Source organism: Xenopus laevis, chromosome 1L (genome assembly GCF_017654675.1).
Source record: "Xenopus laevis strain J_2021 chromosome 1L, Xenopus_laevis_v10.1, whole genome shotgun sequence".
NCBI lineage: Eukaryota > Metazoa > Chordata > Amphibia > Anura > Pipidae > Xenopus > Xenopus laevis.
This window is the reverse complement of record NC_054371.1, coordinates 33,885,098-34,006,180: the sequence shown is the minus strand read 5'-3', so window position 1 is coordinate 34,006,180 and position 121,083 is coordinate 33,885,098. Positions and strand designations below refer to the sequence as shown.

General features: G+C 39.0%; 1 protein-coding gene across 1 annotated transcript; it reads right to left on the bottom strand.

The window, feature by feature from the left end:
• Window positions 1–31,211: 31,211 nt before the first annotated feature.
• On the bottom strand, window positions 31,212–99,327 carry rbpj.L (recombination signal binding protein for immunoglobulin kappa J region L homeolog). The gene is made up of 11 exons (XM_018229005.2): window positions 99,220–99,327; window positions 55,186–55,224; window positions 50,735–50,830; window positions 42,406–42,571; window positions 40,891–41,065; window positions 39,130–39,267; window positions 37,829–37,941; window positions 36,949–37,089; window positions 36,098–36,253; window positions 35,044–35,147; window positions 31,212–32,260 (listed from the first exon to the last, which is right to left on the bottom strand). Exons 1-11 carry the CDS (start codon window positions 99,237–99,239, stop codon window positions 31,945–31,947), a joined length of 1,464 nt encoding a protein of 487 aa, XP_018084494.1. The 5' UTR covers window positions 99,240–99,327; the 3' UTR covers window positions 31,212–31,944.
• Between the last annotated feature and the right edge of the window lie 21,756 nt (window positions 99,328–121,083).

Below are 121,083 nucleotides of genomic sequence, written 5' to 3'. Positions count from 1 at the left end.
CCCCTCCCTCCCAGCAGCCTAACAACAGAACAATGGGAAGGTAACCAGATAACAGCTCCCTAACACAAGATAACAGCTGCCTGGTAGATCTAAGAACAACAACTCATTAGTAAAATCCAGGTCCCACTGAGACACATTCAGTTACATTGAGTAGGAGAAACAACAGCCTGCCAGAAAGCAGTTCCATCCTAAAGTGCTGGCTCTTTCTGAAAGCACATGACCAGGCAAAATGACCTGAGATAGCTGCCTATATACCAATATTACAACTAAAAAAATACACTTGCTGGTTCAGGAATAACATTTTAAAATTATTTGCAGTGTAAACAGTGTAATTTAGAAATAAACATCATTATAAAAATCATGACAGAATATCTGCCCCGCCCCCAGCTAGTCCGGCTAAAAAGCTGCCGATGAGGCCGGGAGTCAGAAGCCAGTGCTGAGCAGCTTTAGCATACCTCCCAACTGTCCCTTTTTTCAGAGGGACAGTCCCTATTTTGACAGCTCAACCCGCAGTACCTCATTTGTACTGGAAAGTCCCTCTTTTTTCTGCACTGAACAGCCAGAAAAATAAACAAAGTTTTTCACTTAATTGGCTTTTAGCAGAGAGCCCAGAACAGCTAACAGGTGCAAATAAGATACTTTGTAATAATTTTGAGACAAAAAAACTGTTTAGATAAGGAGAAATCTTTTCAAACTTTCATAACCTACAAAATTTTGTAAAATTAACATGGTAATTAGGGGGGGTGGCCAGAGAAAGGGCGTGGTCAAAACAAATTCGCTGCGCTACGTGCGAAAAAAAATTTTGACCCTCTTTTTACTTCCAAAATGTTGGGAGGTATGGCTTTAGAGTTGGAGAAAAAAAGTGAACAATATGTGTGACACTCTTTATTTATTGATCTGCTGGAAACAACAAACAGGATATGAAATCTGCCAAAATATCTCTGCTCATAAGAGCACAAGAGCACAACTTGAGGTTGTGTATTTCCTTTTAATTGACACACTGGTTGTTTGTATCCTGGTGATGTGAAAATGATTTATTAGGAGCAGATGTTTTATCGCTATAGTTTGGCTAATGGCTCTGGTGCATTCAGGTGTCTTTTTGTTGTCCAGTCTGTGGGGTTCAGTGATTGTGAAACATAATAATGTTTGGGGTCAGGCACCGAATCCAGGATTCGGCCGAATCCTTCCAACTGGCCGAACCGAATCCTAATTTGCATATGCAAATTAGGGATGGGGAGGGAAATCTTGTGACTTTTAGTCACAAAACAAGGAAGTAAAAAATGTTTCCCCTCAGCACCCCTAATTTGCATATGCAAATTAGGATTCGGTTCACTATTCGGCCGAATCTTTTGGAAAGGATTCGGGGGTTCGGCCAAATCCAAAATAGTGGATTCGGTGCATCCCTAACGTATAGTACAGGTAGGGGATCCGTTATCCAGAAAGCTCTGAATTACAGGAAGGTCGTCTCCCATAGACTCCATTTTTTCAAAATAATTCAAATTTTTAAGAAACCATTTTTCTCTGTAATAATAAAACAGTAGCTTGTACTTGATCCAAACTAAGATATAATTAATCCTTATTGGAAGCAAAACAATCCTATGAGGTTTAGTTAATGTTTAAATAATTTTTTAGTAGACTTCTGGTATGAAGATTCAAATTACAGAAAGATCCCTTATCGGGAAAACCCCAGGTCCCGAGCATTCTGGATAACAGGTTATGCATATAGGGTAAATTTAACATCGCACTGTGTTAAAGGGGACCCGTCACCCCAAAAAATTATTCAAAATCCTATTTTATGACATTAGTCAAGCAATATGAACTTTAATTACACTATATAAATGATTTGAATCTTGTTTCCTTCAGTCTGGGAACTCATAATTATAGCAAGCAGGCCGGAGCCATTTTGTGGACATTGTTATTAAAGGGATACTGTCATGGGAAAAAAAATTTTTTTCAAAATAATCAGTTAATAGTGCTGCTCCAGCAGAATTCTGCACTGCAATCCATTTCTCAAAAGAGCAAACAGATTTTTTTATATTCAATTTTGAAATCTGACATGGGGCTAGACATTTTGTCAATTTCCCAGCTGCCCCATGTCATGTGACTTGTGCCTGCACTTCAGGAGAGAAATGCTTTCTGGCAGGCTGCTTTTTTTCCTTCTCAATGTAACTGAATGTGTCTCAGTGAGACATGGGATTTTACTATTGAGTGTTGTTCTTAGATCTACCAGGCAGCTGTTATCTTGTGTTAGGGAGCTGCTATCTGGTTACCTTCCCATTGTTCTTTTATTTGGCTGCTGGGGGGGGGAGGGAGGGGGTGATAATCACTCCAACTTGCAGTACAGCAGTAAAGAGTGATTGAAGTTTATCAGAGCACAAGTCACATGACTGGGGCAGCTGGGAAATTGACAATATGTCTAGCCCCATGTCAGATTTCAAAATTGAATATAAAAAAATCTGTTTGCTCTTTTGAGAAGTGGATTTCAGTGCAGAATTCTGATGGAGCAGCACTATTAACTGATTTATTTTGAAAAAATTTTTTTTCCCATGACAGTATCCCTTTAAGACAAGCCTTGTATCATTTCAGAATTTTGTTTGTGCACCAGAATGGGGGACCTGATGTCCATCCCCATGCCCTGGCTACACAATTAAATGGTAAAAGAGAACGGGGGAATATGTGGAGAGCAGTGACATCTAGGAAGTGCTGAATGGAAAGTGAAAGTAATTGTCTGCCCCGCCTCTAAGGCATAGAGGAGGGGCAGACAATATTTGATTGACAGCTGAGATGTTTAAATGAGCTTACAACAGCTATGAATGCTTTAATAAAAAATAGAATTTGGATTTCATGTTTAATTTAAAAAGGACTTTTATACAGCGTTTAATGTCTAGGTAACAGGTCCACTTTAATTTCATTCTATACTTATTAGGGCCCCAGGCCTCAAGCACAGTTTGGGGTTCCAATGAGAGAAAATACTGTAAATATTATAAACGCCAGACAATGTGGAATAATGATTAGCTATTTTCAGTCTATACATCAGAGTTGTCCAACAAGTCGTCCTCTTTATATTGTACTGCAACTTCCAGACTCCAGAGGACACCAGGAATAGTATTGCAAGTCTAATACTGTAATACTTGTAGTATTGCAAGAACTGCTGGAGGGTTGCTGGTTGGAAATAGACCCGGATATACTCCGGCTTTGGCCTGCTAACAAACATGTTAAAGGGGTAGTTCACCTTTGAATTAACTATTAGTATGTTATAGGATGACCAATTCTAAGCAACTTTTCAATTGGTCTTCATTGTTTATTTTTTATAATTTTTAAATTATTTGCCCTTTTCTTCTGAATCTTTCCAGCTTTCAAATGGGGGTCACTGACCCCATCTAAAAGAAAAATACCCTGTAAGGGCAGAGACACGCTCAGATTCAGGGAGATTAGTCGCCGAGTGACAAATCTCCTCTTCTTCGGGGCACATTCTAGCCGGTGGAAGTCAGTTCAAGGAGATTAGTTGCAATCGGTGCGCTTCGTTTTCCGAAGTTGTCTCACGAGGAAACTTCGGGCGACTTCTGAAAATGAAGCGATCCGAGTTCCATCCCGCTGGCAATTTAGATTCTAGTTGGCGGGAGGCAGTGATTAGTTCCCCCAAAGAAGAGGCGATTTATTGTCCGGCAACTAAATCACCCGGAATCTGAGCGTGTGCCTCTGCCCTTAGGCTACAAATGTATTGTTAGTGCTACTTTTTATTCCTCAACCTTTTGTTCAGGCCCCTCCTATTCATATTCCAGCCTCTTATTCATATCAATGCATGGTTGCTAGGGTCATTCAGAGCCTAGCAACCAGACTGCTGAAATTGCAAACTGTAGAGCTGCTGAAGAAAGCTAAACAACAACAAATGAAAACCAAATGTAAATTGTCTTAGTATATCACTTACTACATCCTACTAAACGTTAACTCAAAGGTGAACAACCCCTTTAAGATATACAGTATATATAAGCTCCAATGAAATTCTCAGTGAAATGTTTAAACCGTCTGTGATTTGCTACCGAATTCTCTTGTCACAGTAAAGGAACATTGTGTTTGTCTCTGTGCCCGGATGTGTTTACCCTTCCTGCGCTTGGTCATGTTGTTAATGCATTGGCTCTGTGTGCCGACCATAACCTTTGTGGTTTCTCCAGCTGTCAGTATACGAATAAAAACAAACGTCACATTTGTGTAAATCCGGACACATTATACCGGCTGCTTTGGTACCTGGACTTCTGAACTGGGGAGTTAGTGAGACAGAGAAGTGTTTTACTGGGACAGGCTGTAAGACTAAACTATAGGCCAGAAAATAAGGCCAAGTAGTCTAATGGGTTTTACTGATAATTGTTCTGTTTAGGTCTAGTCATAACCAGGGTAAACAAATAAAAGTTCATAAACAAAGTAAAAAAAAACTCGCATAATAGATCATTCTAGGGTTCCACCTGTCAGGTTTTGACCCGGACAGCTAATTTTTTAAGGATTTCCTATGATTGACGTGGCGACCAGCCAATTGCGGATCACCGCGTCATAGCCCCGCCCCTGACATCACTGCCCCTCCTCCGCCGCATCACGGCCCTGCCCCCTGCTGGATTGCACCGGGTGAAAAGGTGGCAACCCTAGATCATTCTGACGACTAAAGATAAAACAATAAAATATATGACAGGGAAGGCTGGTACAGGTATGGGACCTGTTATGCAGAATACTCAGGGCCTGGGGCTTTTCACATAAGGTATCTTAGGATTTCCCTACCTTTAGTCTGCTAACAGCCATATAAACATTAAGGTGCAAATTCCCTAACCGGCAGAAATGTGCCAGCGACGGCTTTGCAGCCATCACAACACTTCGCCAGGTGTAAATTCGCTAGGATAACGCTAATTCACTAAAGTGCAAAGTTACGTCCAGGGCTCCAAACGCTTCACTAGCGTTACTTTGGCAATCAGAGCGAAGATGCGCTATTGTTTCCTAATTTGCATACGGCGGGAAATCATAAAGTACAATGGACGTATATGTTGCAGCAAATACATTACACTACACAAGCCCAGGGAACATTAATAAAATAAAGTTGTTATATTGCCCTACACATGAGCCCAGTGTATAGTTTATGTTCCGTATGTTAGGAAATGTTGGGGGGAACCTTGTTACGACATTTCGGGTTAAGAAAAAAACATGAATTTTTCGAGAATTATTATACCCCGACCCTGGAAATAACTTAAATCTGAAAATACACCATGTAAACCCTGTCGCGGTCATGTAGAAGTCAATGGCAGAGGTCCCTTGAACCATCTGAAGATGTTAATAGCCTTCATAATGATCGAGTTCGATGTTTCGATGAAAATGTGATCGATTCGAGCGATTCTAGTTCTTTTTCACCAAAAACTCGATTAATTCAAGTTTTTGGGGTGTTAACCCTGAACTCACTAAATTGGGTATTTTCCATTCGAGTTTTTTCTTAAATTAGAAAACATTTGAGTTTTGCGTTCATTCGATGTCTAAAATAGCTCTAAAATTCAACCTTTGATAAATAACCCCCTAAATTGTTTTGCCACCAATAGGTATTTGTGCAGGTTAGTTTGGATCAAGTACATGGTACTGTTTCAATATTACAAAGAGAAAGGAAATCATTTTTTTAAACTAGAATTATTTGCTGAAAAATGGAGTCTATGGGAGAAGGCATTCCTGTAATTCAGAGCTTTCTGGATAGTGGATTCCAGGATAAGGGTTTCCGTAGTTGCATTGGTCAACTGGGATGTGGTGTTTGTGAGAATAAGGGAAAAGCAGGAGTTGTAAATGGCTATTTATACAGCACAAAGCTGATGAGTTATAATTTAAGGGGATGTTACCCCTGGGGTGGAAGTGGGGAAGATAAGAAAGACGCAAGGCCTCGGACCTTTTGAGGAGGTAAGCAAAAATCCTCCTTTTACACACTGCGCAAATACAGTTACTCTGTTAGCCTTTACTTTCTCTGCCCCCTTAAAGGACATGTAAAGGCAAAAAAATAAAATCCCATTTTTACTTTCTTTAATGAAAAAGAAACCTATCTCCAATATACTTTAATTAAAAAATGTGTACTGTTTTAATAAGAATGGATCCGCACACACCAGTTTTTCTGCAGTGGGGAAACCCCCTTTCTTTTATTTATATTCACCACCAATATCAACGTTTCGGGGGGTACAACCTCCCTTCGTCAGGTTGTACCCCCCGAAACGTTGATATTGGTGGTGAATATAAATAAAAGAAAGGGGGTTTCCCCACTGCAGAAAAACTGGTGTGTGCGGATCCATAATTGTGGAATTGCTGTTGCTGAGGGGCCTTGTCGGGTCAACGGATAACCAGCACCACTAGAGCAGCGAAAGTGAGTAAAATTCCGGGTGTGCGGTGTAATCACTACAATACTGTTTTAATAAGAAACCTGTGAAATTCTCCCTTCATTTACTGCTGTGGATAGGAATTGTCAGACAGTCCCTAACTGCTGAGCAGGGAAACAATCATACTTATGAACAGCGGGGGGAGCCCCCTCCTTACTTCCCAGCCATGCAGAACTCAAGCAGCTTTGTTTGTTTCCCTGTAGAGCAGTCAGTGATTTTATTTTGGCTTTACATCCCCAGCTGCAGGGTCAAAGATCATGGAGCCTGATTTAAACAGATAAACTGGGATTCTATTTGGAGGATTATTTTGCTGCAGCCACTGGTTCTGCAGAGTTGGAGAAAGTTTATATTAAACAATAGAAAAACTATAAAATCCACATCAGATTACATGACAACACAGGACTCAGTCTGCATATTCTGATTATTAATCAGTCTTGCTGTATCGGTTTCTGGCAGATCTTATTTGACTTGTGGTGTTTTGATAATTTATGATGATCCCTAAGCAGCCCAGACCACACTGAGCATGTGCATGGTCTTGGTCTTGCAAAGATGTTTAACAAAGTTACAAGATGGTGACTCCCTGTGGCCAATTTTGAAAGCATAAATCATTAGGTTGATTAGGCTTGTGGTGCAGTAAGTTCATGTTTATATTTAGTATACAAAATACAGCATTTCTAGCCTTATTCTATTTTAGACATTACTTCCAATTTAAGGCTCACAGACCATCAAACCCCTTCCCTCACCTTGTTCCATTGTAAAGTGAGGATTCTGGGACCTGAAGTCCCTCTGTTTTCCATAGTGGGCAGAGGAAAGATTCTCTGGGTAGTGCAAGGACTTCAAGTCCCAGAATTCAGCACTTTACAAAGGAACAAGGTGATGGGTTCCATTAGATTAGAAAAAAGTCAGTATTTAGTGGGCTGGTGGAGGCTGTTTGGGCCTCTGGGAACCTGAAATGCCAGGGACTATTTTGATTCTCAGTCCGGACCTGTCTACTACCCTCACCTACATATATCCATGTGCAGGACATACATCATTGTAGTGATATGCGGCCGGCCCAAAGCCTGCGGGTTGGAGGGTTATTGACTTCTGCACACAATGGCCGAGTCACTGGCCGGTTTGGCTTGAGTTTTCCTTTTCTCTCCCAGGCCACGATCTTACTGTACCGGCTTCTGTCTCCAGTCAGCACTTTTTATAGATTCGCACCAGCTTGCCCTGCCCCTTCTGTCAGAGCAGGGAGGCTGCAGGTCAGGTTAGGGTGTGGTTGGGTGGTGGAGAGGAAGGTTAGTGGCCATACACTATAAGATTTGGCGAGGTCGAAAATGAGCAAATCTTTGTTCTGCCACTCTCCTCTTGGGTGGGCGATATTGTGGTAATGCAATCTCATTACAATGAAGGAGATGAGGACAACATCAATGAGCCGATGATCTGACAGGAAAATCAAGCCTGCCCAATTGAGATAGATCTGGCTGATTTTTGGCCAGATATCAATCAGGAAGGCCTGATAAACTGGCAGATAAGCTGCAGAATCCGTCTAAAGGACCCAAATCTGTAGCTCAAATCTGCCTGTGTATGGGGGCCCGTTAGTGTCAGCTCCAGGTTGACTTTTTGGCAGCCAGCACATCACTACAACATTACCCACAACTCTCTATGCTGAAGCCCCGCCTTCTGTTGTGAAGCAAAGCTAAAGCAAAAAGTACAATAAAAACATTCAGCACAACATTCAGGCACCTTGCAAAGGGCTATGTCAGTATTTATAGAGACACCAACATATTCCGCCGTGTTGTACAATGGGTGTATTAAGCATACAAGCATGTACAAAATAACCAATACAAGAGCCAAAGATGACCCTGCCCAAAAGAGCTTACAATCTAAAAGATAAAACTATAACCTGTTATCAGAGTCCCAAATTATGTGCAATGAATTGTTCAATTATCTCATGTGAGGACTGGGGGTGTTTAGGGGCATGGAGAGCACACAATGAGTCTGTGTAGCAGGAGAAGTGCTAGCTCTTTGTCCCTATATTGTTTGGCTTTTCCATCAGTATGATTCATTCCCAGAAATGCAGAAAGAGTAGAGAATATTTGGTCCCTTGTCCTTGCTCTGCACTTGAAAGCGAATCAATATTTGTGAGTTTTTTTCAGCTTGTTCCAACATCCATGTGATTCTGTGCACCTGCCTGACCTTCAGCCTTTATCTCGCACGCTTCACACTCAAAGCTTTAGATGCTGCGCGCCTTAATAAATACTTTATTCTAAAAAAAAATACCCTGGGAAGATTATTTATCTGGTGTTTTTGGATTAGACAGGAGAACGACACTGCCAACATGATTAATGGGCCTCACACAGGAGTGACTTCTTACATACACATAGCGCCATCTAGTGGCTCCTCTTCAAGCACAGAAATTCTGCTCTACATCTTATTTATAAGTTACTGTGCTTGGTGCAACCTTTAATGAATCCTTCCCGTGATGATGTATTTATTTGCCTCAGGTGCCAGTGCCCTCAGGTCATAAGGCAACTGTCCCGTTTGAGCGGGAACAGTCACGATTTTGACAGCTCAACCCGCAGTCCCGGGTTTGTTACTGAAATGTCCTGACTTTTTCTTTGATCTCCTGCACTGAACAGCTAGAAAAATGATACAATGTTTCTAACTTAATTGACTTTTGGCAGAGAGCCCAGAATAGAAACTTTAAGATAAATTTAAGATAAGCAAAGAAGCAATTGTAACAATTTAAGATAAGCAGGTCTCTTGGGGAAACTGGGATTTGCAGCTTAAAGAAAAACTATACCCCCAAACAATGTAGGTCTCTATAAAAGATATTGCATAAAACAGCTCATGTGTAAAATCCTGCTTCATGTAAATGAACCATTTTCATAATAATATACTTTTCTAGTAGTATGTGCCATTGGGTAATCATAAATAGAAAATTGCCATTTTAAAAAATCCCCTGGGATCGTAGGATTCACTGTACTCACAAACATACCAACAAACCAGACATGTTAGGTCATATGAGCCAATTAATAGACAGAGTTATGTATTTTGCCTCTGGATTTCTTCCTGTTACAGTTAGAGTTGAAGTATTTCTGGTCAGGTGATCTCTGAGGCAGCACACAGACCATCACCAATGGTGGCTCAAGGCAAGAGATGTAAAAGGGCAATATTTACTTAAATATATATTCCAGTTTGGTAAGATTCTTTAATATGCCACTTAATATGATATAAACTATCTGTTGCTTAAGTATTAATTTTGGGGGTATAGTTTTCCTTTAAAGGGCAATTCACCCTCATTAGCAAAACTGTAATAAAACATTAAAACCACAGAAACGTGTTTCATAACCAGCCAAATTTAGTAAAATGGACATGGTAATTAGGGGCCTTCTGCCTCGTATTTTTATATGGTCATGGAACTCCTTGTTAACTTATAATATCCTTATATTTTACAAGAGTGGGTACTTTATTCACTATATAATGTATAGTTTATTGTGAGTAGTTCCCTAAGCTCAGTAAGTGACAGCAGCACAGAGCATGAGCAGCGAATCAGCAGAAAAGAAGATGGGGAGCTACTGGGGCATCTTTGGAGACACAGATCTTTACTGCTAAAGGGCTGTGGTTGCCTTTGGCTGGTACAGAAGCACAAAACATAATGTACAAGATTTCTACCCTATTTCTTATTTTAAGGGACCAGGAAGACCCAACTAAACTGCATAGGGCCCTTTTTATGGATCCTGGCCCATAGGTTACACCTGACCAGAAATACTACAGCTCTAACTGTAACAGGAAGACGTGTGGAAGCAAAAGACACAACTCTGTCTGTTAATTGGCTCATGTGACCTAACATGTATGGTTTGTTTGTGTGCACCGTGAATCGTATGATCCCAGGGGATGGCCCTTATTTTTTAAAATGTAAATTTTCTATTTATAATTACCCACTGGCACGTACTACAATGAAGCAGGTGACTATGAAGATTTTCATTCATCCAGGTCATGGTATATCTAGTATAGGTAAATATAAAAACAACTGGACTTGCTGAGTAATCAATGAAGATGTTTCACTACTCATCCGAGCAGCTTCTTCAGTTCAATTGACTGGTGTGGGAAGTTCTCAGCATATAAACTCTTCCACTAATCCAATCACAATGGCACATTGTAACTCTTCAAAGAGATGACATCTGAAGAAATTCACAGAGGTGTTGATCCTGTGTAGTTACTGTGATAGGATTATCCAATGTGTCTTGCAACTCCTAGAAACAGGTGTTACTTGTGAGAGTTGCATGAATGGATGTCTAGGTGGTTCCTCTAAGCAGGGTCTAGGTGGTTCCTCTAAACTGGGTCTAGGTGGCCCTCTAAGCAGGGTCTAGGTTTCTTGCACAGGAATTCCACCAACCCAGTGCTTAGCAGCTTCCACCAGTCCAACATGGCTTATATGCCTGGGAGTGGAGAGTTTTGTCAAAGAGTCTGAGGAGATGGCCTGAGACACTGATTATATTGTCTCCCACAGACTCCATTTTATCCAAATAATCCAAATTTTTAAAAATGATTTCCTTTTTCTCTGTAATAATACAACAGTAGCTTGTACTTGATCTAAACTAAGATATAATTAATTCTGATTAGAAGCAAAATCAGCCTATTGGGTTTATTTAATGTTTACATGATTTTCTAGTAGACTTAAGGTATAAAGATTCAAATTACGAAAAGATCCATTATCCGAAAACCCCAGCCGCCAAGCATTTTGGATAACAGATCCCATACCTGTATCTTTAAGCTGTGGGCAGTAATGTGCATAAAGACCATCATGGCCCTTCTCTTCAAAGTAATGTCTTCTTGACACGTTACGAGTTGATTTTCATAGAAACGTCTTAGTATCACTTTAAACTTGCTATATGTATTGTATGCTCCGCAGGACACGGACCTCAACACTTAGGGACAGAGATTTGTGTATAATATAGACTAACGCAAGCTAAACCCAATTGTGATATCAGCTTTTGTGATCCAGAGCCCATGATTTTTGAGATCTAACTCAAGAAGTCTCATTCCTCCATCTCTCTTTTTTTTCTGGTCCCCTTAAAACCATAAAATGGGGGTTCTACTGTAAATTGGAAAGTGGAAATCTTATCTTTTTTCCCCTTGATATCTATCTCCTGACTCCTAAAATGGCTTGATAGTGATGAATTTATCTTTTACTTAAATCCAGTCAGAATCAAGGAAACTTCCATTGGTGTATTAAATTAGTGACTTTATATTTGGGCACATGCCCTTCGGGATAAATAACATAAATCAAGAGCTTGAGTCATAAATGAGAATTCTACATCTCTCTACTGAGGGTCTGGGCTCTTCTGTTGCAGTCTGTTACAATTCTACTCGATTTTATGGATGTCTTTCCATAACTTAAGTTTTCAGATCTTCAGAAGGGTTCAATAGGATTTAGACCTGGCCCATTGTTGCCTATTTCAGATTAGTCCAGTCTTTAACCATTCCTGTGATTCCTTGGTCATCTGATTTCTCAGTTTCATGTTTACACTCAAGGCACCCCATGCCAGGAGCAGGAAAGCACCACAAAAACATCAGTGAATGTCCTCCATGTTTGAGTTTAAGGTTATTGTTCTTTTCTTTGACGGCTTAATTGTATTCTCTCCCATGAACAGACATGATGTGCTTGGACAAAAAGGGACTTCTTTGACATGTCTTTTCCGGGATTAATAAATTCTTCTTTTTATTAAAAATACATAAAGGCATGTCAGCATTGGCCTAGTGCATATAGCAACTACTCTGAGGAAGTGCCATGGGGCATGAAATGCGTCAGTAGTTTCTATATGCACTGGGCTAATGCTGACGTGTCAAAGAAGTCAGTTTTTGGAAATGCTTTGACAAAAAGCTCTATGTTTGTCTGTTCATAGTTCAATCTCCCAGAAGGCCTTTTGTTTGTTCTTATGAGTCTTTGTCAGCAATGGGGTCTTCCCAAGTCTCCTACTATACAATGTGTCTAGAAGAGACCACACTCGCACACCCTGGCTTAGCAGCCATATCCACAAATAAAATCGTAAGGGCAAGTGCTGGTTGTTTTCTTACATCTCCTACCATACAATCCCATTTCACTGAGCTGTCAATGGTGCAAGACTGTTTTAGCATGTGCCTAAAGGTCAGCTTGAATCTATCTAGCCGTTTATTGAAAATCTTTTACGTTCCAAGCCATCCTCCCCTACTGATCATTTTTCACTTGTGTCCATCTCTGAAGATGGGCAGTTTTTGGCCTCCCCTCCTCTGACAATTCTTCAATTTTCTATCGTCTCCATATTCAGTGTGGTGCACATGGACACGTTACTTCTTAAAGTGCAAGCATCACAGGCAAGTTTATTAGAGCTTAGTGTGGGGGGGTGTCTCAGGGTTCTGTACTTGGTCCTCTGTTGTTCTCCTTGTACACTCTCTCTTTAGGAGTCCTTAGATCTTCATTTGACCTTAAATATCACCTGTATTCTAATGAAATCCACTTATATTTAGACACCCCTTCACTAACGTTCAGACCAAGATTACAAACTGCCTACTTGCTATCTCCTCATGGATGAACCAACGCCATCTCAAGCTCAACCTGGCTAAAACGGAGCTCATGGTTTTCCCACCTAAATTTAGCCCATCTCTTCTTTTCACCATTACTATTGATGGCATAACCATTAACTCTGTTAATTCAGCACACTGCCTTCTCTAATCATATTAAGATTACTGGCAAAACCTGCCACTTATTCCTTTGCAGTATAGCCAAGATACAACACTCTCTTCCACACATAACAGCCAAAACACTAATCCATGCCCTCATCCTATCCCAATTACAATCTCCTACTAACCAGTCTTCATGACTTCCATCTCTCCACTCCCTCTTAAACTCTGCTGCTGGGATCCTCCTGCTCTCTCCTAAGAGGGAACCTGTCTCATACCTCCCAACATTTTGGAAGTAAAAAGAGAGACATTTTTTTTTTCGCACGTAGCGCAGCAATTTTTTGACCACACCCCTTTCTGTGGCCACACCCCATAATTACCATGTTTGTTTTACAAAATTTGGCAGGTTATGAAAGTTTGAAAATATTTCTCTTTATCTAAACTGTGTTTTTGTGTCTCAAAATTGTTACAAAGTATCTTATTTGCACCTGTTAGCTGTTCTGGGCTCTCTGCTAAAAGCCAATTAAGTGAGAAACTTGGTTTCTTTTTCTGGCTGTTCAGTGCATAGAAAAGAGGGACTTTCCAGTACAAATGAGGGACTGCGGGTTGAGCTGTCAAAAGAGGGACTGTCCCTCCAAAAAAGGGACAGTTGGGAGGTATGCTGTCTAACTCCAATTAAAATCCCTAGCATGGTGTAATGGAGTCTGAGTCAGGATTCCAAAATGGTGACCAAGATGGCGTCCAAGATGGTGGCTCCTTGGTTCCTCGCGGACGCAGCCGGATGACGCCCACCTCTTCCCGCACTCTGATTGGTCGCCAGCGACGGAATGGGCGTCGGCGTCAATAATCGGCGCCGGCGTCGGTCGCACACGTCGCGCGTCGGTCGCTGACGTCAGCGCGTCCGCGCACACGTTATGACGCTGATGCGTCCGAAATTGGCGCCAAACCTGGGCCTATAAGAAGGAACTCTGGGAAGTCATCAGTGCCCAATTATAGGTTTTAGCTTGCTATTCCTGGGTGTGTTTCTTGTGATATTCTTGTCTATTTTGTGTACCGACCTCTTGCCTGATTCATCGACTTCGAACCTCTTCTGCCTGGACTGATATTATTGCCTGTTTGACCATTCTCTCGTCTCATCCCTATTTGTACCGCGAACTTGGACTTTTGCTACCTCCTCCCTTGGTCCTCACTACCTCTGAGGCCTTTGGCCTTACATTATAATTGGGCCATGGACACTTCGGAGGAGAATCCAGCGCCGCCTGATGTCGGTGGAGCGCTTCGTGGTCTGGCTTCCCGGATGCAGTCCTATGAGGTACAGCAGTCTCATTTTGGTCAGGCTCTAGAAACAATACTTGCCAAGTTGTCGGCTCTAACCCCCGCTGATCCTGTTCCGGCACCTGTACCTGTGACCCCACTTCACGTCTCCGAGCCCCGCATTCCGGCTCCTCCACTCTACAGTGGTGACCCTGCAGCTTGCCGAGGGTTTATCAACCAGTGCGAGGTCCACTTTGCACTCTCACCCAGTCAATTCGTTTCTGAACGTGCCAAGGTGCGCTTCATTTTCTCCCGTCTGCAAGGAAAGGCATTGGAGTGGGCTTCACCTCTATGGGAGAAGGAGGATCCCATTATCGATAATGCCAGAGCTTTCGTTCGTGAACTACGAGTGGTCTTTGATGCTCCGGGTCGTGCCACTGCTTCCTCCGCACGCCTGTTCCATCTCCAACAGGGAACTCGCTCGGTCTCGGAGTACGCCATTGAATTCCGCACCCTGGTTGCAGAGACGTCGTGGAATAATGACGGGTATCACGCTGCCTTTTACAACGGTCTGGCGATACGCATAAAGACTGATCTGGTGTCCAGGGAAATTCCATCCCGTTGGGAAGATCTAGTCGCCCTGGCCATAAAGGTAGATACTCGGCAGAGGGAGTTTCAAGCTGAACTCGACAGAGAGCGCTCCCCAACCAAGAGATTCCACAGGTTCCAACCTACTCTGGCTCCTCGTTTCCAAAGACCCTTCCTTCCCAATCCGGCTTCCACCTTGTCTTCTCCAAATCCTGCGGCTCCTGCTTCTTCTTCCCTGCCTTCGGAAGAACCGATGCAGATTGGACGGGCTCGTCTGACCGAACAGGAAAAGCTTCGGAGAAGGGCTGCTGGACTTTGCCTCTATTGTGGTGGAAAATCCCACTTCGCCTACGAGTGCCCAGTGAAGCCGGGAAACGCCAACACCTAGGTAAGACTGGGGAGACTTACCTGGGTGGAATTGGTCCTTCTCCCCATTCTTCTGCTCAACGCTTCCTCCTTCCTGTGCAGATTCGTTTTGGAACCCAGACGATTTCTTCTGAAGCTTTCCTTGATTCCGGTGCAGCTGGGAATTTCATGGATAAAGTCTTCGCTGAAAACCACTCCATTCCCCTGCGATCTCTGGCTGTTCCTCTTCGTGCTCTGGCGATCGATGATCGTCCATTATCCTCTGCTACAATTTTCCACTCCACCGATGAACTTTCCGTTATTGTGGGATCCATGCACCTTGAAAGACTGTCCTTTCTTTTGATCGATTGTCCTTCTACTCCCATTGTACTTGGTTTGCCCTGGTTGAATATTCATAACCCAGTAATTGACTGGGCTTCGTCTCAGATCTCCCGATGGAGTTCCTTCTGCCAACAACATTGTTTACCCACCAAATCCATCATTAAAGTTTCATCTGTGTCTTCTAATTCTTCTTTGCCCTTGGTTTATCAAGCCTTCTCTGATGTCTTCAATAAAAAGTCTGCCGAAGTCCTGCCTCCCCATCGTCCCTATGATTGCCCCATCGAACTTCTTCCTGGAACCATGCCCCCCAGGGGTCGCACCTATCCGCTTTCTCCTTCTGAAACCTGTGCCATGAAGGAATACATTCAAGAGAATCTACAAAGGGGCTTTATTCGTCCTTCCTCTTCCCCGGCTGGAGCCGGCTTCTTCTTTGTAGAGAAAAAAGATGGAGGTTTGCGGCCCTGCATTGATTATAGAGGGTTAAATAAAATCACAATTAAAAACCGTTATCCCCTTCCTCTCATCTCCGAACTGTTCGACCAACTCAAAGGGGCTTGTCTTTTTACCAAGTTGGATCTTCGTGGGGCTTATAATTTAATCCGGGTCAGAGAGGGAGATGAATGGAAGACCGCATTCAACACCCGTGACGGGCATTATGAATATCTTGTAATGCCATTTGGTCTCTGTAACGCCCCCGCGGTCTTCCAAGAATTTGTAAATGACATTTTCAGGGATTTACTGGGCCAATATGTAGTGGTGTACTTGGACGATATCCTTATTTTTTCCAGGAACCTTGCTGAGCATCGTCTTCAAGTCCAAGAGGTCCTTTCCCGTCTACGGAGAAATAACCTATTTGCCAAGTTGGAGAAGTGTTCCTTTGAAGTATCGTCCATCTCTTTCCTTGGTTACATAATTTCTCAACAGGGTTTCAGAATGGATCCTGCCAAGATCTCTGCTATCCAGGACTGGCCTCTCCCCACCAGTACCAAAGCTATCCAAAGATTTATTGGCTTTGCTAATTATTACAGACAATTTATCAAGGGGTTTTCTTCCAAAATTGCTCCCATTCTCTCGCTTATCCGAAAAGGGGGTAAGCCTCAGCATTGGCCACCCTCAGCTTTGGAAGCATTCAAGGATCTTAAAACTTCTTTTTCTTCTGCCCCCATTCTCAGACACCCTGAACCATTCCAGCCATTCTTCATTGAAGTTGATGCCTCAGATGTCGGTGCAGGAGCAATTTTGTCCCAAAGAGCGTCCACTGATGGAAAACTACATCCTTGCGCTTTCTTCTCTAAGAAATTTTCCTCTTCTGAACAAAATTATGATGTTGGAAATCGTGAATTGCTGGCCGTAAAACTTGCCTTAGAAGAATGGAGACATTTGTTGGAAGGCTCTTCTGTCCCTGTGACCATCTATACTGACCATAAAAATCTTGAATATATCCAGTCACTCAAACGCCTCAACCCTCGTCAGGCCAGGTGGGCACTATTCTTCTCTCGTTTTAATTTCATTCTAACTTTTCGGCCTGGTGCTAGAAACAAGAAGGCAGACGCTCTTTCCAGAAGTTTTTTTCCTGAAGATCTCTCTTCCGTTGAACCAGAATCCATTGTACCTCCCACAAAGATCATCGCTGCTCTATTTCCATCCTTGGCCTCCCAGTTATTGTCAGTTCAATCTTCTGCTCCTGTAGGAACCCCTCCTGGTGTTGCCTTCGTCCCTCCTGAACTCCGTCATTCCCTTCTGGTTCAGTCCCACAGCTCCAAGCAGGCCGGGCATCCTGGGATTAGAAAAACCACTGAACTTCTGTCTCGCCTTGTATTGTGGCCTTCCCTAAGAAAGGATGTCAAAGACTTTGTTTCTTCTTGCTCTGTATGTGCCATATCCAAGTCTGGACGTTCCCCTCCCAAGGGGTTACTCTTACCACTACCCATTCCTTCTCGTCCATGGACTCACCTATCTATGGACTTCATCGTGGATCTCCCTAACTCCTCTGGTTACACTGTTATTTGGGTAGTAATTGACAGATTCAGTAAAGTCGCACATTTCACTCCTCTTCGAAAACTCCCCTCGGCTCCTGAACTTTCTTCATTATTTATTAAACACATTTTCCGCCTCCATGGTTTCCCTGCCGAAATTGTCTCTGACCGTGGTTCGCAATTTGTTTCCAAGTTTTGGAGGTCCCTGTGTAAAGCCCTGGGTGTTTCTCTTCAATTTTCTTCTTCATACCACCCACAATCTAATGGAGCAGCAGAGAGGGTTAACCAGGCCCTTGAACAGTTTCTTCGATGCCATGTATCTTTGTGCCAAGACGACTGGGCGGATCTGCTTCCATGGGCTGAATTCGCACATAACAATGCCTTACACGTGTCTTCTGAAAAATCCCCTTTCTTCTGTATGTATGGTCTTAACCCTTTGGCTTTTCCTCAGGACTTATTACTCACCAATGTCCCTGCCGCCAATGACCAAGCTGCCCACATGTCGGCCATCTGGCACGCCACGGTTGTCAATCTGGAGAAAAGTTCCTTGGTCCAGAAAAGATTCGCGGATCAAAGAAGAATTCCTTCCCCTCTGTATGCACCTGGTGACAAGGTTTGGCTATCCACCCGGAACATTCGTCTCAAAATCCCCTCTCCGAAACTTGGTCCCAAGTTTATTGGTCCTTTCTCCATCTCTGAGATCATCAATCCGGTGGCTGTCCGTTTACAACTTCCCTCAGAAATGCGGATTCCAAACGCCTTCCATGTCTCCTTGCTCAAACCTGCAGGTACTTCTTCTTCTTCTTCTTCCTCCTCCTCAGCTCCTGTCTTGGTGGACGGTCATCAAGAATTTGAGGTAAAAAGAATCCTGGACTCCCGAATTTCGAGGGGCACCCTACAATACCTCATTGAATGGAAGGGGTTCGGCCCTGAGGAGTGCTCTTGGGTAAGAAGTGCAGATGTCCATGCTCCTCTCCTGGTCCAAAAATTTCATCGGCAGTTTCCTTCTAACCCAGGTGGTCCTGAGGCCCCCCTAGGGAGGGGGGTACTGTAATGGAGTCTGAGTCAGGATTCCAAAATGGTGACCAAGATGGCGTCCAAGATGGTGGCTCCCTGGTTCCTCGCGGACGCAGCCGGATGACGCCCACCTCTTCCCGCACTCTGATTGGTCGCCAGCGACGGAATGGGCGTCGGCGTCAATAATCGGCGCCGGCCGCTGACGTCAGCGCGTCCGCGCACACGTTATGACGCCGATGCGTCCAAAATTGGCGCCAAACCTGGGCCTATAAGAAGGAACTCTGGGAAGTCATCAGTGCCCAATTATAGGTTTTAGCTTGCTATTCCTGGGTGTGTTTCTTGTGATATTCTTGTCTATTTTGTGTACCGACCTCTTGCCTGATTCATCGACTTCGAACCTCTTCTGCCTGGACTGATATTATTGCCTGTTTGACCATTCTCTCGTCTCATCCCTATTTGTACCGCGAACTTGGACTTTTGCTACCTCCTCCCTTGGTCCTCACTACCTCTGAGGCCTTTGGCCTTACACATGGCTACCTATTAAGGAAAGGGTAGCATATAAACTCCTTCTGCTAACATTCCAAGCCCTTCACTCCTCTGCTCCTCACTACATTTCTTCACTTGTCTCTCTGTATGTTCCTGGTCATCTTCTCCACTCCTCTCAGAGCCACCATCTTTTCACACCATCCACTGCCATCTCTTGTCTTAAACCTTTCTATGTTGCTGCTCCTCACCTTTGGAATTCCATCCCTGAATTCCTCCTCTTCAAGAAAAAAACTTTTGGAGCACTAGAAGTCTAAGCCTGGTACCTATGCCTTTACCTTGTGCAATTTTTTCCCTCCAATTTGTGCCTTAAGGTGGCCATACACAGGGAGATCTGCTCTTTGGTGATGTTGCCAAACAAGCGTATCTCTCCCCGATATGCCCACATTGAAGTGGGCAATATTGGGCTGATCCAATCGTGGGACCTAGGGCCCAGCGATCGGATCAGAATGGGGGCCAAACGGGCGGTCGGATCGCAGGACCGCATCAACGAAAAGATTCGGCCGCAATCCGACGGAATTTTTTACCCTGCCCTATCGGCATCTGCCAGATATCGTCCGGGAAAGTCCGTCGGAGGACCCACACATGTGCTGATAAGCTGCCGACTTGGTCTGTCAGCAGATTTATAGGCCCGTGTATGAGGGCCTTTAGTTATCCACCCACTTACACTGTAAGCTCTATAGGGCAGGGACCGCCTTCCTGCTTATTTCTTACCACATAGCACTTAAGCTCTATGTCCTTATACTGTATATAAGCTGTGCACATTTATTGTATTTATGTGACTTGCCCTCCCTGTGTGTACTCTTTATATATTGTACTTTTATATATATATATATATATATATATATATATATATATATATATATATATATATATATATATATATATATATATATAGACAAATACAAGAGTCCTCTGCACTCAACCCATTATCAATATATTTAAGACAGCGACATTTTGTGCATACTGCTACTGAAAAGTGCCTTACCCTTTAAACAAAACAGGGATTGTTTGTCCATATATTGCAATATATTTAAGCTGGCCAACTACGTCAAAGTCATCCCACATCTGGCCAGTCCTATGCTCAATTTTCATCTGATTAAGAATTCTATTACTTCATTATACATTTTACAAAGGGACTAAGTTTTACCTGCAACTTACATGCAGTGACTCCTCTGTGCTGCCCATACTTCTCCACCCTCCTCACTTGATTCTGTTTCCTTAGCCCTCAGCCCCTCCCCTCTCAGCTCTTGTCACTCCGTCCTCCCTCTTCTGGTGCTACCTTTTCTCCACAGATTGAACCATGCTTCGCCTCTCTTCTTTCTGACAGGCGCCATATTTAAAAAGTATAACTTCAGAGCTGCAGCCCCTCCCGCAACTATGCATCACGAAGGAAGCAGGGCACGTCACAAAGGGAGAAGATGCGCACCTCCGCTCCCTGTAAAGGTGCGCACTCGTATCACAGAGTGAGCGCGCACCTCGTCCAACTGTCATTTCGAGCGCTCCTCTTCCAAACTCTCGCGTGCTCCTATTAAAAATAATGCGCGCACATTTCCCCCACATCTCCTGCGCACTATGCGGGGAAAAAAAAGGGGAAGGGCTGAGGAGGGCGAGTACTGAGTGACGAGAGCTGAGAGGGGAGGGGCTAAGGAAGCAGAATTGAGCCACAAGGGGGGGAGAAGTATGGGCAGCACGGAAGAGTCACTGCATGCTTCAATCAGTGAGTAAGCAGCAACTTTTTTAGCTGACTCAAGTATAAGCCGAGGTAGACTTTTTCAGCACATTTTCGGTGCTGAAAAACTCGGCTTATACATGAGTATATACGGTATTGTACTTTTATATATTGAACTTTTATGCATTGTACTTTTATACATTGTACTTGTATGCATTGTACTTTTACATATTGAACTTTTATGCGTTATACTTTAATATACTGTACTTTTATATATTGTACTTTTATATATTGTACTTTTATGCGTTGTACTTTTATATACTGTATTTTTATATACTGTACTTTTATATACTGTATTTTTATATATTGCACTTTCATGCATTGTACTTTTATATATTGTACTTGTATGTATTGTACTTTTATATATTGTACTTTTATGCATTGTACTTTTATGCATTGTACTTTTATGCATTGTACTTTTATGCATTGTACTTTTATGCATTGTACAGCGCTGTGGCTACTTACCAAGTGATACATACATATTAAAGTAGATTTAGAACTTCTAAAAGGTGTTCTACTGTAAATAAAAACATATGTGAATGCAATAACATTATTTTGGCAGAACTGGTGCATTTAGAAGAAAATCTAATATTTCTGCCCATGATGGCGTGTAGTATATGGGCAATGTGTGCAAAGTACAGTAGCATATAACAGAAAAGCAGCAGTTGACATTTACTAGTCTAGTATTGTTAGAATGAATGGAATGCATCCTTTACTATAGCTCATTGCACTAACAATGTATTAGGGTCCTTTTTAGGGGGTGACTTGTATACTGGTAAGTAGCAGCTACTGTGTTCTCTCCGGTATTGCTCACTGGAGAATACATTCCTTGCTCACCTGGTAAGTAATAAGACACTTAAAATGGTTTGCATTTCAATTTTTATTTATTGAAACTGCCCGTACTGCGTGAAAAGTTTTTTTTTTCTTCTATTGATGAAACAGCAACTGAGCAGGTTTAAAAAAAATGGTAAAAAGTGGCTGAATTTTCTATTTTATTGCTAAGAAACCAGGTGGCACATTAGTACACAACACCCCTTTTATGGTCTGAAAAAAACAAGCTGGTTTCATTACAAAAAAAAAAGAAGAACAAATATGTGCTACGATTGCAGGAATCCCTAAAACATTCAAAGGCATTTAAAAGAAACCGCAATAAAACACACAAAATCAGGAGAACAAGTAAGACAAGAATTCAGTTTCTCACAGGGTCACCCATTAACGGCAGGTGTCAAATACAAAAGCGGGGGGATCTTACCAACTCCCCAGGGGGGGGGGCCTTCGTTGGCACCTATGAAGTTAATGTGATTAAGGAAGCTGCCGTTCAATCCCACAATCAAGTGTTTACGACAAAAGGAAATAAATCTGGCACAAAAAGGCATTTTACATTTGTTCAATACTCACAATAAACACAGCTGCAGTCAAATGCAGAATTATTTGGTATGCACAGTTGGTTATATATAATGAACAGAGTTTCCGGTGTAGGTTATTAGGATTACAAACACATTTACACACATCATCACTTTACCGGGGGGGGGGGATATACCACAGATACAAGATTTCCATTTTATTCTTTTAAAGGTACAGGTATGGGATCAGTTATCCGGAAACCCGTTATCCAGAAAGCTCAGAATTACTGAAAGGCCGTCTTCCATAGACTCCATTATAATATAATAATCCACATTTTTAAAAATGTATTTCCTTTTTCTCTGTAATAATAAAACAATACATTGTACTTGATCCAAACTGAGATATAATTAATCCTTATTGGAAGCAAAACCAGCCTATTGGGCTTATTTAATGTTTACTTGATTTTTTAGTAGACGGGGAGGCACATTTATCATAGGTCGAATTTTGAACTCATGAAAATTTTTAAAAACTTCAATAAGCTCGAAAATTTGAAATTTATTAAAAAAAAATATAAAAAATCTAATTTCCGAAACTCGGGTGAATAGCATCAACCCGAAAACTCGAATCGAATTCGATTCATGTTTTAAAAACTTGATTTGAGTTTTTTCTCCGAAGGCTGTCAGGAAGACTGTAAACAACTCAAAATTGATCCCACAATGTCTCACATTGAATAAAACACCAATTCGGCAGGTTTTAGGCGCCGAACAGGCAAATTCGAGTTCTTAAAGGACCAGTAACAAAAAATGTAAACTTTTTTTTTTTTTTTTAAATTTGTTTGTACTTAACGGAAAAAAAGCCACCAAGACACTTTTAACTTTAAATTCGCAAAGTCTTTATTAAGAAATAAGTTACTGATTCTCTGCTTGCGCTCCTCTTCAGAAACGGTGACAGGGCGACGATCCATCGTGCGGCGTTCGATTTCTTCTCTCCTATAGAAGGCAGGGAGGAGAAATTGAGCGCCGCACGATGGATCGTCGCCCTGACGCCGTTTCTGCAAGCAGAGAATCAGTAAGTTATTTCTTAATGAAGACTTTGCGAATTTAAAGGGGACCCATTACCCTAAAAAAATATTCATAATCCTATTTTATCACATCAGTCAAGCAAAATGAACTTTAATTACACTAAGGGGCAAATTTACTTATGGTCGAATATCGAGGGTTAATTAACCGTCGATATTCGACTGCTGAATTGAAATTCTTCCGACTTCGAATATCGAAGTCAAAGGATTTGCTGCAAGTCGTTCCATCGAACGATTAATCAGAGGAGGCATAGAGGAGGGGCAGACAATATTTGAATGACAGCCGAGATGTTTAAATGAGCTTACAACAGCTATGAATGCTTTAATAAAAAATAGAAATTGGATTTCATGTTTAATTTGAAAAGGACTTTTATTATACAGATTTGTGTGTCTGGATGACAGGTCCACTTTAAAGTTAAAAGTTTATTTGTGTTTTTTTTTTCGTTATGTAGAAACTCATTTTTTTTAAAAAATGTTTTATGTTACTGGTCTTTTAAAGGGCCAGTGTACAATAAATCTCGAAAATCTTATTTGAATTTAAAAAAAAAAAAAAAAAAGTCGAATTTGACAGTTTTGGACATAAAAAAAACACGAAAATTCGAATTTCAATTCGACCCTTGCAAAATCTGCCCCATAAAATATGAAGATCCAAATAATGGAAAGATTCATTATCCGGAAAACCCCAGGTCCCAAGCATTCTGGATAACAGGTCCTATACCTGTATGAAGTCATGGCTTACCGTGTTCACAAACGTGCCATACTACAGATACAAGAAGTAGAAGTTGCCATATTACTTGTTGGTATAAATGTAAAGATGGCTACAAGGCAACAGCAGGGGGCATTTATGGAGCATATAATGGACAGAAGAAATCCACACAGTAAACAGAATCCTCACAAAAGAAAACCATTGAAACTGGGTATATTTTCCCTTCATAAAGCAGGTGTCGAACTCAACTAGTCATTTGCCTTAAAAGAGAAAGAAATAAATAACTGGATTCCTAGACAATTCCAGCAGCAGTGCAAACGCAGTGTACAAAATACGGGAAACAGAAACAAAAAAACGTGCCCCCCATTTTGTTATATGACCGCTGAAACGGGTATGGAAACGTCGGGTGACAAGTTGAGAGAAATGGCTGCACATTATTACAGTACAGTAGAAGACTTATGTAATTCTAATACACAGTGGGAAAACAGATCAGGGATATTTCCGTACAGACATCTGAAGGGAAGACTAGAGATCGTTGAAGAAAACCTAAATGGATGAAACCACGAGGCGGTTTTGTAGTGTTTGAACCATAGGAAACATTAGAGGGCAAGCTCTTCTGGCACAGGAACTGGACGTGCACTTACATAATCAACACTGGAGGCGGACCTGTAAGCTCTCTGGGTTTAAAGGGAAATATTTTGGAATCATTGTATCAAATAGAAATGAAAGTGTCGCGCATTTGGTGATTTATAAGAACACCAACGGCGAGGGAGCTGCTATAGGGCCTGTCTGTATTTGAACGGCCCATGTCTATTGGATGGCCAAGGAACACAAGGAGGCACATTTATCAAGGGTCGAAATTTCGAATTTATGTGATTTTTTTTTTTTTAAACACCCATAAAAATCGACCAATCGAAATTTATTGATAAAATCTAATTTTCTTAGATGGGACTAATTGAATCGACCCGAAAACTAGAATCAAATTAGATTTGAATTAGGAATACTCAAATTGAATTAAAAAAAACAACCTCAATTCGAGTTTTTAAGTCTCCAAAAAAAAACTTGAATATCAGGAAAGCTGCAAATATCACCATAATGATCCCTGGTCCTCTCCCATTGACTTATATAGTAATTTAGCAGGTTTAAGGTGGCGAATAGTTGCATTTGAGTTCTCAAAGGGCCATAGTATGATAAATCTTGAAAATTTGAATTAAAACTCGAATTGAGTTTGGATAATTCACAATTCGAAATTGAGAGTTTTGACTAAAAAAGAATAAAAAAACTCAAATTTTTACTTCGACCCTTAATAAATCTGCCCCTTAGGTACTTCCTATTAATGGAAAAATCACATGGGAGAAGAGGCACTTCTTCGGGGCTACACTGCTGCCTCGGTAGAGTGGCTGTTAACACAATTGCAGATATATTTACAGATATGATGATTCTATCAGTTCCAAGAATATCTAGGAGAGCATGTTCACATTCACTATCTGCTGGCCTTCAGGATGGACCTCCCTAGCCATCTCCCTACATAGACTCCCTCCTCCAGTTTGAGGAAAACTGCATCGATAATCCTTGATATGCATCTGGCTACCAAGTGGAGGCTCCAGTCTGAGATGAAGCAGCCTGAGATGTCATTAGTCATGCTCTTGATGGAACATCTCACAGGACATCCTCCATTGGGACATTATCCTTGAAGCTAAATATCTCAAACATTGGCCCGGAGCCTGAACCGTAGGTTCGTTAAGCGTACTCATAAATCACCACACCACCAACTGCTTCTAGACCCCAATAATAAACATTGATATTTCCCTTTTAACCAAGAACAAGGTAGTTCTTCCAGCTCCAGCAACCTAACACCACTTTATAGGTAACTACTGTTAAATGCTTAAATGATACTTTGGTAACTGCAAATTTCATTGCCACGATTTAGAGACACAAAAAAAACCCCCAAAATGTGGGATTGAAACAGTGACACGGCACAGGTCAAGAGGGGACGTCACGAAACACAACAACACGAGCACATCGGAAAGACGGCCGAGACGAGGAAACAGATTGAGTGTTAATTCCAGTAAACAATGTACAAGGAAAACCAAGATATAAGGCCACAATGAATTCTGTTCTTGGTCAGTGACGGAGATGAGGCAAGGCAATTTTGTTTCTAAAAGCAAAAAAACAGCTTCCGTTTCTATACAAATGGCATATAAAAATACAAGATGTTACAAAGGCAAACAAGAAAATAAAGCAATAATTTCGGGAGGGCGGGGGAAAAAAAAGCCACTCAAAGCGTTCAGGGTACTTTTCTGATCATCACTGAGTACATGGATATTTAGGGGGTTATTTATCAAAATAAAGTCCAAATTTATCTCCATATTTTCTGAAAAATACTCGACTAGATCCACACAGGTTTTTTGGGCTTATTTATTAATAAACTTTCCCGAAAATTTTGTTTGCAGGAAAAAATCCAAAAAAATCATATTTTCACAATTTTTTGGGATTTTTCACGATTTCTTCAGATCTTTCACCCGAAAACTCTGAAAATTTCATGCTATTGCCAGAAACCCAGAGCACATCAAAAAATCATTGGAACTTCTCCCATTGACTTATATGCCACCTCGACAGGTCTGAGATGCCGGATTTTCAAATTCGGACTTTTCCCATCCTCAAGGTTTAATAAATTCCGAAAAATTCTAGATTTTTATAAAAGTCTGATTTTATAAAATAATTTTTTGTGATTTTTACATTCGGAGTTTAGTAAATAACCCCCATAGTGTTTGGCTGGGGCTGAGCAAAAAAAAAAAAAAAAAGCCAATGAATCAGCGAGGAAACAAATACAAATAATTCGTTCATTTGCAATTTAAAATAAAAAACAAAGGGACTTTTGAGACGCATAAAAAAAGAACACAAAATGCTCTTTGAGCACTAAAAACATTTTGCTGGTTAATGTTACAAAAGAAGTAAACCTGGAAGGCACATGATGCTAAAATTTCAGATCTACATAAACTGAATTACAATGTTTTTTTTTGTTTTGATTTTTTTTTTTTAACAAAGAATTTCTTACAAGAGAGTAACGGGTGACATTGAAGATATACAACTACTTACAGATGGATCAAGGACACACACTTTTGGCATTTCTATATGTGAATACATAGCAACGTGCCTCCTGCGAGACAAATGCAGGGGATGAAAATCAGGCTCAGTTTTCTAGATAAACGAATTCTCATTTATAACGAATCTACGTAATCCACACACTGCCCCTGATGCTACTGGCGCTAGGGAAATGGAGGAACTTACAGGTGAATGGACAGTGATCTAAGACCTACTTTCATTTTACAATGATCTGTGGTGTTGCTGCATTAAAAGGAGGATACATTTGCTACCATAGAATATGTGCTCTTCTGAGCACTTTTGCAATTTACACAATTTTTTTTTCCAGATATTACTAGCAATTTTCACATTTCCAAAACTACAAAAGTGCAACCGGAGTCTGTTTGGCCCAGACGAAGGCTGGGCAGAAAAGCAAGAGCGTATTTTTTTTAAAGGAGGATGAAAGGTTAAAACGAAGTAAGTTTTATCAGAAAGGTCTATATAAATACACCAGTAAATCCTCAAAGTAATGTTGCTCTGAGTCCTCTGTCAAAAGTAACACAGCATTTCTTTCCATCCATTTTGCACACATGGGCTTCTGTATCAGACTTCCTGTTTTCAGCAGAAACCTCCAGGGCTACGACTTGAGCATGCTCAGTTTGCTTCTCTCCATTCTCTGCTGTAATCTGAGCCCAGAGCTATGAGTAAGCCAGGAGAAACTCAGGCAGGAAGTGATGTCACACCAAGCTTATATGGCAGCTGTTATCATAAACAAAAAGAGAGTTGTTTATGGTAAAGCATTCTACTGAATAAACATATGGGGCACTCAGGTTACACCTTCATGATATCAGCAGTGTAAAAACTGCCAATTTTTTTAATTAAAAAAAAAAAAGTAAATTGCAAAAGTGCTCTAAAGAGCAACCATAAGAATTTGTCTTCGAGATATATGTAGCATATATATCTGCCTTTAAGCAGCATTTTCAACACTAATAACACACTAGACATTGTGAAAATTGTAATCTTAAAAAGGAAAATTTGCAGCGATAACTTCGCTTTGGCTTCCAATTGGGTGATTGCAGTTATCAGAATGTCTTGTGTGCCAGTGCCCTAAAGAAGGGCTATTTTTAGCTGTCTTATATATTTGCACTAGAGAGTATAATCCTCCTAGGATGCACCTTGCTCTTCCTCCCTCAGATGGATGTTCATGCAAGAAAACTAGCTGATATGTTTGGTATATTTCTATAATTAGAGATTAAACGTAGATAAAATCAATTTTCCTGCATCCACAGCCATGATGACATCCCTCAGCCTAAAGGTGGCCATTTACCGATTTCGCCAAACAAGCGGATCTCTCCTCGATATGCCCACCTTGAGGTGGGCGATATCGGGCTGATCCGATAGTGGGCTTTAGGGCCCAATGATTGGATCATACGGACGGTCAGATGTGGCTGACTGGATTTTTACACCTGCCCGACCAACATATGCCCAATTTTCGGCCAAATATCGATTGGGGAAGCCCGTTGGAGGGTCGCACACACACGGGCCAACGACTCGGTCTGCCGGCAGCTTTTATCGGGCTGTGTATGGCCATCTTAAGGATGGGGTTGTCCAGATCCAGGCAGACAAGTGATTATTTATGTTTAAAACAAGAATAGTTCAAGAACACAAGGTACCCTGGGCAGACTTGAACCCCTGGTGCATACCTAGTGATATTTCTGCTTGTTTTCACCAGCTGAAAGGCATACTCAGTCAATGAATCTGATCAGAATGTATGAAAAGCAGCAGTGCAATCTACTTTCCTACTTTAGTGTGTAACAATTAAATCTGAGCCATCCGAGAAGATGGCCCTCAAGGTATCCGGAGCTTCTTAGCACAAAACTTGTAACAGAAAAAGATACTCAGCCGACGCACTTGTTTCTACTGGTCCTAACGAAATGTGTAATATTAGCACTAGGGATGCACCAAATCCACTACTTTGGATTCAGCTGAACCCCCGAATCCTTCATGAAAGATTTGGCGAATACTGAACCGAATCCTAATTTACATATGCAAATTAGGGGTGGGAAGGGAAAACATTTTTTACTTCAAAGTCACATGATTTCCCTCCTCGCCCCTAATTTGAATATGCAAATTAGGATTCAGATTTGGTTCGGCCGGGCAGAAGGATTCAGCTGAATTAGAATCCTGCTGAAAAAGCCGGAATCTTGGCCAAATTACGAACCAAATCCTGATTCGGTGCATCCCTAATTAGCACTATCCAATACACAGACTCCATCCATTAAAACTAGCCGACTAAAACCTGCCTTGGCAGTAAGCAAAACCTCAACAGTCCTATTATTGGCATGGGTCTTGAGATTTTTAAGTCCTGTGGAAAAAGAAAACATCATTGGGAACAATTTACCTTTAAAAAAAAAAAAAAAAATGTAATAAAAACGCTTAACTTACACTTAATACAAGATATATACAAGATTTTAAACACTTCATCAGAACCTCAAACATTCAATGAATTCTGACTGCAAAAGAAATTAAATACAAGATCCATATTTGTTGGGTTAAAAAGAAATGAATGTGATTGTTTAAAATGCTGTGATTTTTTTTATATTTAAATGTACGTTTTTTTAAAGGTACGTTAAGGACCAAGAGTAGTCTCTATAAATAAATTAACCTCTTCAATGTAATGAGCCACTGAAAAGGTTAAAGGGAAAGTAAACTGAAAATATATGTTACACTTAATATACACTTAGAATAAAGGATTTTTAGAGCATTTAGATGTTTTAAAGTACTGAAAAAAATCAGCAGGAGAATCAGGCAGCTACTGCGATGTTACATGCATCATGATCCCTGCTCTCAGACTGACTGGTTGCAAGCATTCTGCATCGTCGATGCAAAAGATGCTAGAGATTATAATGCTTCCAATATAGAGTTCCAGGAGCTTGCTTTCCCCAATAAAGTCACAAACAAAACAGCTGGAAACTCAAACAGGTTTTCCCAAACAGAAGCAGCAGTTCTGACAGTGTTTCTTGCTTGTTCCTAGAAAAGATTGCACAGTAAAAAGGACAAAACCCCCATGTTAACACAACTTCATTTATATAGTAGTGCTCTTTGTTATTTCCTTTTGTTTTTATCATATTAGCCAACCACTAATATAATTAATGAATTAAAGCGTCACCCGTCATGTGTAGGAGACCAACCCACTGCTAACATGTTAGAAATGAGCAGAGAAACCCCAGGAGCTGATCACTGCATAAGTAATTTAAGAGCATTAACCAGCGGCCTCTACAGAACAGCCGGGGTGGAAAAAACTTTCATTCATTATAAAATTAATCAACTGTTATCATGAAAACAAAGGGAAAAAAAACTGATGTAACCGCAAGTGTGCTTAGAAGAGCCCCCCGAGCTATTTTACATTAAAGGAACTGTAACACTAAAATATTAAGTGTTTTAAAAAAAAAAAAAAATGATAATATAATGTAGTGTTGCCCTGCACTGGTAAAAATGGTGTGTTTGATCCAGAAACACAAATATATAAATATATATATATGCTGCTGTGTAGCCATGGGGGCAGCCATTCAAAGCACAGGATACACAGTAGATAACAGAGTCTGAAGAATCCCATTGTATACTACAGAGTTTATCTGGTATCTGCTGTGTATCCTGTGCCTCTTCTCCTTTTCCAGCTTTGAATGGCTGCCCCCATGGCTACAACACAGCTTGTTTATATAAACAATTGTAGCGTTTCTGAAGCAAACACACTAGTTTCACCAGTGCAGGGAAACACTACATTACATTTTCATTCTTTTAAAACACTTTCATTTTTTGGGGTTACTGTTCCTTTAAGCTGTATGTGTTAACATGTTTCAACTTGTTAACATTTGAATGCCCCGTCCGGTTACACATGTGATTGGCGGTTATGCATGACACACTCCGCAGAAACAGCATTACAGGTGCTGAAACCACAGTCAAAAAAATTCCTACCGTTGCCCCCGCTCAGATCATACTAATGGACCAGCGCTGGGAAATGCAGATAATTCCACAGCAAATTAAGTGTAACATATAAGTTGGTGAAACTTTCCTTGCCGGTGGTGAGAAGAAATTTAAAAAAAACAAAAAAAAAAGATGTAGAACAAATAATGAAAAACAGAATATACTAGACGACGACTGAACACAGCACTATTAACATACGCAGTTTGTATTGCAGGCAAGGTAGAGGCAATTTTTTTAAAGCTTTTGCAGAGACTCTTCATATAGTCTTAAAAAAAATATGCTGGCCTTTACAAGGTTCTACGATGCAGAAATAAACATTGTTTTCAGTTCATAAAAAAAGACTCCGGTTAAGAAAGAGAAAAAAAAAAAAAAAAAAAACAGTTCCAGCCATTGACCAAAAATATATATATACCATTTTTTTAACTGGAAGAGTATGGTTATTAGATTATACAAGTATGCACAGGCTTGAGGGGCCTAACCATACTTTAGAGCACAAAGAAAACAAAATCTATTTGGTAACAAAAGTTGTACTATATGTTGTGATATAAAAAGGTATGGTGAAAATGTACCTTTGACTAAAGCTTATGCAAGTTCCTTGGTCCGTAAAAACTGTTATCTTCAGGCTTCTCTTAGCTTGCTGAAGGTTTCGCCCAAGCCACGTTTTCTATTTTTTGCCCATTTTTGTAAAAATAAAAATGCAGCGAAAATAGATTTACGGTGGAGTTTTTTTTTTTTTTTTGTTTTCCATTTTATTATTGTGGCTTTTACATTTTGCTCGGCACTTGCAGGTAACATGGTTCAGGCAACATGAACTAGAATGGAGAAACCTTTTTTTTTTTTTCCCATGAAAGCACATAAAAAAAAAAAAAATCAAATGTCCATTATACATGTCCTTCCATGTAAAAGTCCAAAGTTTATGGTTAGGACACTACTGCTGCTGTGGATGATGTGACATTGGCTGAATTTGTGCTGACGTTTGTGTAACTTCCCTCGCTGTTTGTGCTGGATTCATTGGAGGCCAGGAGACTTGAATTGGCTCGTAGGATTGCTCCAGCTGCACTGCAGTGTGGTCTAGGTCCGGGCTCCGGTGTGTATGTGAACGTAAGGCTGGTTGAATAGATTATACCATCGTTCCGGACCAACGTAACTGGCACCTGCACTGGCTGGCGAACCCATCTCCAACCCTCTCGAAATGCGGAAATGTCAGGAACAACACACAACATGCTTTCTGCACACCTGCAAGGAAACACGTCTCTTTTAATGCAATCCCAGTATGAAAGGAAAACTATACCCCTCAAACAATGTAGGTCTCTATAAAAAAAAATATTGCATAAAACCGCTCATATGTAAAACCCTGCTTCGTGTAAATAAACCATTTTCATAATAATATACTTTTTTAGTAGTATGTGCCATTGGGTTATGCTAAGTAGAAAATTGCCATTTTAAAAAATAAGGGCCACCCCCTGGGATCGTATGATTCACGGTGCACACAAACAAACAATACATGTTAGATCACATGAGCCAATTAACAGACAGAGTTGTGTCTTTCGCTTCCACACTTCTTCCTGTTGTAGAGCTGTAGTATTTCTGGTCAGGTGATCTCTGAGGCAGCACACAGACCATCACAAAATAGTGGTTCAAGGCAAGAGATGTAAAAGGGCAATATTTATGTAAATATATATTCCAGTTTGGTAAGATTCTTTAATATGCCACTTAATTTGATATAAACTATCTGTTGCACAAGTATTTATTTTGGGGGTATAGTTTTCATATAACCATAGACACAGATTTTCCAGTTTTAGCCGATCCATCTTGCTGCCTGCACTTGAGAAGCACGGCTTGAAATTCTTTTTAAAAATTGCCATTTGTTATTAAGGTTTTATCTTGCAAATAATTCACTCTACAATATAAAATTTCATTCCTGAACCAGCAAGTGTATTTTTTTTCCAGTTTGGTGTGTAGGCAGCCATCTCAGGTCATTTTGCCTGGTCATGTGCTTTCAGAAAGAGCCAGCACTTTAGGAGAGAAATGCTTTCTGGCAGGCTGTTGTTTCTCCTACTCAATGTAACTGAATGTGTCTCAGTGGGACCTGGATTTTACTATTGAGTGCTGTACTTAGATCTACTAGGGAGCTTTTATCTTGTGTTAGGGAGCTGCTATCTAGTTACCTTCCCATTTTTCTGTTGTTTGGCTGCTGGGGGGAGGGGGGGTGATATCACTCCAACTTGCACTACAGAAGTAAGGGTAAGGACAAACAGGCAGATTCGGGGAGATTAGTCGACCCGGTGACAAATTGCCTCTTCTTCGAGGCAACAATCTCCCCGAACTGCCTTCCCGCTGGCTATAATGAAAAATCACCAGCGGGGTGGCACTCGCGTTGCTTCGTTTTCCAAAGTCGCTCGAAGTTGATTCGGGGAGACTAATCTATCTGAATCTGCCCGTGTGTCCTTACCCTTAAGAGTGACTGAATTTTATCAGAGCACAAGTCACATGACTGGGGGCAGCTGGGAAACTGTCAATATGTCTAGCCCCATGTCAGATTTCAAGATTAAATATAAAAATCAGTTTTTTAAGAAACGGATTTCAACGCAAAATTTTGCTTGAGCAGAACTATTAACTGATGCATTTTGGAAAAAAACATGTTTTTCCATGACAGCATGCATTTAAAGAGGAACTTGACACAAACATAACATAAGCTTCTTGAAAAGTAAACATAATTTCAAGCAACTTTGCAATATACATCAATTAAAAAATATGCAGACTTTTCATGATATTTAATGGTTTCTGACAGTTCCTAAGCCTAGCCCCCTGCTCTCCTGCTCATCTGTCTGACTACTTAGCTGAGCTGGCTGACTACTGTTACTTTGTATCAACAGCCATCTGTCCTTAGTCTGCATCCTCCAAACCCCACAATTCCCTGCACACATGATTTCAATAAGGAATAGAACATCCCAGTGCAATGCATGGTGGGTTATGTAGTTCCTGCATGCTGTCTGTAAGCTGTGGAGAAGTTGTTACAATTTGTAACATCAGTGTTTAGTCCCTCCTTCCCTGTCAGGATTTCAAATGATGCAGAAAGAGAAAAACTGTTAAACACAGTTGGATTTCAGCATAGAAAATGGCATTTATTCATACTTTTTGAAGAAATCAATAACTGTGATGGGTATATTAGTTGTTTCTGTGTTATGTGGGCCTCTTTATCAAATTTTGGTTTGGAAGTCAGAGTTCCCCTTTAATTAAAGACTTGAAGAAAAAAGGAAGAAATCCTGGAAACACAGATAAGTAAAAAAGAAAAATACAAATAATAGGGCACTGTTGCCCTACTCTGAAGCCTCTCTGTGAAAGGTGAATGTATGTGATTTGCCTCACTCTACATCCTAGAGTGGATAGGGGGCCCTGGTGCAGCACAAGTGGGAAGTACATCAAACAATATGGTTAAAGGCAGAAAATAAATGTGCATCTCCACACATAATAAAAATAATTGCAAGCAGGGGCGATCCTGGTAATTTTGTCGCCTGAGGCGACCTTCCTTTTGCAGCCCCCACCCCTCTCCACGGCACTCACCTCTTCAGTGCCCGAGGGGGTGGTCCATGTTGCACCAGAGGGGTCAGGGGTGGTCCACGTCGCTAGGGCAGAGAACGCGATTGCGCTCTCCGCACTAGAAGAGCTGAATTTCCGGGTTGAAAAGCGGAAATTTGGCTATGAGTTACCAGGAGAGCCATTTTTGCTGCCCCTGGCCTCGCCTCATTGGTGGAGCGCCCCTGATTGCAAGAATTTACTGTAAATAGTGTACCATGACCTTAGGCTGTTCATGCTTTCACTATATCCTCAGGCCAATACAAGCCCAACTTGGAGTTGTTTATTATATGCCTGCTTTTTATCAGATATGTTCACTCATCTATTTCTGCTTGCAATGAGAAGGGTCATGAAATTGCTTAACAGTTCTCAATCCCCTATAGCTGATTCCACCCTCCATTTATATTCCCCTTTAAAAGTGATATTTAAAAATATTCATGTACCTGTACATAGTCTCAGCCTCCACATCGCCAAACCAAACACGTAAATTTGGAGTGAAATTCTGTCCTGTGAGCTCCAGCATTGCTACATCTCCTCCACCATTCAGCTGCACAAGAAATACATATATAATTATATATAATTAATAAAGCTGCAGAAACGTGAAAGTAAACTCATAAGGGAGGGGTCCTCTCTGGGTCCAAGTGCAGATCTTTACTTTCACTCTGCACCCATCAGAACCCCACTTTTATCACCATCTCATGATCAGGAAATCTATGTTTTACTTTACACCTTGTGTAAATAGGAGTCACTTGAAAAATGTTAGCTTCCAGACAGGAACAACAGGGGTAGAATGCAAGGTGATATATATTTAAAGGGCCAAAACACTCTTTATTATCTCTTTAGCCAATTAGTCATGAGAGAAAATTACTAAACTGGAGTTATTTTATTCTGAAATATCTATTAGAACGCAATCTTATTTTTGACTTTACTGGTTTTACTACTGTTGAGATTTCAGTACTTGATTATCTGTGGCACTGGCCTGTGACTTATTTTATTAGATTACAAGGTCACCATTTTCTAATAGTGAGGGTTTCTTCAAAAATACAAAGAAGTCACGTGAGTTATGATCGTTAGCAAAGGACCTTTAATTTAACAGTAATATGAAATCCTTGAACTGATATTCAGACAGTTCACTAAAAATACTTCTTATTTGTCCCTGCTTAGCAAAATCCTTGAGTTTCATAAAAGGCAGCTGTTAAAATTGATCCAATATTTGAAATGCTGCTGAGAAATTATCAACTAATGTTGGATTACCTGGATTACTGAGCTGCCAGACTGAAACACCTAAAACTATTACCATTAAACTTTCAATTTTGAAAAAACTTAAAAAAAATAAAAAATGAGCAATTAAAAAAAAAAAAGTCTATATTTCTGGTGAACAATCTGCATACAACTGAAAGAAAGTGTTTGGTAAGTAAACAACCCCCTTTAAATGAGTAAAATACTTTAATTGCTGGGAGAGTTCTTTGAATTCCATACAAATGCTATTTACTTTACCTGAAGACTTTCTACTACAGGCACTGGAGTCACTGGAGCATTTACTGGCCCCATGCCTTCATAGAAAGTATATTCTGCCTTATCAGTGCTAATGATTGTCCAAGAGGCACCGTCGTTAATCATCTCTTTATTTGGTTCTTTGGGACATGGAGTGGCCTAAAATACAATGTGTGAACAGTTTATATACTTTACATATACAATAATTTAATACTAAAAAAAATGTAATGTAAGTTTCATCATACCGAAATAAGAAACTTTCTAAATACAATTAATTGCATATTCTGCATTGTTTCTGAAATAATCAAGTTTATGTTCACTATCCCTCTCAGCATCTGTTTCTCTTCATTCCGTCTTCATGCAGCAGTTGGGTGTCAGCCTGCCTTTTGCACAAATCCTGCATGTAGAGAGACAGGATTTCTGGTGAACTCCAATACATCTTCTAGGCAAAAGGAGCCCACCTATAAGATATATTGGATCTAACTGTCAATGATTATCTGACACCCAACTGCTGCATCAAGACAGAATTAAGAGAAACAGATGCTGAGAGAGGAACAGTGAAGATGAACTTGATTATTTGAGAAAGAGTAGAGATTTTTTAATTGATTGTTTTTGAAAAGTTTATTATTTCAGTATGATGAAGCTTAAATTAAATTTAAATTTTTGCTATAGTTCACCATTAAAATCCCAAGGGTGAATACTAGTGGAATCAAGCTGTATTTGATTTCATTACAGACACCTCTAGGGAAGACATGATTTCAGCAATGATGTCCATAACCAACCACGTAACAGAGCAGTGAAATTCTCACACTCTCAAATCCTTTTGCACAATACGATATGAAAAAGAAACTCACTTGAAACTGGATAATTCTTTCCTGAGAAAGGCACAAGTACATTCTTTCTGTATCCTTAAGATAGAACGCACATTTATGGAGCTGGGAAACAGGATCGTCTGCATCTAACAATGCCGTCTGTTTATCCACTTTGCGAATAATCTGCAAACCATAAAAAAAAATAAACTGTGAAAGTCTGCAAACGGTAAGGCCTTTGTCACTTTTTTTTCATTTGGTTTTAGAGATGCAACATTTTTTTTGTCAAACCCTAAGGTTGAGTAATTATTACCCACAATGCATTGCCACTCTGGACAACTTAAGGGTTAGGGTTTGGTTTTTAGCCAAATGTTTTAAGCTGTTTGGCTGGATCTGAACTACGCTTCTTTTTCATTTGTAGGATAAGAATAAATTATCCTAAATATTGCATTATTTCTAACTGCCATTGTGTTAAATCACACTGCAGCACAAAAGAAGACATAAATGGATGATCTTTAGCATGCAGCTCAGATTCAAAAGGAAACAATTATAGCCCATGTGCCCCCCTTCAAGTCACTGATTGGTTACTGCCTGGTAACCAATCAGTGGAAACGAAGAGAGCAGCAAAGCAGGAAGTAGTGTTCTGTTCAATGTTACACATACAGTCACTCCAGCCTTTATAGATTACATTTTTGGCTAACTATATTAGAATTTTTTTTTTTTTGCACAGCCTATCTATTTGCCCAGTTTTTATTTTTATACTGAGCAATTCCTTTAATCAATTAAAGAAGAATACTTTCAACAGCTGTAAACAAATGTAATATTGCTATAAAGTGTTGACTTTTTTATGACACCACAGGAATAAATAAAACTGTGTAAAATATTCTGATCGGTTTCTACTTTAAAAAAACAACAAAAACATTACCAGTCTTGGGAGTGCCATGCCGGTTACTGAACATACGAGTTTCACCGTCTGTCCATAGTGAATGTAGCCGTCACGCACAGTGAATTCCTCTCCTTCAGACTCTTCATCATCCACTAAGAGAAGATAGAACACACGATCAAGAATGAGGAGGTCAGATTCAGTCACTCAATCAATAGTGGATGCAGCTGCGAGTATTAGGGCTCTTATACGTGGTGGGCAAATTTCCTTATATGCATGGTTTCCTGCAGTGCAGTGTTGTAAACTAATTTCATTTACTGCTTTTTCCTATTTATGCCCCAAGATACCCAGCTTTAAAGTAACAGTTTAAAATAAAAACTGAATAAATAGATAGGCTGTGCAAAATAAAAAATGTTTCTAATATAGTTAGTTAGCCAAAAATGTAATGTATAAAGGCCGGAGTGACTGGATGTCTAACATAATAGCCAAAACACTACATCCTGCTTTTCAACTCTGAGATAGTCAGCGACTTTAAGGGGGGTCACATGGGACATAACTGTTCAGTGAGTTTGCAATTGATCCTCGGCATTCAGCTCAGATTCAAAAGCAACAGTTATGGGCCATGTGCCCCCCTCCTCTCAAGTCACTGATTGGTTATGCCTAGTAACCAATCAGAGGAAACCAAGAGAGCTGCAAAACATGAAGTAGTGTTCTGGCTATTATGTTACACATCCAGTCACTCCAGCCTTTATACATTACAATTTTGGCTAACTAACTATATTGGAAACATTTTTTATTTTGCACAGCCTATTTACCCAGTTTCTATTTTTATACTGAACAATTCCTTGAAGTTCAGTTATGGTGAGACGTGGTGTATTTATATTTTCAGCCTGCTAGTTATAGTAAGAGCTATATCTGAATGGCTGCTACAGCTAATCGTCAAATTATCAACTGAAAGAGACCCTCAACAAATGTTGTACCTTAAGGGCAGAGACACACGAGAAGGAAAGACTTCCCACTGGCTAGAATCTAAATCGCTTGCGGGATGGCACTCGGAGTGATTTGTTTTCCGAAGATGCCCGAAGTTTCCTCGTGAGGCAACTTTGGAAAACGAGGCGCTCCAAGTGCCATCCCGCCAGCGATTTAGATTCTAGCCGGCGGGAAGAAGAGGCGATTTGTCGCCGGGCGACTAAATCTCCCCGAATCTTCGTGTGCGTCTCTGCCCTCAATGGTGGCTTTAATTAGAAAAGACTGCAAATCACTGCTTTAGGGACAGGTTGATTCTACAGGCTGTATTCCAACAACAGATAATCAAGTTTAGCTTAGGTGCAATGACTACTCACAGAGGTGAATGTAGAAAGCTCCCCACTGTTGAGAGCTGGCGTGGAAGTTGCCGCCTTCTACATGCAGATATCTTGTGCTGACTGTCTGTGATCTCAGCCGGTTAAATAGTGCCACTTTTGTCCCTGATGCAATACATACTGGAATATAAAACATATCAAAATAGCTGAATAGATAAATGTTTCATGGTATATAAACAACCATTAAAAAGGTGCTTCTTTCCACATTCCTCATTAAGTTTTTCCCTTTAAATATAAACCTGAAAGATGGCAGCCAAGTATACGGTATATTAACTACCTAGATTTTTTTTTTTTTTACTTCACGGATTTCTGTTGAATATAACGGCCTACAATCTTTTCCCACAAAACATTTCAGGGGAGCAAAAACACCCCTTTTTCTATATAACAGCAGCATTCTTGATTGAAAACAACACCTGCTGCCACAGCTTTCCTTAGGGCAGAGACACATGGGGAGATTCGGGGCGACTAATCTCCCCGAATCTGCCCGTGTGTCTCTGCCCTTAGTGTAAGAGCTCCAGAAAGCAACCCCATTCCAATTGCAAATACTTATCACTGAAAAACACACAGTGCTGCTATAGGTCAAGAAGTTCAAACACATTTATCACTAAAGCTTAAGTAAAAACTGCTGCTAACAAAAACAAGTTTACATTCCCAGGCTTAGGTGCAACAGTCACCAAGCATGAGTAGCATGCACATGTCCTGTTTATCTGTCTGTATAAGACTATCTGATCTATAGGCTTGGGAAAAAGAGATACTTTACTAGTCCCTTTCGGTGACACCTTGGGTACCTTGTTTTAATTGACCGGCTGTTGTGCTTCATTTAAATGCTACAGTCAGAATTTATTTTCTAGTCTGGCCTGCGGCACAAAAAAATGTTAAAATGAAGCAGACAAATAAAACAAATATGAATGCTGTTTAACTCTCTGATTATCAATCATACTAATAGTTACATTTTAGGTCTTTAAGGAACAGTTCATTATAAAAAATAAAAAAACTAGGTAAACAGATAGGCTGTGCGAAATAAAAAAAATGTTTCTAAAATAGTTAGTTAGCCAAACATGTAATGTATAAAGGCTGGAGTGACTGGATGTGTAACATAACAGAACAGAACACTACTTCCTGCTTTTCAGCTCTCTAACTCTGAGTTAGTCAGTGACTTTAAGGGGGGGCCACATGGGACATATCTGTCCAGTGAATTTGCAATTGATCCTCAGCATTCAGCTCAGATTCAACATCAACAGTTATGACCCATGTGCCCCCCCTCAAGTCACTGATTGGTTACTGCCTGGTAATCAGAGCAGGAAGTTGTGTTCTGTTATGTTACACATCCAGTCAATCCAGCCTTTATACATTACATTTTTGGCTAACTCACTATATTGAATTTTTTTTTATTTTGCACAGACTATTTACCCAGTTTTTATTTTTATACTGAACATTCCTTTAAATATCTATGAAGGTGCACCAGATTCCGACTAGCAAGGCTGCATAATGGCACACAGGTTCAATGTATTCCCAAATCAAGTACACGGGGTGCTGTCCTGCTGTGAATGGAGCCAGCTGTGCTGCGGTTACTGAGGTGTGCAAACAAAGACATTCACAGGCTTATTAATTAAATATGTAACGAGTCAAACGGTGCAGAAACTGTCCCAGAGGGTGAAAAAGGCAAAAAGATCCTGGCAAGACTACAGATATTTTAACTCCATTAAGAGAGACAATTAATGAAGACCATCACGTTGTACTTACAGTCAGCATTTTTCAGTGACTGTTTCTTTTTTGATGGTTTGGAGATGACCTTAATCCTCTTGCTTAAAAACACACCGATGTCGTCACTATTGCCATAGAACATCTTTACTGATAACATGAAGTGCTTTCTCTTGTCTGAGTCTGATATGTACAATGTTTTGGCAGTGCAATAGTTCTGTGGAGAGAAAAGGATGCATCACCCAACAATGGCAACACATACACCCATCACACTGCATACACTATCCGTGTGGTTGATTTAATAGGACTGAAGGGGGACCATGATCTGCTAGAAACCTACACAGAATTTTTAACTCTTAGAAAAGAAACTATGCAGTTCTGTTTCTGGTTCCAGGGTTTTTAGGAACTATATCCATAAGTCCATGGATATAGGGTGCACCTCAAGCCAGCTCTCCCATATCTAAAATTTAGTTGGGGTGCCATGTGCTTCATATGTAAGTTTTATGAGCAGCAACATACGATTTATTAAATTCAGCCAATAGATGAGTAATGGAGGTTTTGTTTCAAGCCAATGTAAAATAATGGCTTTTTTTTAAATCATAGAATAGGAGAGTACAGTAAAATATCCTGACATGAGCATAGGGAACTACATCATTGACTACTCCTAGCAAGCACACTTCGGGAGAGATGACGTGGGGCTAAGCCAGCTTATCACCGAGACATTTGATAACTTTCCACCAAAAATTTTCAACTGGTGGACAAGACCATATTGCATGTAAGAAGTCAGCTGCGGGGTATTGACACCTGGGGCAGGAGGGAGGTTTATTTGGAAAGATCATATGTAATCTGATGGGCGTAAAGTAGTAAAGGTGGATGATCTTAAAATGTATTTGGGATCAATGATCCAGGATAACTATTAAACAAAGCTTTTTCTAGAAGTGCACAACTCCCCTGTAAACCAAACAAAAACAATATTTATTTGGAATGTTTGTGACCTTAAAGGGGACCCGTCACCCAAAAAAATGATTCCAAATCTTATTTTATCATGTTAGTCAAGCAAAATTAACTTTAATTACACTATATAAATTATTTGAATCTTGTTTCCATCAGCCTGGGAATTCATAATTATAGCAAGCAGGCAGGAGCCATTTTGTGGACACTGTTATTAAGGCAAGCCTTGTATCATCTCAGAATCTTGTTTGTGCACCAGAATGGGGGATACAATGTCCATCCCCATGCCCTGGTTACACAATTAAATGGTAAAGAGAACTGAGGAATGTGGGGAGAGCAGTGACATCTAGGAAGTGCTGAATGGAAAGTGAAAGTAATTGTCTGCTTAAGGCATGGAGGAGGGGCAGGCAATATTTGATTGACAGCTGAGATTTTTAAATGAGTTTACAACAGCTATGAATGCATTAATAAAAAAAGAGAATTTGGATTTCATGTTTAGTTTGAAAAGGACTTTTATCATACAGCTTTTTATGCCTGGGTGACGGGTCCACTTTAAGGTGAATAACAAACCCCAGACAGAGTTGCTTCCATGCTCTCAGGACATACCTTTCCTTCAAGGTTCAGCTGCTGCATTTCTTGGTCACTGTTTCCAATGCCAATGAAAGCACAAGGCTGGGATTCCTGCTCTGAGCAGCCATCTCTCTCCATCTGCTCTTTCTTTTTCTTCCATCCGCTGCCCATGAGATAGACACAGGGAGGGGGGCAAAAAAACCTGCAACACAAAGACGATCAAAGTTAAAAACAAGGTTGAGCGGACAGGAAGGAATTTTTCAGTAGTCACTGCATGGAAGCTAATGTAACAAAGAGAATAGATGTGAGAGATGTGCTTGGTATCCCTTACATGCTCTTCTAGTAGTGTCAGCTCCACAACAGTAGGCAGTAAATGATTAGTGTAAGCTATAACACATTATGAAACAATTATTTAAAACTTTTGTAAAATAAAAAAATAAAAAAATACAAACTTATTTTATGAGTTGCTTGAGTAGACAAACCAATGTGGATCTGAGATTGTGTGTACGCTGCTTCCTTGCTGCTAAAGAATCTTTTTCTTTCCAGTTACTTGAGCTTTTTGAGGGACATCAGAAACATTATGGGGCAGATTTATCAAGGGTCGAATTGAAAACTTGAAATTTCAAAAAAAAATTTATGGTTAAAACGGTCAAATTCAACTTGAGAGTTATCCAAATTTGATTTGAGTTTAAAAAAACATTTAATTTGATTTTCGAGATTTATCATACCCTGGCCCATTAAGAATTCAACTATTCGCCACCTAAAAACTACCAAATTGCTGTTTAAATCAATGGGAGAGGTCCAGGGATAAATTTGGAGATGTTTGCAGCCTTCCGGATATTTGAGTTTGATCGAATTCTAATCAAATTTTCGGGTCATTCAAATTCGTCCGAGTTTCAATTCAATTTTATAAGTAAATTTCACCTAGTCGAATTTATGGGAGTTTAAAAAAAAAATCATGAATTCGAAATTGATAAATGTGCCTCTAAGCCTACCTTGCTAAAATGTTACCAGCAGAGCTGTGGAGTCGGGAGCAATTTTGAGTATCTGGAGTTGGAGTTGCCAAAAAAGTACCGACTAAGACTCTTAATAACTTTAAATACAAGCACTGATAATAATCAAATCAGATTTAAGAGCTTCTATGAAGGAGGATATGGCAGAAGCAATTCTGTTTCTAAGAACAAGACTTTAGTTAATTTTCGATTGTATGTAACAGCTCTTCTAGAGCTGTATGCCGCATTCAATTAATATATAAGTTGGTTTAGGTTTTCCAATTGTTTTTGATTTATGTTGTTTAATTGTGATTTTGGTTTAGAATTACCAAAGGATGTGGTTTATATTTTTGAGCTTTGGCAGCGATAAAATGCCTTGTATGTTGTGTTCTCAAAGGGAGACCGTCACTAAGTTTTTGGTGTTACTATTCCTTTAAAAACAGAGAAGACAGAGGTACAATAAACAAAGGAGTCTGACAATGTTTGTACCGACACCACAGCCCAGGTCACCAGTATATGTATTCATTGTCATGGTTACACATCTATTTTGCCATCAAGACAAACGTTCTAGGAAGCAGGTTGGTCAGTTGCATCTCAGTGGGTGAGTTTGGGGACGGATGTCCTTCAGCTATGAAAAGACATGCTGCTGTTAGAATGTGGGGCGAATATACTTGTGAGGTATACAGATTCTATCTTCAGGTTTCAACGCAGTGTGTATGATACAATCTGAGCCTATAAGGTATAGTGAGTGGTCTGACCATATATTTTATACCAGAGGCAGGTACTAGTCTGTAACCCCAACATCAATAGCTTGTGACTTGTTGCATGTACGGCCCCAGATCTTATTAAAAGAATGTAGAAACCCAAATTGATGTTGCCCCTTCATTTTCCCAAGTACATACACTTATTTCATTTTTAGTGTATCTACACTGGCACAGTTACTTAACACAACCACTAGATGGCACAATTGTTCACATGATGTGCACTGCTCATTTATTTACAGTAGCCTTCACAAAGAAAGCAAGACATTTACTGGTCACTTAAAATAATAATGGAAGTCAAGGATATGTCCTCAGACACAAAACTAGTAAGTATTTTTTGTGAGGCATGTTTAACTCTTTGTTTGCTAGTGCCGTTTTATCTTGCCTTGCCATGTTCTGACAGTAATAAGGCAGTGTGACAGGTCAAAAGGAACCCCAGAAACATTGGTCCTGATCAACTAATCAGGAAGGGAATTTGGCCGTTTACTTCAGCCAATGAATGGACACAGGTGTGTCAAACTCATCCTTCTTTCTGTTACAGTTAGAACCTGCATTATTTCCTGTCAAGTAATCAGTGAATGACAAAATGATGGTTCGAAGGAGACAAAGTCTTTATATTTGACCCCCAAGTCACTGCTGTGAGGCCCCCATAAAGTGGGACCGTCTCACAACTAGGGAACTACGGCATTACATTTTACATGTCAGAAAGACTATAAAAATAGTGACTGAAAACAAAACATGGATGTCTCTGTGCAACACACATTTCCCAATAGTTTTACTCCTTTTTTTCTGACCACGTCTACTTCTAATGATGTCACGTTCCGGTTTACGACAGCTCTTCCTGTTTTACGCCTTTTTTTCCTGATCACGCCTACTTCTAATGATGTCACTTCCGGTTTACAATGACAGAACTTCCTGCTTCTTGATGGTCATCGGCTCGCAGATCGGGTTGTGGATAAGATACTTGCGGGTCAGGTCAGGTAGTGGGTCCAAGCGGCTAAATTTGCGGGTTGGGTTTAACAAATTGGTTCCGTGCAGGACTCTACTGCCAAACAGTCTTCTGTAGGCTGCCAGTCTACATAGGGCTACCAAATAGCCAATCATGCTTGTGTTGCTCCCCAACTCTTTTTACATTTGAATGTTGCTTGCGGGTAAAAAATGTTGTGGGCAATCTTCTACCGTCTGCACCTTGTATGTGAGTTCACAGGAACAGCAGATTTAAGTGCGAGGACAGACGTGGCGGTTTTATGATACGTTTTTAAAAAGATGCGCTTGGGCATAAATACGCCACTGAAAACATGCATGAAAGACAAAATGCATTTTTCAGCACGTAGGTTTCTTTTCCCAACATGCACTTCTTGTTCTTGTTCCCGATAATTCTATTAACTCTATCATGATATGAGGAACACCGAGCATCCCAAACACTTGGTTGCTCCTCAATTAGGATGATCATTCGTTCTGTATCGAAAAAAATGCCTTGATGTAAGACATCGTGGAAGAATTTAAGCCAAGACTGTCAATACGCAACGTAATTACGTCACCTAGTCTAGTAAGCGGTAAGAACGTATCTGCGTAATCTATCTCGCGAGAATTTGCCCTCCATATTTAAAATACACTGCGTTTTAAGGAGCTCTAACACTCTATGCAGTAATTCTCATCTACTGATCACATTAGCGACCACTGGAGTGAATCAAAGGCCTGATCCGTCTGACAGTTGGTTTCATTCAGGCCAATAAGATGGAGATCAATTCCTATACAACTCACGTGTCCGTTCTCCCTCACTTAAGGCTCGCCTCCCACTGTTAATTCCTTTACACGCTGGTCTCCACTCCAGCCATTAGCAATCATGTATCCAGGAAAGAAGTTCAGGAATAAGTCCAAGCAGCGGTTCCTTAAAATCAACAAGCTTTATTCCAGATTGCATTTAAGAACAGTGGACAGGGCTTCACAAGAATCATACTTCCAACAAGTATGTTTCTTGTGAAGCCCTGTCCACTGTTTTTGAATGCAACCTGGAATAAAGCTTGTTGATTTTAAGGAACCGCTGCTTGGACTTATTCCTGAACTTCTTTCCTCAAAAAGATGGAGACACTCAGCAGTGGTGAAATTGACAGACCATAACAGCTGGTGAATGTACAGCTATAGCAAATTGGTAAAGTTTATCTGAAAACGAAGAACTATTTTTACTGCTTTTATTTCATTCTCTCTTCTACTACTACTCTATATTTTATAAAGCACGACAATGGAATTTCAGATCGCTATTTCCTGGATAACACTGGCTGAAAATAAAAAAACCAGTCCCATTGTAATATAAAATATGCAACCAGAAATGTGGCTATAACAGTAAGCATTTTTTTAATAAAAGTACATCCTGCAAACAAAATATTTCCTATTAAATTTTAAAATCAGATTATGCTTTGCTTAATATTGTTCACGTTTACTTAAATTTATGTATCCACGAATTTTGGAAACCCCACAATGTTAAAGAGCACACGGATTCTTTTACAACTTGTACACAGCCAGTTAACTTATCCTCATACTGTCAGACTCACTGATCTATAGTCACCATATAATTTGCTACCTTGTAATGAAGTGGTATTACACTGGCATTTTGCAATCCTCTGGCACCACTCGTCAAGCGAGATCGGTTAAAGAGTTCCCAGTTACATGGGAAAAAGAATATATTCTCAAAACGAATCAGTTAATAGTGCAGCTCCAGCAGACTTCTGCAAACAGAGTTTTTTATATTTAGATTTGCAATCTGACATGGGGCTAGACATATTGTCAGTTTCCCAGCTGCCCCCAGTCATGTGACTTGTGCTCTGATAAACTTCAGTCACTCTTTACTGCAAGTTGGAGTGATATCAACCTCTCCCTTTCCCCCCAGCAGCCTAACAATAGAACAATGGGAAGGTTACCAGATAGCAGCTCCCTACCTGCCTGGTAGATTTAAGAACAGCACTCAATAGTAAAATCCAGGTCCCACTGTGACACATTCAGTTACATAGAGGAAAAACAACAGCCTGTCAGACAGTAGTTCCATCCTAAAGTGCTGGCTTTTTCTGAAAGCACATGACCAGGCAAAATGACCTGTGATGGCGCCTACACACCAATATTACAACTAAAAATATATACACTTGTTGGGTTAGGAATGAAATTTTACATGGAATGAAATATTTGCAGTGTAAACAGTGTAATTTAAAATTAAAACAACATGATATAAATCATGACAGAATCCAAACACTCAAACTCCCAACAGTTTAGGAATAAACCAATTGCCACCAAGAACTATCTCTAGTTCTTAAAAAGAACGTCCTTATAATAAGTATAAATTATACAAGCAAATGGTTTGTGGACCCTTGTACCGCATACACACATTTTGCAGGAAAACACAGAGAAACATACTAGGTTGTTTTATAACTATGTCCTTCTTCCTCTGCCCATATCAGCAATGATCATTAGTGCAAATGTACGACTTTGAGTGAAACCTCACAAACGCTAATGGGAAATATACCACTACAGGATGTGGTGAGAAAGGTTAAAATAAAACCCCTGCAAAACTTCAAAGTCAGCCATTTACACCTTTGGTTTAATCTGCAGCCAAAATCTTGACAATTAATTTGTATCAATAGCCCACAGGATCCTTCACAACAGGTTTTACACATCTTTATTCTGATCTTACACAAATGCTTATACTGCAAGAACTAAGTGGCAGAATTATCAAAGGTCGAAGTGAATTTTCGAATAAAAAAACTTCGAATTTCGAAGTAATTTTTAGGTAGTTCGACCATCGATTAGGCCAAATTTGACTTTGATTTGAAAAAAATTCGAAAATTCAACCACTCAAAAATCGAAGTACTGTCTCTTTAAAAAACATTGACACTTCGCCACCTAAAACCTGCCAAATTGCTGTTTAGCCTATGGGGGACCTCCTAGAACCTATCTGAGGCTTTCGGGCAAGTTTTGAGAAGTTGAAGTTTTTTTAAAAAAAAAATCCTTTGAATCGTTCGATTCGAAGGGTTAAATCGGTCGATCCTTAGACCGTATACGGCCGTTTTCGCTGAAAAAAATACTTTGACTATTGAAGTACTCAAATTCGATGGTCGAATTTCAAAGTTTTTTTTACTTTGAAATTAGATCCTTGATAAATATGCCCCTAAGTGTATCACTCAATATAGAAGCAGTCCAACCCATCAGAACCCATATAGAAGTGCAAGTCTGTATTGTTAATTGGGGATATTGTTCATTTAACTGTAGAATAAAAACAGCGGTGGAGTGGATCAATTCTTGCACTGATCAATGAATCAAATTCACCTTTATGGGATAATTAGCAAAAACTGACCTAATCACCGATAGCAACCAATAAGAAGGTAGAATTTATCGATTACCTGTTTAGAAGCAAACATCTAATTGGATGCTATGGGTTACTGCACCTGGGCAACTTTGTGCCTTTAATTACATATGGGAATTAATTATTTATAAAGCATTTTGTTCTAATAAATTAGGGATGCCCCAACTCCAGGATTCAGCCTTTTTCAACAGGATTCGGATACGGCGGAATCCAAAAAATCACGTGACCTATAACATTAACAAGGAAGTGAAGATTTTTTTTTTTTACCTTCTCCAAATTTACATATGCAAATTACGGTTAGGATTCTGTTCAGTATTCGGCCAAATCTTTCACAAAGGATTCGGGGTTTGGCCAAATCTTAAAGAGTGGATTCGGTGCATCCCTATAATAAATGTTTCATATGGACATCATTATTGGTTTTTTTGAGCATGCTCAGTTTGCTTCTCTCTACCCCTTCCTCCTCCTCCCCACCCTGCTGTAATCTGAGCCCAGTGCTATGCGTGAGCAGGGAGAGACTCAGGCAGGAAGCAATGTCACACCAAGCTAATATGGCAGCTGCTATCCTAAACAAACAGAGAGCTTGTTTAATCATGGCATGGTAAAGCATTCTGCAGAATAAATATAGTGTTAGAGCTTGCATTAGTGTAGCTAATCTATTGGCATTAACTGCTTTGCCAGCTTTCCTTCTCCTTTCCTTTTTTTCAGTCAGCTGTAAGTAGAAAAATGAAAGTAAAGATCTGTTTAGTTGTCATGGGTTACTGCCCAGGTGCACATGTGCCCAGTGTTTATAAATGATCTCCATTGTGTTTAAAAAGTATCTGTTAATCAAACTTGCTTAGAAACTAAAATAGTGAAGTTAAGATAAGCATCTTTACACAGTTGTACGAACTATGCTGCTGTCTACACGTTTCCTAGACTTTCACTGCTGTGCTCCCGCACACTTTACAAAGGTTTTTGCCGAGTCCATTCTGCACTTATTTTTGTGGAAAAGTAACTTCACTTATTTTCTGTCCAGAATATTCTTGGGGCTTAAAGTGGACCTGTCACCCAGACATAAAAATCTGTATAATAAAAGTCCTTCTTAAATTAAATATGAAATCCAATTTCTTTTTTTTATTTAAAGCATTCATAGCTGTTGTAAACTCATTTAAAAATATCAGCTGTCAATCAAATATTGCCTAGGCATAGAGGCGGGGTAAGCAATTACTTTCACTTTCCATTCAGCACTTCCTAGATGTCACCGCTCTCCCTACATTCCCCCAGCTCTCTTAACAATTTAATTGTGTAACCAGGGCATGGGGATGGACATTGGGTCCCTGTCCCCTGGTGCACAAACAAGATTCTGAGATGATACAAAGCTTGCCTTAATAACAGTGTCCACAAAATGGCTCCTTCCTGGTTGCTATAATTATGAGTTCCCAGACTGATGGAAACAATATTCAAATAATTTATACAGTGTAATTAAAGTTCATTTTGCTTGACTAACATGATAAAATAGGATTTGGATAATTTTGTTTGGGTGATGGGTCCCCTTTAAGCAGGGTGACTGCAACAATGATCTTATACTTCTGTAACACTGCACAGTATTAAGACAGAGGAGGCAAGAGCAGAAAAAATAAAAATAAAAAAAAAAAACATTCTTGATCCAGTCGTCCATCATTTGCCTTTAGAGTGGATGTTAATAGGCTAGAAGTTAATATATTAGATTGAGGAATTTATAGCCACCCATTTAAATTTTTAGTATTGGAATTAAGATACAGACTAGATGGATAGTATGACTTCCTGGATAAAGACACATGTTGCCAAATACAATTATTGAGCTCTTTTAAATAACAATTAATTAAAATACCTGTGAATGATGAATACCAGTGATGTCTGGTTGATTTGGGATGTTTGTGTTTATCCAGCAAAAACTAGAATGCTGTTGACAGCTCTCAGATATCATACCTGCAACACAGTTTTCATGGAAGAGCATGGCTACAGAAATTCCATTATGAGCCAGACTTCAGATGGCATAATCTAACTAAACTCATCCCTTATATTTATATTTTATGAGCAGGGTCATTAAAAAAAACCAAAAAAACTTCCTTCTCATCAAAATATGAAGATTCGTATACAATGCTTCTATGTAACAAAGAAAAAAAAAAATTATATATATATATATATATATATATATATATATATATATATATACACACACACACAAACAAATATTACATACTAAGGAAATTTTAGTATATGATTTAAAACGAAACACATACCTTTTTTCATTGCCATATGACTTCTGTGCAACTTTAGCATGAAGGATAAGTACGGTCTGATCCCCCCTTTCTTTCAAATAATTCCTCATTGCTTCCCTGTGAAGGAAACAAAAGCATTAGGGCATTAAATACAGTAGGGTTGGCTGTTTGCATAAAATAAATTGTGGTGCCTGCAGGCTTTTAATGTGACCCAATCCAAATCATTCTACCAGTGTAGCATGGAATCGGTTGTGTGAGGGGTGTATATTGATGGAAAGTGGTATATGGTATATTGACCAAGGCAAAGAAAAAACAAAAAAATAAAAATCTAGCCTGCCTGTAAAATTCCTGCACATGCACCAATTTCCAAAAAATGGGGGTGGGATGCCCTAATTTCTTATGGAGTTATGACTGTTTTTCCAATAAACAGGCAAAGCACCTGTGTAACGCAGTTTGCTTGTGCGGCTCCTATTTTGCTTTCTAAGGTAACCTTTCAATTCACACATTGTTCTATTTATTTTCCAGTCCTTATTCAAACCACTGACTGGTAGCTAGGTTAAATGGGACCACAGCAACCAAACTGAATTACAAACCAGGGAGCTGCAAATTGTTTTAGAATATCACCGTCTGCATTTTGAAGGGGTTGTTCACCTTCAAACACCTAGCTGGTTTCAGATAATTCACCAGAAATGAAGACTTTTTCCAAATACTTTCTATATCTGACCGATTTATAAGCTTCTAAAGCAGCTCTCAGAGGAGGGGGGGGTCGCAGACCCTGTAAACTGTTCTAAATTGATACATTTAGTTGATACATTTCTTATCCTTGTCCCAGCTGAGCAGAATCCCTGAGTTTCATTAAAAGCAGCTGTTAGACTTGATACAATAGTTGCTAATAGTCCAGAGATGCTGCTGAGAAATGTATCAATGCAAAATTGTTAACGGTTTAGAATCTGCACTTGAATTACTGAGCTCAAACACCAGGGACAGGAACATTTAACTTTGAACTGAATTTTTTTTTAAAAAAAATGGTAAAAAATAAGTAATGGAAAGTAATTGGAAAAAAGTCTTTATTTCTGGGGAACAATCTGAGAACATTTGAACTGAAAAAAGTGTTTGGAAGGTGAACAACCCCTTTAACTACTTCTTTAATGTGACATGGTAATTGTGAGAAAAAACGAATCTTTACTATTTTCTATTTAATTGATTTACGAACATCTTGAAAATGTTACGGTTACTTTAGTGTTTGCACACGCAAAAACATTTTATCAGTGAACAACCCCTCTGAAATCTTTAAATACCTGCCACTCTGGATGGTAAAATGTTAACAGTAAGGCTGAGGCATCCCCTTAATCACTTAGAATTCCTTCTCCTCCTCTAACCCACTCTGCCCCCTCCCTCAGGAAATTGATTTGGTTGTTGGGTAATGAGCATGCTTAGCTCTTCTCAGCTCAGATTACTAAACACATCCTCCAGTCAATGAAGAGATAGCATTGCTGGTTCCCATAGAAACTCTAGCTGTCTAATCCTATTTTTTTTTCCTACCCACCTCTCCTGAGCTCAGAGTAAACATTACAGTGCTCAACCCCAGCAGAAATTCTTATCAAAGTATGTTGTGCCTGTGTAACCTGCATTGTGCATTGCATGAACTTTACAGTATACATGTCCTGTTTGACACATCATCAGTAACATTGACATATGCAGAGGAAAAATGGACTCCGGGTGAAAGCTATTTGTTTAAGGAAAAAGTGATGGAGCTGGCAAATGTAGGGGTATATGCAGTACAAATGATGTGGCTTGGGTGGGGAACATATGCCCAACTTATATACATGGTAGAAAAATGTCCTTTAAGTCCCATTCTTTTAGAAAATGTTGTAATGTTTTATGATGTACTAATAAAAAATAACTGAAAAGGTCTTTGGAAGGTAAACTTCCCTTTATGTCAAGCTTGTTTTTTTTCCCTTCAAATTGTTAAAAATGTTCTCTTTTTGTTCCAACGCTGTCTAAAAATTGCAAACATGCTTTGGTGTTATTTGTGGTTATTATATATGGGCTTTGTAGATTTGAAATATGCTTAATGTCTGTTTTTATCATCACACCATGAGTTGTTTTAATATCTGAATACACCCAGAAGACACATAAAGCTGTGCTGTGGCTTAAAGTCTCTCACGCTCATAAGTTTACCATATCAGGTAGTACCAGCTAACTGGAAAACTATATACTCAAAACATATTTCAATCCTTTAATAAACTTAAAATTATTTACAGAAAAAGAACTTAAAGGGGACCTGTCACCCTGAGAAATAATTCCAAATCCTATATTATGATGTTAGTCAAGCAAAATAAACTTTACTTGCACTATATAAATGATTTTAATCTGGTTTTTTTTTGAGTTTTGGAATTCACAATCATAGCAAGAAGGCAGCAGCCATTTTGTAAACACTTATTAAAGGGTAAGTCAACCCCAAAATAGAAAATTGCCTCATAAAAGAAAACATAATTGTAAGAAACTTTGCAAGATACATTTCTTAAACATGCTTAATGCTTTTAAAGTTATTAGTAAAAACAATTGCTACTGAAAGCAGCATTTGCCTACCTCCTTGTTACTTTTTAAACAATTGCAAAAGTCTTAATTCCCCAGCAAAGACAGGTCTGTTAATCAGCTGCCTTGTCTTACATTGTATCAACAGTCTGAGCCACCAGGGCAGAGAATAGAAAGGGACAAAAACTGCTTTCAATAGCAATACATAAACAAATAACTTAAACCATAGAAACGTTGTAATGAATTTAAATTGCAAGTTTGCTTAGAATTAGGTTTTCTTTTATGACACAGATTTTTTATTTTGGGGTTGACTTGCCCTTTAAAGGTATGCTTTTCTTAAAATGGTCCTCTGCCCAAAAACTGATCTTTGCAGGATAGAATAAAGCATATTTGCCTCCAACTTTTCATTATACATTAAGTCGAATTATAATAGTTTTACAATGATTAACAAATGCAACTATTTATTTATAAAGCACCAGCATATTCCACAGCACTGTCTGCAACCCAAAGCTGCATTTATCCTATTCTGTTCCCAGGTTAAAACAATGCAGCAGAAGTTAATTCTTCTCCAGGACCTACATTGTTATGAGAGATAAACAACACTGCTTTTAATAGCAATTAATTCAAATGTTCAGGAAAGTTGCTTAGAATTAAATTCTTGCACTACAGAAAAAGAAAAAAAAGAACAGCTTTTGGGTGGAGGAACCCTTTAAGAAAAACAGGTAACAAACATCAAGGATGGTCTTACTGAACAAGCAGGTGGTATTGTGGTAATTGATGTGATAAATCCTGTTATAGGGTGAGAAAGCTTCTAAACCACAAACACTCATGAAATGCAGGGTGTATTTAGTAATCAACCTTTATATTGGCATAAACCACAGACAAGACTATCATATCCCTTTAGCAGGTTTTCAAGCCCAACAATATAATACAGCTTGTATTAAATGAAAACAGTTTACAGAAGATCTGAGGGGGGGGTTTTGTCATACTAATTTAAAAATCCAATAAAGCTTGTGAGTTTTACATATTAATTAGTGGTGATATATATATATATATATATATATATATATATATATATATATATATAGATATATATATAGAGAGAGAGAGAGAGAGAGAGAGAGAGAGAGAGAGAGAGAGAGAGAGAGAGAGAGAGAGAGAGAGAGAGAGAGAGAGAGAGAGAGAGAGAGAGAGAGAGAGAGAGAGAGAGAGAGAGAGAGAGAGAGAGAGAGAGAGAGAGAGAGAGATAGATATATAAATATAGAGAGATAGATATATATATATATATATATATATATATATATGTGTATGTATGTATGTATGAGGAGCACTCACCAAACAAGAACATGCCTGGGTGCAAGTAAAATGTGTACAAAATATGGAAGTAATTTCTTTTGTCTATAAAAATCAGTTACTCTAACTGAGCCTGTTGAGTGCCATATTTATTTGTTATTCAAATTCATGCAATATTAACTGGCAGGACAAAATGAAGTTATAGTGGCCAACAAGCATGTGCTTCAGTTTAACGGGGTTGTTCACCTTTAAATTAAACTTGTATTTCCATTTTTTGTCATTTTATGTTATTTTGTACACATTTTACTTGCACCCAGGCATTTCATGTTCTTGTTTGGTGAGTGCTTATATATATATATATATATATATATATATATATATATATATATATATATTTTCATTCTGAGGCAATTTTAAACTTGTTTTCATTTTTGTAATTTCAATCTGGTTGCTAGGGTCCAAGACACTCATTATGTAGTGAGTGGAATAGAAAAGAAAAACTGTAAAAGAAAAATAAAATAAATAAATAAATAAGGACGGCCAATGAAAACTTAAAGGTGAACCACCCCTTTAATAAGACAAAATACATTTCTACAGCTAAATACGATACTGAACTTGTGTGATAATGGTTAAAAGCTTACCTCGTGAGGCGTTTGGGTTGAGGCCTCTCCCCAAACTTCCTGTAAACAAACATAAAGAAGACATGAGAGCTGGAAAACATAAGCAATCACTGCCTCACCCTTGTTTTCTCTTTATACAGTGAGTATTAAGTAAGTATTTACTGTCTGAAACAATAACAGGACAATAAAAACACATTTTCACTTTCACCATTTAACAACAAGAGACAGTTTTGGGTTCTTAAGAACCATGTTTTTATTAAGGTGCCTGGAAGTGCTTCTACTGAGTTCCGTTGCAATTATTTAAAGTGAATAAAACAGACTTTGACAGTTTCTAATGAATTCTAAATATAGCAATCTGCTTTCAGTTTAACAGTTTACTAATGTCTTGTACTATAGGTGCAGGGGCTTAAAGGGGTTTTCGACCTTTTGAGTTAACATATATTATGATGCAGGGATTGATTTTCTGAGACAATTTGCAATTGGTTCTCATTTTGTTTATTTGTGTTTTTTTTGAGTTATTTATCTTTTTATTCAGCAGCTCTCTAATCTGGTTGCTAGGGTCCAAATTACCCTAGAAACCATGCATTGATTTAAATAAGTTACTGAAATGAGTATAGGAGAGGGTCTGAATAGAAAAAGGAGTAATAAAAAGTAGCAACAACAATACATTTGAAGCCTTACGGAGCATTTGTTTTTAGATGGGGTCAGTGACCCCCCATTTGAAAGCTGGAAAGAGTCAGAAGGAGTCAAATAATTAAAAAAAAAAAAACGAAGGCCAATTAAAAGTTGATTAGAAGTAGACTTTCTACAACATACTAGAAGTTAACTTGGGGTGACACACCCCTTTAGAATGGATGTCACAGTGTGTGAAAGGGAACAGTCATAGCTATAATAGTTATTCATTTATCACGAGGCCCAATATATTTTCCAAAAACATATTGTAGCTGTTCATCAAATCCCGCTGGGCTTCCTATAATTCTTTAAGCGCCATCAGTTGCAGGGTCTGTTTTCTCTACAGTTACAGCCCTGCTTTTCAGTAAAATGATTTGTGAGTTTGTCTAATAGAAGGTTTGAAAAACACACATCCTTCAAAGGTAACAGTTAATTGGTTTAGTAGATTTGCTGATGGTACAAGAACTCTTCGTCCTTGTGTTCATGAGGGGGCCCTGACAAATAACAGGCCTTGAGATATCTGATGGCGGCTCTGCCCCTATGTTCCTTGCAACACAAACGCTTACAGGTCATCTGGCGAGGGAGCCCTGGATTCACCATTAACTTTTCCTATTCTGCAGATCAAGGTATCCATGGTATCTTTTCAGATTTATTATTTTTGTGAGGATTTTAAATGATTTTCCTTTCCATCTCTCTGAAGTGAAACTCTTCTGGTTAAGCAGTCCAAACATTCAAAAATGACAGTTAGGATGTATTGCCGTATTTAAAATTACAGTTAGGATGTATTGCAGTATTTATTTTTACATTCCTATTAAAGGGGACCCGTTACCCAAAAAAAATTATTCAAAATCCTATTTTTTAACATTAGTCAAGCAAAATGAACTTTAATTACACTATATAAATGATCTGAATCTCGTTTCCTTCAGTCTGGGAATTCCTAATTATAGTAAGCAGGCAGGAGCTATTTTGTGGACACTGTTATTAAGACAAGCCCTGCATCATCTCAAAATCTTGTTTGTGCACCAGAATGGGGGACCCGACGTCCATCCCCATGCACTGGTTATGCAATTAAATGGTGAAGAGAACGGGGGGGAATGTGTGGAGAGCAGTGACATCCAGGAAGTGCTGAATGGAAAGTGAAAGCAATTGTCTGTCCCGCCTCTATGTCTAAGGCAGGGTTCCCCAACTGGCTGTGGCCCAGTGCTGAAGTGTGCAACTGAACAATTAACGCCGGCGCACTAAATTGAACGCCAACTCTAACCCCATCACCGACCCCCTCCAGCTGACCTTTGCCGTTACACCGCAGAAAGGATACCACCAAACAGTGATCATCAACTGTCTTTCAATAGGAAACACGGCTACATGGGCTTTCAACAATACTGCTCATACCCAGTCACTCGCTTGCTCTTTTGCAGAGTTTTAATCACTATGCACATGCAGGGAGCTCAATTTTCGGTGGGCGAAAAAAAGCCCACCCCAACGTATGCCACTGCCCTTAGGTCCCTCTCATATTCAGAATGTATTATCCATTTAAACAAATAGAGTGTTATGTAATAAAAGGCACTGGGAGTCATTTATAAAGTTCGCGCATCGCAAATGGTTGTACTGCCCATGATTTTTTCTAGACACTAAAATATTGCTCTGCCCGTCTTTCGCGAAATCGCATTGAGAATAAATTTTTCGCAAATGAGACGGGTGTTTGCGCGAGTGCACCCACTGTGCGACGTTGTTGTGCACGAAAATAGTGTTGACAGTAACTTAAATTAGCAATTTGCAAAACGTTTTTTTGCGAAAATTCCACCAAAGTTGTGGCGTAATTCAAACGCAGAGTGTGCACATAATATTCACAATTTGCGATTTTTGCCATATGTGAAAAAAAAAATCGCAACTCTGTTTGCACACTCTTATTCAGCTTTCAGTTCACTGTGCGAACCAATCTGCCCTGCGCAAAGTTTATAAAAGAGCCCCACTAAGTTTTCCCAGGAGCAGTAACCCTTGGCAACCAATCAGAAGGTAGAATTTACTGGTCACCTGTTTGAAAGCAAAGATCCTATTGGTTGTTATGGGTTACTGCTCCTGGGCAAACGTAGTGCCTTTTATTGCATATGGGGGTTTGTCTGTTACTATGGCCAGTGACCCTACCAAACAACAACATAGCAGGGATAGTTCACTTTTATGTTAACTTTTAGTATGTTATAGAATGCTCAATTATGAGCAACTTTTCAATTGGTGTGCATTATATTTTTTTTATATACTTTTTGAATTATTTCCTTCCTTTTTGACTTTTTCCAGTTTTCAAATGGGGGTCATTGACCCCCATTGAAAAACAAATGCTCTGTAAGGCTACAAATGTATTATTATTGCTACTTTTCATTACTCATCTTTCTAGTCAGGCCTCTCCTATTCATATTCCAGTCTCTTATTCAATTCAGTGCATGGTTGTTGGGGAAATTCGGACTCTAGCAACCCGACTGCCGAAATTGCAAACTGGAGAGCTGCTGAATAACAAGCGTAATAACGGAAAAAACACAAATATTAAAAAAAAAATGAAAACCAATTACAAATTGTCTCAGAATATCACTCTCTACAGCATACGAAACATTAACTCAAAGTTGAACAACCCCTTTAGCTGAAACTTTTACTATGTTATAGAATTTCTGGCAACTTTGCAATTTTGCTTTTTTTATACTTTTTGATTCATTTGCCATCCTCCTCTGCCTCTCCAGTTTTCACAAGGGTCACCGACCATGGAAGCCCAAACAAACTCCTCTCTGTGCGCTTACAATTTTATTGATACTTTTTACTAATTATATACCTATTAATTCCCTCTCCTATTCATTTTCCAGTCTGTCCTTTAACCCACTGCCTGGTTGCTAGGGGAAATACCAGTAACCAGCTAAAAACAAGAAAAAAAAATAATGAATGTACTTTACGGAAGCAAGCACCAAACATAAATATGATTATTCATACAATAACTCTACATAACTCTACATCTGAACACAATAATAGTATTACAGCAAAACCAAACAACCCAAACTACCTTTGTTCTGACAACCATATCTTGAAAGTGCTACGGATTCAAACAGTACTTTAAAGGCACCCATATTTGAATATACACAGGCTGCAGAATGTGATAGACTGGTATCAGAAAATAACCCCAATAAACCTTAACTATAGTCCCATATATATAGGGTGAACACTGCTGTACGTTTGCACCCAAGCTTTTCTTACAATAAGGGGCACATTTACTTAGCTCGAGTGAAGGAATAGAATAAAAAATACTTTGAATTTCGAAGTATTTTTTTGGCTACTTCGACCATGACTTCAAATCGAACGATTCAAACTAAAAATCGGTCGACTATTCGACCATTCGATTGTCGAAGTACTGTCTCTTTAAAAAAAAATTCGCACCTACTTCGCCACCAAAAACCTACCGAGCATCAATGTTAGCCTATGGGGAAGGTCCCCATAGGCTTTCCTAGCTTTTTTTGATCAAAGGAAAATCGTTCAATCGATGGATTAAAATCCTTCGAAATGTTCGATTCAAAGGATTTAATCGTTCAATCAAACGATTTTCCCTTCGATCGTACGAGCAAAGGAAATGCGGTAAATCCTTCGACTTTGATATTCGAAGTCGAAGGATTTTACTTTAATAATAAAAATTAATTAACCCTCGATTTTCGACCCTAAGTCTTGTCTTGTTGAAAATACGATCATTCAATGAAATCCAAATAAACTATTTTGTATTTCATAACAAGTTGGCCACAAAAGGGTTTAATCCAATTAGAGTCTATGGATAAGGACATTCTTGCCAGAACCCGTATAAAGTAAAACACATACTGTACATAGTAATGCAAATATTGCTACCTGGGCAGAAATGTTATTTATACATCTATAGAAGAATAAACTGAACATGACCCCTAAACAAGAGTATATTGGTTTATTTTCCCCTGTACAATTATTGGTAGTGTTTGGCCTTCCCAATCTCTACATTTGACATGTGATGTTTAATTAGTCAAATATTTTTGTTGTTGTGCTGCCTTTACTCACTACACCACAGAATTAATATTTAGTTGTGCCACACATGCTTCTGATTAAGCCGATTTTGGCTTAGCTTAGTGATAATTATGGTTGTTAATTAACATTTTTCACTCTGTATTATTTAACCTTGATGGAGACCTCAGACAGGAGTTCAAATGCTGGTGAGCGTATGGAATAAGCACCTTTCTTTCACATTGGCATTAATATGAATGGGAACACCCGAAGTTTTTCGAATTCATCTTTGGCCTACATAAGTTTTTTTTCTTTTTTTTTTTTTTAACATTCTGCTTAGCTTTCCTCTTACTTATTAAAAAAAAAAAATAAATATACCTGTAAACAGTAACTCTTCGTAAAATCATGGTGCTCTATTTTACAATTATAAAAATAAATTAGAGAGAAATTACAGGTTTCCCTTCCACAACAATTTTCATATTTGGCAGTTACTTTATGAATAACCACAAACTATGGAAACATACAAAAGTTGAGTTATTTGGAATTAAAAAAAAATATATATATTATGCATTACGGATGGACAAATTCAACAACAGTCAAGAGCCAGCGGTAATATTGGAGGTAAAGTGGCTGGATTTTAGTCAGACCAGTTATAGGCCTTTAAATAAAAATCAAGTGTGTTGTTGGCAATGCAAAATGGAAGAAAACGACCAAATCTTCCAGTTTAGGAAAAAAGTTGAAAACATCAACAGGCAACAGGTCAGGTACAGTTTGCACCTGCCACATCTATACATATTAGTTTTGAAATTGTAGACTAAGATCTATTGAGAAGAGCTTCTATAGCTTATGCACAAGTAAATATAAGCATTTAAATCTATATGTTTGATGCATATGCAAAGTTTATGTCAAATATATAGATTATGTACAAATAATGACTGAAATATGTCGGTGCTTTATAAATGTGTTAATAATCATAATGCCACCAAGTCTCCCACCGTCACGTTTCACAGTAGAAAACATCGCAGACAGAAACAGAAAAAGGACAGTTACAAATTAGTCACAATTTTATTCGCGAAATTAAATTCTCATTTTTCTCACAAACTCTACCCTAATAAATAACCAATAACGTCACTTTCTATTTTTTTTTTTTAATTGCAGCATAAATAATATTCACTGATATACTGCGATTGAAGAAAAAAACTTAACCAGAGAAAAGGTGCATGCTGATCTCTTAGAAAGACATCTAATCCTTACATTTTAATTATTGCTTTTTATTTTTATTTTTTAATTTCAGTCCTTATCCCATATATTTGCTATTGGGATGTTCAAGCAGCTGCCATATTGCTAAGGTATTTAATCCCTAGCAACCCAACAGTTTGAATGGTTCAGAACAAAAAAAAAAAAATACTAAAACCACAAAAATACTACAAAGAGAAGACTACATTTTCTTATAATACTATTGTCTGTGCTACTGGCGGATTTTCAGATAAACTATCTATTTCAATGAAAACAATCTACCATTGCATGTAATTAATTTAGTGTTACGCTGTATAATGTTATACCTGAAAACAATCTACCATTGCATGTAATTAATTTAGTGTTACGCTGTATAATGTTATACCTGTATTGAACCTGTTATCCAGAATGTTTGGGACCTGGGGTTTCCGAATAAGGGGGTCTAATTTGGATCTCCATACGGTCTACTACCAAATCGTTTAAACGTTAAATAAAACAATAGGATTGTTTTGATTCCAATACGGATTAATTATATCTTTGTTTGGATCACGTACAAGGTACTGTTTAATTATTGAGGGAAAAAAATAGTTTTTTAAATTTGAATGATCTGACTAAAACAAAGTCTATGGTGGCCTTCCTTTAATTCAGAGCTTTCTGTAAAACAGGTTTTTAGATAAAGGATTCGCATACCTGTACTATAGCAACTGTATAGTGCATACATATAGATAAATAAATAAAAATTAGCTTTAGCAAAAGCAAACAAGCCAAATAAAAAGGAATTAATTGCAAACATGCCATACTGAGGCTTATCAACTGACCTCATCAATGTAAATCTATGGTTCATGGGAGCCATGTTTAGTCTACCTCTTAAGTTACATCTTATGATACGAATTGAAATTAAGTACACTGAGCTGAAGTGTAAATTTGTTACTAGTTAAGCAAAGCTATTATGATTCAGATGAACAGTAAGTAATTAATTTAAAAGCTCGAGAGTGAATCTAGAAAACAGATACAAAATTAATTTCTCTTTTTGTAGAAAGATTACAGGAAGAAAGGATCCCAAAGACTGAAAGGGTATTAAAGGTGCCCAGTTAACAACTCAAACGAGATACAACCCCCAAAACAATATTACTGGCAGATTTGCCTATTTCAATATCACTTTGTCAGAACAGAGGTGCTCTGCATATACACACACAAATATATGTGTAGAACAGAAGATATTTGGTTAAATAGCACAAATAGAGAATTTGGTTGCAGGAAATCAAGTGATTTTCTTTGTCCAGACAAGGACAAGTGTTTCTCTTCAGGCTAGAATTTAGTTTGAAGGACAATTCCACAATAATTGATCACCATGATGAATGTTAAAAGGTTTTAAAGGTAATGCAACATTTTAAGTTTAAAATGTCAGAATTTAAGCAGAACAAAACCCTTACAGTAGGCTCTGTTCACAGAGTTCACGCCTACCTACAAAATGCAGGTGGAAAGCAGCGGAGTCAACTCTCTGTATGACCAGGGCCTTAGTTGAAGCATCTCTGTCCTGGTTGCTATGTTCGCCAGCTAGGAACAGGTCTATCACTTTTCCCATGAGTCATCAGGGATAAGGGAGGCCAGAGGTCTGATGTGCAAACCTTAAGCTACTGTGTATGTTCTATCAGAAAATGTATTTCTGAATTACTTGTATTAGATATACAGGTATAGGATCCCTTATCCGGAAACCCAATATCCAGAAAGCTCCAAATTACGGAATGGCTGTCTCCTATAGACTCCATTTTATCCAAATAATACAAATTTTTTAAAATGATTTCCTTTTTCTCTGCAATAATAAAACAGTAACTTGTACTTGATCCCAACTCAGATATAATTAATCCTTATTGGAAGCAAAACCAGCCTATTGAGTTTATTTAATGTTTAAATGAATTTCTAGCAGACTTAAGGCACGAAGACCCAAATTACAGAAAGATCTGTTATCCGGAAAACCCCAGGTCCCGAGCATTCTGGATAACAGGTCCCATACCTGTACCATGACCTGGATGAATGAAAATCTTCATAGTCATGTTTCTATCAGAAGTCTTGCAAGGAGGGAAGACAATTGGCAGGTGATGGTGTCTGTCTGTACACAAGTATGTGCAATGTAAATTACGCCTGGAAGAGTTTTTGACAGGTTTGTTGATCCCTTAACTTTCTTTAAACAACACAGCAGATTTATCAACGGTCGAATTTCGAGTTTATGGGAGTTTCTAAAAGCTCCCATCAACTCCCATAAACTAAAAATTAGAAAGAAAAAAAATATATATTTTTTAAAAAAACAGGTGAATAGGTTCGAGATACAAATTCAAATCAAATTCTAATTTTTTTTATTTTTTATTTGAATCGAATTTGGACTACTCCCTAGTCAAATTACACTAAAATAAACTCGAAATTCGAATTTAAACATTCGAATTTTCAAATCGACCCTTGATATATCTGCCCCTAAATGTATGCAATTATTTACATATTTGCGGTTTTAGCTCCTGCATAAATAGTAACTGTTCAACACTGCAGTACAGCAGAGTGTACAACTCAACTTTATATTTATCCTTCTTACTCATCATTTCCTTACTTACACGCTTGCTAAAAGTCACACTGGCTGTCCCTACGTCTAAGTTTTTAATTGAAGCTGCTTTGCAGAAAAAGACACGGCTATCACCCAGAGAAGGGCTGTAGAACTGGAGGCCTGTGTTCCTCAAAGAGAATGTTTAAGAGCTCCAATTAACTGGATGACACCTTTGTATTGCAATCTGGCCTCTAAAACCACAGATTATTATGTGTGTGTGTGTGTGTATTATTGTGTGTGTGTGTGTATTACTGTGTGTGTGTGTATTACTGTGTGTGTGTGTGTGTATTATTGTGTGTGTGTGTGTGTGTGTGTGTGTGTGTGTGTGTGTGTGTGTGTGTGTGTGTGTGTGTGTGTGTGTGTGTGTGTGTGTGTGTGTGTGTGTGTGTGTGTATATGTATATATGTATATATGTATATATATATATATATATATATATGGACACACACACACACACACACATACATAAATACATACATACATACACAGGTATGGGACCTGTTATCCAGAATGTACAGGAGCTGGGTTTTCCAGATAACAGAATTTTCCTTAATTTGGATTTCCATACCTTAAGTCTACTAGAAAATCATGTAAACATTAAATAAACCCAATGATCTGATTCTGCTTCCAATAAGGATTAATTACAAGGAACTCTCATCTAAAAAACAAATCCTCTGTAAGGCTACAAATGTATTGTTATTACTGATCTTTCTAATCAGGCCCTCTCCTATTCATATTCCAGTCTCATTTAAATCAACGCATGGTTGCTAGGGGAATTTTGATTCTAGCCACCAGATTGCTGAAACTGCAAACTGCAGAGCTGGTGAATAAAAAGCTAAATTACTGAAAAACCACAAATAATAGAATATTAAAACCAATTGCAAATTGTCTCAGAATATCACTCTCTACACCTTACTAAAAGTTAATTTAAAGGTGAACAACCCCTTTAATAATACAAGGTTTGTGAGAGTTAACTATCACTACTAAAAGTTTTGTGATTGTTAGCTCTATGGGGCAGGGAGCTCCTAACTCTTGTATCTTTAAAGGAGAAGGAAAGCTACGGAGGCATTTTATTGCCAATAGATTAGCTGCAATAGTGCAAGCTAGAATGCTATTTTTATTTTGTAGAATGTTTTGCCATACCTCAGTAAAAAGCTCTAAAAACTCTTTTTTTGTTTAGGATAGGAGCTGTAGTATTAACGTGGGGTGACATCACTTCCTGCCTGAGTCTCTCCCTGCTCTGGGCTCAGATTGCAGTAGAGAAGCGAGGGGGAGGGGGAAGAGGAGCAAACTGAGCATGCTCTTGCCCAGGGCAATGAGGTTTAAGCTGAAGGCAGGAAGTCTGATACAGAAGCCCATGTGTACACAATAGAAGGAAAGAAATACTTTATTTCTTTTGACAGGGGACTCAGCGCAGCACCACTTTGGGGGTTTACTGGTATATTTAGATGGACCTTTCTGATAAGGCTTACTTAGTTTTAACCTTTCCTTCTCCTTTAATACCTAGCTCTTAACATTCAATTCAACTGTACATTCTATGTATTTGTACTTATTGTAATGACCCATATGTTCTATTAATGTATTGTATTGTTCTGTACAGTGCTGCATACACAAGTAGCACCATTTAAATAAACAGATATACACATACAAGGATGACATATATACATTAAAATCATACTAAAATTGAATTACCTGCCATGAATCACATACTATTAGATAGATAGATAGATAGATAGATAGATAGATAGATAGATAGATAGATAGATAGATAGATAGATAGATAGATAGATAGATATCATGCAAAGAACTGCCTTCCAACTAGGGCTGAAAGCAAAACTAACTAGTGTGAAAAAGAAAGTAACCACAGTAGGAATTTAAAAGGGATGTAAAACCTAATTCAAGGAAATGTAATTCTAAATCTTTCCAGTGTACAGTCATTAAAATTTTTAAAGATTTTATTGTTATCTGTAAATATTTTTTTTTATCAAAAACCAGTACTTGTTTTATCCAATTTTGCACTGCTGGTTCTGGTTCTCAAAACAATGTAACAGAAGTCAGCCTTGCCAGCTACTTTACAGGCCTGACCTCTGATACATTGTTACAAAAGAAAGACCCACCAGGGCAGAGAATTAGAAGTGGACAGACGGGCGTTGTGACACTAGTTATATTTAACATTGAAATTGAAAAGATTCACTTATTGTCTACATGTAGATAATATACGTAACATGGTCTATAAAAGTATTTCAAGTTTACACCTTAAACAAAAGAAACAACATTCTTCAAAAGGAGAAAAAATTGTATTATGTAATGTTATATTTACATATACATGTATGGGATCTGTTATCCAGAATGCTCGGGACCTGGGACCCGGATAACTGATTTCTCCGTCATTTGGATGTTCATACATTAAGGGGGTTATTTACTAAACTACGAATGCAAAAATCCGTGTTTTTTTTGTTTTGTTTTTATACAAAATCAGACTTTTAAAAAAATCACTACTTTTTCGGAATTTATTAAACCCCAATGATGGAAAAGTCCAAAACTGAAAATCCCGCATCTCAGGCCTGTCGAGGTTGCATATAAGTCAATGGGAGAAGTCCCAATGATTTTTTGATGTGCGCAGGGTTTCTGGTAATACCCCAAAGTTTTTGGGTGAAAAAATTCGAAAATATAGTGAAAAATCCGAAAAATCGTGAAAAATTAGATTTTTCATGATTTTTTCCATAAACAAAATTTTTGGGAAAGTATATTAATAAATAAGGCCAAAAAATCCCATGCGGATTTGGTTAGAGTTTTTTTTTCAGAAAATATTGAGATAAATTCGGACTTTGATAAATAACCACCTACGTCTACAAAAAAATCATATAAATATTAAATAAACCCAATAGGCTGGTTTTGCTTCCAATAAAGATTAATTATATCTTAGTTTAGATCGAGTCCAACGACTGTTGTATTATTACAGAGAACAAGGAAATGATTTTTAAAAATTTGAACTGTTTGAATAAAATGGAGTCTATGGGAGACGGCCTTTCCGTAATTCTTAGCTTTCTGTATAACGGGTTTCCGGATAACGGATCCCATACCTGGGATATGCATATATATTTTGCTTTACAGTATTGAGGAGGTTCTTTTCCTCTACTGAGATTGTGATAGTAATACGAGCAAAAAAAAGAAAAAAGTTTCCATTTGCTACAAAATTAATTCTGAAACATGGTATCTCCCAGAACTGTATCACAATAAAACTTGTATTTATTACAAGGCTTATTTTCTTGGTCTGCTGAAGCGTGATTTGATATTTTGCCCCTATAAAGTTTTATCATTTGTTGACATGAACTCTAATAAGCCCAAGAAAGTGGCCTGCGATTTAGCTTTGAGCTCCCTCTATCAGCTAATTCTGCAAAGTGCATGGGCTTCTTAATGGCAGTGATATAAAACACACACAAGGGAATGTTTCCAATACATGAGATCTGAGGTTACATTATGCCAAGCAAAATGTTTGTGCAATAGAGTAATACACCTGCTTATAAAGGTCTTTAAAGGGGTTGTTCACCTTTGAGATAACTGATGTAGAGAGTGATTTTCTGAGATAATTTGCCATTTGTTTTCATTTTTTTTATTATTGAAGGTTTTTGAGTTATTTAGCTTTTTATTCAGCAGCTCGTTCATTTGCATTTCAAGCAATCTGGTAACTAGGGCCCAAATTACTCTAGCAACCATGCATTCATTTGAATAACTGGAATATGAATAGAAAGATCAGTAATAAAAAGTAGCAATAGCAATACATTTGTAGCCTTACAGAAGGGGACAGCGAACGCTGCAAAGAATCAGAAGAAAACTACTAATAACTTTAAAACTATAAAAAATAATGAAAACCAATGGAAAAGTTGCTTAGAATTGGCCATTCTATAACATAATAAAAGTTAGCTTAAAGATGAACCACCCCTTTAAAGGGACCGTTCAACTTTTAGTATGATGTAGAGAGTGATAGTCCGAGACAATTTGCAACTGGTTTTCATTTTTTATTATTTGTAATTTCATCGATCTGGTTGCTAGGGTGCAAATTACATGGATTTGAATAAGAGACGGGAATATGAACAGGAGAGGACCTGAATAGAAAGATGAGTAATAAAGAGAATAAAAAGACCCCCATCTGAAAAATGGAAAGAGTAAACAATGATGGCCGAAGGAAAAGTTGCATAAAATTAGCTATCCTTTAACTTAAAGGTGAACCACCGCTCTAAAAAAAGCTATAAAAATAAATCAATAATGAAGACCAATTGAAAAGTTGCTTAGAATTAGCCATTCTATAACATACTAAAAGTTAACTTAAAGGTGTACCATCCCTTTAACTTACAAGACCTTAAAGGGGTGGTTCACCTTCAAACAATTAGTGGTTTTCAGATAAATCACCAGAAATAACTTTTACCAATTACTTTCTATTTTCTATGTGCCACCGTTTTTTGAATAATGTGTCTTTATTCACCTTCTAAAGCAGCTCTGGCAGGGAGGGGTCGCCGACCCTGTAAACTGTTACAAATTGATACTTTTCTTATCTTTGTCCCTGCTGAGCAGAATCTCTGGGTTTCGTTACAGGCAGCTGTTAGAATTGATACCACAATTGATGAACAATAGTTGCTAATACTCTAGAGATGCTGCTGAGAAATGTATCGACTAAATGTTGCAAAATTGTTGCAACCGTTTAGAGTTGGCACCTGAATTACTGAGATGACAATGATTTTGGAAAAAACGTAAAAAATAAATTATGGAAAGTAATTGAAAAAAGTCTATTTCTGGGGAACAATCTAAAAACAACTGAACTGGAAAAAACAGTGTTTGGAAGGTGAACAACCCCTTTAATTAAAAAAAACCAAATAAACACACAAACAAAAGGACGGGCAAATTGTACATTACTACAAAGTCAAAGAGCTCCCCAGATTACTTGCTATGTAAAGCCACAGTGCAGACCACAGCGTGGAGATACAAAGGGAACATATACGAATATGAATAGAAATCACTAAGAGATTAGCAAAACCTTGTCCTACCTGAAACCATTTGTAAACAAAGTATGGAGCCTCCAGTCCATGGTAACCTGTTCACAGGCCTGCCTCAAACAAAAGTGTGAAGGTCAGATTTCAAATGCTGTTGAGTTGCACTTGTGAAGCAAGAAAATCTAACCGCATATTGTAGGTGGAAGCATTTCCTCTTTACTGAGAACCAAGGCGATTACACAGACAAGAAGGGGAGATGACTGCATAAAGGTCAGGAACTGAGAAGGGGTGAAAACACTGTCCTGTCCGGGTAAGTGGCATTTAGCACCAGCGCCTGACACAAGGTCATGTTTACATAAGTCACACATCTGACAGTTGTGCAAATTGGCAAATTACACGAATGCAGGCAATTACAAAACTTGACAAATTTCACTGTTTTTGTTTATAGACTTCTTTCACCATGTACATTTCTGGTGAATATATTCTAGTTGCTCACCTCCTACCCCAAACTGGTGTCCCACTATGTTGAGCACCGTCCTGCCAGCTATTTCCACATCATTTTCTCGTATCTCTACACTCGGGGGCCGATTCATCAACGCTCAAGTTTTTTTTTGTTTTTCCTCAAATGAGCTCAAAAGACTTCGAAACCTGAACAGTATCTTACTTAAAGGGGTGGTTCACCTTTAAATTAACTTTTATTACGTTATAGAACGGCCAATTTTAAACAACTTTTCAAAGGGGTTGTTCACCTTTAAATTAACATTTAGGGGCCCATTTACTTAGCTCGAGTGAAGGAATAGAGGAAAAAATACTTCGAATGGTCCAATATGGCTACTTCGATCATCGAATAGGCTACTTCGACCTTCAACTTCGAATCAAACGATTCGAAGCAAAAATCGTTCGACCCAGGGGTGTCCAAACTGTGGCCCGAGGGCCACATGCGGCCCAGGATGCATATGAATGCGGCCCAGCTTGAAACTCTTGGTTCCCGAGGAAATAGGAGGAGGGGGGTCTGCCCATTGCCCAGTTAGTAATAATAATATAATAATACGTCTATTTATTATCCAGGTGTCCCATATTCCAGTGTATAGCTCTATCTGGTTATCCAACTGGCATTGTAGTTCTTTTCTGTGTATTTCCTTTACCTCTACAATTAAAAGTGTATTTAATGTGTGGCCCCAGACAAATTTTCTTTTTCCAATGTGGCCCGGCAAGCCAAAAGTTTGGACACCCCTGGACTATTCGATAGTCGAAGTACTGTCTCTTTTGCTGTAATAATAAAACAGTACTATGTACTTGACCCAAACTAAGATATAATTAATCATTATTGGAAGCAAAACCAGCCTATTGGGTTTATTTAATGTTTAAATTGTTTTTTTGTAGATTTAATCCATAAAGATCCAAATTACGGAAAGATCCATTATCCGGAAAACCCCAGGTCCCGAGCATTCCAGATAACAGGTCCCATACCTGTTTTTGACCAAAAAACACAACTCTAACATTAATAAATCCATCCCTTTGCATATGCCTTGCTCCAATCAGAACAAGGGATACCTGGGACCTCAGTTTTCAATCGAATAGGTCCGTATTCAGACAAATTCTAAATGTACAAATCTAAGTACCGGTAATAGCGCATTCGATCGAATTTGAATCAAAGTTTTTCCCCAAAAAGCTTCGGTTTTTCAAAGTCCACCTATTGACTCCCATAGGCTAAAACAGCAATTCGGCAGGTTTTAGAAGGCGAATGGTCAAAGTCAAATTTTTAAAGAGACAGTAAATTTCGATATTTTATTTTTTTTCAATTTTGAATCTAATTTGGACTATTCCCTAGTCGAAGTACACAAAAAATATCTCGAAAATTGAATTTTTTGAATTCGAAAATTCACCTCGACCTTTGAGAAATCTGCCCCTTAGGATTTCAGTAGGTATGCACCGAATCCGGGATTCGGTTCAGCCAAATCCAAGAGGCTGGTTGAACCGAATGTGAAAAATCATGCAATACGAACTAAAGCTCACCACACGAGCCGATATCAACTGCCGACAATTTAAATTGGCAGCTTATTGGGCAGTGAAAGTCAGCCAGATGTTTATCCGGCAGGTTTAAAAATCCCATTAGATCAAGGACCACATTGATCGATCTGACCTCCCGTATTCTTCTCATTTTGATCCCGTCTCAAAACGAGTGGATATCACTATGTATGGCAAGCTTAAAGGAGAAGGAAAGCTACCAAAGTAGTTTTCTGCCAATAGATTAGCCACAATAGTGCAATCTATAACACTATATTTATTCTGCAGAATGATTTACCATACCTGAGTAATCAGCTCTAGAAGCTCTTACTGTTTGTGTAGGATAGCAGCTGCCATGTTAGCTTGGTCTGACATCATTTCCTGCCTGTGTCTCTCCGTGCTCACTCATAGCTCTGGGTTCAGATTACAGCAGGGAGGGGGAGAGAGGAGCAAACTGAGCATGCTCAAGCTCTAGCCCTGGAGGTTTAAGCTGATACAGAAGCCCATGTGTACAGAAGGAAAGAAATGCAGTGTTTCTTTTGACAGCGGACACCTGAGCAGCATTACTTTGAGGGTTTACTGGTGTATTTATGTAGACCTTTTAAATAAAGCTTACTTAATTTTAACCATTCCTTCTCCTTTAAGGAAGTAAAACTTTTTTCAGCCACGCGCATGGTTATCATTAGCCTTTCCTTTCCCTAATTTACATATGCAAATTAGGGTTCGGATTTGGTTCGGTATTCAACCAAATCTTTCATGAAGGATTTGGCCAAATCCAAAAATAATGGATTTGTTGCATCCCTAAATTGCAAAATTTTTGCAGATTTAGAATCGCTATGCCAAGTTTCAGCTGAAAAAAACATCTATTCGGCTTTAAAATTGTATATCTTTTTAAATGTTTTTGTCTTACTGGCTTTTCAAGACACATTCAAGAAGGTAAAAAGAATGGATGAAAAAAAAAAAAATATTTACTATGAATTGGTTTAGTAACCACATACTGCAGGCTGAAAAAAAAAAAAAAAAAGACAATATTTACACGTGTTGGGTTCTATGGTTAAAGTAACATCAGGGGTGTCTCCTGGAGACAAATAAATACTGGCAAAACAACAAATCTGTGAACTGAAAATGTATAAATCATTAGAAAAAGGGAACTTTTATAAAACATTGCATCTCACATAAATACCAGCTATTTTTTTATTTTTATACATCATCATGTAATAAAAATAACAGGCTAGAAAAATTGCACTTGTCCCTGCCCCAATAAAATGCACAGCTGCATCAAGGGGAAAACTATACTTTTGAAGGACTGTTCTATAACTCAGTTACTCCAATGACAAAAGCCCACCAATCTATGTAACAAATCAGATTTAGGCATTACAGTTTTTGGAATCCCTTTCCCTAAAGCTGTCCATAGACGCAAATATCCGATCGCACAAATCCTCGATGCGAATGATTTTCAGATATGTGTGGAGTGTCCCGACATTTATCTTGCCATGCCGACCGATCGTTCAGTCGATCGGACAGGTTAAAAGACGATCGGCTGACGATCATATGTATTACCCAACTGACGATCTTCAGTGGGAGACTGTCACGGTCAACTTTGCTGGACAAAAACTTTCCTAAGATTGATGTGAGGTAGAACATCGGCTCATCTTTTCTTTACTGCTTTGTTTGATCTGAATGGTTAGTGGCAGGTCGGGAGATAAGGACGTACGATCGTTCGTCCGATATTGCAGGGAAATCTTTGCGTCTATGGCCAGCTTAAGACAGTAGCTTATGAGCAATATGTTGCTCATCAAACCCTTGGATGTTGCTCCCAATGGTCCCAAACCAGGTGTTTATTTTTGAATTCCAGACTTGGGGGCAAGTTTTGGTTGTATAAAAACCAGGAGTACTGCCAATCACAGTCCTTATTTGGTACCCCCAGGAATTTTGCAGTTAACTGATGAGATGACCGTTTTTAATAATTAATAGGCAACATCCAAAAATAGAAAATTTCCTCTTGATGGTAATAAACTCCTACTGGTCTACTCACCATTAGCTAAGCCAAACTTTGAGCCAAGGTTAGAGACAGAAAGAGATGGACGAGGAGAAAAGCAAAGTGTCAAAATAAATAAACCCAGTATGGGATTTCCAGACTTGCCTTTACTTATATTACAAAAACTCGTTAATCGAATGGAATTTGTACACAGAGAAATCCTCTATTTTCTTTTAAAGGTGGCCATAGACGTAACAATAACGATCTTTCTTGGAGAAGATCTTTCCAAGAAAGATTGTTTGTTTCAATACACACGTGTAGAGCTGAAATCAGATAGAAACAATAGAATTCAATGATCGATGTTTAAATGCCCTCAAAGGCACCCGATCAAAATTTTCCATCCAGTCCAATCAACGCGCCGACTGATATTCAAGTCTTCTGCCGATATCGGTCGCCTCTTTTCCCCACCATACACTGGTGACTGAAGTTTATCAGAGCACAAGTCACATGACATGGGGCAGCTGGGAAATTGACAAAATGTCTAGCCCCATGTCAGATTTAAAAATTGAATATAAAAAAATCTGTTTGCTCTTTTGAGAAATGAATTTCAGTGCAGAATTCTGCTGGAGCAGCACTATTAACTGATTCATTTTGAAAAAAAATTTTTTTTCCCATGACAGTATCACTTTAAGTTAACTTTTAGTATATTGTAGAATGGTCAATCTTTTTTTAGATTTTTCCTTTTTAAATGTAACTACCTCTGACTTTTTCCAGCTTTCAAATGGGGGTCTCTGACCCCAGCAGCCAAAAAAGTAAGGCCACAATTGTTTTGTTATTAGTGATGGACGAATCTGACCGTTTCACCGAAAATTCGCAAAACTGTGAAAAATTTGCTCATTGGAGTCTATGGGTGCTGACTGCGAAACCTGTCAAAAACTTTTGCTCATCACGAATTGTTATAACTACTTATCTTTCTGTTCAGGCCTCTCCTATTCCTGTCTTTTACCGAACTGCCTGGTTAAAAGTGGACTTTTTGACTCTTAACAACCAGATAGCTGCTGAAATTTCACATTAAATAGCTGCTGAACAAAAATAAGTAATGATAATGATGAAAAAAATTAAGACCAACTGCAAACTCTCAGAATATTGTTCTCTACTAAAAGTTAACCTTTAAAATTAACAACTCTTTTAAAAGTTCACCTGCTCATGAGCTTTCTTACTGGGTGGATGGAGCAAATGGAAATAAGATGGAAATGAATCTGCTCTCATTCCCTTATACATCCAGTATTGTCACATAAAAGATCATCAGCAGATTAACTTTTCAGTTCTATAGGATTGCATGAAAGCTTCTCTGAATGTCATACATGCCCATAATGGGATATCTTTGTTGGCCTGATGCCTCACTAACTCAAAGGAATATATCAAATATGAAAAGTCTATTAAAACTGTTTGTTTCCTGATCTATACTTTTAACGAGAAGGCCTGAAATATATAACCAGTAGCACCTTCCAATTAGTAATATAGCACTAACTGCATGCATCATTCCCAGAACAGAAGCATACGTGCAATTGCCATTAATGGCATTATTATAGTGCACTTACTGAGTAATATCCAAAATATGGCACAAAATTAAGAAATCTAGGGAAGATTAAAGGGATACTGTCATGGGGAAAAAAACAATTTTTTCAAAATGAATCAGTTAATAGTGCTGCTCCAGTAGAATTCTGCGCTGAAATCCATTTCTCAAAAGAGCAAACAGACTTTTTTTATATTCAATTTTGAAATCTGACATGGGGCTAGACATATTGTCAATTTCCCAGCTGACTTGTGCTCTGATAAACTTCAATCACTCTTTACTGCTGTACTGCAAGTTGGAGTTATAGCACCCCCCTCCCTTTCCCCCCCAGCAGCCAAACAAAAGAAAAGTTAGAAGGTAACCAGATAACAGCTCCCTAACACAAGATAACAGCTGCCTCGTAGATCTAAGAACAGCACTCAATAGTAAAAACCCATGTCCCACTGAGACACATTCAGTTAGATTGAGAAGGAAAAACAGCAGCCTGCCAGAAAGCATTTCTCTCCTAAAGTGCAGGCACAAGTCACATGACCAGGGAGAGCTGGGAAATTGACAAAATGTCTAGCCCCATGTCAGATTTCAAAATTGAATATAAAAAAATCTGTTTGCTCTTTTGAGAAATGGATTTCAGTGCAGAATTCTGCTGGAGTAGCACTATTAACTGATGCATTTGGAAAAAAAACATGCTTTCCGATGACAGGATCTCTTTAAGTAAGATCCTGGAAAAGCCATACTAGTTGCTAAAAACTCAGCAATTGCTTTACTATGTCCTGAACCTGAAAAAAAAAAAAAAAAAAAAAAGCATTTCATTGTTTAAAAGAAAAAGTTGTGCTTCTGTGTAACATTTATCCTATTAGGCTTCTCTTATCTGCTATGAAAAAGTACAACTGTCTGGTGAAGATTACAGTGGGAGGGAAGGGACTTTACACGTGTAGGATGCAAAGTTCCCCCAACAAGATCATCAATCTCTATTTTAATTACACTAAAGTGTTACTGATGATCAATGAAGGGAACTTTGTTAGTATTGCTAGATAATTCGTTGGTCAAAATACTGTGATAAGGTAATCACAATTCCCTTTTGTCCTGCCCAGCGACACCTTTTTTTGCAGTTCAGTATCTGTCAGTCATATTGGGTTGTGAGCAAGACCATCACATAGATGTGACCTGCTCAGTGTGACTGATGTTTGACACTCAATATACCCTATTCTCAGAGAAGAATTTACTTCCCTTCAGGTTTGTGTAAATATTTAGAAGAGCATTTATGGTGGTTTCCTCGTGGTTCTTCCGGCAACTTTGGAAAATGAAACGATCCAAATGCCATTAGGCCGGCATTTCACATTCTTGCCGGCGGGAAAGCATTCCGGGGAGATTAGTGGCCCTTAGAAGAGGAAATTTGTCGCTGGAGCGACTAATCTTCCCAAATCTTAACATGTGCCACCACCCTTAAGCATATTTTATTCAACACAATGAATCATATATTAACTGTGTGCAAAAATAATTGCACCTGATAGCCAAGGCCTGCTGTGCTTTAGTAAAATCTAAGTAGATCACATACACTGCAATTCCAATGTCTAGGTTTCTACTCATCTAGGAAGGCAATTATCTATTGTGCATAAAATCATGCTGGCACAAATTGCATGCAATTTAAAATGTATTCTAGTACTTTATACCTTATTACCTTTCCAAAAATTTTTTTACCATCAATGTAAAATTTAGAGGCCTATAGTTTTCAGACTGATAATGCCAGACATTAAAACCATGCCAGACATTAGAAATCATGGAAAATTAAGCACAGTGGTTGTACAATCACAAAGTTGGGCTCATATATATATATATATATATATATATATATATATATATATATATATATATATATATATATATTATAAATGGAGCTCCAACTTATCAGGCATTGAAGTTTAAAAAGATGCATCAGTTCCATAAAGGATTGCTTTGTTTTACTCAACAGAAAATATTTTTTTTTTTCAGTTGGACAGGGTAGCATTTTGAACTAAAAGCTAACAGGTTCCACTGATGTTGGAACAGAGTACTCAAAGCTTTATAAAGTTAGAAGGCTCTTTTAAGGGGACCTGTAACCCTGACAAAAAATAAATATGAAACCCAAATTGGTTTATTTTATTAAAACACTGATAACTGTTAAAAACTTTCCATTTCTCAGCTGTCATTATGTTGCCTGCCCCTTCTCTATGCCTGAGGCATAGAGGTAGGGGCAGGCAATTACTTTCACTTTTTATTATGCACTTCCTTTATGTCACTGCACGCTACACATTTCCCCTCTATCCTCACTTTATGTAGCCAATGCATGGACATCAGGTGCCCTATTCTGGCATATAAACAAGATTTTGGCATGATGCAAAGCTTGCCTTAATAACAGTGTCCACAAAATGGCACCTGCCTGCTTGATTTGATTGTTTAGTCCAAGACTAAAAGAAACCGGATTTAAATAATTTATTTTGTGTAAGTGAAGTTTATTTTGCTTGACTAACAGAATACAATAGTGTTTGGTATTATTTCTTGGGGGTGACAGGTTCTCTTTAAGGCACTGTCAAAGTAGCAAAGTGGAAATTTGTGAAGTATACAACAATACTGAGGTCCTAATATAAATGTTATTTAGCCACCCTAAGGAAATAAAGAGATTTTGACAGGTCTGAGCAGGCAAATAAATGTGAGGACATTTTGATCTCAAAGCCAAGGATTCTTAACCTATGGTTTAGGTCCCAAATTGGGTCTCCATGGTGCCTTTTAATAAAAAGCTTCTTCGTAGAGTAGAAAATAGCAATTATTTTAAGGAGAACTCCTCAAAAACATAACTTAAGAAAACATAATTTCAAGCAACTTTGCAATATACATCGGTTGAAAAATATGCAGACTTTTCATGATTTTCAATGGTTTCTGACAGTTTCCTGAGCCTAGCCCCCTGCTCTCCTGCAGAGCTGGCTGACTACTTTGCTGAGCTGGCTGACTACGGTTACTTTGTGTCAACAGCCATCTGTCCTTAGCCTGCATCCTCCTGACTCCATATTTCCCTGCACACGTGATTTCAATAAGAAAAGGAACATCATAGTGCAATGCATTGTGGGCTATGTAGTTCCTGCATGCTGTCTGTAAGATGTGGAGAAGTTGTTACAATTTGTAACATCAGTGTTTAGTCCCTCCTTCCCTGACAGGAGAAATGATGCAGAAAGAGAAGAACTGTTAACCAGCTGGATTTCAGCATAGAAAATGGCATTTATTTATACTTTTTGAAGAAACAGGTAACTATGATGGATATATTAGGGGTTTCTGTGTTATGTGGGCCTCTTTATCAAATTTTGGTTTGGAAGCCGGAGTTCTCCTTTAATAAGCATAATTGTATTAATTGTATTTAAACCAGGGTAAAGTTTGGCCAAGAAAGCCACATTCCGCTGTCCCAATCTACTTGCAGGTTGATCAGCGGCCTCACAAATGTACAGGAGGAATTTATGGTTATGGTTACAGACTGCACTTCAATGGTAGTTAATGGGCCTTACAGCTAGAAAGGTGACAGCACTTTTGCAACATACAAGCATATTTCAGAAGCAGAACGCACGACTTTTTTTTTTTTAACAAAGGCATAAGGATAGAGTATCAAATTGGTGAGCTAAATTCATGTTAAGGTTAGCCTATCGTGAGCTTTCAGAACATAAAATTAGATTCCACATGGTATGTAGGAGAGACGCCACTTACAAAATGTGGCATGTATAATATCACATGCAAAAGTCCCTGAACACAGTGAAACCAACCGCATTTATTCTAAAGCAGGTCTTCATGTACGTCATTGTGTAATGAAAGAGGAGAGTTCCTTTTATTTGGTATTTAAAATAAACATGTTTCTGTTATGAACAGTAGAAATGAAACTGAGAAAATAAAATGTGTGTCTGATTTTAAAAGGCCAGCACTGCAATAAATAGTCTACATAAAAAAAGATTTTTTTAGACCTTTTTAAAACTATTGACCATATATGTGCTAATATAAGAAGCAACTTATTGGCCTGTATATGGTGGCCTTTCAACAGCTTGCTTGATTGATTGATTGATTGATTGAAATGAGGCTGAAAACTGTCCGATTTTAATTACGCAAGTTTGAAAACCAGTCAGACAAGAACCGTATCAGTGCAATTATGTAGTCCTAACATGATGCAACACCATTAGACCAAGTTTGTACAGAGATGAGTCAAATTTGACCCAAAGCATGGCAGCATTTCCAAACAGATGGGTCTTCCATGGGGCAAATTCACTAACCTCCGGAAATTCGCTAGCGACGGCTTCGCTCACATCGCCACACTTCGCCAGGCGAAAATTCAACCAGGACAACATTAATTCACTAAAATTCAAAGTTGCGTCCTGGGTACTGAACGACGACGAAGATTTGCTATAGTTAATTCGGCAAGCAAAGCGAAATTGCGCTAGCGTTGGCTAATTTGCATACGGCAGGAAGTTACATTTCAATAGACATAAATGTTGCAGCATATACATTACATTACACAAGTCCAGGGAACCTTAATAAAATAAAGTTGTTATAATGCCCTACTCATGTGCCGAGTGTATAGTATATGTGCCATATGTTAGGAAATGTAGGGGGAGAAGCCGAGTACCCTAAAAAAAATTACGATCTTTTGCAGCCTATTACCCTGAAAAACTGAAAAGTCGTCAGCATTTTTTTTGAAAACATTTTTTGAGGAACTCCTATCTACTCTATTGCACTTCTCCTGGTCTGAGGTGGCGAAGGCAAGTCTGGCACAAGAGGTAACGTTCATTAAAATCTGCATCTTATTGAATTTGCGTAGTTGCGTCCATTCCCCAGAGTGAAAATCCGGCTGACATTAGAGTGCGAAGTAGCGCTAGAGTCTATCTCCTTCGCTAGCGAATTTACACCTGCGGCCGCTAGTATTTCGGCAAAGTTCCAAAATGAAATCACGCTGGCGAATTTTCGCTAACGTTAGTCACTTCTCCCTTTAGTGAATTTCCCCCTATGTGCATGGGCAGCTAAAGGTAAAGAGCACACTAAGGGGCAGATTTATTAATGGTCAAATTGAAAATTTGAATTTTCAAACATTTTTTTTATGGTGAAAACGCTCAAATTCGGATTGTGATCAATCTGGTTTATCAAAAACGTGGCCCTTTAAAAATTAAAAATTATGATTTGCCACCTAAAACCTGCCGGTTTCATGTATAGGTCAATGAGAGAGATCCAGGTGTTGATGTTGCTACCTGACATTCAAGTTTTTTTATCGGAGATTAGAGGTTTCATGTCGGCAATATTCGTTTAAGTTTTAGATATAAGATTTTTCAATTAAATAACCCCCCAATCGAATTTCGAGTATATGCATATTTATTAGAGTTAAAAAAAAAATTCACATGAATTCGAAATTCGACCTTTGATAAATGTGCCTCTAAGATTTGCACTGCTTTAATTTGAAGGTGCAGGGAGGGGAAACAATATCAAAAGGAATTACTAAAGTAGAGGCACATAAGCAAGTCTGGGATCAAAACTATCGGATTAAGAAATTTTCTACATTCTTATTATTTCTTGCACTAAACAGAAAAAAGAATCTGAAAGCACTTTCATTTTTCAATGTTTTGGTTCTACTTAGTCACTGTTTGAGGAGGAGAAGATAATAAAACAAGTTACCAGTCCACAGATAAGCACTTGTATAGTAAATTGCATTCTGCATCTTTACAGTAACCACAGGGTTACAGTGTAAAAGGACCAATGCACATCAGAAGTATGGGAGGAGGAACAAAGACTAAAGAAATAGGAAGTCTGGGATTTGATGCTTAAAGGAATAGTAACCTTAAAAATCGAAAGTGTTTTAAAGTAATAAAAATATAATGCAGTGTTGTCCTGCACTGGTAAAACTGCTGTGGTTGCTTCAGAAACACGACTATTGTTTATAGAAATAAGCTGCTGTGTAGCAATGGGGGCAGCCATTCAAAGGAGAAAAGGCTCAGGTTACACAGCAGATAAGCTCTATTATCCACTATTTAACCTGTGCCATATAGACTCTTTTCAGTTACTGCCATTGCTACACAGCAGCTTGTTTATATGAACTATAGTAGTGTTTCTGGAACAGTTTAGTTTTATCAGTGCAGGGCAACAGTACATTTTCATTACTTTAAAACACTTTAATTTTTTGGTGTTACTGTTCTTTTAAAGGAGAAGGAAAGTCGTTTAGCAATTGGGGGTGCCAAATGTTAGGCACCCCCAAGTGAATGTATTGACTTACCTGAAACCCTGGGCTGGTGCTCCCATCAGAAGAAAACTGCACTGGCCCGGGGTTATTCTAGCGAGCACCACGGAGCAATCCTCTTCCAGCTTCTTCAGGGTTTCAGGTAAGTAAATACATTCACTTGGGGGTGCCTAACATTTGGCACCCCCAAGTGGTAAACGACTTTCCTTCTCCTTTAAGCGACATGATATGGACCACAGTCCACATTTAGCCATGGAAGCTTAGAATGCTATTCTAAAATAATGTTAAAACATTTTGCTCTTCAGTTCCACAATGAAACCAGCAAGATAGATACATGTAATTAAAAGGAGAAGCCAAACATAATTCATAATTTTAAGAATATAAAAAAAAGAATACCAGCTAATTTATAATGTAAAATAGCTAGTGTTTTTTCTATCACTCTGAAAACAGGAGGCCTCTCTGTAAATGCCCCTGTCAAACTATTAAGTACATATCAGTTCAGCGAGCTATGATGAGTCAAGGTAAAAATGAAATGGGTGCTGCATTGTTTTTCCTGTAAACTAGAACCATGTAAAAATGCAACTGTCACTTTAATAGCCATTTAAAGGCACATTTATCAAAGGTCGTATTTCAAATTCAAGTCAGTTTTTAAAAACTCCCCTAAACTAGAAATTGGAATGTTAATCTAAATTTATTTAAAAAAAAATAATTTTATAAACTCGGACGAATGTAATCAAACCGAAAACTCTAATTGAATTAAAATCGAATTTGATTGGAATTTTAAAAACTTGATTCGAGTTTTTTCTCCCATAAAAAAACAGCGAATGTCAGGAAGGCTGCAAACAACTCAAAATTGATCCCTGGACATCTCCCATAGACCTAAATGAAAACTATACCCCCAAATGAATACTTAAGCAACAGATAGTTTATATCATATTAAGTGGCATATTAAAGAATCTTACAAAACTGGTATATATATATTTAAGTAAATTTTGCCCTTTTACATCTCTTTCCTTGAACCACCATTTTGTGATGGTCTGTGTGCTGTCTCAGAGATCACCTGACCAGAAATACTGCAGCTCTAACTGTAACAGGAAGAAGTGAGGAAGCAAAAGACACAACTCGGTCTGTTAATTGGCTCATGTGACCAAAGGGCTAGTCCACACGGGGAGATAGCGACGCGTTTGCGGTCGCGGCGACAAAGCGCCGCGACAGTCGCCGCGACCGGCGCAGGCGACAGTTTTGTATGGGCGCCTATGTAAAAACGCCTGTGCTAACCACACGAGGCGATGCGCTTTTCAACAGTCGCCTGAAAAAGCCTGGCGAGGCATTTTCAGGCGACTGTTGAAAAGCGCATCGCCTCGTGTGGTTAGCACAGGCGTTTTTACATAGGCGCCCATACAAAACTGTCGCCTGCGCCGGTCGCGGCGACTGTCGCGGCGCTTTGTCGCCGCGACCGCAAACGCGTCGCTATCTCCCCGTGTGGAATAGCCCTAACAAGTATAGTTTGTTTGGTATGTTTGTGTGCACAGTGAATCGTACGATCCCAGGGGGCGGCCCTTATTTTTTAAAATGGAAAATTTCTATTTATGATTACCCAATGGCACATACTAATAGAAAAGTATATAATGAAAATTGTTTTTTATTTTTACATGAAGCAGGGTTTTACATATGAGCTGTTGTATGCAATATGTTTTTATAGAGACCTACATTATTCAGGGGGAATAGTTTTCCTTTAAACAGCAATTGGGCAGGTTTTGGGTGGCGAATAGTCGAATTTGATTTCTTAAAGAGTATGATAAATCTTGAAAATTGAAATAATTTAAAAAAAAAAAAAACTCCCTAGTCGAATGACAGTTTTGACCATAAAAAAAAAATTAAATTCGACCCTTGATAAGTCTGCCGTTAGTTCTCTCACTGGCCACAAGATGGAAAGCTATTTTGCAGGTATGTTTAGATCAAGCCGATAATAGGTTGCTACAAGGTGAAAAAAAAATGAAAATTGTTTTTTATTTTTACATGAAGCAGGGTTTTACATATGAGCTGTTGTATGCAATATGTTTTTATAGAGACCTACATTATTCAGGGGGAATAATTTTCCTTTAAACAGCAATTGGGCAGGTTTTGGGTGGCGAATAGTCGAATTTGATTTCTTAAAGAGTATGATAAATCTTGAAAATTGAAATAATTTAAAAAAAAAAAAAAACTCCCTAGTCGAATGACAGTTTTGACCATAAAAAAAAAATTAAATTCGACCCTTGATAAGTCTGCCGTTAGTTCTCTCACTGGCCACAAGATGGAAAGCTATTTTGCAGGTATGTTTAGATCAAGCCGATAATAGGTTGCTACAAGGTGAAAAAAAAAACCCCATAAAAACATTAACAAACCTATATCAGGTGTGATTTAGACCTTCATGGGCTGTCTTTCTGTCAATGTTAACACTGCCTTTTAATTGAAGACTTATGGGAAAGATTGGGGAGATAATAGACAACGCATACTTGGTTTTGTCTTAGATGGTGGTGGCCAGTGTATCCCCTGCGTGAAGCAGAACAGGAGTTTTAACAACTCTACTCCTGACACCAGGGACTGCGGGTTGCAGATGGAATGCAGTATAGACAACAGATGCAGCCTGGCTGTGATGCAATTGTGGAGCGCTGTGGTTTATATTAGCTATATGTGGTGGTATATATATATAGATATATATTATTTTAAAGGAGCATTAAAACTAAGTACAAATTTATGCTACAGAGAGGACATCCTGCATGTTTCAGTAGGTAAGCAAGGGAAAAAATGTACAGACTGCTTTCCAGCTATAGCCACTGACTATTACAATTGCACAATTAAGAAGGTAAAGAGTCAGTTTAAAGGAGAAATAAAGCCTAACTAAAGTAGCTAGAAATGTTGTACATTATGTTTCAAACTTCTGTACCAGCCCAAGGCAACTACAGCCTTTTAGCAGTAAAGATGCCCCAGTAGCTCCCCATCGTCTTTTCTGCTGATTCACTGCACATGATCTGTGCTGCTGTCACTTACTGAGCTTAGGGACCCACTCACAATATACAGTACACATAAAATAAAAATGTCACAATATAAGGCTGATTAGTAATTAATACAGATAATTACTACATGGCAGCACAGAAACCGGTGCATCAGCATCAGACTTTAATAAACAGCCCTGTAGCATCAGCTTATATTACAGGCCAACCTCATTTTCTGCTTGATAATTAGTGACGACCCCTAAGCTTAGCTTCTCAACAGCTGCTCAGAGCCCACTGAGCATGTGAGTGTCACAGACACTTTCCAAGATGGTGACCCCCTGTGACAAGTTTGAAGTCCTGGATCATTGCTGCTATTGACAAGCTGAAACTGTAGTATATAAAATATGGCATTTTCAGACATATTAATTTTTAGGGTTTAGTTCTCCTTTAATGCACTGCATCCTCAGATCCATACAAGTAACACCTGACAAAACTGTACACGTTAATGCGAATAAGAGAGGTATCTTATCATGTATAATCCAGTGGGTCAGGGTCACATGTGAATGATCAACAACGAGTGTAACTTGCAGCTTAGCATGCTGCAGCTATGAACAAAAAGCATAAAATGACAATACCAAGATTGCAGGAAAAGAGGTTTAATAATCAGTACAGAAAAGGTTTAATTGGGAATGTTGCTTACTACAGGGAAATCATTTTTCTGCCAGTGGTTAAGGCATATTTGTCGAAGAGTGAAATTAGAGCTTGCCACAGTGAAATTGTGCTGCTCTCTGTTTGATTCTATAGAGCATGTTCATCAAAGTTTAATGTTATAGTTCATCCTTTGATAACTGCAATATAGTATCTCGCAGGTAATGAGAAAATCTAAGGCACTGCCCATGTTATAGAGAGCATTAAATACTGTACCAATGAGGTTGTGACATGCTGCTGAACTGCTAGTTTACACTTTATAATGGCTTCCCTTACACAGATATAAAGGAATAGTCTGTAATGAGCAAGCCATGAAGAGAATGGATGTGTAGAGAAGGCAGTTGTAGAGTAGTTGACCTTAAAATTAACATTTAGCATACTGTAGACAGCAGAATTCTAAGACAGTTTACAACTGGTCTTCATTTATTATGGTTTTTGAAATATTTACATGTCTGTTCTACAGCTCTTGGAATTTCAACTACCTGGTTATTAAGGTTTCATTACCCTACCAATGAGACAGCAGTTTCAAAGTCAGAATGAATGAATAACAGGAAAGGGTCTAAAAAGCAAAATAACAATAAATAATAAAAATAAGAACCCTGAAAGCTCCCAGCCTGTTTTTTGTTTGCTAGGGTCAGTGACCACAACATTAAGGGGGTTATTTATCAACGGTTGAGTTTTAGAGGTTTGTGAGGTTTGTTATACCTTGAATGAACTCACAACTCGAATTTTATCTGATTTAAGAAAAAAACTTGAATAGAAAAATCTGTGAATTTGGGGTTAAGAGAGAGAGAGAGAGTGTGTGTGTTTTTCTCGTTGGGGCCTTTATCATCCTTGATAAAGGCCCCAAAGAGAGCCGAAACATTGAATACACGAGTGATGACTCCATAAATTGTTTGGAAAATAATTGGAGTGCTGGTCCATTTTGAATATCATACACATTACTTTGACCAAGCACCCAGCATTGGATTTTGGAGTAAGAGTGTGGGTACTTTCTGAATTTATATATATATTATATATATATATATCTATATCTATATATCTATATCTATATATCTATATCTATATATCTATATCATATCTATATCTATATATATATATCTATATATATATCTATATATATATATATATATATATATATATATATATATATATATATATCTATATATATATATATATCTATATATATATATATATATATATATATCTATATATATATATATATATATATATATATATATATATCTATATAAATAGTTAGTGACGGAACTCCAAGCAGTTTTGCATCAAGTCAAAAAAGGTGAAGCAAAGTGAAGGTTTTTAATCCGTTTCGTTCCAAACGGGAACTTCCTTGGAGTGCCGTCACTTGTTCAAGTAAACTTAATCAACTTTTAATAACAATTTGAATCTGTGTTTTTGCTGTTGACTTGCCACTACTGTATATCCAATTCTTCCCTCATTAGCAGTCAGTAACTAGACCTATTTTAGCAGAGTTTATTTTGCTATTTCTTTACACAGACTCATTTTTAGTATTATTTCTACTCCTGTTCAGACACACACACACACCAGGAAAAGAAAACAACTTTCATACTTAGCCTGTGCCCTCTGGCTAGTGTCTGTTTGCTCTTGATTGTTAAAACATCGCCTTTCCTCCATAGGGTTACTAGTAACAGGCAATAGAATTGCAAAGAATGAACAAATAGCAAGGGATTCTACAGAAATACATGTATTTACAGCAAGAAATTTCACAACTGCTGCCCCTGGGATTGATAGGTGACACTTGCTATTGGAAACAAAAGTAATTCTTAAGCGTACCACAATCTTATAACAAGTTTGTTCACCAATTTACTTACTTCCAACACGGAAAGATCCAGCGTGGGAATGTAGCAAATGGTCAGAAGAGAGCAAAGCTATTGATCATTGCATATCTATAAAGGTTGACATGCAATTCACCAATGCAGGCTAAATTGGACTTCTTACTCAAAAAGCCCAGCTGCAGTACATCGTGTCACTGTAGATTCTAATTTAAAGGGAGACTATCACGAAAATGAAAATTTAAAGGGGAACTCCACAAAAACGTAACGAAAAGTAAACATAATTCATTTCATGCAACTTTGCAATATACATCAATTAAAAAATATGCAGACTTTTCATGATTTTTTAATGGTTTGGAACAGTTCCCTAAGCCTAGCCCCCTGCTCTCCTGCTAATCTATCTGACTACTTTGCTGAGCTGGCTGACTATTGTTACTTTGTATCAACAGCCAGCTGTCCTCAGCCTGCATCCTCCAAAACCCACAATTCCCTGCACACGTGATTTCAATAAGGAACAGAACATCCCAGTGCAATGCATTGTAGGTTATGTAGTTCCTGCATGCTGTCTGTAAGCTGTGGATAAGTTGTTACAATATGTAACATCAGTGTTTAGTCCCTACTTCCATGCCAGGATTTCAAATGATACAGAAAGAGAATAACTATTAAACAGATGGATTTCAGCATAGAAAATGTCATCTATTCATACTTTTTGAAGAACCAGGTAACTGTGATGGGTATATTAGGGATTTCTGTGTTATGTGGGCCTCATCATATTTTGGTTTGGAAGCCCCTTTAAATACACTGGTCAAACAAAAACTTGACAATGATGTTCGAGTTCTCTTTCTGCATCATTTGAAATCCTGTCAGGGAAGGAGGGACTAAACACTGATGTTACAAATTGTAACAACTTCTCCACAGCTTACAGACAGCATGCAGGCACTACATAACCCACAATGCATTGCACTGGGATGGTCTGTTCCTTATTGAAATCACGTGTGCAGGAAATTGTGGTGTTTGGAGGATGTTTGGATGGCTGTTGATAGAAAGTAACAGTAGTCAGCCAGCTCAGCAAAGTAGTCAGACAGATCAGCAGAAGAGCAGGGGGCTAGGCTTAAAAAACTGTTCCAAACTATTAAAAAATCATGAAAAGTCTGCATATTTTTTAATTATTCCAAAGTTGCTTGAAATCATGTTAACTTTTCAAAAAGCTTAAGTTACGTTTGTGTGGAGTTCCCCTTTAAAAAAAAAAAAAAAGCTTCTGATCATTCACATGTGGCCAAATATTAAAATGTTGGTGAAATCAGCCAAGAGAACAATCACTCATATTCCCTGAGAAATGTCCCTAGAATTGTACCTAGCCAGCGTAAGGCACTTGGCAAGCTAACGAGTTGGAGAGGATAACGGATTTTAAACACCTTTCCTTGTTTGTAGAAGTTTTATTCTATAAAGAAAGCAAAAAAGCTACTCTGTGGCACTAGCTCATGAGAAGTTGCTGCTGGTGGGGACTGAGAATTTGACCATCACAATTCTGTTGCAGTGTTAAAGCAAAATGTAATAACATATAAAGGCCCAAATAAAGGTAAGAATTCATGGCTGCTATGGGACTATGGCACGCACGAGTGCTATTAGAAAATGCGCCGTGGGATAAATGGAAACATGCATGTTCAAATCAGGCATTTCAACTGAACTACTAAACAGATGCCTCTGTCTACATTGGCAAAATACAAAACTTTACAAAGTTTACTTTGCTAAATGAACATAGGTTCCAGTTGATAGGGCCCGGCTTTTGCTAACTAGCATTTTTTTTTTAAAATTATATTTACATGCGACAAAAGTTCCAAACCAGGCACGACACGCTAAAAAAAACAGAAAAGTATCATTCCATGATGCAGAAGTAAAATTTCCGTTAAAAAATATGGGTCAGTAAAATAGCAATTGTATTCAATAATGGTCATGTGAAAAACTCATTACCACCCATGGCAATTTTTTACTTTCAGATTTCAACAATATAGTTCATTCGAGGTCTAAAAAAAAACCTCACAAAGCTCTAAAATTCAACCTTTGATAAATAACCCCCTTAATGTATACAGATATCTGATTTTCCTTTAAAAATATTCACAGATAAAGGTGATAATAGAAATATTGTCAAATTACTCAATTGTGTAATGTGAATAAACAAATACATATTTCAGAAAAAGTAAAGTAACTGTTAAGTTTATCAATTGCTACAGCTTTTGTGTGTTTAATATATATATATATATATATATATATATATATATATATATATATATATATATATATATATATATATATATATATAATCTTTTGAGATTTATTACACCCCATCCCTGGAAATAGCTTGAATCTGAAAATACACCATCTAAAACCTGTCAATGTAGGAGTTCAGAGGTCCCTTGATCCATTTGAAGATGCTAATAGCCTTCATTATGTTCGAGGTGTTTTCGGGCCGTTTTACCGAAAGCTAAAATGATTCGAGCAATTAAAATATTTTTACTCCAAAAACTCAATAAGTTTTCAGGTTTAGCAAAATCGAGTTTTTTCCATTCAAGTTTTTTCTTAAATAAGATACCATTCAAGTTGTGAGTTTATTCGAGATATAAAAGTAACTGGACATTTGATAAAAAACCGCCTAAAAATATCAAGAGTAACAGGCATGTCAAGTGTGAAAACATTTTTAACAGTTGATGTCAGAGGCTGGTAAACAGTTATAGCAAAGGCCTACATAAGGACTGTTTGCCAAAAGTCGGGCAACAGCAGGTATTATGGCAATAACATTTGGTTCTATTTGTCAATAACATTTTGTCGAGACTATAAAATGCCCGAAAATACCCTGCAATGGACAATACTGAGCATTGTCTCTGCTAAAAAAAACCTTTTAACAACTCAACATTTTTTTGCAATATGAGACAGTGGGGCTCATTTATCAATACTGGGCACATTAGCTAACCTATAGCTACCAATCAAATTGTCGCATTCATTGCTTTACCTGCAGCTGGCTGAAGAAAGCTAGTCACTGATTGGTTGCTATAGGTTACTGCCCATGGGAAAATTTGCCCAGTGTTGATAAATGACCCCAAGTATTGTCTATATCTGTACAGGTATGGGTTCCATTATATAGAAACCAGCTATCCAGAAAGCTCTAAATTATGGAAAGGCCATCTCCCATAGACTCCATTTTATCCAAATTTTTGAAAATAGTATCCTTTTTCTTTGTAATAATAAAACAGTACCTTGTATTTGACCCAGACTAAGATACAAATGATCCTTATTGGAAGCAAAACCAACTTATTGGGTTTATTTAACGTTTACATGGTTTTATGAGTAGACTTCAGGTATGAAGATCCAAATTAGGGAAAGATCCATTATCTGGAAAAGTCAGGTCCCATACATGTACAACAGTTGAATGAAGATCAGATATTGATATATACACATTTTAAAGAATTAAAACGTTACTTATGGCGTGCTCATTTTTTCACATGACACTACTTCCATAGCTACAATTTGCCTTGTACTTGGAAGAAACGATAATACACAGTTAAAAAAAAAAATTAAGTTTTTATAGCTTATAACTATACAGTGCATCTTGTGTTTCTAGTAAACGTTTGGTAGCATTGTTATTGGTGGTTAAAAAGACAAAGTTACTAATGCAAACACCATTGTGTAAACAAAACCGCTAAGAACAACACAACTGAATTTCGCATCAGATTTCACACCTATTTACTGTGTTATTGGGCAGTAGAAACAGTAAGGTTAAAGTCACAACTGCCACCTCCACCAGCGGAGAAACTTAATGTACTGTCTGTTACGGAGTTAATTGAAGGAAGAACTAAACCATACACGCCATGCGGAGGATTTCGGAGTAGAAATATATGAGAGAGAGACTGTTTGGAAATACGCAGGCCAAGAATCAGCCTCGTGTGGCACTGGGGAGGGGTCATGGGTTCCTAAGAGGCTGATAAAATAAAACTGGAAACACACATTATATCACTAGTACATGATTGATGGGCCAGCTAATCCCAATTGATATCCATGTGCTATGAATATCGATCAGATGGGCAGATCATGGTGCAACAGAATTGAAGAGCAGCTTCATGCTCCTCAGTCTGAACTGGAACAACAGAACGGAGGCCACAAAGGTGTTTCCCTCATGCACTCTCTGCCTGTTCATTCCTTGGGCGAATCGGACTGAGATTGTACCCAGTTGGTCTGTGTATGGCCACTTAAGCCACAGCCATTTAAACAATCTTTTCTGGTGACAAAATCCCTTTAAAGGAGACATATTATGTAAAAATCAAGGATGAGCCAGTGTATTAAACTATTTTAGATATAGAAGGAATGTTCTTGAAAAAGTTGTGTTTCTGGTTACTTTATTGTAAATTTCTGAAAAATCCCTACTAGTCCTACCCATCTGTTCCACTTGCTGCTGCCTCCTTTCCCAGGCTATGCAGGGGAGCCGGCAGCACTCAGCACGCTGCACTGTAGGATAGGAACCAAGCAGCAGCTACACTGACCTGATAGGGAACTGAAGCATGTCTTTGCTTGTGTGACTGCAGGGCTGTGATTGGCTGCCCCCCCCCCCTACTGTGCTTCTGGCTGGGACCGTTAGGACACAACTACCCCTCAATTAAAAAAAAAGACCAGAGAACATCGATGGGGAGCTACAATAAAGGGGCTATTTTTAAAGAGAACATTAATTTATGGCACAATGTGACAAAAACACCACATATTATTCATAACTGCCTACAAAATTATGCTTTTTCAGTTTATCCTATATGTCTCCTTTAAGATTTATATTTTTTTACAACACTCTGGCAGAATCTTGCATAGAAATCCATTTTTCAAAACAGCAAACAGCTTTTTTTTAATTTTGAAATCTGACATGTTTTTAGTTTCCCAGGTGCCCTTTTGCTCTGATAAACTTCAGTGCAATTTTGCACAGCTTTATTAAGCAGTAACTTACAATGTGCCCCAAACACATATAGTAGAGTGCTTTCTCAAAAAAAGTGATACAGGTATGGGACCTGTTATCCAAAACGCTCGGGATCTGGGGTTTTCCAGATATCTGTAATTTGGATCTCCATACCTTGAGTCTACTATATTTAAACATGAAATAAACCTAACAGGATTGTTTGTCTACAAAAGGATTACCGTATATAGTCTAGTATAAGCCAACCCGAGTATAAGCCGAGGTACCTAATTTTACCTACAAAAACTGGGAAACATATTGACTTGAGTATAAGCCTAGGGTGAGAAATGCAGCAGCTACTGGTAAATTTCCCTAAATGTGGCTCTTCTAGCTCAGAGAGCACAATTGTGCCTCTCTGGGCTAGCATTGTGGAACCCACAACCTCCTCCAGAGCCAAAAAGATGAGGGGGGGCAGCAGCAAGCAAATGGGCCAGGATCGCCCAAGTGGCAAAGCTCTCAGTCAAGCATCACCTAATATCACTCGAGGTTCAAAGCAGCCAGGTAGTTCCAGTGCTCTACCTATTCCAGGTGAGTTAGGCACCTAGCACTAGCCACAGCCTACCTAAACAGCAGTACAGTAAACTTGCCTGGGATAATTAATGATAATGCCTTCCGGCTGCCTCTGTATCAAACAGTGCGCATTCCTAATCCTGCCCTACCGTCTTAAATCTTGCCTCTATTTCACTCTGTACCACTCACATCTTCCTTTTCGGTCGGCTCTCAGGTCCCATATAACAACAGGATGGTGATAATAAAACTGTTTAGAATGTATGTGATAAATGTATGGCAAAATACCTTCTTCAGAACAACTGCTGTCTCCATCGTACCCTGATTCAGCAGTCACACTCTCCCTTAGCAGGGAAGGGGCTAATCATCACCCCTGGTTAGCTTCTATTACTAAACTGCCCTGTTACCATGGTAACCCGTACCACACTCTCTACTGGGCACTGCTATCTTGCCCACTGAAAGTCTCGCGAGAGCCGAAGAGGCTGAGCGAGAGCGGGCGGGGAGTAACTTGTAACTTGGGCAAGAGGAAAACGGAGTCCAGGAGGATCTGGTGGAGAACGTCGCAGTTGTGAGGAGAAGAGGTGCTGGTCTGTGAGCGCTGCCTGCAGGAGCAGCCGTAACACAATCCTAGGTACTGAGGGGCCAGTCACTTCTGTCTGAACCTGCCCGCGGATATCAGGTGCGCATTAGCTTTATCGCTCGCTTGTCTGCAGGGTCTGGTCTGGTACTGACTTGAGTATAAGCCGAGGCAGACTTTTTCAGCACATTTTGGGTGCTGAAAAACTCTGATTTTACTCGAGTATATACAGTAATTATATCTTAGTTGGGATCAAGTACAAGGCATTGTTTTTAACATTAAAGAAAAAAAGGAAATCATTTATAAAAATCAAGATTATTTGATTAAAATTGGAGTCTATGGGAGATGGCCTTCCTATAATTCGGAGCTTTAAGGATAACTGATCCCATAACTGAACCAAAAAAAAACAAAAAAAAAGAGGCTTTGAAAATGCCTTACAGCTCAATATGATGTGATTACTTTACAGAATATGCATTCCAATCATCAGAAGCTCAGGCCGAATCTTTACAAAAGAGTCTTTGCAACTCAGTTTTACTTACTGGCAAAATACATCACGGTAAAAAAAGGGCCATAAAATCGCACATTTCCTGAAAGACGAAACCCTGAAGAATCAGAAGCCAGCTGAGCAGTCTTTCTATACACAGCTATACAAATGGGAATTATTGCTAAATACATCACATCACCATGTGTGAGTATACCACAATATGCAAAATGAGGCCAAACAAATTCCCAGGGGGTTGAAATTTCCACTAGTCTGTGTATGTTTATTTATTTATTTATTTTGAGTAATCCATTCAATCAGGGAAAACTAAAACTTTGTCCAACCCCAGAAAAAGCTGTTTGAGCAGCCGAATACCAAATATGCACAACTATAAAACAAATATGCAAACAACTGAATCCCCAAGTGGGAACAATTTAGCTGTTGTCACATTCAATGCTTAAAGAGATTCCCTAAACACACAAACAGTTATACATATGGTCAAACAGTCCCAACACTAGCAAATAGCTTTCCCCCTTGAAAATGGCCCAAAACCCTCATTTGGACCAGTTTTATTAAATTAAGACTTATTTTTAATCAAATTTTTCTTGTCCGTAAGCTTTTCTCTAAATAAAGCATTTACTTTTGAAATCTGAATGAGACTGAATGAGCAAATTATTGATGTTACTGAAGAAACAACAAACTCTATACATTATTTTAGTTTTTAATTTTTTGCACCTCAAGGATCAATGCCACTGTCTACTGATGCATTATCCTCAAAAGTTCAGCAATGTTGCCTATTCACACAGAGCCTCAGAATTCATTATTGGCACCTAATGATGCATTCTATCCAAAGTTTATAATTGGGGTCTAGTGATACATTTCCCCCTCGGAGTCCACTCTTCTTACAAAAAGTATAGGGTTGTTATTTAAACTCTGATCCTCCTTGCAAAGATTGTTTTATGCGAGAAGTGAATTTTCCCTTACTCTCTCTCTCTCTCTCTGTCACACACACACTTCAGATCATATGCAAAATACTGACTTTTTCTGTCATGAAAAACCTTTACACATGCATTGCATAGCCGAGGACTGGAAAAAATCCAAAGACCAACCCTTTCACACCAAGCTTATGTACTAGTCAGTACCATCAGAAGATGGCAGTGCATGCTGGTTTAATGCCATTATCACTATTTATTTATATATTGACAGCAAGTTATGCAGCACTTTACAACAATATAATAATACCCACAGAACTTTCAATAAACAGGGTGCAACAGAATTATTATTATTATTATTATTATTATTAACATGTATTTATATAGTGCCAATATATTGCATAGCACTGTAAAGTAAATGTGATTATACAACTAAATCACATGAATTCTATACATAGAACATATGGAGTTACATACATCACAATCAATACCGGTACAAAAGGTAAGGAAAGCCCTATGCAAAAGAGCATACACTCTAAAGGGAAGGGAGTAATACACAAGGTGTGGGAGTGGGCAAGATCCAATTAAGTGGGTGAGAAATGTGGTACTGTATGTGGTGTTGCATTTGGTAGTTAAGCAGAGTGAGGGTAGGCTTCTCGAAAGAAGTGCGTTTTAAGAGATTTCTTCAAAGCAGAATGGATGGGAGAAAGTTGGACAGACCGTGGGAGAGAGTTCCAGAGGAGGGGTGCAGCCCTTGAATGTGAGCATGTGAGGAGGTAATGAGAGAAGAGTTGAGTAACAGGTCAGTAGAGGAGCGCAGTAAGCGGTTGGGTGAGTATATAGAGATGAGTTCAGAGATGTAGGGTGGGGCAGAGTTATGAAGTGCTTTGAATGTCAGGGTCATTAATTTGAATTTAATTCTGAGAGGTAGTGGAAGCCAGTGCAGGGATTGACAGAATGGCGAGGCAGAGGAGGAGCGGTTGCTGAGGTGTATGAGCCTCGCAGCAGTGTTCATTATGGACTGGATTGGTGACAGTCTCTAGAGGGGAAGGCCAATTTAAAGAGAGTTACAGTAGTCTAGATGTGATATGACAAGAGAGTGAATACGAATTTTGGCAGCATCTTGGGTGATAAATGATAATTTTGGATATGTTCCTCAGGTGGAAGTGACTGTGATTATGATTTAATAAGTGACTGGATATGAGGAGTGAATGACAGGGCAGAATTTGGATAATCTAGAATGAAACATTAGGGGGTCTGTTACTGTCTTTTGGATCCCACAGACCTATATTTATACTCTAGAAAGGGGGTCCATAGACCTGGATTAATCCCTCTCCCAAATTCCCCCTCCTTACTCTATTGCACTTTACTCTGTGTGTTGAACTTCTAAATGACTTGTTTGTCTGGTGCACTTTTTTCCATTTGTAAATTCACACCTTCTTCTGGGACTGGTGGCTTTTCAGAGGCTTATTTATTTATTTTTTTAAAGCACAGTCAAAGCGAAGCGGAGGAAATATATATATATATATATATATATATATATATATATATATATATATATATATATATATATATATATATATATATATATATATATATATATATATATATATATATATATATATATATATATATACACACACACATACATACATAGAGCTAGTCGTCTAGCCAGATTCTGTTGGATTGCTCTATGGTGGCAATCAAGTATGTGTCTGTCAGCCAGAGTTGTCTAGCAAGCTGTCATTTCTAGGAATTCCCAGAATGCACCGCTATACTCTCAATATTTGGGTGGAGTAGAAACCGATGGGAAATTGAATCAGTGTTTTGCTTTTTTTAGGCTACAGCCATACACCTAAAGAGTCCTGCCAAGTCACCTTAAAGTCACAGGGAGCACTGAAGGCAGCACTTCCCAATTGTCACACAAGAAATGATAAAATACTACTGGCTTGTGCCGACATATAGACAGCAATAGGCACCAAGCAGGTAAGTAATGACGGCCCCATGCACCTTGTTGGTACAGCCTATCACGGAGAACCTTGCTGTGATATCAGCACAAGGCCTCATTACAGAAACATGGTCATGCTGCAAAATCCACACAAACACTGCACCCTTTGTTCTTACCAGAATAAGCTAGAACTGATAGGGAAAATTTAGACATCCATATAGCCTTTGTCTTAGAGCACTGGTGCTATTCTACGAGAAGGTACTTTTCTAACAGAACACAACCTCCTGCTTTTCAGCTCTCTAACTAATTTAGTCAGCGACTTTAAGGGGGGCCAGATGGGACATAACTATTCAGAGAGTTTGCAATTGATCCTCAGCATTCAGCTCAGATACAAGAGCAACAGTTATGACCCATATGACCCCCCCATGTCACGGATTGGTTACTGCCGGGTAACCAGTGGAAACCAAGAGAGCTGAAAAGCAGGAAATAGTGTTCTGGCTATTATGTTACACATCCAGTCACTCCAGCCTTTATACATTAAATTTTTCACTAACTATATTGAATGTTTTTTTTTTTTTTTGCACCAGTTTTTATTTTTTACACTGAACAATTCCTTTAAGGCACTAAATTTCACATTAAAAATGGAAAACAAGAAGCAGCTCTGGGACAATGTATATAAGCTTCTTAGTTAATGTGTGCACTAATATTACCATACTAGATAATATACATTGGCAGAGCTTGGTATTTTTCCTAAATTGTAATTAACCAACCTGAAAGTTCAAGATCAACTAACAACCACATAAGAGATTCAGACTTTGGCAGAGTGGCCCATTTTGGTGGCATTTAATTTATATACAATGGCACAAGTTTAATTAGCCAAAAAGCTAAGCACCCATGTTATAAAAATAACTTCCTTTTGCAACCCTTCTCAAACTAAGAAACACTTGTGCATGTGTGGCCAGTTGAAAAAATTTCCGATTGTAAATCCATAACTGGACATTTATTTAAGGACTAAACTGGCAGGATCTTGATGAAGCACACAATGTGTGTTTGGTGATAATCTGCATTCCTATCAGTACAGGTCCTACAGGAAAAAAATAGGATCTGTTAACTCACGCATTCCCATGCAGTGGAACACAGAAAGCCACACGGGAATGCATGGCTAAACACTCATGTGTAAAGCTGGTCATATATGTGCAGATAAATCTTCAATATTGGACGATGATCGTGCAGTGCAATCTCCCAACCTGCCACTAACCATTCAGATCATATAAAGTAGTAAAATAACAGATCAGACAATATTCTGCCACTAATCTGTAATTGTGAGAAAGTTATGTCCAACAAAAGATAGTGACAGTCTCCCACTGATATAGTCAGATTGGGAATCCATGCAGAGAAACTATTGGAAATTTTCTAAACTGTCCGATCGACTGAAGGACAGATCGCCATGGCACAAAAAATGTTGGGACACTACACACAAAGTTCGAAAATCGTACGAAACCAAGATTCGTAAATCGAATCTTTGCATATATGGCTAGCTTTAGGGTCCTTAAAGTGAGAATACAGAGTCCGACCAGGCATTTATCTGATTGATCAACCTCTGTGCCAAACAGCTGAAACAATGTGATACGGACAAGATCATGAATTATGACTTTTCTGCTCGTGGGGGTGATGGACACCAGTGAACCTGAAATTAAGGGAGTTGAAATAAAAACTGTTCTTGGTTTTGCATCCGCCAATACCGCATCCTCATACCAAGTAAAGGCACTGGCCACATGTGGTCAGACAGTTGGGCTGTTTGAAGGAAATCAGCCAAACTGCAATGCCAAATCTACGGAGAGCCTGTGTGTCAAACATTGAGATATTATCAACAAGCAGACAGCATCACACGTTAGTAGTATCTTAAAAGGCTTTTATTGCAAAAGGGCTTATACTTTGGACAGAAATACAATAGCGACGTTTCAGGCTCACAATCGCCTTTCCTCAAGCGATTGTGAGCTTGAAACGTCGCTATTGTATTTCTGTCCAAAGTATAAGCCCTTTTGCAATAAAGGCCTTTTAAGCTACTACTAACATATGGTGCTGTCTGCTTGCTGATTATATCTACGGAACAGGTGGAAGTGGCCACCAAAGACTTGCACACCGTCCATTATACCCTAAGGGTGACTTCTGACTTCTAATCCTTTAAACATTGAGATATTGTCCGATACAGCCAACAGCACTGTTTATTCGAGACAATGGCCTGAACCATAATGCCCATCTCGTTTCTGCCAATTCCCCATCCATGCACTAAGAAGAGACATGGTCAGACAGTAAGTGGTTGATACATGCCAAACCTATACTGGTGAGGCTGAATAACCTGTTATTGACCACAGAAACAAAACTAATAAACTATAGAATAAACTTGCTCGTGCATAAAAGTATTCTGTAACATATTCTTGCAAGCCACATATTTCCTTTGCAAACATTACTATTTGCTCCTGACATCCCGGTGTAAAACAACTGTCAAACGATACTAGAAACTACCCATACCACAGTTACCAGTGGATGAAATAATCACATAGTGTGGCTCTACGAATGCATAAATATTTATGAACTTTGCAAAATCCCTTTTCACGTAGGAACAATATTATCTCTTTTACTTTAGCATGGACGTCAGAAATGGAAATAACCCGGGGAACCAAAGCAAGAAGACAATTTGCAGCACCTTGCAGTAAAAAAACATCACCTATCAGCATACTTAGGTTATTGTGCAAGTACCATTTGCCATAGGATCTCCTGATCACATTCATAGAGAATGACAGGTTACACTTTATTACAAGGGATGGTACCACGCCAAAGAGCTTATTTCCCACAGTCAGAGATAAAAGCACATGAAGGATTCTCAGATCCCCCCCTCACAATGGAGTAACCACATATTAAAGGGATCCATCGCAAAGTCACTTTATGGCCCCTTTTTCACTTTTGGGAATTAGATTTATTTTCATAAACAAATGCAATTGAGTGAGTACCCACTGGGCACCCCAAGCAGTTACAGGGTCTTCCCCCCTCAAAAGTTCCACCCCTGCTTGCAGGATCACTCGCACAGATAAAGGATAATTCAACCACAAACAAGTCGACTGTACCTCAAGGAGGGACTTGTAACAAGAGTGCATTCACACACACAACTTTTCACACAGAGCAACGAGGCATGTGACACAAACAGAGGGAGACTCACATCAGCAGAAGTGAAAGATGCCTGAACCAAGGGCACATATAAAGACACACACACACAAGGACCCATGCACAGAAACAGGATATCACAGGCACACATGGTGGATCGCACAAATACAAGGATCTCACACACACAGGGATCTCTTTGGCAAACATACATGAAGCAGATCACACCTACACACACAACAAGGGACAGCCATGATACACACACTCACAGATGAGGAAACACAATCACAAAGATAGAGTATGTTAGAGACAAATGAGTAATTAATACACACACACACACACACACACACACACACACACACACACACACACAGGAAGCACCTCACGGGGTTCTGTCTCGCATACACAGACAAACACCAGGGTGGATTTCTCCGTCTCACACACAAATACAGCGAAGCTCATACAAACACACACGCACTTCTACGGAGCGGCGCTGAGTTCAAATAAAGACACAAACACAGAGATGCGAGTCTCACATTCCGCTTTCTACAGCTGCGGGGGACTCAGGCCGGCCGTTCCCAACCTTTCATAGCCCGCTTATCTCCAGCCCCCCTAAACCATTCCCTGGCTCCGCAGCTCCCACGAACCCCATCTGTTCATCCCGTCCCAGCCGCCCTGACTCCCAGACTTACCCTGTCACAACAGGCGCCATCTTCCACAAACTCTCGCCAAAACTCCAAACCTCGCGAGACCGGGGCTGTTGCTTGGGCCCCGCCTGCTTACGCTTGGTCACGCCTCTGAATGGCTCCTCAAATTGGGAAAGGTTTTGGACTGGCAAATGTTGTTCTGGCGGATGAAAGCTGACAGGGTTGCTAGCTCTCTATGTACGTGTGCTAGGAAGCAGAACTGCACACAATTTTATATATTCATGTATATAAATAAATAAAGCCTTATGAATGCAAGTGATACCAACTTAGTATCTTATTTATTTCAGTTTCTATATTACACAGTTGTATTTGCCAATAATATAGTGAATAAAGTACCCCCTCTTGTAAAATATTAGGATATTATAAGTTACCGAGGAGTTTCATGACCCTTCGGCCTTGTGTTTTTATACAGGTCATGGAACTCCGAGGTAATTTATAATATCCTCATATTATACAACTGGGGGTACTTTATTTATTATAATACACAAGTTTCAGTGAGTCATGTGACAGAAATGACATCAGAACTCACATCACATGACATCACGGGGTGTGTGTATGGATGCTGGGTTTTCATTTGGAGGGGTTGAACTTGATGGACTTTGTCTTTTTTCAACCCAATTTAACTATGTAACTATCAGAGTTTATAACTGATGACATCAGAACTCACCATTTATAAGGATATAATTTACAAGATATTCATAGCTTTTGTGTATTATATATTTATTATTCAAACGCTCACCAACAGAAAGATGTGGTTCGGGTGCAACTGCCCCGAAGCCGCTGCTTACTTTATCTGTGCACAGTTAAGGTCAGGATCACTCATCGCTCTCCGTTGGTGGTCCGGGTGCTGTGCCCCAAACCTGTAGCTTGAGGAGAACACTTCAACATTCCATATTGGACGCGCACTCCAGGAACTCACGTGTGGAAAAACACAAAAGGCGTAAGGTGTTTGGTTACCTGATGTGAATAAAGCTTTTCTTTTACTCTACACCGCGTTCGAGGAGTTCCCAGAGTACAAGTCCAATATGGAATGTTGAAATGTTTTCCCCAAGCTACGGGTTTTCTTTTACTCTACACCATGTCCAAGGAGTTCCTGGAGTGTGTGTCTAATATGGCATGTATAAATAAAGCCTTGCTATATATATGTACATAGTCCCACAAGTGCAATACTCAACAGGTCTTTCAAAATTATATTTTTATTGGTTCATAAACTCAACATTTGATCACTGATCTCACATATGATTATAGATAGGCATAGAAGCAGAATAATAAAAGGCTTATAATATAGTCTGATATAAAAAGTTTTTTGTTTTTTTTTGAGAAGCTCTGTCACTTGTCCATTGGCATACAATTACAACAACATAACTGTGGGGTGTCTGGTTGCCACTTGCCTGATTATACTGCCAGCCTATCGGGTAAAGTTGAGAATAACCACTATTTTTCTTTCTAATAAAGAACATTTGTGCAATCAACCTTCTATTTAGAAAATATTAGCAGTTTTATACTGCTGTATAAATACTCAATAATATCAGCCAATTTTCCTATGGGCTGGTCATGCAGCTGTTACAGCAAGTTGTTCACACATGTAGATAGTCAAATTGTACTCATTAGATTTATTTTGCTACTTGATTTACATATGCCTTATCTTATGCCAGCTCTGAGAAAGACCTGCTGAGCTGAAAATAACTAAAATATATAAAATCTGAAAATCACCATTCACAAGGCCACTTCATTTTTAGTTTTAGGGTGGTTCATCTTTAAGTTAACTTCTAATATGTTATAGAACGGCGTATTGTAAGCAACCTTATAATTGGCCTCCATATTTTCTTTTTTTATAGTTTTTGAATTATTTGCCTGCTGTTGCCGAGTCTTTTCAGCTTTCAAACAGGGGTCGCTTACCCCATCTGTAAAACCAATGCTCTGTAAGGCTACAAATGTATTGTTATTGCTACTTTTTATTGCTCATCTTTCTATTCAGGCCTTCTATTTATATTCCAGTCTCTCATTCAAATTAATGCATGATTGTTAGGATAATTTGGACCTTAACAACCAGATTGCAGAAATTGCAAACTGTAGAGCTGCTGAATATAAAGCTAAATAACTCAAAAACCACAAATAATAAAAAAAAAAAATGGAAAAATCGTTTGCAAATTCTCAGAATGTCACTCTCTACATCATACTAACAGTTAATTTAAGGTGAATTATGTGATTCTGGGATGGATGCAGGCCAATGCTGGCAATCTGGATGCTGGCAATCTGTGGGTTCTGGCAAATGCCAGAGGGGCTGCTATAAGGTCAGCATTTAGTGGGCTGTTTGGGCTGCTATGTGGGCTAATTGGGCCTTCTGTAACTGAAATGCCAGGGCCTATTTTAATTCTCAGTCCGTACCTGGATGGATGGTCAATATGTCCTGCTCTACAACCAGCCCTACATGTGTATATAGTTTTCAAAGTCAAATTATTGCAGATGCGGCATCTGTTTTGACTCTCTGCCCCTGGTTTTAAATGACCACCTATATTTCTAAGTACTCAGCCTACGTAGTCAGATTTAAATCCAACTTTTATCTCCCAATGTGCCACAGATGGGATTGTCTATTGCAGGAATAGTTGGCACTGCTCCGGACTGAGAATTAAAACAGGCCCTGGCATTTTAGGTACACAGAGGCAGGCCCTGGCATTTTAGGTACACAGAAGCCCAAACAGCCCCTACCAGCCCACTAAATACTGACTTTCTATAGCACCTTATAGCAGCCCTTCTGGCACTTGCCAGAACCCACTGCCTGGTTGGCAGTTAAAGGGGAAGGAAACCTCATCGGCGCTAACCCCCCTCCCGTGTATTGCCCCCCCTCCCTCCTCCCCCCTGGCCTACCCCTCCCGCTGGGCAAATGCCCCTAACTTGTTACTTACCCTTCTGCGCAGGTCCAGTTCAGGGAGTTCACAGCCGACATCTTCTTCCACGCGATCTTCTTCCTCCTTTGACCGGCGTTTTGGCGCATGCGCAGTAGGAGCATTTCGCCGGTACGGATCTACTGCGCATGCGCCAAAAGTCACGCGCATGCGCAGTAGATCGTACCGGCGAAATGATCCTACTGCGCATGCGCCGGTCAAAGGAGGAAGATCGCGTGGAAGAAGATGTCGGCTGTGAACTCCCTGGACTGGACCTGCGCAGAAGGGTAAGTAACAAGTTAGGGGCATTTGCCCAGCGGGAGGGGTAGGCCAGGGGGGAGGAGGGAGGGGGGGCAATACACGGGAGGGGGGGTGGGGGGTTAGCGCCGAGGAGGTTTCCTTCCCCTTTAAGCCTTCAGTATCTTTTTGCACATTGTAATGGTAGAGACAGTAATTTTCAACTCTTTGTAACTGTGGGAGTGGGACAAAATAATCAAAATCTCCCTGCTCTCATAGTGAAGCACAATCACATGTGCTTGATGGTGATTTCCATTCACTTTCAAAGGGGGCAATTTGAACATGTTGTCTTCCTCCTATGGAGCTGTAGAATACTCATAAGAACACACCGGGGCTCATTTATCAACACTGGGCAAATTTGCCCATGGGCAGTTACCTATAGTAACCAATCAGTGATTAGCTTTATAAAGCCAGCTGCAAGAAAAACAATGAATGCAGCAATCTGATGGTTGCCATGGGTAACAGCTCATGGGCAAATCTGCCCAGTGTTAATAAATGAGCCCCAATGAGTTGTAAAATAAGTGATCAACAAGTTTACCCCTCCCTGCCCTACACAATATTATAAATACAAAACCGTTTCCTATAAACTATATGAACCACTTTTCATAATCATTGACGCAAAAAGACGCGTACTATTAATAACAACATTTAATATGCTGCTGATTTAGTGAGGGCTTTGCAGCTGGAGTTCAAGGCTAGTGAGGACAGCTGGGCTGCCTGCGCTCTCTAACTCGGCGCGATTTAAGTGGGAAGGAGGAGATTGGGCAACTCTCTCTCAGACAGAACTGGCGTGGGAACTGCCGGCAGTCTCGCGAGACTTCCTATCCTGCGCACTGGTTTAGGCCAGGTCTCGCGAGGTTAGGTCAGACAATGAAAGTTTGGCAAGGAGAAGCGGCTGTTGGGTATTGTGCGACTGTTTACTTAGTTATGTGGGAGGCGTTTTGATTTGTACTGATTTATGTCGCTGTACCGTCGCCCTATGGGACCTAGTGAAACCAAACTGCATGGGGATAATAAGGCTTATGCAGAGAAAAAGTGGCTGGGATTAATTAATGGGTCTAGTACCTATGTTTGACATGTTTTGCAGCATTTGCTTCTAGCAGTAAAGCATTTTAAAGGAGAACTAAAGCCTGGTAGGCTAGAAATGTTATATATGATGTTTTGGGCTTCTGTACCAGGTGTCTCCAAAGATGCCACAGTAGCTCCCCATCTTCTTTTCTGCTGATTCACTGCACATGCTCTGTGCTGCTGTCACTTACTGAGCTTAGGGACCCACTCACAATATACAGTACACATAGAATAGAAATGTCACAATATAAGGCTGATTAGTAATTAATACAGATAATTACTACATGGCAGCACAGAAACCAGTGCAGTTAGCATCAGAATTTAATAATCAACCCTGTAGCATCAGCTTATATTAAAGACCAACCTCATTTTCTGCTGGATAATTAGTGACGAGCCCTAAGCTTAGCTTCTCAACAGCTGCTCAGAGCCCACTGAGCATGTGAGTGTCACAGACACTTTCCAAGATGGTGACCCCCTGTGACAAGTTTGAAGTCCTGGATCATTGCTGCTATTGACAAGCTGTAACTTCAGGCTAGTGCAATAAATGCAGTATATAGAAAATGGCATTTTTGGCCATATTCATGTTTAGGGTTTAGTTCTCCTTTAAACAAAACTGGTCTCATTTGATCCAACAGCTCTATTATATTTCTCCATTTAAGTTGCTCATTTGCCTGTGCATGAGGCAGGGCTGTAGTTCTAACAGAGCCACCCTAGGCCATGGACCTTTTGACAATGGCGCATGTATGATACAGATTGCATACATTGTGCGGATCATAAAAGTAAGCAGAACCCCTACAACTCTTCCGTCAGATAAACGGACGGGTTTATTTCGTATTCGTTTATATATAGACACCCATGGGCAACCCCCTTTAAAGCTGGTGTCCCAGGTACAAGCCCCTTGGTTCCTATATATATCAATATAGCTCAGGCACCCATCACATGGTTTGTGGGTAGATGACAGTTTCAGACATGTACAGTCATCTGTGATCTAATGGTTTGCAGGATTATCAGATTCAAAGACCAGGCATACATGTCTAAATGGATGGGCCGTATAGTCGAAATTGCTCAGAGTAAGTCTGTTAATATATGGCTAACATAGCATTGTAAAACATTGAATCCAATAAAAAAAGGCAATATTTTTAGGGTAAAACTACACGGGAGATTTTGATCAGATTATGTGGGTCAGATCGGATTGGATGAGATGAAGAGATGAAGTCGGATGATATAGTTTGTTAATGCATCTGATATTCAATGTATTTCAATAGAAAAAAAGTTGGTCAGACATCATCACATTTTATCTCGTTGGAAAGAGATGCAGCGTTCACATCTGACAGTTGTGTCTCAACAGATGGAAAAATTTCAATGTAGTTTACACATCAGATTTTCGTACCAGTCCCATTATTTTTGACCCCTGCGACTACATCCTACTCTTAGGGCTCTTACAGACGAGTGTTTTTACCTGCGCTCCCCTGCGTTCCGTTTTTCTGCGTTCAGCCGCAGGGGAGCGCAGGAATAGACGCATTACATTTTTTCCAATGGGGCTGTACTCACACAGGCGCGTGTAGGCTCCGAACGCAGGAAAAATGCAGCATGTTGCGTATGAACCTGCGTTCAGCGCCTACACGCACCTGTGTGAGTACAGCCCCATTGGAAAAAATATAATGTGTCTATTCCTGCGCTCCCCTGCGGCTGAACGCAGAAAAACGGAACGCAGGGGAGCTCCGGTAAAAACGCTCGTCTGTAAAAGCCCTTAGGATGTGTTTTGTCGACCCGACACCATCCTACAAAAGCTCCAGTGGAGTTTAGCCCTAACAGAGTGTAATAAAATTCTCTTATCCTGGTGGTCTAGTGGTGCAGCGGGGACGCCTGTCGTGTCGCTCCTCTTCATGCGCCATCTCTGTCCCTTAGGGCACACGCGCCCACGTCTCGTCCCCTTTATGGACACGCTGGCATGACGACGCCAGCGCGCAGTGGCGCGAAATTCAAAGGGTATTTAAAGGGACTTCATTCATTCTTGCATTGCCCGTTATAGGACTTGTTTCCTGGTGCTGTTAGCTGTTGCTATTCTGTTCTGAACTTGATTCTGATTACCTGTTTTGACCCCTGCCTGGCTTTTGACAATTCTACATTCTGTATCCTGACCCCTTGCCTGATTACCGACTCCGATTCTGCTTAACCCTCTGATTGACATCCTGGTTTTGACCCTTGTCTACCTGACTTAGTTTGTACTCTGCCTGCCCCGGCCTGATTTGACTACAATTCTGTCTAACGCCTTGTACTGCAACCTTCTGCCCAAAGACTTTTGCTTTACAGTTGTGCCCCTTCGCCTTGCACCTCTCGTTATAAGACCTGGCGGCATCTGAGTAGCTGAGGGCTCCTCCCGAGGCCAAAGGCGGCTGCTACAGGCAGAAGCACGAGCCAAGACCAGGGTGCTTGGCATCGGTTCTGGGTTTAGGGTGCCAACCGTTACACACAGCTAGTTATTTCTCATCTGCTTCAGCCTGTTCTAACCAGAGTGGATACTCATTTGTCAGTGTGATTGCGCTCTGGTGTCAGAAATTATCATTAGGTTTTCCTGAAATGGAAGGGTTATCAGCCTTCATGGAATTTAATTTTGTCATGTAATTGGTTGGATCAGTTTTCAAATGACCATCCACTGTGTGTGGCCATGGGGTCGTTGCCCATTCCTAAGATGGTGGTATGCTGGATTCATACGTACTGACTGCTGCCCGCTCTCCTGTACATCCTGGGAAAGTGACCAGCAGGGAGTGGAATGGATGGGTAGTACATAAAGGTTTTAGGGGAATTTTTAATAGGCACACTCCTGTTAATTAGAGGTATATAATGCAATGGTAAATACTTGTTCTGACACTATACAACATGTCCCCTTTAAGGTACAGAAAATAAAGTAAAGATAGTTCTAAAATACATTTAGTTTTGTAACTAATTTTCAAAACCCTTACGACACTATGACAGCTTGCATACACAATGTACAACAAACGCAAAAAGTGTGGGAAAACACTATATAAACATTTTTTGTTATTGGCAACTGTGAGAGGAGCTGTGATTCCTGATACTGTAGGTCTGTAGAGTCAGCAAAAGGAGACCCAGCTTGGGTGAGGTGTGGTTACATACGCACAGTAGCTCAAATGCACAGGGGTTTCCGTGGTGATATTAACATAACAACAGAGCCAAACAGACTAAAATACCTCTGACACTGGCTGAATCTTTGTAGGTCACACAAAGAGAGCTGTGCCGTAAAAACTCAACTGATGGGTTTTTCTTTGTGTCTGCTGCTCCATAATATGGAGTTACTATTAAGTATATTGATGTAGTTTTGACTATTTAAAGTATATAATTTCTGGGTTATAAATACATTTCGCCAGCACTGAATTACTTACCAAAACTTAGACACTCCCAAGTGGTTATATTTACTTACCTGACACCCCGGGCCGGTGCTCCTATCAGCAGAAATCTGCACCAGCCGGGGGTTCATCCATTGAACACCACAGAGTGATCCTCTTCCTGCTTCCACGGTCTTCTATTGGCTGCACAGGTGCAGTAGATCGAAAACAAAATAACCAGCTATTTCATTCTACTGCGAATGCGTCTGCCCTGGGAAATATGAAAACCGAAGAAGGAAGAGGATCCATCCATGGTGCTCGCTGGCCCAGGCCAGTGCAGATTTCTGCTGATCGGAGCACCGGCCTGCGATGTCAGGTAAGTAAATATAATCACTTAGGGGTTCCTAACTTTTGGCACCCCCTATGTAAATTGTCTTTCCTTCTCCTTTAAGTTGGGCTTGTTATTTATTTGAGTACAGACAATAAGAGTAATTACAGATATGGGATTTATTATCTGGGATTCTTGGGACCTGGGGCTGTGAAGATCAGTGATCTTTCTGTCAATTGGATGTACTAAGGCTAGGCTACTAAAAAACATAAACCATTAGTATTTCTTTACCTTTTGTATCAGTAATTGGTTGTTTGTGTATGTTCATTGTATACACCTGTTTATTGTACAGCATGTTGGCGCATTGTAAATATGTGTTAATAAAATAATAATAGATTGGTGATCCAATGCAGCCACCCAGCTCCGTGCTTAAAACGTTAGTGTTTTTTGCAAGAATCCCTAACCTCGGATTGTAAGCTCTATTGAGCCAGGCCCACATTACTTCCAGTAGCATCAGTTTATCTTTATAATTTGCCTGTTTGATGTATACACCTTTTGTTGTACAGCTGTGCACTTTACGTTGGCACTTTGTTATTATGTGTTAATAATAATGTCACAATGAGTAGGAACAGTTGCCGTAATCTTGCATATCCTAAAATATGGGTGACATTGTGCAGTACAGCAGTGTGGTAGAGCAGAACAACTTTCCATATATATTATATAGTGAATAAAAATGCATTCCACTTCATGATTTACACCTTGGATGTCACAGCTCCGAGGATACCAAGCCATTTTCTCTGCCAGGATACCACGGAATGCCCAGTAATTGTGTTAAATGTTGATTTTAATGTTAAATCTTTTTCTTTTGATCAAAGTCATTGTTTATACTTTTCACATTTCAAGCTGGCACTTGGGAAATGACTATTCCCTATCCCATCATAAGTGATTACTGTATATAGACGTGCTGTTGACCAAAGTTTTCAACATATTTTATTGGGCATTTGGAACCCCAACTCCAGTTATGGGAACACATGGGAAAACATCAGCAAAGAAATAAAATTAGTTGAACTGGATGTTGCTAATTATGACACATCCGGCCAAATATGTTTGTGCTATTAGCATTCTGTTTGTTACATATTCTTACTGCTGAACAGACTTGAACACAAAAACAGACTTGGGGGCTAGATTCTGTGGGTGGACATTTCATGATAAAGATATTTTCCAGTCATCATCTTCTGCAGGATCTCATACAATATGTTTTTGTCTGCACAAATAGATTCAGAAATATCAGCACATCTGGGTTACATTCATGGAAAGACTAATGCCACTATGAGTGGTAACATTTTATATAACAATCACAATCAAGGACCTTGAGAAAGGTCCCATTGTGGACCAAAACGTTGGATATGCACCTGTGAATAAAATTCAACACTTTTTTTCACAAAAACATTGGAGTGCGGGTCCATTTACTATTTTTTTTATATATATATATATATATATATATATATATATATATATATAGTTTATGTGAATGTATGTTCACTTGGAGCCATTTGAACTTGAAGATTGAACTTGGCGGACTTTGTTCTTTTTTTCAACCCAACTTAACTCTAATATTTTAATACTATGTAAAATAAAGTCAATGAATGCTCAGCAACATTTCTTGTGCTCAAGATTGATGAGAAGAATTGGGACTATTCGAACAGCGAAGAGCTGAATGCAGGTTTACAGATTTGTGTTTCACAGAGGAGTCCAATTTCTCTTGGATAGGTAAACCAAATATATAATTTTTTTTATGACAGCAAGGCTTACTAGTCTGTTTTTCTGATTAAAAAAAGAAGCCTTTAGCAGATGGATGTTGACCTGTTTCCAGAATTTATTGTTGCATTAGGTTATACACCTAAGCTATTTAACGGCAACAGACTTTAAATAAACAAAACGAATATCTCTGGCCAGGCAGATTTTTGGGTTTCAGCTGACACAATCGCACAATTACATCATCGAGAATCCGAGAGCTGAGCATCAGGATCTAACTCGGCAGAGATTTTTTTTCTTTCCTAACATTAAACTTGAGTTGCTTCTCCAGTTGCTGAGTGCTAATCTTCGTCCTTCCATTTTAAGGCACACACTTAGCAGTAAGTATCTGAAAATCTCAAGGTTGTAAATAATGTAACCAGCACTTGATAGATTAATGGTATTATTATAACCAGTCTTGTGTGCCATCTAACATAGTGCTGCATCATAAGGCCAATATCTTTAACAGGAAAAATAACATTTGTACTTAGTAATATGATTCAAGTTCAGTCTGTAACATTTATATTATTTCAATGTATTCATGTTGTAATGACTGTAGCAAGAGAATAGGACAATGCAAGTAGATCAGGGCCCCTTCTTGAAAATACAACTACCTCAGGATCTGTATAATATTTAGCTGTTTTGTTTGACCCCTATCAGTTTAGTAGCAGACACAAAGTAGTGAGCAACAGTTTCACAGTGCAACTTTGTTTTCTGGAGATCCACTGCAGGTAGATCAACTGCAGCGCAGCGGACAATCAATGACCATGGCAACAGCTGTATTGAATATGGCGAGTCACTAGGTCTGCTTCATCAGAGTTAAGCTGGCAATAGACGCAAAGATCCGATGATTCGTCCGATTTTCTGACCGTGTGTGGAGAGTCTCGTCATTTTTCGTCCCATGGAGATCGGTTGTTTGAACGATCGGCCAAGTTAAAAGATTTCTGTCGACTGCCGATAATATCTCTGCATGTATTGCCAATCGGACGATTTTCAGTGGGAGACTACATAAATTTTGTACGTTTGCTGTTAGGGGCAGAACATCGGCTGATCTGTTCTTTTACTACTTTATTTAAACTGAAGGTTAGTGGCAGATCGGGAGATGGGGAAGTCCGATCGTTCGAAGATTCGAACGATAAGATCTTTGCGTCTATGGCCAGCTTTAGAGAAGCATTAATGGCTAGAGTGCTAGGCAGATTTAAGCCATTCCTTTTTAAGGAAACATTGCTCAAGGCTATGGGTAGTATCCCCTAGGTAATGCCATGTGCAGAGATTGCTTACCTGTTCCTAGCAGAGCTCACAATCTAATTTCCCTGTCACATACATGAAATGCACTAGGGTTAAAACACTCAGCAACCCTGCTTTGATGTATATAGAGCAAACATGGCAGTATGAAAGGAGAAGGAAAGGCATCGTACACTTGGGGGCCGATTCATTAATTTCGAGTGAAGGATTCGAAGGTAAAAAGCTTCGAATTTCGAAGTTTTTTTGGGCTACTTCGACCATCGAATGGGCTACTTCGACCTTCGACTACGACTATCGAAGGATTCAAAGTAAAAATCGTTCGACCATTCGATAGTCGAAGTACTGTCGCTTTAAAAAAAAAATCGACCCCCTAGTTCGGCAGCTAAAAGCTACCAAAGTCAATGTTAGCCTATGGGGAAGGTCCCCATAGGCTTTCCTAAGTTTTTTTGATCGAAGGATATTCCTTCGATCGTTGAATTTAAATCCTTCGAATCGTTCGATTCGAAGGATTTAATCGTTCGATCGAAGGAATAATCCTTCGATCGTACTATCTGCGCTAAATCCTTCGATATTCGAAGTCGAAGGATTTTAGTTCCTAGTCGAATATCAAGGGTTAATTAACCCTCGATATTCGACCCTTGATGAATCGGCCCCTTGGGGTTGCCAAAAGTTAGGCTCCCCCAAGTGATTGTATTGACTTACCTGAAACCCTTTATGGGTGCAGTTTGGGAAGGGGTGATGGCATCTGGAGAGAAATAAGGTTTCATTTTCATTGGATAAATCTATTTCACTAGATTATGAAGATTTTTATTCATCCAGGTCATGATATATCTAAAAAAAGTAATTCAAAAAACAACTGGACTTTCTGATAATTACTGATAATGACAATAATAACTCAGAAAGTCCAGTTGTTTTTTGAATTACATATATTAGATATTTCACTAGAAATGCATTCAACTAATTTTTTATGTTTTGCATTTTTTAGATTTTTACGTTATTTTATATACCTTAAGTCTACTAGAAAATCATATAAACATTAAGGGGGTTATTTATTAAAGTCCGAATGCAAAAAACGTGAAAATTTTTTACTATGAAATCAGATTTTTTTTTGTGGGAAAAAAACCCTGAATTTTTTAAGATTTATTATACCCTAAGGATGCAAAAAGTCCGAATCTGAAAATACTCCATTTTCAAACTGTCGAGGTCCTGTAGAAGTCAATGGCAGAGGTCCTATTTGCAATTTGAAGATATTCCGATTTTTTGCGGGACAATCCGAAAAAGTAGCAGTTTTCGTGCAACAATCCGAAAAAGTCGCGGTTTCTCCTGATCCGATTTTTCTGTTTTTTAATGATAAATAAAGGTAAATAGTGTTTTATAATTTTGTCTGACTTTTTTAATTTAAAATAAATGAAAAAATCGGACTATGATCATTAACCCCCTAAATAAACCCAATAGGCTGATCTTCCAATAAGGATCTTAGTTTGGATCCAATACAAGCCACTATTTTATGATTACAGAGAAAAAGGGAATCATTTTCTAATATTTGGATTATTTGGAAAAAAAAATGGAGTCTATGAGATAGCCTTTCCATAATTCTGAGCTTTCTGGATAACAGGTTTCCGGATAACAGATCCTATCAGAGAAAACTAAAACTGTGAAGGGAAAATGTCTGCATTTAGTAAATAGAGAGACACATTAGTTATTTGGTTTGTACAAAGTATGGGTAAGCTGATTAGACCCACCAAGGCAGTCTTCCTACATCAATCCTAACCTAGTGAAAAAATGAGTATATTTACAAGGAGAAGCCACCTCCCCATATAAATATGGCAAACAAAGATACCGCTCATCCAAAATGGGGTAATGTGCATAGTCAACCCAAAACCAGTAGGGTTTACTATACACATTACCCCAGCGTTATTTTATAGCTTTACGAGAAAACTACAACCTCATCTTGTACACCATGGATCCCCAACCTTTTGAATCCCTGAGCAACATTCAGAAGTAAAATGAGTTGGGGAGCAACACAAGCATGACAAATGTTCTTGAGGTGCCATATAAGGGCTGTGATTGGCCATTTGGTAGCTTGTATGTGGATTGTCAACCTACATTGAGGCTCTGTCTGGCAGTGCACCTGGTTTTTATACAACCAAAACTTGCCTCCAAGCCTGGGAGTAACATCCAACGGGTTGGAGAGCAACATGTTGTTCATGAGCTACTGGTTGGGGATCACTGTTGTACACATTAAAGGAAATTGTCTGCATTTAATAAAAAAATATATATTTAGTAACTCGGTACACATATGCATAAGCTGATATGCAGAAGTCTCTGAGTATATTCCAAAAAGCTGGTTGTTTTGCTCATTAGCATCACTTCCTCTCAGACTAAAGCTACTGAAATTTGAATTCCATTAAGAAGAATAAAATAAATAAATGCATTGGGGATCCACAGCTATCTAATGATGGTGGCTCAGAGTACAGGAAGGCTTCACTGATTTGCCATGCATGCTCTTTAGAAAGCCATCCTATTGATAAGGTGGTATAAATATACAGTAGCCTCTTCAATTGTTTTTCACAAATACATGAAACAAATTACAGCTCGAAAATAAAAGCCTTGTACGTTTACTGCAGAGCAAGGTGCATGGAAATATACCTGACAAACCTTTACGTTCTATCATATAAATGGTGGCAATATATATTGTTATTTAATTTAAATGTTTGCCATGTATCCAGTATTGTTTTACTCCCTCTTTCCCACAGGAAAAAAAAATAGTCACGATGAGGACAGATTTTCTAAAGAAGTAAGTCGATCTGATATGGGTAATGTTTATGGTAATTTTATATTCTGATCACTAACACTGTTACCTAGAACTGTGAAAATATAATTATAGATGCACCAAATCCTTGGTGCTTGGCAGAACCAAATGTAATGAAGTCATGTGACTGCATAACAGAAGTCAACATTTTTTTGTAAGATACTGCTTCTCGGATTTTTCTCAGATTTGATCGGGTTATTATCCTGCCTAGTTTTTTGCCAACGTTTCAATATTTGTCCGAATTAAAAAGTAATGGTTCATTCCTAGAATTGTTTAAAAAATAAAATATTTATATCCTTTTTTAAGAGATAGAAAAAGTGACAATTGGACATGTTCTGTAACAAGAAGCTGTATTTCAGAATCTGTGTTCCTTAAAAGAGAAACCTTCAGTGGAAAATAGTGAACAGGCACCACAAATCCTGTATTTCTTTTGCAAAGCAAATAGTGTAAATTGGCTTGTCTTTGACTTGGAAGCACATTAGTTTCTGGGAAAATTTACAGGTTGTCTATTTTTCTCCTGGGATCATTCATGTCATGAGCATAATGTTCAAACAGGAAATTTTCCACTGATATTGGATCACACAGCAGCACATGCACACACATTCAGGCCAAAGGCTGTTTGCATAGATATTCCATTGCTTTACACTATGTATAATATAAAGCTTGGTGTGCCAAAACTTGTAAATAACTGAATGGCATACACCAAAAGTTTAAGCTCTGCAAACCTTCCATAGAGAAGGCATTCCACATCCCTCCTGAATAGCTGCCAGTTTAAACCATTTAGGTGGGTAGGAAGCTATAGTGGAATTCATAGTGTAACTAATGCCAAACTAGCAGCCAGCTCAACTTTCACAAAACTTTAAAATGACTATATGCAGTCAAATTAAAATATAATTGTTTCTCTCATCTGTTATCAGAAGCTGTGTTTTATATGTTGTTTCTTCTCCTGTTGCAGGAGTTAAGGGATGGTAATTAATTGGCTATTCCAGTTTAAAAATAAAAATGAAAGCAGTTTTTTTTATTATAGGGCTACTGCTTCACTAAAACAGGTGGAGATCACCACCCAGTAGCCATTTTAGTTCAGTAGGTACCAAGATATCATATGAACCATACTGCAGATAGACACTCTACCACGATGTCCGTGTAAATAGATTAAGCTTTATCTGTAAAACATATGCAGATGTCTGCCCATTGGAGTGGCAGACACTTTTGTAAGGTACTTGCTGCCCTTGGCATAGGCCTAAAAATCAAGTGCCTAATAGGGGGAATACACACACCAGTGATGCAGCATCATGCAGTTTCGTGGTGCATTCTAATAGAAAAAAGACAAGGATAACAAAAAAATTGAATCTGTTGGGCCATATACATGTTTTAGGGCAAATACAGCAGATCATATGTTATTTACTGGGGTGTTGTATGACAAAAGACAACATTATAGGCAGTGTTGTATATATTTATTTAGAGTATCCAGGTAGGCGAAGTACTTTTTGTCCTCAAAGTACCATATAATCCAAGGTTTAAAGCTGCTTTACCTCTTGTTAGAGGAGTGCACTGTCCCTGTCAACTACCTGCGGAGAAGTGGTTGACCAAAATAAAATACATCCTTAGGCACCTGTCAGGATCCCAAGGGTTCTGGCGCTACTCTGCGGCACGGACGACAGAACCCACGTCGTGACGCAGCGCATTCAGATTCGGCGTGACGCATCGCGTCTGCATTCGGCGACGTGAGGCAGGCGTCGTGACGTGTCGCCATTGGACGCTGAGGCCTATTTAAACCTACTTTCAAGGTCAGGACTTTGCTCAGACATCGTCTTGGCTAATACTTAAAACTTTTTGGAAATCCTGATTGTGTTTGACTCCGGAACTTCCCTGACCACGTCTATTGAACCTTCCTCCTGCTGTGACGCCTGGAACTCTGCTACATTCTGGTTTTGACCTTGCCTGTCCCCGACTACGCTGATCTCCACCATCCCTGACTCGGCCTGCCTGACCATTCTACTTCTTCTCTACAGTGAGAGAGTCGTCCTGCATTTGTCATCATTATTTCGTCTCTCATACCTTCCCCTACAAGTTTCTCCTCTGTGCATATTGAGGATACACCTCATGGGGTACTGTAAGAGCGGCCTTCCATCAGCTAATTGGTTCCAGACTCCGGTAAGCCTGATAGCACCTTTTGCTTCACTTTGTCCAGTTCTAATGCTTTGCATTTAGCTGATCAGTGGTTGCATATACAGGTATGGGACCTGTTCTCCAGAATGCTCAGGACCTGGGGTTTTCTAAATAAGGAGTTTTTCCATCATTTGGATCATCATACCTTAAGTCTATTAAAAAAATATTTAAACATTAATTAAAACCAGTAGGATTGTTTTATCTCCAAGAAGGATTGATTACAGTATATCAATAGTTGGGATCAAGTACAAGATGCTGTCTGCAACCCAAGTAAACATATTAAACATTGTAATCCTACCAAATGACCAGCAAACATACATCTACATATTTATATAAATAATAAACGCAAAGTGCAAAAAACAGGCACAAACTGCCATGTTCAGTAGCGCTGTATTCATGATGGGTGGGCTGGAAGAAGCATGTGTCTCCTATCCCACCCCTATGATATGCAAGGGAGTGCCAGTCCAACCATGAGCTGCAGCAATGCCCAGGATGTAAATGCCGTGTAACTGAGTACTAGAGGGCACAATTTTGCTCTTGCCATAAGTAAATGACCCATTGTATATATTGTTCCATACATCTTGTGTGTAGAGCTTTACATAGAAAAGAGCCAATGTACATCCTATTGAGCTTCCTGATGTCTGTAAATTGAATTACTTTTCAAATCTGAAGTCGTTTGAGACTGCAGAAGACATTTGGAAGGGCTGCAAATACTTTTTATAACATTCCACTGTGAAACTCACAACACAATCTCTTTCATCGTAACTGTAGCAAATCAGATTTTCTAAGTGCAGGTCTTATCTCTTTTTCATCTTGAACTACAGGCCTGACAAAGTAGAAACTGGAACATTATCAAAAGTAGTATAAGCAAATATTTAACAATTATCGCATACTGATATTTACAGTTTATGTTGTAAAACTTTCAAAAGAACTTAAAATAGCCTTTAGATTTGGGTTCTGATTTCTAATGCACTAGGTGGAATCCAGCCATCTTTTAAATGCTTTGCAGAGTGGTGGCCTTTTAAGACACTGTGGCCCCTCGTCATCACAGCCAGGGTCATTGTGCTTTTTAAGTTGTGCCAGAGGCTGGAAGGAAAAGACAGGACAATTAGCAACACCTAGAGCTCAGCCTTTCTTCACAGATCCCTGCCAAATATTCGCTTTCCTGCAGCTGCGGCACGGGACACTGCTCACCCACCATGAGCCATGATGTCATTCGTGCTGTTGTAGACCCCCTGAGTAGACACATTCTCTGTCCTTTTTTGAAACCAGTGACCTGTGAAGCAGGCTTTCCACTGCCCTGGAAAAATGTATCCACAACAGAATAAGCCTAAATTCTACCCATGGATAGCATCACGGAATCAAAGTATTGAGATGCACACCAATTGGCATGGCACACCAATAAGTAATTGGCATGGCACACCAATTTCTGCCCTTTCCCATACCAAATGCATTTCATACCAAAGCACACTGACATTACTGTAGGTATTGTGTTTGTGGATTGTTCCCAATTAATGTATATTCGGACATTTTTTTAATTTATCCCTTTGCAAGGATAAATAAAAAACTAGCAAATAGCCCATAATCAACATGTTTCTAAAAATTAAGGGCTTGTTATTATTAAATCTCTTCATTTTGTTTCACTAATTGTGGAGGCACTCGGCTTCCCAAAAAAAGAGAATATGGTCAATGTCTCCATTAAACTAAGCCTACAATCATGTTACACCGGTAATGACATTGGTCCGATGTGTAGAACTCAGTTCAGGTTGTTATAAATCTAACTTATCTGAATAGATACTGTAATGAGAAGGATTTTTGATCAATAATTGCTCATGGTAATACTTTGATTGAACCCAGTAGCTTCTTGTATAATACCAGCATTGAACCCAGCATCATATACAAAGCAGCTTTAATCTTGTATAATGAAGCTTTGTGGAAGGGGAAGTTAATCAACGTCATGCTTGATGACCTAATACTTGTTCTTTTTATGACTTTTGGAAATTTCTGGATATTCTCATATGTATTCTCTTATATGTTTATGATTTCTAAAGCCCTTATCAGACTCTTCTTTATTATAGCTAGGGGCACAATATGCTATTTAGCTACTAGTTAGCTTGATAAGATCTCTGCTTTTGATGTGCTTGTTGGGAGTCTGGCCAGATCCTGATGAGCGCATGGGAAGCAGGATCTGTTATTAACCAAATCATTATGAGAGTTATTGACTAAACTACTATAGGAGCTCATTATTTGTAAGTATATATAAACTGGAGGTCTCCATCCGGTCAGTTGAGATTTCACTTGTGGGGTTAATGCGTGCCACCACAGGACCTTTGAAGCCGTTTCAGCCTCAATCTGCGGACTGTATCGAGATCTCCCAGTCCAGAATGCAGCGAGGGGGTGCTTGCTCAGTTTGCTCAACAGGTAATGTATATCTTCTTCATCTATTGTATTTAAACTTTTGCTTATACGTAGCTGGTATGTTTCAATTATTTCCGAGAGACTCATAGGGGCAAATTTACTAAAGGGCGAAGTGACTAACGCTGGCGAAATTCGCTAGGGAAGGCGATAGACTATTCGCACTCTAACGCTAGGCGATTTTTTCTGTCGAATTGACGTAACTACGCAAATTCACTGAGTTGCAGATTTTAATGGATTTTACCGCTTGCGCCAGACTTGCCTTCACCACCTCGGACCAGGCGAAGTGCAATAGATTTGATAGGAGTTCCTCAAAAAAAATGTTAACATTTTTCTAAGTCCCAAAAAACACTGGCGACTTTTTAGTTCTTCAGGGTGATAGGCTGCAAAAGACCCTGTAACCGCCCAGGCTCCCCTCTGCTTCTTGCCCTGGGCCCATCAATGTACCCACCAAGTACGCCCTGATGTATATCTGGCAAATGTGGCTATTGACACTGGGGATCCCTTTAATTGCTGCCACACTGAATGAAGCAGTAGTTCCAGGGTTCCCAATCTAGGTTGTGTCACTGAGTGCAACAGAATTGTTCTAAAGTAATTCATTCAGGCAATTATCAAGGTTCTTAATACTCGTGCATCACTATTGGATAGGGTCACCTTTACTGGTGGTTAAACCTTGCAGGTGGTGGGCCAATGATATTATGGTCAGATGAAATGATGTCGGGGGAGTGCATGATGATGTTGGGGGCAAACCCAATGACGTTTAGGGAGCAAGCCTATTGGGTGGATTTATGGAAAAATCAGACAGGTAGCAATACTACTATGGGATCTGTTAAAAAAAACAGAGTAAAATGTAAAAAACTGTTCATATGTTTTAAAGACAGAATTCACTTTTGTTTCCAGTATTCATGTGAACTCACATTTACATTTTTTACATGCTGGCTGGTAGAAAAATGATCGAAATACAAGTGCCATGTGATGACTTTCATGGACTCCCTCATTTGAAGTGTTCTGAAGAATAACCCTGATGTTGCCTATTGTGCCTGGGGAATTACATGTGCTTGTACACTGGGTCACTGAATGTGGTTATTTGCAAATTGGTTGACTCTTTTATAGGATAAGTAGCAACCCCCCAGGCCAAATGAAGACTTATGGGGGAATGTAAGTCTCAAAGAGAAAAACAATTTGCACCAATAAGTATAAAAAATCACATTTCACAATGTAATATTCTTCCTTAAACTGCATTGCAAATTTTAATCGCAATGTAGAAAAGCAGACAGCACCACACTTGAGGTAAATTCTTAAAATGCCTTTATTCCAAAAGGGCTTATTTCAGCATGAACAGAATAGCAGCGACGTTTCAGGCGTACATTCGCCTTTTATCAAGCTTGAGCTTATGAGCTTGATAAAAGGCGAATGTACGCCTGAAACGTCGCTGCTATTCTGTTCATGCTGAAATAAGCCCTTTTGGAATAAAGGCATTTTAAGAATTTACCTCAAGTGTGGTGCTGTCTGCTTTTCTACATTGTGTTTACAAAACGGGTGGAAGTGGCCACCTTAGACTTGCACCTGCGTCCAATATACCCTATGGGTGAGTGCTGACTTCTAATCTCTAATTGCAAATTTTAATTGCACACTTTTAAGAAGTGCTTGAAGGTGTCATAATCTTTTGGAGCAAACATAACTCTTTCAGTAAGAAGTTTTACGCCATTCATTGCGCACAGGTGCAAACTGTAATATTCCCAAACTTTCTTCCACTGTCAAAAGAGGTCGCTAAACAGTTTCCTCAGTATTAAATTTGCGTGGAGGCATAACTTTTGACATTGCGAGTAGTTTTCCCCCATTAATGCCTTCCATCCTGGAAATCTTCCAAAAAACAAGCATGACCAAAGAAATACGAGAAAGAAAACTTTAGGCGTGGAAGGCACCCCTTTCCCCTAAACCTGAAACAGAAAGGGGTCATGGCATTTCTGTATAATTGGTAGCAGTCCATTTGTTAGTTGTGCAAGGAAAAAAGAGTGTATCGTTTCCACTCATTGCGGCAAAGTTTCCAAATCACTAAAGTGTCAGTTAGACTATTGGCAGCCTCTACTGTATATGCAGCTGTTGAGGCATTGAGGGAGCTTTGCTTGGCCTAGCTTGCCAAGACAGACAAAGAGAACTGGCATATGCTGTTAGTTCCAGCCCAGTGGAGATGCTGCACTACCATCTGCTGGGGGTCAGGGCAGTTGTCAGAGTCCGCATCAGTCCTAAGCTTAATAAATAGCTTCTGCAGCCGTGCACTCAGCAGTCCTTATTTACACAAACAATACAAAAAAAACCTGCTCCCTCAACACTCGCCGTGGAACACTCTGTAACATGGGCCACAATAGAGCACAAAAAAGTTCATCTGCATCTCAAAAGCAGGCTCCCCGGGTATAAACTTTTTAACGTCAGGCTGATGGCACAAACTGAAAACAAAGGGGGGGAAAAGCTGTTAGCAATCAAAAAGGAAATAGTAGCCCTAACCCCGGTCTTTTCACTAAAGTCTGTAGAGATCATCATTCTCAATGAAGTGATTCTTTTCATGCTGAGTTAGTAGAGCTTAAACAGCCGCCCGGCAGGTAAAGAGGCTTTTGTGTTTTCCCCAGTCATGATTCATTCTGCCTGTATTATCATTCAGTGCATTAACATTTCTGTAAAAAGAATACTATATCTATGTATTTCTGACACTACAGTTGGTGCAAAATTATTTGGTGAATAAAAAAAAAAATAGAACACTGATGTTGTTTTTATTTAAGGTTCTGTTGCACATTGGCCTCCTACTGAACTCCTGCTGTAGGCATGTGGTAGGTACAGGGCTTTATAGACCTGTCTGCTAGGTGAGATAAGAAATACGATGACTAAATTGAGCTTTACAAATTCCTTTCAGAATCATGGCAGAATGTTGGCATAGCTGCCAACATGGTTAAATGCAAAATACTTTCTGACAATTTTTTTTGTGCCAAAACCCTGACCTTCCCAGTGTCCAGGGGGAAGGGACCAGTGTTGGACTGGGGTTTCCAGCCCACTGGGGGCACCACCTGGGGGCTCCCACCCCAGCCGTAAGCTCCAGTTCCTCCAAGGGCCACCCCCACCACTCCTGGCACACAATGCATACTCAGAAACAGCCTAGGAATTCTGGCCTAATATATCAAGCACTGTGTAGACAAGACTACAGTAATTTTCAGAGAATTGTAGTCATATCTCCCTGTGGTTGTGTTTTTACTTTTCTTCTGTTTGACCAGAGTTTATAATAAGAATAGAGGCTCATTTACAGTTGCAATGCAAAGTGCTGAGGAGCTGCTGCCATGAGGCAAGTGGAGCAACTCGTCTGAGGAAGCAGAAGTCTGCAATTTGCCAGCAGAAGCAAAAAGGTACTCCTGACAACTTTAAGAGTTGAAATTCCGATTGGAATTGGAATTTCGGCTCTTATAGTGCAGGTTGACGCCGCCCGCAATGAAGCTCCTGGAGGTA

What these genes read in the sequence shown, in the direction of transcription:
- rbpj.L (XM_018229005.2), bottom strand. Translation starts at nt 99,239, where the DNA reads ATGGCGCCTGTTGTGACAGG. An exon ending in GTCACTGAAAAATGCTGACT is followed by an intron (nt 39,268 to 40,890) that starts GTAAGTACAACG and finishes TTTATATTCCAG; the next exon opens with TATGTATTGCATCAGGGACA. An exon ending in CTGTAGTAGAAAGTCTTCAG is followed by an intron (nt 35,148 to 36,097) that starts GTAAAGTAAATA and finishes TTTCTTGTGCAG; the next exon opens with CTGAATGGTGGAGGAGATGT.